The sequence below is a fragment of the Mytilus galloprovincialis genome, chromosome 5 (genome assembly GCF_965363235.1).
Source record: "Mytilus galloprovincialis chromosome 5, xbMytGall1.hap1.1, whole genome shotgun sequence".
NCBI classification, from domain to species: domain Eukaryota; kingdom Metazoa; phylum Mollusca; class Bivalvia; order Mytilida; family Mytilidae; genus Mytilus; species Mytilus galloprovincialis.
Genome location: NC_134842.1, coordinates 6,651,496 through 6,790,807, shown reverse-complemented (window position 1 = coordinate 6,790,807; position 139,312 = coordinate 6,651,496). Strand labels below are relative to the sequence as shown.

At 32.8% G+C, this 139,312-nt stretch overlaps 3 protein-coding genes and 1 long non-coding RNA gene across 4 annotated transcripts; 1 reads left to right on the top strand and 3 right to left on the bottom strand.

The window, feature by feature from the left end:
* Window positions 1-45,607: 45,607 nt before the first annotated feature.
* On the top strand, window positions 45,608-68,528 carry LOC143075038 (uncharacterized). Its single transcript, XM_076250275.1, has 15 exons — window positions 45,608-45,865; window positions 46,595-46,712; window positions 47,956-49,111; window positions 49,681-50,881; window positions 56,540-57,918; window positions 58,525-59,188; window positions 59,697-59,813; window positions 60,387-60,691; window positions 61,366-61,491; window positions 62,251-62,407; window positions 62,760-62,943; window positions 63,288-64,885; window positions 65,045-66,310; window positions 66,922-67,428; window positions 68,147-68,528. The coding sequence occupies exons 1-15, from the start codon at window positions 45,655-45,657 to the stop codon at window positions 68,392-68,394; spliced, it is 9,237 nt and encodes a 3,078-aa protein (XP_076106390.1). The 5' UTR covers window positions 45,608-45,654; the 3' UTR covers window positions 68,395-68,528.
* Window positions 68,529-73,241: 4,713 nt separating this feature from the next.
* LOC143076979 (uncharacterized) lies at window positions 73,242-85,157 on the bottom strand. Its single transcript, XM_076252873.1, has 7 exons — window positions 85,136-85,157; window positions 84,341-84,466; window positions 78,544-78,769; window positions 77,333-77,478; window positions 76,762-76,847; window positions 75,235-76,394; window positions 73,242-73,935 (listed from the first exon to the last, which is right to left on the bottom strand). Exons 1-7 carry the CDS (start codon window positions 85,155-85,157, stop codon window positions 73,440-73,442), a joined length of 2,262 nt encoding a protein of 753 aa, XP_076108988.1. The 3' UTR covers window positions 73,242-73,439.
* Window positions 78,631-136,768, bottom strand: LOC143075034 (uncharacterized). Its single transcript, XM_076250269.1, has 27 exons — window positions 136,671-136,768; window positions 134,244-134,576; window positions 132,437-132,576; window positions 132,158-132,228; window positions 131,091-131,257; window positions 124,199-124,362; window positions 122,195-122,360; window positions 120,994-121,649; window positions 115,380-115,633; window positions 112,667-112,870; window positions 112,061-112,264; window positions 108,352-108,491; window positions 107,667-107,862; window positions 105,399-105,469; window positions 102,697-102,854; window positions 100,924-102,144; window positions 100,136-100,230; window positions 98,640-99,179; window positions 98,288-98,465; window positions 97,055-97,245; window positions 95,208-95,899; window positions 93,111-94,567; window positions 89,433-92,644; window positions 87,399-87,701; window positions 86,113-86,515; window positions 84,341-84,466; window positions 78,631-79,035 (listed from the first exon to the last, which is right to left on the bottom strand). Exons 2-25 carry the CDS (start codon window positions 134,517-134,519, stop codon window positions 86,211-86,213), a joined length of 11,061 nt encoding a protein of 3,686 aa, XP_076106384.1. The 5' UTR covers window positions 134,520-134,576; window positions 136,671-136,768; the 3' UTR covers window positions 78,631-79,035; window positions 84,341-84,466; window positions 86,113-86,210.
* On the bottom strand, window positions 116,364-117,973 carry LOC143075035 (uncharacterized). The gene is made up of 2 exons (XR_012978217.1): window positions 117,855-117,973; window positions 116,364-116,516 (listed from the first exon to the last, which is right to left on the bottom strand). It is a non-coding gene; the product is annotated as an uncharacterized LOC143075035 (long non-coding RNA).
* Window positions 136,769-139,312: the final 2,544 nt, after the last annotated feature.

Below are 139,312 nucleotides of genomic sequence, written 5' to 3'. Positions count from 1 at the left end.
ATTGCGATTCAATTTTTTTTCTAGGAGTTATGCCCCTTTGAACTTATTTACTTTAATGTACTACTGCAACAGTTTGTCATCGCAACTCCTCTCAAACCACACAACAGAATTTCACGAAACCTTTCCAGATAATAAGGACATACTACGTAGATGTGCATATCAACAGAAAATTACGATTCAATTTTTTTTCTAGGAGTTATGCCCCTTTGAACTTATTTGCTTCAATGTACTTCTGCAACAGTTTGTCATCTCAACTCCTCTGAAAACACACAACAGAATTTCATGAAATTTTGTAGATAATTTCTCCAATGACAATGTGGGGACGTGGGGTATGTGAGCGTGCTCACTAAGGTTCTTTATTTTTATATAAATTTTCTCTTGTTTGGGGACCGGTTCATTACCAGTAAAAGTTTTGAATTATTTTATCCTCCGAATACCGGGGCAGTGTTTTCAGTTCATGGCCTAGCGTCAGCGTGGGGTCGTTCTACTCGTTCACTCTAATTCCATTAGAAGAACTTTTGTTGCTTCTGTTGCCAGAAGAATACTAACTTGCCAATATTATAAATGTCAGCGATTTGTATTTCTTGAATTATTTCAATCTTTTATCAATATTTAGGAGATGAGGTTTGATTGCCTATAATACAACTCGACTGTGTAAAGAACGTGGGTCAAAGTGCAAGCAATCATGGGTAACTATACAAGCTTCAACAATGACTTAACACCATACCACATGTAGCCGAGGGTATTTCACACAGTATTTCTTGAACTATTTGAATCTTTAATTAGATAATATATATGTACATTACAACCTGTAAACCACAGAATAACAACTGGCACCTACCATGAATTAACGACACCACAATAAAATTATAAACTGCGTCACATGGATGTACCTTATTTTTAATGACGTTTATTTTAACTGAAACTCACTGTTTGGTTAATTTAAGATAGAATATAAAATAGGGATTTAGTTTGTAATGGTGTTTGTTCTTTTGTGCATTTTCTTATCACAACAAGAATATTTGAATGGAATTGTGTTTGTAATGGTGTAATTATTTGTATTTTTCAAACCATGTCGATTTTTTTTTCTAAATCAAAACTGTATAGAAAATAAGCAATAGGTCAAATTTATTTAGTTTATTGTATGATTGTAAGGTGTACATGTCTGTCTGTCTGTCATGTATACGCTAATCTTGATATCATTTTCATGGTTCATTGGTAATTTTCAATCATTGTTGATTATCCTGAGACAACTATATTAATAAACACAGTAGTCTCAGGCCGGGTTTCGAACTTTTGAGGGAAAGATAATGACTCTTTGTTCCTTTTATACCTTGATTTTTTACACACACATATTGTCAACAACATATATTCAAGTTTTTGTAAGAAATATCTGATCATAAAGTTTTTAAGGGTTGGTCTATTTCTTGTATACTGTAAGTAATAGGTCAACTATGTTCGATGTATGGAATAATTCTAAGGTGTACATGTGTTACTGGCCTCTTAATTGAGAATTTTTCATTTCTAAGTAGCAATATTCCAGCAGCTCTTGAAAATGGGTTATATATCTCCCAGTTGAAAACACATTCCCGAGCTTGCATTTCCTATTATGTTTTTTTACGGAGGGTTGCTGCTTAAAAGGAAGCTATTGAACAAGGAGTTCCAAGTTGTAACGTTAAAATAATTCCTTCGAAAATTTTGCAGACTACATCACAAGTGGTTGAATATTATGGAATATCTGCCTCACATATGACGATGGATATATGTTTCACCACAACCCCGATTCTTTTCCTGGAATTGCGTCATACTTAATTCGAATTGTTAATTAACTTGCATGATGAACACGACTGGTGTCATATGTGGATCAGGATCTTCGTACCCTTCCGGATCACCTGAGATAACCCCAAGTTCTTGGTGGGGTTCGTGTTGCTCATTCTTTAGTTTTGAAAGTGTTTTGTGAACTGTTTTTGTCTTTTCATTGTCTTTTTATTTTTTGCCATGACAGTAATTATTTTTTTTTTTGGACTAATGAGGTTGAATATCCATTAGGTATCAATCGCTCCTCTTTTAAGAATGTTCGCTTGTTATGTTTTTGGAATTTTTGTCAGATTTTAGGAATCCTCTGGTTTTATCCATTTGAATGCCTTAAAAACATTTGCCCATTGACCCTCATTTTTCTTTTTATAAATCTTTTACATGTATAATGATAAGCCATCTGTAAAAATCTTATACAATTTGAATAATTTTTTCATAGTTTTTGAGAACTTGAAATTGTCAATGATAAAGCTAGGAAAAGACCAGAGATAATATGTTCCCGCCAAAATTCCAATGGCTTATATCTTGATAAAAAGCACATTGACCTATATATTTTTTGTACTCTTTTGGTTCATTTATTAATCCCATACCAATTTAAACTAGTGTTTTGAAAAGCTAATTATTTTGAAACTGAGAAGCGAACTCCCATAATACATGAAGTGTAGGCGATTAATAAAAAAATGTATGAAGTAAACATAGTTATATAAAGAAGATGTGGTATGAGTGCCAATGAGACAGGCTGAGCTCTTCATCCAAGTCATATTTTATTAAAGTTAACCATTGTATGTCAACGTACGTGCTTTAATACGGAGCCGTGGCTCACACCGAATAGCAAGCTATAAAATTTACGAAGGAATTATTTCAACTTTATTTGGATCTCTTGGTTTAATTGGTTCCTTGTGAGCAGCAACCCTCTATCAAGAAAATCATGATAGGAAATGCAAGCACGGGAATATTGTAAAAGGTTCGCTTAAGACAAGTAAGAATAATGACAGAAAGGTTTGTTCTTCTATAAGGATATATACTTAATAACTTTAGTGTGTCTGAATCGTTTTCTTGACATTATGTTCATTGTAAACACTCAAATATATGTATGTTTTTGACGCTGTATGTATATATATTTTATATATATTCGTCTTAATGTCAGCCCAACATTGTTAGATCTGTAAATTTGCAGAAGCACATTTTTTGTTCTTCCCTTGCCGGGATTTGAACTAATGCTACTGAGATATCGCGGCACCAAATCGCCTTGCACGATTCCCGGCGCGCTAGACTACTTGACTACCTATTATATAAATAAATCTAAAGATTTGCATAACGGTACAAAAAAATTAAGATAGTAAAATATTCTAAAATTGTGTTGACAAATATTTCGGCTTACCAATGTGTATACAATATTAATTGTGTGTGTAAAATAGCTCAGTAATACATGTTAGTTTTGGTCTATTGATTTAATCTAAAAATTTGAACATCACAATATAAAACACAACTCGATACTCCAACATACGTGACTTTGTAGATGAACATCCAAAGATGAGTGTAAAATAAAACTGCTAGTAGTTCTTATTGATGCCGTTTGGATAATGTACATTTATTTCCTTTATGCAAAAGATTTCCCGAACCTGTTGGTATATATGATCTTAAAGAACCTAAACAGAATAGTCCAATTCGTCTAAGGTTAACGTTGCCTTGCATCGTTGGAATATGTTTAAATTGTAGTTTGAAAAAATGTTGGAATCAGTTCTATTATCATTTGAACTGAAACATTACTGAATTAACTGCAGTTGAGGATCCAGAAAGTTTCCAAAGGAAGCCCCACTATAAACTGCATAAGAGGAGACCCGTTTCAGTCATTCCTCATTGATTTCCTAAATATATCAACCAAATGTTTGCCACAAAATGGGAGACCGGGTCCTCTGCGCCCTTACTCCGCCTCTGTTGAAATTGAAATTATCTATAGTATAGTTAGTGAAAATGCGAGAATATCATTACTTGTTCAAAACCCTATAACAATAGTACAGAGTAAATAAGTTTTAATTTCCATGCTTTTTGTTCTTGATTCCAATGTTTTCTATTCATCGATCGTCAATGTGTATTTAAATTGTAATTCCAAATAACACAACAAACAAACATCACATGACGTCAGTTCAAATTTCGTTAAAACAAATATCAAATCCTTTGCCACATTACTATAAGATAAACTCATCATAGTTACCAGGATCGAAATTTTGTGTAAAACACACTCATCATAGAGATCAGGATTGAATTCTGTATTTACACCAGACGCGCGTTTCGTCTACAAAAGACTCATCAGTGACACTAGAATCCAAAAAGGTTTAAAAAGGCTAAATAAAGTACGAAGTTGAAGAGCATTGAGGACCAAAATTTCTAAAACGTTTTGCAAAATACAGCTGAGGTAATCTTGTCATGAGATAGAAAATAGTTATCAAAGGTACCAGGATTATAATTAAGTACGCCAGACGCGCGTTAAACCTTAGGATTTCAAAACTTCAAAAGTTTTTTAAACAGTAAATTTGTAGATATGACCATATCAATGATAATTAATGTCAGTACAGACAATGCTGACTACTTGGCTGTTGATACCCTCGGGGAATTCAAACTTCAACAGCAGTGGAATCGACACAGAGGTTGTTGATGAAAACTCATCATTGATACCAGGTTTAATTTTGTATTTACGTCAAACGCGCGGTTTCGTCTACAAAAGACTCATCAGTGACGCTCGATTCCAAAAAAAAGAATTTTAAAAAAGGCAAAATAAAGTACGAAGTTGAAGAGCATTGAGGACCAAAATTCTTAAAATCTGTTGCCAAATACAGCTAAGGTAATCTTATCATGAGGTTGAAAAGCCTTAGTATTTTGAAAAAATCAAAACTTTTTGAAACAGTAAATTTATAAATATGACCATATCAATGTCAATTCATGTCAGCTCAGAAGTGCTGACTACGGGGCTGGTGATACCCTCGTGGAATTAAAACCCTACCAGTAGTGGCATCGACCCAGTGGTTGTAAATAAAGTCATCATGGATAACAGGATAAAATTGTGCATTTACGCCAGACGCGTGTTTCGTCTACAAAAGACTCATTAGTGACGCTCGAAACAAAATAAGTTTAAAAATGTCAAATAGAGCCGAAATTGAAAAGCATTGAAGACCAAAATTCCGAAAATAAAACAATGCAAAATACAGCTAATGTTATCTTTTTCTGAGGTAGAAAAGCCTTAGTATTTCAAAAATTCAAAAGGTTTTGAAACAGTAAATTTATAAATATGACCATATCAATGACAATTCATGGTCATGCTGACTACTGGGCTGGTGATACCCTCGTGAAATTAAAACTCCACAGCATTGACATCGACCCAGTGGTTGTAAATAAACTCATCATAGATACCTGGATTAAATTGTGTATTTACACGTGACGCTCGCTTCGTCTACAAAAGACTCCTTAGTGACGCTCGAATCCAAAAAATAAAAAAAGGCCAAATAAAGTACGAAGTTGAAGTTGTGTAAACACTTAATTTACAGTGACCATATCAATGATAATTCCTGTCAACACAGATGTGCTTACGACTGAGCTGGTGATACCCTCGAAGAATAAAACTCCACCAGTTAGAGTGAATATATAAACCTACAAACAATATAGGTACTGAAAATATGAGAATTACTTGTTCCAAACCCTAAAACAATTGTACAAAGTAACTAAGTTTGAATATTCATGCACTTTGTTCTTTCTTCCAATGTTTTCTACTGATCGATTGTCAATGTGTATTTTATTTTTAAATTGTTCCAAATAACACAATTAACAAGCATCACAAGTGCGTTTAAAACAGAAGTTCAAATTTGATTTTCAAAAATCTCTAAATCCTTTGCCACATTGCTCTATGATTAAATCATCTTAGATATCAGGATTGAAATTTGATTGAACCAGACGCGCGTTTCTTCTACAAAAGACTCGTCAGCTACGCTCGAACAAAAGAAAAAGTTCAAAAATGCCAAAATTAAGAACGAAGTTGAAAAGCATTGAAGACAAGTCCTGAAAGTTGTGCCAAATACCACTAAGGTAATATATTCCTGAGGTAGAAAAGCCTTTGTATTTCCAAAATTCAAAGTTTTGTAAACAGTTGATTAATAATTATGATGATATCAATGATACCTCATGTCAACACAGAAGTGCTGACTACTGGGCTGGTAATACCTTCTGGGAATAAAACTCTTCCAGCAGTGAAATCGACCCAGTTTGAACAAACATTACTACTGAACATTTCCTTATTAACACTTAATTAATCTTAATACTAAGATCCACCAGCCTGCAATGTTAATTGAGATATGTAAACACTATAGCATTGTTGCCACTAAGAAATGGGAATTAATTAATTGCAATTATCATATTTGTCGTTGATGCTAGTTTAAAGTCGTCAATATGAAGAAAAATATCTAAATATGAAGCAGAACCTCTCATTTAGATAGTATCTTCATATTTGAATTCAGTGAGATACTACAGATTCAGAATTTGATATAATTGTAAAATGGTTAAGATCGTATTATAGATCTTAAGAAATTTTTAAGGAAAAACGTTTTCACCATAAATATCAAATTTAAAGGTGAATTAAAATGTGACAGTTTATAAATCTGACAAATTCAAACGTTAAAATGTATCAACCAACGGAACGACTGAAATCCACATTTAAACAACGAACTGGAATAAGAATACGGTATCCAATGCGTATCTCAAGATCCAAACCAGGATGTACGTGTACATGGCCCCGAAGCTATGTTGTTCCTTTTTCTATTTACACAGCTATCTACACTGTGGTTACAATCAAAATTACTGGGACAGGTTTGATAACATTTCCCTTATTTATCTAACTATGAGAGCCTTCACTGTTTTCTTTGTTACTTATATTCATTTAAATGTAGTTACTTTTAATCTCGATTTATTATATGTAGGAGATAATCTTTACGGTACATTTTATATAAATTCATGTTTTTGGAACCCAAGACAAATTCGTAAATTTTTCACACAAGGTCAATAATTGTCAAACAAACAAATAAGATACATTTTGACATACATATTGTTATTTCTGTTTTTAAATGATTGGAAAAGATTTTGATTCCTTATTCTTCCATTCATATATTGTTGCTTAATACAAATTTCTTTGATTTTGTCTACCGGAAGATACCTTTTTTTACACAGTTTGTTTTTGTTTCTAAGTTGAATATTTTTTAAATGGATTTTATTTGCATTTTGCAGAATTTTGCCATGATATTGTAGGTTTTTCTTTGGCTTAGGAATGTCCAATTGTTTGTTCCCTTTCTGTTATAGTAGAATGTGCACTTTTTCAGACAAGTTTTCCTAGTAGCACATTTAGCATGCTTATATATTTGTAGTTTGCATTTTTATCAAGGAAAATAATGACCTCATACAGGACATCACTTTATGCCTTATAGCATATTTCATGGAAACATGGTATCGTCCGTGTTGATTCATTGAACGAATGACCTATCGTTCTGAACGAAAATAACTCCATATAGGTATATAAGTCCCTGTTATACTTTTATGATATTGTCCACTGATAACTGCAGCTGACATTCCAATAGTGATAAATTAAAAGAAGTACACTTATTCATACAAAGCTGCACCTTCTTGTCAAAAAACGTTTTTCTCTTTTAAGAGCCAGCCATTTATTGAAAACAATAGTTTAACCGTTATTTCGAAAAAAAAACAGAGTAGGTGAAAATCAATAAATCTTACTTTTCTCTAAAAAGGACTACAGAATAAAGGCAAATAATCAAACAAATACAAAAGCATTTGAGCAAATTGGGTCGCGTATAAAAGCTGGAGAAAGGATGAGTACCTGTTTTTACTCTTACTTATATCCAATTTAGGTCTTTATTGACTCTGAAATTTCGAACCCTGCTTTTTGTTCCTCATATACCAAATATATCACCTTTCAATAATTATTTTTTCATTAAATAACTGAACAACAATCTTCCTGATTTAAATCTATTTTCAAAAGAAAAGGTAAAAGGAACCACTTCGTTTTATCATTGGTTTATCGGCGACTAGTCAGCATATATAAGATATCAGATAAATGTTGATAACTATCATCGCAAAACATCGATTTTTTCAATACATTTGGAGAACGTAAAATACAATGTGTATTTGAAAGGACGGATATTATTGACAATCTATTGAATACGATTTAAAAAAAAATGAACATGAAATAAAACAGTAAAAAAGATAAAAATGGTATGTAAACTTATATATAATAGTTACTTTAAAATTTGACTGCGTAAAAAGAAATTAATTATATGATCAAGTGTAGCGTTTATTCCAGTTTGAGTCATGTTTTAATGAATCACCTAATTATATTGCTATATGTTATAAATGAATCGCCAGATGGTTTTATTGCTGATAGAAAGTAATCACCGTCTTTGACTTTGATGGTCAGACTAGTAAAGTGAAAAAAGCTACAAATAGTGTCCTTGTAAACTCGTTATTCCCTCTGGAAATAGTAAATTAGGACAACCTGTCTATCTGTCCTGTAAAAATGAATAGCAAATTACAAATGTTCATTACTATAACATTAACAGCAAACAACATTGATTGTCAACTGTTAAAAGACGACAGACCATGCAAATCTCCACAGTAACGTCAAGCTCAGACATGGTACATAAAAGTAATAGAAAATCCCACAGTTTATGTCTGATACTATGTGATTTAAACGATAGAAAACAATCTAAAACTAGGATCACACATGCAATTGATTTAAAAGGTGGATACCCTAGACAGATAATTTTACAGGAGCAAGACATGCTCTTAGAAGATATAAAAATCCGTGCATTGGGAAGAAAAGCTCATCCTTACAAGTCACGAAATAACTTAGAGTTAAGAAAATATTGTAACAGTCCCTTTTAAGCGCCTGTATAAAGACTGAACATCTCCAAATTGATACGATATTCCCGTTCTTGTATTGCCTATCATTTTTTTAGAGAGAGTTGCTGCTTACAAGGATGCTACTAAACCAAGAGTTCCAAATTATGATTTTGAAATAATCCCTTCGTAAATTTTACGGACGCTATCAAGAGCAGGTTGACCGGTTCACAGATGATATCGGATATGTTCCTAGTGTCATAACTACAATCCTGTTCCCTTTCCATGAATGTGATATATCGTATTAGACTATTTATCGAGTTTTTAATACATGGAGCACAAAGATGTGTGCCAAATGTGAAGAATACTCTGCTTACCCTTCCAAAGCATCTGAGAATACCTTAGTTTTTGGTGGGGCTCGTGTTGCTTTTCTTAAGTTTACTGTGTTTTATCTTGTGTAAATTATTTGTCGTTTTGTTTTTTACTTTTTCAGCTATGGCGTTGTCAGTTTAATTTTGATCTATAAATTGAACGTCCCTCTGGTAGACTTATTACCGGGTTTTTAATAGCATGAGTAACACGACAGGTGTCACATGTGTAATGTGATCTTCTTAGCCGTTAGGAGCACCCGAGATTCCCCACATTTTTTTATGGGGTTTCATGTTGCTCACTCTTAAATTTGCTCTGTTGTGTTTTGTGTACATTTGTTTGTCGCTTAGAAATATGATTTTGAATGACCGTGTGATATCTTTTGCCTCTCTCTCATATAACATTTTAAGCTGAATTGATGATGAGATACTATGATAATCTATAAAAGACAAATATTGTTCTCAGGTAAAGATTTAGTGAAAATAGGTATAAAAAATGCCTTATGATCATTTCATTCCCTGATTTCAATTCAACAACACATTATTGAAAATGTACCAAAAATAAAAGAAATGCACTGTTAAACATTAGAGATTGCGCTTACAATTTCTATACAGGTTACAATTCCAATCAACATCTTGACACTGTAAAGACTCGTATCACACGTTTCATTTGGCATGCGATTATAGACTTTGGTTAACTAGATAAATTCTTAAACTGAAATGAGGGATATTTTCAAGAGTCGTAGTTCATTATTCATAGTGCGGTGACTGAAGGTAGATTTTTTTGAATTTAATCTCCCCACCGAACACACACCTATATAATATATCATTGGAAAGAGGAAATCGTGTACTATAATAATATGCCTGTCGTCAGGATTTGGTATGGTCACAATTTTTTTAAATTGAGGTCAAAGGTCATACGTGAAAATCTGTGAAAATTTGGGAGGGTTTCAATTTTGACATTTTTTTCTATTTCTAAACTCTACATAAATACAAACGATACTGTTTTGGCTTTATTAATGTTTGTTATTATACATAAACCTTAATCATTAAGATTTATTTTATCAAAAAAATCCTAAAACGACGTTTTATATACAAAACCTCAAAAATTAAGTTTTTAACCTATACAATGTTTAGAGCACCTTAACCTTTTGAAAAAATTTAATTTCAGGTAAAAATCAAGTGTCATGCAGGACAATACTTTAAAATTATTTTTTAAACTATCATATTGGGTGAGGTATCAAATCAAAGCAATAGAACCCTACAGTCAAATATGACCTCAAATTGAATTGCGGATACTTTACGTTTTATTATAGACTATTTGTTGCTTTTGGTTTTTTTTCACAATTATTACTGCTTCCATATATAGTATTATCTGTTGTTGCGTATTTTACTCTGGTTAATATCTATTACATTATAAGTTTTGTACCTATATCCCCCCTTTTTATCCTTGCAACGTACCACAAACTTCAAAAGTATTCCATATAAAAAAAAGAAGATGTGATATGATTGCAAATGAGGCAACCATCCAAATGAGACATAAATTAACAATATGTCCTGTACGGGCTTCAACAATGAGTAAAATTTATACTGCATAGTCTTCAATTCACGAAATGAATATTGTAAAACAAACGAAAAATCTATCGACCTGATTAATGTACAAAATGAATAAGAAACAAAAAAATATATTATAAAGAAACATACGACAAACACTGCATTACCGTCTCGTGACTTGAAACAGACACAAACAAAATGTGGCGGGGTTGATTTTTTCAAGGGCACGCCAACACTCCCCAAACCCGGGGGTGGGACCGTGTGTATCAGTTCAACAAGCTATATACCTAATCAACCGTTATCTCCATCATCTTCATTTTCACCAACCGTCACAAGACATGTTTTTAATATTTCTATACATTTCACTCATGGCCACAGGTATGCACATGAAAGGTACTGTTCAAAGCAAACACGTTATTTTGAGATTTTCTTATAAGTACAGACAAGGTATTGTAGGAAGTCCGGAGACATTCGTTCCCAAAGAAATACCAGCTTCAAACCATCCCTTTCAATTCATCCAAGATTTAACAGAGATCTTAAATGGGGAGATGACATCCATATGCTTGTCTGCAAAGATGATGGGGGAAACATTATGCATGAGACGTACACACTGTCTTCATTTCGCTCAATTTCATGGTTGGCAACACATTAGATAGCGTCGCACTCTATTTAGAAGCATAAAATCCATTGGCATTCAATATTTCAACAAGGTGTTTCGAACCAAACTCGTTGTACATTTGTAAAGCCAATATGAAATGAAAAGCAGTAAAAACAAATGGCAACACAAACGGTTGACGCAAAAACTGCTTAGCAATTAAGAAATTTCTGTGATGCTATTTCCTGAGAATAGTTTTGGCTATGCAGTTTCATTGAGTTACCATAAAATTAGTTGCAATAAAGACGAAGGCATTGACTGAATTGAAGAAGAACAAGACAATTCTTCCGAAGTTGGGTATACTTCTGTACAGTTTGTAGATATGTCTTTTCTATTGTATACTTGCAGCGGAATGACATATCTGTCCGTTATTTTTGTCTATTACATTTGACATTAAAATTTTGAGTTCAGTTTTCCATTGACTTGCAGCTGATATGGCATCTTAAATAGTTATTTTGCTACAAAATATTGTTATATTTGCCTTGAACTTGTTGAAGTTGTTTGACAACTGGATTTCTATAGAAATCAATGAATTTAGACTGCATTTTACAAGTAGAATATTTTAAATTAGAATCAGCTGGAAGAAAAGATCTACTACTAAGTAATATATTTATCTAGTAACGGTGTCATGAGGAATGACCATAACATCGTTGTCAATAGCCAAAATAAAATTAGTAAAAGCAGTATCGTGATCTGAGATATCTGCTTTTTTTTCGTTTTTAGCAAATAATTTGTAATGCAACCAAAATGACAGAGTGCTTGAAGTTTAAAAGAGGGACGGGAAACTATTTTAACTTTAACTTTATCTGACACGGTTAAAACATTTTTAATACGCTCATCTGATTCAAACTTGAGTAGTTCTTGATCTTTCTAAAATGTTTGGTTGCAACAAAATATACAAGCGCTCCAGTTGAACGACTGCATTCTAGAACGCGTACACATACCGAAACAGAGGGACAACAGTCCGAAAATTGTATGTCGTCATTAAATATCAGATTAGAAGCTTCCTCGCTCTAAAAGGGGGAACAAATATGTTTACTTGTGTAACTTTTGTAGCATGAACAACGATAAACAGCCGGCACGGACTTCTGTAAATTAACAGCTTCCGCATGAAACATCTTGATGTTCACCTCGTCTAATCTTTTATTCAATGCAGATACAAAAATCGACTTTCCAATACTGGTAAATTGACTCAAAATGTCAGTCCATTTTTTCTTTTCTTTGCATATTAAACACTGCATAAAATTTAACAACGTTTGTCTTTTCTTTGGACTTAATGGGGCAAGTTGCAACGGACTTGACGTATCACGGAATATTTACTGAAACTATCCGTAAATTATTTGGATTTTACAATTAGACTTTTCTGACAAAGTATATTTAATGTTTTATAACAAAAAAACATAGAATATAAACACATACACACAAAGATTGTAGCATATATCAGTGCAAATATGTGTATATAATAGCGAAAAGGTAGTAATGTCATATATCAGTTGAGACCAAATTATTGACTAATACACAAAATGTGACGGAAGGCAAGTGATTAAGTTCCGTGTTGAAATTGAAGTTTTTTATTCCATTCTTTTTCCATTGATTTCTTAAGGTTTTTTTCATATTTTGGTTCCGAATTTTTTATCACTGATTAGTTTTATGAAATACTATATGCTAAAAATATTACGGGATAATTTGTTTTACTACGATGAAGAAGAAACTAAAGTTTGTGTCTGAATTTGCGATTAAAATTACCTAAATTTTTAACAGTCTAAACTTCGCAAATTTTATAGATTATAAGAAAATGAAATACTAAATAGAATATTTCGATATCTGAAAATAGCGTCAGGAAAAACTATTTCAGTTAAATGTAAGCAAACATACACAATTTTTCATTTTGAAAAAGGGGGGTTGAAACTCTCCTTTATACTACTAGTCATTAAAACGACTTTTTAGAAAAATGTGACCGTACGAAATTCTGACGACAGGGCAAAAACTAAAGAAGACATATTTGTCTTTAAGTTAAGACCATTTTTAGCCGTGTGTTATTTGGGGAGATTAAACTCGCGATCTAGACGACTTTTTACACTTCTGTCACCGCACTATCATATGTCATCAGAATAATTCGTTGCTGTGTCGACAGGCTTTTTTAACTATGCACATTGAAATATTTTATCAATGTGTAAAAAAGTTAGTGAAATTATGCAATGTTTGTGATAAACAACACAAACATAAATTGATTCCCTTTTATTTACTTTTTGATACTGTATATATAACTAGTCAGTCGTGAGATGTCTAGACTTCCTGATATACAAATTAAGTTAATAAATGAGTAAAGTTTTTGCACCTTGTCACAGCAAGAAAAAGTGTTTAGAATACTTAATCACTATAGTGTCCTTATAAACAGAATCATACAGCTGGGTCGTCTAAGTGGAACTAGAAACATTTAATTGTTCCGATCAGCAAAAAAAGATCTACAAATAAGTCAACATAATTAAATTGTCAATTGACCCCAAGAGAAGTTAGTGACTGTCCCTCTGATATCTTTCGTCTCCCTTTTATTGGCATTGAAAAGCATTGTTTCACTATTTTTCGTAAATTATTGTTATCTTCTCCTCTCAAACTACTGGGCCAAATTAAACTTAACTTCGCATAAACCATCGTTTTGTTATCTAGTATAAAAATGTAATCGATGACCGCGCTCATCACTACCGACCGTGCGAGGGATGTACATCCTGTCAAGGTGTTTAAACACTTCCATCGTCATCGCTCATCAATCAAGATGGCTACCATGACTAAAATTAAAACATGGGGGTAACATGGAGTTTGGCTTTATATTTGAAACTAAATCATTCAGAGCTAATCTGATATTGTGTAAATATGTTCATCAGGTCAAGATCTATCAGCCCTGAAATCTTTAAACGCATCAGACAACCCATTTTTGGGTTGTTGCCCTGAATTTGTGATTTTAAGGACATTTTGCTGTTTTCGGTTTTCTATCTTGAATATCATAATTGAGAGATAAACTATAAACAGCAAAAATGCGCAGCAAAGTAAGATCAGAAACTAAAGCAGGAAGAGCAAATATTACGGGGAAAAATAATTAGATTACTGCCCCGAAATTTTAAAACGTTTCAGTCAATCCGCTGTTGAGTTGCTGCCCCTGAATAGGTAAATTTGAGGAAATTTTGCTGTTTTTGGATATTATCTTTTATAGTATTATAGATAAACTGTAAAACAGCAATAATGTTCAACAAAGTACGATCTGCAAATTAGTCGATTTGACCAAAAGTGTCCTTAAGGAGTTATTGCCTTTATAGGATTTTTTGTAGATATTTGTAATCTTTTAACCTTATTTTACACGATTTCGAAAACAGCAGTAGACACATGTGGGCAACACATGCTCTTTACAGCCTCTAGTGATTTATCTCAAAATATAGTGTGATGCGTAAACTATTTTGATTATCTCCTATTCCCCTTTTTGCAATTTGACTAAACAATTCGAACGACTTGCAACGTACCTGATCTTGTTTCATTTACAGTGCATGTATTTACATCTAGTTTTGTTTTTAATTTGATTTGTATCTTTTTGATATATATTTGAGATTCGAACATCGGAAAACTTTTGTACCTGTAATTTGGCTTTGAATTGGTTTTCCAAGGAAATGGAAAACTTCAAAAATGTTTACCAATTTTGCAGTTAAAAGAGTTATAAAAATAAGATGATTCGGTATGATTTGCATCGAGACTACTCTCGAAAAGAGACCAAATCACACAAAGATTTACAGTTAGAGTTTACCGTTTTGTCTTCAACAATGAGCAATGCCCGTATTGCATAGTCAACTATAAATGGCTTAAGTAGAAATGTGAATCGTTACTTTGAAACCCATGAAAAGATTTATTCATTCTGAAACCAGATAATTATATCTTCGTTAGACATTCCCGTTTATGAAACAAAGCTGGATTAATCCTGCAAACACAAAACTTGTGATCATGTTGTTTTAAACATGATAACTCCATATTTGGTGATAGTTATCGCTCGGTGAAAAAACGTTGAGGATGTAAATTGATTAATACAAATTATTCTTTGATTTTCAAATTTATCTTTGCTAGTTCTTTACTTACTTTTATATACTTTTAAAGTCAATGTCTATAATTTACAGAAATTATCATGGTACTGTGTGTTGCTGATTCTTCTGAACGTATTACCACTCGGTAAGTGAAATGATAGTAGAATCCTATTGAAATGTTTGGTGCTCAGCTCATGCAATAATAATTGAATCTCAGAAAATTTTTAATATACCAATTGTTTTTTTTAATGAACTCAGTCAACATATCATTACACAAATAGCAGTGGAGATTTATTGCTCGTATCTCCTTATCACAATTATATATTTTGTTAAACGAACATATACCTCATTGTTAATAGTTATTAAAGGTACCAGGATTATAGTTTAATATTTAATTTTATATGATACAATCTACTTATTGGTCATGTAAGAATTTTCTCGGTTATAATAATTCTCATTTGATGATGGGATATTTAAGGCAAAAATACGGAATTGTAAACGTTTTTTTTTAAATTCTAAAAGTATGTAAACAGAAGTCATAACATCAAAGTATCAGATTAATATTCTCTCTACAAATAAAGAATGAAGACATGATATGTTTACCTGTTATCTAAACCAACCTTTATTCCAAGAGAAAACTCTTGAAAAGACTTTTTCTCAGTGCAATACTTCATATGTTCTTATTCATCAATATTATAGCCTTAAAGAAATGACTGCATATACTCTGAAAAAGCGAGATTTTAAGTATTGTCAGCTAACCTTATGTGCATGTTTTCTTGCATTAAATGAAAAGAACCTATTTAAAATTATATCAAAACAAAATGAAAGATTTTAAGAATACTATAAATGTAAGATAAAGTAGTTAATCATTCCAACATTCAAGATTATATAAAGTAACTCATCCTACCACCGTCGCTAGTCCACATCTTACAGCAGCCAATTTAATTTGTCAATACAATATAAAAAAGAAGATGTGGTATGATTGCCAATGAGACAACTGTCCACAAGAGACCAACATGACACAGTCATTAACAACTATAGGTCACCGTATGGCCTTCAACAATGACCAAAGCCCATACCGCATAGTCAGCTATAAAAGGCCCCGATAAGACAATGTAAAACAATTCAAACGAGATAATTAACGGCCTTATTTATATAAGAAAATGAACGAAAAACAAATATGTAATATGTGAAGTTCACAATTTCAACCTCAAATGGTCAGTTTGAAAAATTTTTCAATATTATCTTTAACCATGTATTTAACATAATTTAGCTAATACATGAACTAGAAATTGTTAAACAAGGTCAAGTTATTTAAAGTTGAGTGTAATAAGTTACAAGCCTGTTGTATGAATTCACTAACAGTTTTATAGAACCCGACTGCCAATATCTGCTGTTTTGTTTTGCATAATTTAAGTGAATGGATCTCTGAAATTTACCACGAAGGTTCAATACAACCAAAGGAAGGTTCGGATTGATTGCGGGAGTACCAACAGTTTAGGAATTAGGGACCAAAAGGGGCAAAAAAAGGGCAAAAAACAAACATTTTTTGTAGTTTCCGGACAAAAAATAGTGCGTTAGTGTATGGATCTCTCTGACATTGTACCACAAGGTTCCATATCACAAAAAGAAGGATGGGATTTAGTTTGAGTGTAATTGCTTCAAACATGAAGGAATCAGGGGCAAACAAGGGGCCAGAAATAAGCATTTTTCTAGTTTCCGGAGAATAACTAGTGTGTAAGTGTATGTATCACTCTAAAATTGTACAACAAGGTTACATTCTACAAAGGGAAGGATGTCATTGAATTTAGGGGTACTTGATTCAAAAGAGGAGTCAACAAGTTTGGTTTTTTTTTTTGGGGGGGGGGATTATTTTTCAATCATTTTTCAAAATTTTTCAAGCAAGAATTTTTTTTAAATTTTTGTCAGATTTATTTTGTGTAAAAACCTATATCATGTAGAAAATTTGATCATTATCCAAAATCAAACAGTATCAAGCTAATATATTGTGTCCAAATTTGCCCCAACTTTTGCGGTCGTATCAAGCTATGCTCAGCGCAGCATTTTTTTCAATGTATACGCCGTTCTTGACTTGACTCAAACTCAGTTGTATTCCATTCATTTGATGTGTTTGAGCTTTTGGTTTTGCCATTTTATAATCGACTTTCCGTTTTGAATATTCCTTTGAGGCCGGTAAGTTTTTTTATGTCACCATCACCCTAACGAAAGTCGGGTGACTTATTGTTATTGTTCGATTCTTGTAACATGTGTAATGGAACTATATCGTAATGTTATCCACCATATGCAGAAGTACAGTCGGAATTGGCACTTCCAAGTTGGCCGCTTACATATTTTGGATGATTTAGAAATTCCTTGGAACAATGATGTTGCCACGAAAAAGCGAAATTTACAAAATTCTCTAAACGTTATAAAACTTTACAGAAATGTTGACTGAAATATGTACATGTAGATGGCATTTGATTTCAGAATTTCCAAAATGGCTGCCGTTACCGTAAAAACAATACCCAAAATTTCAAAATGCTACAAATTTTATGAACTCTTATAGAAATGTTAACCACCATACGTAGATGTGGTATTTGAGATTTGAATTTTCACGCCGTTGCCATGGAAATAACTCAATTGTTTAAAATTAAAGAACGCTCCAAACGCTTTCAAAACTAACAGATAGATATGTTTTCATGGATATAAGAAGATGTGGTATGAGTGCCAATGAGACTTCTCTCCATCCTAGTCACAACTTATAAAAGTGAACCATTATAGGTCAAAGTACGATTTTCAACACGGAGACTATGGACTCACCGAACAGCAAGCTATGAAGGGCCATAGAAATTACTAGTGTAAAACCATTAAAATAGTAGAACCGATGGTTTAATCTCTATAAAACAACTCCTTAACGTCATGTGCCTGATAAGGACAGGTGCAAACAATTGCAGCGGGATTAAACGTTTAAATGGTACCAAACCTTCAACCTTATCTGAAACAATAGTGTTACATTACAAAATAGAAAGACACAGTTTAAAATATCAATTGAAATGACTTGACTCAATCAAAAGACATATTAACATAGAACATAAACTGAACGAATACATTTTATCTATGATACAATACTGTGAATACAAAATCAATAAAAATAAGGAATGACTAATTTAGTTTAACAGTATTAACTGTAAAATGTTAAAAAATTAAAAAAAACCAACAACAATTACCTTGAACAAAAATCTGCCTTTACAATAATACTATACACAGGAAAATGAAAATAAATTTATTAATAGGTTTACAGTTTAAATGGAGAAAGGAAATATTTAAAATAAATAAATAAATGAAATTAACGACAGAAAGGAAATATTTAAAAAAAATAAATAAATGAAATTAACGACAATCCGCTTGGCTATTTACAAACATGTATTGTTTATTTGATCATTTTACCGCATAGTGCTTTAACATTCTCTTTTCATGCATATTTACCGCATAGTGCTTTTACATTCTCTTTTCTGCATATTTACCACATAGTGCTTTAACATTCTCTTTTCATGCATATTTACCGGATAGTGCCTTCACATTCTCTTTTATGCATTTTTACTGCATAGTGCTTAAACATTCTCTTTTCGTGCATATTTACTGCATAATGCTTTAACATGCTCTTTTCATGCATATTTACCGCATAGTGCTTTAACATTCTCTTTTCATGCATATTTACCGCATAGTGCTTTAATATTCTCTTTTCATGCATATTTACCGCATAGTGCTTTAACATTCTCTTTTCTGCATATTTACCACATAGTGCTTTAACATTCTCTTTTCATGCATATTTACCGGATAGTACCTTCACATTCTCTTTTATGCATTTTTACTGCATAGTGCTTTAACATTCTCTTTTCATGCATATTTACCGCATAGGGATTTAACATTCTCTTTTCTGCATATTTACCACATAGTGCTTTAACATTCTCTTTTCATGCATATTTACCGGATAGTACCTTCACATTCTCTTTTATGCATTTTTACTGCATAGTGCTTAAACATTCTCTTTTCGTGCATATTTACTGCATAATGCTTTAACATGCTCTTTTCATGCATATTTACCGCATAGTGCTTTAACATTCTCTTTTCATGCATATTTACCGCATAGTGCTTTAATATTCTCTTTTCATGCATATTTACCGCATAGTGGTTTAACATTCTCTTTTCTGCATATTTACCACATAGTGCTTTAACATTCTCTTTTCATGCATATTTACCGGATAGTACCTTCACATTCTCTTTTATGCATTTTTACTGCATAGTGCTTTAACATTCTCTTTTCATGCATATTTACCGCATAGGGCTTTAACATTCTCTTTTCTGCATATTTACCACATAGTGCTTTAACATTCTCTTTTCATGCATATTTACCGGATAGTACCTTCACATTCTCTTTTCTGCATATTTACCACATAGTGCTTTAACATTCTCTTTTCATGCATATTTACCGGATAGTGCCTTCACATTCTCTTTTATGCATTTTTACTGCATAGTGCTTAAACATTCTCTTTTCGTGCATATTTACTGCATAATGCTTTAACATGCTCTTTTCATGCATATTTACCGCATAGTGCTTTAACATTCTCTTTTCATGCATATTTACCGCATAGTGCTTTAATATTCTCTTTTCATGCATATTTACCGCATAGTGCTTTAACATTCTCTTTTCTGCATATTTACCACATAGTGCTTTAACATTCTCTTTTCATGCATATTTACCGGATAGTACCTTCACATTCTCTTTTATGCATTTTTACTGCATAGTGCTTTAACATTCTCTTTTCATGCATATTTACCGCATAGGGCTTTAACATTCTCTTTTCTGCATATTTACCACATAGTGCTTTAACATTCTCTTTTCATGCATATTTACCGGATAGTACCTTCACATTCTCTTTTATGCATTTTTACTGCATAGTGCTTTAACATTCTCTTTTCATGCATATTTACCGCATAGTGCTTTAATATTCTCTTTTCGTGCATATTTACCGCATAGTGCTTTAACATTCTCTTTTCATGCATATTTACCACATAGTGCTTTAACATTCTCTTTTCATGCATATTTACCGCATAGTGCTTTAACATTCTCTTTTCATGCATATTTACCGCATAGTGCTTTAACATTCTCTTTTCGTGCATATTTACCGCATAGTGCTTTAACATTCTCTTTTCATGCATATTTACCACATAGTGCTTTAACATTCTCTTTTCATGCATATTTACCGCATAGTGCTTTAATATTCTCTTTTCATGCATATTTACCGCATAGTGCTTTAACATTCTCTTTTCGTGCATATTTACCGCATAGTGCTTTAATATTCTCTTTTCTGCATGTTTACCGCATAGTGCTTTAGTGAACCTAAATTTCAAATATATCTACATATTCTGCAGATGAACGCATATATCAATTATTAACAGTATGTTCAAAATATCAGACATTAACATTTAGTGCATACCTATATAGACTGCTATAAAGCTAATGTATATATTCGCACACCTAGCATAAATAAGCAACAAGTATTTTAGGCATGGAGCAGTGAAGGTGAACACATCCGTGAAAAGGTCGAATTAGCCAGAAAGTACTAGTTGCGAGTACTCGCAGTTACTAAAAGCTAGTTAAAAGCCAACAACAATTACATAAATTTGCATTCACTGTTGAAAACGTTTTAATCGGCTTCCGTTAAGTGGCAAGTGGCGGACCAGGATGACATCCGCTATTGATTGTAATGGCAATTCTAGGTTATTCTACTTCAGGTAGCAATACACAGTTAGGAGTTAAGTTTCGCATTTTGGCCCCTGTGGATTTTTCAAATAGGAAAGTTATTGTGTAATAAAATAAATGTTTAGACAGATGAGTGCTAATTTAGCCTTTAAAGATGGTTTATAAGAGCATCAATATTTGTTTTACATGTTTTATGGGCTGTTTTCTGTTTGACAATCCGTATTTTCATAGCTAGACCGGCCATCGGTCCAGAAATTAATGTACTGTTTACAAACACAATTTTTCTACAATAAGTTTTTGACGCAATTTTACAAAAAAATGAGACGAAAGACATATGATTTTCATTGGATTTGCTGAATGATATATGTACACAGTTTCAGAAAAGGTATTACCATAAGGTAGTGCCGGCATACTTACCAAGCTCAGAATTGTATAATTAAAGACTTTTCATGCCACAAATCTATTGATATTTAGATTCTAAATCAGCTTCTGAGTAAATTAAGTGTTTAAGAATGACAATATATGTCAATTTTATTGTATACAGTCCTTAGCAACCAAAATTAGACATTTTGACACAAGGCTTATATTTGTACTCTATCGGCTTAACCCTTGCTTCTGATGGATTGGGCTGCATGTAGTAGCCTAAGTATTGAACGCGTTGGTTTTTTTCTTGCGAATATATCAAGTTATTGTTTTTATCAAGATTTCATGTTACATTTTGGCATATATTAAATGTATAGTTAAATCAGATGTAAGAAATTGATTCCCTATCACCAAGTGTTTTAATCAAGTCTTTGGTATGCAATAAGTATAAAGATTAACATTTTATGCTTGAAATTGCTAAATTTTATACAATGTTGCATCATCAGAGATCTTATTAAGATATTCAACATTAAAAAAACTGATAAAAGAGGTACAGTTTTTAAGATTTGGCTAAAAATTGAGGTAGAGACAAGATTTTACACTTTGACTTGGCACCTTTCTTTAAAATCAGTTTTTGTCGCGTTTCAGTGTCAACTGCTAACCTTCATAAAATATGCATTACTCAACCAATTTTCAAAAATAAAAGGCCATTTTAATCGTATTAGCTAGCAGAACTTAGAAAATAAGTTAAAAGGGAGAATTTGAAAAAAATATTTACTATTAACATTTTGGCCCCTGTGGATTTTTCAAATAGGAAAGTTATTGTGTAATAAAATAAATTTTTAGACAGATGAGTGCTAATTTAGCCTTTAAACATGGTTTATAAGAGCATCAAGATTTGTTTTACGTGTTTTATGGGCTGTTTTCTGTTTGACAATCCGTATTTTCATAGCTAGACCGGCCCTCGGTCCTGAAATTAATGTACTGTTTACAAACACTCTTTTTCTACACGAAGTTTCTGACGCAATTTTACAAAAAAATGAGACGAAAGACATATGATTTTCATTGGATTTGCTGAATGATATATGTACACAGTTTCAGAAAAGGTATTACTTCAAACGATTGAAATTCTACTTTTAGCCAAATTTTGGGGAAATATGTGACATATTTCCCCCCCCTTTTTGCAATATTTTATAGCAAATAAATGCAGATTGTTGCAATGGATACACCAAAAAGAAATTATATTTTACCATTTTATATACTGGATATAAAATCTATGGAAGATTCTGATTACATACATATGCCCATATATGACATAAACAGTAAGCTTGATATTGCAAGAAAGCAATGAAAAGGGGATGGTAAAATTCATAAGGGCAAATTTTAGTATTTTTTCCTAACTGTTTATTGCTACCTTATGGCATACTTACCAAGCTCAGAATTGTATAATTTATGACTGTTCATGCCACAAATCTATTGATATTTAGATTCTAAATCAACTTCTGAGTAAATTAAGTGTTTAAGAATGACAATATATGTCAATTTTATTGTATACAGTCCTTAGCAACCAAAATTAGACATTTTGACACAAGGCTTATATTTGTACTCCATCGGCTCAACTCTTGCTTCTGATGGATTGGGCTGCATGTAGTAGCCTAAGTATTGAACGCGTTGGTTTTTTTCTTGCGAATATATCAAATTATTGTTTTTATCAAGATTTCATGTTACATTTTGGCATATATTAAATGTATAGTTAAATCAGATGTAAGAAATTGATTCCCTATCACCAAGTTTTTTAATCAAGTCTGTGGTATGCAATAAGCATAAAGATTAACATTTTTATGCTTGAAATTGCTAAATTTTATACAATGTTGCATCATCAGAGATCTTATTAAGATATTCAACATTAAAAAAACAGATAAAAGAGGTACAGTTTTTAAGATTTGGCTAAAAATTGAGGTAGAGACAAGATTTTACACTTTGACTTGGCACCTTTCTTTAAAATCAGTTTTTGTCGCGTTTCAGTGTCAACTGCTAACCTTCATAAAATATTCATTACTCAACCAATTTTCAAAAATAAAAGGCCATTTTAATCGTATTAGCTAGCAGAACTAAGAAAATAAGTTAAAAGGGAGAATTTGAAAAAAATATTTACTATTAACATTTTGGCCCCTGTGGATTTTTCAAATAGGAAAGTTATTGTGTAATAAAATAAATTTTTAGACAGATGAGTGCTAATTTAGCCTTTAAACATGGTTTATAAGAGCATCAATATTTGTTTTACGTGTTTAATGGGCTGTTTTCTGTTTGACAATCCGTATTTTCATAGCTAGACCGGCCATCGGTCCAGAAATTAATATACTGTTTACAAACACTCTTTTTCTACACGAAGTTTTTGACGCAATTTTACAAAAAAATGAGACGAAAGACATATGATTTTCATTGGATTTGCTGAATGATATATGTACACAGTTTCAGAAAAGGTATTACCATAAGGTAGTGCCGACATACTTACCAAGCTCAGAATTGTATAATTAAAGACTTTTCATGCCACAAATCTATTGACATTTAGATTCTAAATCAGCTTCTGAGTAAATTAAGTGTTTAAGAATGACAATATATGTCAATTTTATTGTATACAGTCCTTAGCAACCAAAATTAGACATTTTGACACAAGGCTTATATTTGTACTCTATCGGCTTAACCCTTGCTTCTGATGGATTGGGCTGCATGTAGTAGCCTAAGTATTGAACGCGTTGGTTTTTTTCTTGCGAATATATCAAGTTATTGTTTTTATCAAGATTTCATGTTACATTTTGGCATATATTAAATGTATAGTTAAATCAGATGTAAGAAATTGATTCCCTATCACCAAGTGTTTTAATCAAGTCTTTGGTATGCAATAAGTATAAAGATTAACATTTTTATGCTTGAAATTGCTAAATTTTATACAATGTTGCATCATCAGAGATCTTATTAAGATATTCAACATTAAAAAAACTGATAAAAGAGGTACAGTTTTTAAGATTTGGCTAAAAATTGAGGTAGAGACAAGATTTTACACTTTGACTTGGCACCTTTCTTTAAAATCAGTTTTTGTCGCGTTTCAGTGTCAACTGCTAACCTTCATAAAATATTCATTACTCAACCAATTTCCAAAAATAAAAGGCCATTTTAATCGTATTAGCTAGCAGAACTTAGAAAATAAGTTAAAAGGGAGAATTTGAAAAAAATATTTACTATTAACATTTTGGCCCCTGTGGATTTTTCAAATAGGAAAGTTATTGTGTAATAAAATAAATTTTTAGACAGATGAGTGCTAATTTAGCCTTTAAACATGGTTTATAAGAGCATCAAGATTTGTTTTACGTGTTATATGGGCTGTTTTCTGTTTGACAATCCGTATTTTCATAGCTAGACCGGCCCTCGGTCCAGAAATTAATGTACTGTTTACAAACACTCTTTTTCTACACGAAGTTTCTGACGCAATTTTACAAAAAAATGAGACGAAAGACATATGATTTTCATTGGATTTGCTGAATGATATATGTACACAGTTTCAGAAAAGGTATTACTTCAAACGATTGAAATTCTACTTTTAGCCATATTTTGGGGAAATATGTGCCATATTTCCCCCCGCCCCCTTTTTGCAATATTTTATAGCAAATAAATGCAGATTGTTGCAATGGATACACCAAAAAGAAATTATATTTTACCATTTTATATACTGGATATAAAATCTATGGAAGATTCTGATTACATACATATGCCCATATATGACATAAACAGTAAGCTTGATATTGCAAGAAATCAATGAAAAGGGGATGGTAAAATTCATAAGGGCAAATTTTAGTATTTTTTCCTAACTGTTCATTGCTACCTTATGGCATACTTACCAAGCTCAGAATTGTATAATTTAAGACTGTTCATGCCACAAATCTATTGATATTTAGATTCTAAATCAACTTCTGAGTAAATTAAGTGTTTAAGAATGACAATATATGTCAATTTTATTGTATACAGTCCTTAGCAACCAAAATTAGACATTTTGACACAAGGCTTATATTTGCACTCCATCGGCTCAACTCTTGCTTCTGATGGATTGGGCTGCATGTAGTAGCCTAAGTATTGAACGCGTTGGTTTTTTTCTTGCGAATATATCAAATTATTGTTTTTATCAAGATTTCATGTTACATTTTGGCATATATTAAATGTATAGTTAAATCAGATGTAAGAAATTGATTCCCTATCACCAAGTTTTTTAATCAAGTCTGTGGTATGCAATTAGCATAAAGATTAACATTTTTATGCTTGAAATTGCTAAATTTTATACAATGTTGCATCATCAGAGATCTTATTAAGATATTCAACATTAAAAAAAACTGATAAAAGAGGTACAGTTTTTAAGATTTGGCTAAAAATTGAGGTAGAGACAAGATTTTACACTTTGACTTGGCACCTTTCTTTAAAATCAGTTTTTGTCGCGTTTCAGTGTCAACTGCTAACCTTCATAAAATATTCATAACTCAACCAATTTTCAAAAATAAAAGGCCATTTGAATCGTATTAGCTAGCAGAACTTAGAAAATAAGTTAAAAGGGAGAATTTGAAAAAAATATTTACTATTAACATTTTGACCCCTGTGGATTTTTCAAATAGGAAAGTTATTGTGTAATAAAATAAATTTTTAGACAGATGAGTGCTAATTTAGCCTTTAAACATGGTTTATAAGAGCATCAAGATTTGTTTTACGTGTTTTATGGGCTGTTTTCTGTTTGACAATCCGTATTTTCATAGCTAGACCGGCCATCGGTCCAGAAATTAATGTACTGTTTACAAACACTCTTTTTCTACACGAAGTTTTTGACGCAATTTTACAAAAAAATGAGACGAAAGACATATGATTTTCATTGGATTTGCTGAATGATATATGTACACAGTTTCAGAAAAGGTATTACTTCAAACGATTGAAATTCTACTTTTAGCTAAATTTTGGGGAAGTATGTGACATATTCCCCCCCCCCCTTTTTGCAATATTTTATAGCAAATAAATGCAGATTGTTGCAATGGATACACCAAAAAGAAATTATATTTTACCATTTTATATACTGGATATAAAATCTATGGAAGATTCTGATTACATACATATGCCCATATATGACATAAACAGTAAGCTTGATATTGCAAGAAAGCAATGAAAAGGGGATGGTAAAATTCATAAGGGCAAATTTTAGTATTTTTTCCTAACTGTTCATTGCTACCTTATGGCATACTTACCAAGCTCAGAATTGTATAATTTAAGACTGTTCATGCCACAAATCTATTGATATTTAGATTCTAAATCAACTTCTGAGTAAATTAAGTGTTTAAGAATGACAATATATGTCAATTTTATTGTATACAGTCCTTAGCAACCAAAATTAGACATTTTGACACAAGGCTTATATTTGTACTCCATCGGCTCAACTCTTGCTTCTGATAGATTGGGCTGCATGTAGTAGCCTAAGTATTGAACGCGTTGGTTTTTTTCTTGCGAATATATCAAATTATTGTTTTTATCAAGATTTCATGTTACATTTTGGCATATATTAAATGTATAGTTAAATCAGATGTAAGAAATTGATTCCCTATCACCAAGTTTTTTAATCAAGTCTGTGGTATGCAATTAGCATAAAGATTAACATTTTTATGCTTGAAATTGCTAAATTTTATACAATGTTGCATCATCAGAGATCTTATTAAGATATTCAACATTAAAAAAACTGATAAAAGAGGTACAGTTTTTAAGATTTGGCTAAAAATTGAGGTAGAGACAAGATTTTACACTTTGACTTGGCACCTTTCTTTAAAATCAGTTTTTGTCGTGTTTCAGTGTCAACTGCTAACCTTTATAAAATGTTCATTACTCAACCAATTTTCAAAAATAAAAGGCCATTTTAATCGTATTAGCTAGCAGAACTTAGAAAATAAGTTAAAAGGGAGAATTTGAAAAAATATTTACTATTAACATTTTGGCCCCTGTGGATATTTCAAATAGGAAAGTTATTGTGTAATAAAATAAATTTTTAGACAGATGAGTGCTAATTTAGCCTTTAAAGATGGTTTATAAGAGCATCAAGATTTGTTTTACATGTTTTATGGGCTGTATTCTGTTTGACAATCCGTATTTTCATAGCTAGACCGGCCATCGGTCCAGAAATTAATGTACTGTTTACAAACACTCTTTTTCTACACGATGTTTTTGACGCAATTTTACAAAAAAATGAGACGAAAGACATATGATTTTCATTGGATTTGCTGAATGATATATGTACACAGTTTCAGAAAAGGTATTACCATAAGGTAGTGCCGGCATACTTACCAAGCTCAGAATTGTATAATTAAAGACTTTTCATGCCACAAATCTATTGATATTTAGATTCTAAAACAACTTCTGAGTTAATTAAGTGTTTAAGAATGACAATATATGTCAATTTTATTGTTTACAGTCCTTAGCAACCAAAATTAGACATTTTGACACAAGGCTTATATTTGTACTCTATCGGCTTAACTCTTGCTTCTGATGGATTGGGCTGCATGTAGTAGCCTAAGTATTGAACGCGTTGGTTTTTTTCTTGCGAATATATCAAATTATTGTTTTTATCAAGATTTCATGTTACATTTTGGCATATATTAAATGTATAGTTAAATCAGATGTAAGAAATTGATTCCCTATCACCAAGTGTTTTAATCAAGTCTTTGGTATGCAATAAGTATAAAGATTAACATTTTTATGCTTGAAATTGCTAAATTTTATACAATGTTGCATCATCAGAGATCTTATTAAGATATTCAACATTAAAAAAACTGATAAAAGAGGTACAGTTTTTAAGATTTGGCTAAAAATTGAGGTAGAGACAAGATTTTACACTTTGACTTGGCACCTTTCTTTAAAATCAGTTTTTGTCGCGTTTCAGTGTCAACTGCTAACCTTCATAAAATATTCATTACTCAACCAATTTTCAAAAATAAAAGGCCATTTCAATCGTATTAGCTAGCAGAACTTAGAAAATAAGTTAAAAGGGAGAATTTGAAAAAAATATTTACTATTAACATTTTGGCCCCTGTGGATTTTTCAAATAGGAAAGTTATTGTGTAATAAAATAAATTTTTAGACAGATGAGTGCTTATTTAGCCTTTAAACATGGTTTATAAGAGCATCAAGATTTGTTTTACGTGTTTTATGGGCTGTTTTCTGTTTGACAATCCGTATTTTCATAGCTAGACCGGCCCTCGGTCCAGAAATTAATGTTCTGTTTACAAACACTCTTTTTCTACACGAAGTTTTTGACGCAATTTTACAAAAAAATGAGACGAAAGACATATGATTTTCATTGGATTTGCTGAATGATATATGTACACAGTTTCAGAAAAGGTATTACTTCAAACGATTGAAATTCTACTTTTAGCCAAATTTTGGGGAAATGTGTGACATATCCCCCCCCCCTTTTTGCAATATTTTATAGCAAATAAATGCAGATTGTTGCAATGGATACACCAAAAAGAAATTATATTTTACCATTTTATATACTGGATATAAAATCTATGGAAGATTCTGATTACATACATATGCCCATATATGACATAAACAGTAAGCTTGATATTGCAAGAAAGCAATGAAAAGGGGATGGTAAAATTCATAAGAGCAAATTTTAGTATTTTTTCCTAACTGTTTATTGCTACCTTATGGCATACTTACCAAGCTCAGAATTGTATAATTTAAGACTGTTCATGCCACAAATCTATTGATATTTAGATTCTAAATCAACTTCTGAGTAAATTAAGTGTTTAAGAATGACAATATATGTCAATTTTATTGTATACAGTCCTTAGCAACCAAAATTAGACATTTTGACACAAGGCTTATATTTGTACTCCATCGGCTCAACTCTTGCTTCTGATGGATTGGGCTGCATGTAGTAGCCTAAGTATTGAACGCGTTGGTTTTTTTCTTGCGAATATATCAAATTATTGTTTTTATCAAGATTTCATGTTACATTTTGGCATATATTAAATGTATAGTTAAATCAGATGTAAGAAATTGATTCCCTATCACCAAGTTTTTTAATCAAGTCTGTGGTATGCAATTAGCATAAAGATTAACATTTTTATGCTTGAAATTGCTAAATTTTATACAATGTTGCATCATCAGAGATTTTATTAAGATATTGAACATTAAAAAAACTGACAAAAGAGGTACAGTTTTTAAGATTTGGCTAAAAATTGAGGTAGAGACAAGATTTTACACTTTGACTTGGCACCTTTCTTTAAAATCAGTTTTTGTCGCGTTTCAGTGTCAACTGCTAACCTTTATAAATAAAGGCAACAGTAGTATACCGCTGTTCAAAACTCATAAATCCATGGACAAAAAACAAAATCGGGGTAACAAACCAAAACCGAGCGAAACGCATTAAATATAAGAGGAGAACAACGACACAACATCGAAACGCAACACACACAGAAACAGACCAATCATCAGACAAAACACCACGAGAATAACAAATGTAACATGAAAACCAAATACATGAATTTGGGATAGACAAGTACCGTGCCACGTCTTATCTCAATATCTCAAAAATAAGAGAAAACACAAACGACTCAACGTTAAAATGCAACACAAAGAGAAACGAATAATATATAACAATGACCATCTTCCTGACTTGGTACAGGACACTTTTAAAGGGGAATAAAAGTGGTGGGTTGAACCTGGTTTTAAGGCATGCCAAACCTCGCACTTTAATGGCAAAGTTAAATATAACATTGAAATGACAACATAATATTACAGGACTACAATACAAATAAATAGGAGAACATATTAGACACAGAAAAACATGATTAATAGATAACAAAAAGCATCAGGTTTAAAATTCAATACGCCAAAAACGCGCCTTGCCCACACAAGACTCACCAGTGACGCCCAGATATAAAAGATCGAAAGTGAAAAAAGTACAAAGTTGTACAGCACTGAAGATCAAAAGTTGAAAAGGTTTCGCAAAATACGGCATTGTTTTTATGCCCGGGATAAGAACATTCTTATTATATAGAACAATTCATGCTATTGCAAACAGTAAATTTTATCAAATGAATATGAAAGAGATATACACAAAGAAACTAAAGTATTAACTAATTACAGAAAACTAAACCTGAATACATAACGCCTAGATATAAAAGATCGAACGTGAAAAAGGTACAAAGTTGTACAGCACTGAAGATTAAAAGTTGAAAAGGTTTTGACAAATACGGCATTGTTTTTATGCACGGGATAAGAACATCCTTATTATATAGAATACTTAATGCTATTGCAAACAGTAAATGTTAACAAATGAATATGAAAGAGATATATATAATGAAACTGAAATATTAACTAATTACAGAAAACTAAACCCAAGTTTATCACAAAATAGACACACATCCGAATCAGTCCAAGCGTCAACGTAATTAAAAAAATTGTGACGTCACATACGATGGCGAAAAGGCAGAAACGTTATGCCACATTTGAATTTATGAAATTTAGAAACAGCATGACGTCACATATGAAAAACTATCATTCAAAAATGAGATAGAATTAGGATTGATTTAGAACTAAATACTGATAATTCATTTAAACAAAATGCATATTGCAATACTTATTAATAGCAATTAACTGTAATATATATATATGTCCAGTTTGTTATGAATCCAACTTCAAACGTAAATAATCGTACAAAATTTAATATAATCAATAAAGAGGAGGTGGTTAATTTTTCTATACGTCATACCTAAATATATAATAAGAAGACGTCAACACATTTGACAAAATCTGATGAGAATTACAAATATAACATTAAACATGTAAACTAAATACATGAATTTGGGATAAACAAGTACAGAAACACGTCTTATAGTAATGCGAATTCACATTCAGCAAAACGGTCACAATCGGGAATAAGTCACGTTTGGTAATTAAAAGATTAGACGACATAATGACAAACCACAATCTACCATGTGGTAAAAATGTCCTTAGCTAGTTTGGTTAAAGAGACATTATATGGATCAACCAATTCGTGATGGTGTCCATAAAATTTACGGAGTGTCAATTTTAATCTGTCCTCCTCATAACTTTGTTGGAGCAGTTTCTGCGTAAGGAGCACACTCCTGTATATGAAGTCCGTATAGTGTGAACAAGCACGTGAATAACGTATCAATTGTGATATGTAAACACCATACGAAGGGGCAGAGGGTATGTTACTGCTGAGAAATGGGAAATTGATAATTGGGAAGTTGAAATCGTCCCGTTTATCATAGATTTTTGTGTGAAGTCGTCCATCTACGTCAATATTGAGGAAAAGATCAAGGTATGAAGCAGTCCTTCTAGTATCAGTAGTATCCTTAATTTCAAGTTCACTGGGATATATGAGATGTAAGTATTGGCTGAAGTATGGGTTGTTCAACGATAAAACATCATCAATATATCGAAAAGTAAAATTAAAGAATTTCGCAAGGTGCTTTTTCTTTTTGTCTTTTAGAAGGTTCTGAATAAATTCTGCTTCATACGAATACAAAAACAAATCAGCCAGCAGGGGTGCACAATTAGTACCCATTGGAATACCGACTGTCTGTTGAAATATAAATCCTCCAAACTCAACAAACATATTGTCGATCAAAAAGTCCAGCATTTTAATAATATCATCTTCAGTATATTTTCTGGAAGATTCAGTGTGATTCTTCACAAAATATGAAGTATTGTATCCCAAAACAAGAAATTTGTATCTACGATTCCCATTTTTATAGAAAAAGCTCTGTTTTATGAGTTGGTGAAGTCGATCTTTCAACTGAGCATGGGGAATAGTAGTATATAGCGTAGAAAAATCAAAAGTTTTTATGTTGCTGCAAAATTGCAAAGATTGTGATCGAAGGTTAAGCAGTAGATCTTTCGAATTTTTGAGAATCCACATCTGGTTAACACCACTGGTAGAATATATCTCCTCACAATATTTTTGAAGCCCATCTTTAACTGTAGAAAGAATAGTAGTCAATACTTTAGAAAGATGTTTAGTCGAACATTTTGAAGACCCAGCTATGTATCGTTCTTTATATGGAGTTTTGTGTAATTTAGGTATCCAGTATAATGAGGGCAAGTTTTCTTCGTTTTCTTTGATGTTGATACCAAAAGAAAGAAGGACAGATTTATGATTTTGTAAAATTTCATCCTTGGTAAATGATGTTAAAGAATATGTAGGATTACCAGTAGTTTGATCAATTCCAAGCTCTGTAGTGAGACATTGCAAATAATGTTTTTTACATATGAAGACAATATTATTGGAGGCTTTATCTGCCGGAACAACGACATATTTGTCATGCAAAGAGGATAAAGCATCCACAACCTCCGGATTCTTGAAAGGGTTAGAAACTCTTGTACTCATATTACATCTTAGTTTTTGTATGCGCCTCTGAATGCATGATCGAATAGCTTTGATCCATTCAGACAAAGTGTCCAGTTCGGGTTCGTCTGGTTCGCGCTTTATCCATTTTCTTGCATATCTTGTTATATCTTTATAAAATATTCATTACTCAACCAATTTTCAAAAATAAAAGGCCATTTTAATCGTATTAGCTAGCAGAACTTAGAAAATAAGTTAAAAGGGAGAATTTGAAAAAATATTTACTATTAACATTTTGGCCCCTGTGGATTTTTCAAATAGGAAAGTTATTGTGTAATAAAATAAATTTTTAGACAGATGAGTGCTAATTTAGCCTTTAAAGATGGTTTATAAGAGCATCAAGATTTGTTTTACATGTTTTATGGGCTGTATTCTGTTTGACAATCCGTATTTTCATAGCTAGACCGGCCATCGGTCCAGAAATTAATGTACTGTTTACAAACACTCTTTTTCTACACGATGTTTTTGACGCAATTTTACAAAAAAATGAGACGAAAGACATATGATTTTCATTGGATTTGCTGAATGATATATGTACACAGTTTCAGAAAAGGTATTACCATAAGGTAGTGCCGGCATACTTACCAAGCTCAGAATTGTATAATTAAAGACTTTTCATGCCACAAATCTATTGATATTTAGATTCTAAAACAACTTCTGAGTTAATTAAGTGTTTAAGAATGACAATATATGTCAATTTTATTGTTTACAGTCCTTAGCAACCAAAATTAGACATTTTGACACAAGGCTTATATTTGTACTCTATCGGCTTAACTCTTGATTCTGATGGATTAGGCTGCATGTAGTAGCCTAAGTATTGAACGCGTTGGTTTTTCTTGCGAATATATCAAGTTATTGTTTTTATCAAGATTTCATGTTACATTTTGGCATATATTAAATGTATAGTTAAATCAGATGTAAGAAATTGATTCCCTATCACCAAGTGTTTTAATCAAGTCTTTGGTATGCAATAAGTATAAAGATTAACATTTTTATGCTTGAAATTGCTAAATTTTATACAATGTTGCATCATCAGAGATCTTATTAAGATATTCAACATTAAAAAAACTGATAAAAGAGGTACAGTTTTTAAGATTTGGCTAAAAATTAAGGTAGAGACAAGATTTTACACTTTGACTTGGCACCTTTCTTTAAAATCAGTTTTTGTCGCGTTTCAGTGTCAACTGCTAACCTTCATAAAATATTCATTACTCAACCAATTTTCAAAAATAAAAGGCCATTTTAATCGTATTAGCTAGCAGAACTTAGAAAATAAGTTAAAAGGGAGAATTTGAAAAAAATATTTACTATTAACATTTTGGCCCCTGTGGATTTTTTAAATAGGAAAGTTATTGTGTAATAAAATAAATTTTTAGACAGATGAGTGCTAATTTAGCCTTTAAACATGGTTTATAAGAGCATCAATATTTGTTTTACGTGTTTAATGGGCTGTTTTCTGTTTGACAATCCGTATTTTCATAGCTAGACCGGCCATCGGTCCAGAAATTAATGTACTGTTTTCAAACACTCTTTTTCTACACGAAGTTTTTGACGCAATTTTACAAAAAAATGAGACGAAAGACATATGATTTTCATTGGATTTGCTGAATGATATATGTACACAGTTTCAGAAAAGGTATTACCATAAGGTAGTGCCGACATACTTACCAAGCTCAGAATTGTATAATTAAAGACTTTTCATGCAACAAATCTATTGATATTTAGATTCTAAATCAGCTTCTGAGTAAATTAAGTGTTTAAGAATGACAATATATGTCAATTGTATTGTATACAGTCCTTAGCAACCAAAATTAGACATTTTGACACAAGGCTTATATTTGTACTCTATCGGCTTAACCCTTGCTTCTGATGGATTGGGCTGCATGTAGTAGCCTAAGTATTGAACGCGTTGGTTTTTTTGTTGCGAATATATCAAGTTATTGTTTTTATCAAGATTTCATGTTACATTTTGGCATATATTAAATGTATAGTTAAATCAGATGTAAGAAATTGATTCCCTATCACCAAGTGTTTTAATCAAGTCTTTGGTATGCAATAAGTATAAAGATTAACATTTTTATGCTTGAAATTGCTAAATTTTATACAATGTTGCATCATCAGAGATCTTATTAAGATATTCAACATTAAAAAAACTGATAAAAGAGGTACAGTTTTTAAGATTTGGCTAAAAATTGAGGTAGAGACAAGATTTTACACTTTGACTTGGCACCTTTCTTTAAAATCAGTTTTTGTCGCGTTTCAGTGTCAACTGCTAACCTTCATAAAATATTCATTACTCAACCAATTTTCAAAAATAAAAGGCCATTTTAATCGTATTAGCTAGCAGAACTTAGAAAATAAGTTAAAAGGGAGAATTTGAAAAAAATATTTACTATTTATATTTTGGCCCCTGTGGATTTTTTAAATAGGAAAGTTATTGTGTAATAAAATAAATTTTTAGACAGATGAGTGCTAATTTAGCCTTTAAACATGGTTTATAAGAGCATCAATATTTGTTTTACGTGTTTAATGGGCTGTTTTCTGTTTGACAATCCGTATTTTCATAGCTAGACCGGCCATCGGTCCAGAAATTAATGTACTGTTTACAAACACTCTTTTTCTACACGAAGTTTTTGACGCAATTTTACAAAAAAATGAGACGAAAGACATATGATTTTCATTGGATTTGCTGAATGATATATGTACACAGTTTCAGAAAAGGTATTACCATAAGGTAGTGCCGGCATACTTACCAAGCTCAGAATTGTATAATTAAAGACTTTTCATGCAACAAATCTATTGATATTTAGATTCTAAATCAGCTTCTGAGTAAATTAAGTGTTTAAGAATGACAATATATGTCAATTGTATTGTATACAGTCCTTAGCAACCAAAATTAGACATTTTGACACAAGGCTTATATTTGTACTCTATCGGCTTAACCCTTGCTTCTGATGGATTGGGCTGCATGTAGTAGCCTAAGTATTGAACGCGTTGGTTTTTTTCTTGCGAATATATCAAGTTATTGTTTTTATCAAGATTTCATGTTACATTTTGGCATATATTAAATGTATAGTTAAATCAGATGTAAGAAATTGATTCCCTATCACCAAGTGTTTTAATCAAGTCTTTGGTATGCAATAAGTATAAAGATTAACATTTTTATGCTTGAAATTGCTAAATTTTATACAATGTTGCATCATCAGAGATCTTATTAAGATATTCAACATTAAAAAAACTGATAAAAGAGGTACAGTTTTTAAGATTTGGCTAAAAATTGAGGTAGAGACAAGATTTTACACTTTGACTTGGCACCTTTCTTTAAAATCAGTTTTTGTCGCGTTTCAGTGTCAACTGCTAACCTTCATAAAATATTCATTACTCAACCAATTTTCAAAAATAAAAGGCCATTTTAATCGTATTAGCTAGCAGAACTTAGAAAATAAGTTAAAAGGGAGAATTTGAAAAAAATATTTACTATTAACATTTTGGCCCCTGTGGATTTTTTAAATAGGAAAGTTATTGTGTAATAAAATAAATTTTTAGACAGATGAGTGCTAATTTAGCCTTTAAACATGGTTTATAAGAGCATCAATATTTGTTTAACGTGTTTAATGGGCTGTTTTCTGTTTGACAATCCGTATTTTCATAGCTAGACCGGCCATCGGTCCAGAAATTAATGTACTGTTTACAAACACTCTTTTTCTACACGAAGTTTTTGACGCAATTTTACAAAAAAATGAGACGAAAGACATATGATTTTCATTGGATTTGCTGAATGATATATGTACACAGTTTCAGAAAAGGTATTACCATAAGGTAGTGCCGACATACTTACCAAGCTCAGAATTGTATAATTAAAGACTTTTCATGCAACAAATCTATTGATATTTAGATTCTAAATCAGCTTCTGAGTAAATTAAGTGTTTAAGAATGACAATATATGTCAATTGTATTGTATACAGTCCTTAGCAACCAAAATTAGACATTTTGACACAAGGCTTATATTTGTACTCTATCGGCTTAACCCTTGCTTCTGATGGATTGGGCTGCATGTAGTAGCCTAAGTATTGAACGCGTTGGTTTTTTTCTTGCGAATATATCAAGTTATTGTTTTTATCAAGATTTCATGTTACATTTTGGCATATATTAAATGTATAGTTAAATCAGATGTAAGAAATTGATTCCCTATCACCAAGTGTTTTAATCAAGTCTTTGGTATGCAATAAGTATAAAGATTAACATTTTTATGCTTGAAATTGCTAAATTTTATACAATGTTGCATCATCAGAGATCTTATTAAGATATTCAACATTAAAAAAACTGATAAAAGAGGTACAGTTTTTAAGATTTGGCTAAAAATTGAGGTAGAGACAAGATTTTACACTTTGACTTGGCACCTTTCTTTAAAATCAGTTTTTGTCGCGTTTCAGTGTCAACTGCTAACCTTCATAAAATATTCATTACTCAACCAATTTTCAAAAATAAAAGGCCATTTTAATCGTATTAGCTAGCAGAACTTAGAAAATAAGTTAAAAGGGAGAATTTGAAAAAAATATTTACTATTAACATTTTGGCCCCTGTGGATTTTTCAAATAGAAAAGTTATTGTGTAATAAAATAAATTTTTAGACAGATGAGTGCTTATTTAGCCTTTAAACATGGTTTATAAGAGCATCAAGATTTGTTTTACATGTTTTATGGGCTGTTTTCTGTTTGACAATCCGTATTTTCATAGCTAGACCGGCCCTCGGTCCAGAAATTAATGTTCTGTTTACAAACACTCTTTTTCTACACGAAGTTTTTGACGCAATTTTACAAAAAAATGAGACGAAAGACATATGATTTTCATTGAATTTGCTGAATGATATATGTACACAGTTTCAGAAAAGGTATTACTTCAAACGATTGAAATTCTACTTTTAGCCAAATTTTGGGGAAATATGTGACATATTCCCCCCCCCCCCCCTTTTGCAATATTTTATAGCAAATAAATGCAGATTGTTGCAATGGATACACCAAAAAGAAATTATATTTTACCATTTTATATACTGGATATAAAATTTATGGAAGATTCTGATTACATACATATGCCCATATATGACATAAACAGTAAGCTTGATATTGCAAGAAAGCAATGAAAAGGGGATGGTAAAATTCATAAGAGCAAATTTTAGTATTTTTTCCTAACTGTTTATTGCTACCTTATGGCATACTTACCAAGCTCAGAATTGTATAATTTAAGACTGTTCATGCCACAAATCTATTGATATTTAGATTCTAAATCAACTTCTGAGTAAATTAAGTGTTTAAGAATGACAATATATGTCAATTTTATTGTATACAGTCCTTAGCAACCAAAATTAGACATTTTGACACAAGGCTTATATTTGTACTCCATCGGCTCAACTCTTGCTTCTGATGGATTGGGCTGCATGTAGTAGCCTAAGTATTGAACGCGTTGGTTTTTTTCTTGCGAATATATCAAATTATTGTTTTTATCAAGATTTCATGTTACATTTTGGCATATATTAAATGTATAGTTAAATCAGATGTAAGAAATTGATTCCCTATCACCAAGTTTTTTAATCAAGTCTGTGGTATGCAATTAGCATAAAGATTAACATTTTTATGCTTGAAATTGCTAAATTTTATACAATGTTGCATCATCAGAGATTTTATTAAGATATTGAACATTAAAAAACTGACAAAAGAGGTACAGTTTTTAAGATTTGGCTAAAAATTGAGGTAGAGACAAGATTTTACACTTTGACTTGGCACCTTTCTGTAAAATCAGTTTTTGTCGCGTTTCAGTGTCAACTGCTAACCTTTATAAAATATTCATTACTCAACCAATTTTCAAAAAATAAAAGGCCATTTTAATCGTATTAGCTAGCAGAACTTAGAAAATAAGTTAAAAGGGAGAATTTGAAAAAATATTTACTATTAACATTTTGGCCCCTGTGGATTTTTCAAATAGGAAAGTTATTGTGTAATAAAATAAATTTTTTGACAGATGAGTGCTAATTTAGCCTTTAAAGATGGTTTATAAGAGCATCAAGATTTGTTTTACATGTTTTATGGGCTGTATTCTGTTTGACAATCCGTATTTTCATAGCTAGACCGGCCATCGGTCCAGAAATTAATGTACTGTTTACAAACACTCCTTTTCTACACGATGTTTTTGACGCAATTTTACAAAAAAATGAGACGAAAGACATATGATTTTCATTGGATTTGCTGAATGATATATGTACACAGTTTCAGAAAAGGTATTACCATAAGGTAGTGCCGGCATACTTACCAAGCTCAGAATTGTATAATTAAAGACTTTTCATGCCACAAATCTATTGATATTTAGATTCTAAAACAACTTCTGAGTTAATTAAGTGTTTAAGAATGACAATATATGTCAATTTTATTGTTTACAGTCCTTAGCAACCAAAATTAGACATTTTGACACAAGGCTTATATTTGTACTCTATCGGCTTAACCCTTGCTTCTGATGGATTGGGCTGCATGTAGTAGCCTAAGTATTGAACGCGTTGGTTTTTTTCTTGCGAATATATCAAATTATTGTTTTTATCAAGATTTCATGTTACATTTTGGCATATATTAAATGTATAGTTAAATCAGATGTAAGAAATTGATTCCCTATCACCAAGTTTTTTAATCAAGTCTTTGGTATGCAATAAGCATAAAGATTAACATTTTTATGCTAAATTTTATACAATGTTGCATCATCAGAGTTCTTATTAAGATATTGAACATTAAAAAACTGACAAAAGAGGTACAGTTTTTAAGATTTGGCTAAAAATTGAGGTAGAGACAAGATTTTACACATTGACTTGGCACCTTTCTTTAAAATCAGTTTTTGTCGCGTTTCAGTGTCAACTGCTAACCTTCATAAAATATTCATTACTCAACCAATTTTCAAAATAAAAGGCCATTTTACTCTACTCGTATTAGCTAGCAGAACTTAGAAAATAAGTTAAAAGGAGAATTTGAAAAAAAAATTTACTATTAAGGTAGCAATACACAGTTAGGAGTTTAGTTTTGCATTTTGGCCCCTGTGGATTTTTCAAATAGGAATGTTATTGTGCAATAAAATAAATTTTTAGACAGATGAGTGCTTATTTAGCCTTTAATGATGGTTTGTTTTACATGTTTTATGGCCTGTTTTCTGTTTGACAATCCGTATTTTCATAGCTAGACCGGGCATCGGTCCAGAAATTACTGTACTGTTTACAAACACTCTTTGTCTACACGAAGTTTTTGACGCAATTTTACAAAAAATGAGACGAAAGACATATGATTTTCATTGGATTTGGTGAATGATATATGTACACAGTTTCATAAAAGGTATTACTTCAAGCGATTGAAATTCTACTTTTAGCCAAATTTTGGGGAAATATGTGACATCTTCCCCCCCCCCCCCTTTGTGCAATATTTTATAGCAAATAAATGCAGATTGTTGCAATGGATACACCAAAAAGAAATTATATTTTACCATTTTATATACTGGATATAAAATCTATGGAAGATTCTGATTACATACATATGCCCATATATGACACAAACAGTAAGTTTGATATTGCAAGAAAGCAACGGAAAGGGGATGGTAAAATTCATAAGGGCAAATTTTAGTATTTTTTCCTAACTGTTTATTGCTACCTCAAGCATAAAAGACAGTTGACTGAAAATTCGTCAAACTATATACATGGATATAGAACTAATGTGATTGTAAACTTAACCACACGTTTGGTATTTAAAAGAGCACGAACTCACAATAAACATCTTAACATAATTAGAAACTCCTATTTCTTTCTTTTTTTTTAAACAGAATACAGAGATTCAAATATTGTTAATAATTATAAGCAAACTAAAATGGTATTGAAGTGTTCATTTTATCATAAAAAATTGTCCTTTTGTGAAGCATTTGATGATGACGAGTTTTCTTGTACTTTTCACACCATTTTTATTTCCATTATGAATATCACGGACAAACTTAAATTAAAGAAGGAAAACAAAATTACCGAACTTCAAAGAAAATTCAAAATTGAATGAAATTATCTTTTACTTGCTTAGAATGATAGATATATCTGTCTAAATAGATCAACATGGTACACATACACACACATGAGTAACAATAGACAGTCTCTGGCAATCATACCACATCTTATTTTTATAAATCGCATTTAGTGCATTTTCTTTACTTATGTAACTATTGTAAATTATTATATATTTAATGTATTACTAATTTTAGATTCGATAATATGGAAAACACTAAATAAAATTTCCAGAGGAAGTTATTTGGGTTTCAATTGTCCAAAGCAGTCAGTCATAAACGTTCGAAACTTTACGATGTATATGCAAGGTTCTGACGATGAAGACGTTAAACAAAAGTGTGCTAACCAAATATATCGGAATCTAATAAACCGTTGTGATAACAAGGAAACATGTAGAGTGCTTGTTCAAGATAGCTTATGTCATTCAGCACCTGTGCCGGAAATCATATCGATAGAAAATGTTCGATACACATGTAAAGGTAAATATGACTATTCATATCTACAACATAAATCACTAAACATTTTGCGATATCTACATATTATGTATTCGATATCTTAAATCAAAATATTGTTCGTGTTATAAAACAAACTTTTAAACCTTATAGAACGTTATATTTTCATCATTTTGTTGTAGTTGCTTTTAATGCATTTTCAAGTTTGTCAATTAGATAGCAACTATGGTTTCATACATAAGAATTGATATGGTCATAATTATAGATTAACTGTTTAAAATAACAACCATAAGATTTTCCGAACTATCAAGGATTTTCCCCAAGGAATACATTTCCTTCGCTGAAAATGACAAAACGTTAAGGAATTTTTGGTTCACAATGCTCTTGAATTTTCTATATTTGGTCTTTTTAATTGTTATAATTCGAACGAACAAAATGTAACACTGACGAAGATGAAACGTGAATGAAATGAACACAACTTTAATCCTTGTATCTATAATGAGCTAATTTATACCAATAGTTACATGAAAACGTTTGGATATGAAACACATTTACAAATATTAGCACTTATTTATATATATAATTAGTTTTTATGATTGGGGAAACAAGTTAGTGCAACTTATATTAATCCCTTTCCACTTTTCAGTAACTTTCACAATTACTTAAATCATTGTTATTAATCCAACCCGGCTTTAGCAGGTTGGGAACAAACCCTCTATATGGTGATTATACCTGTATAGAGGGATAATCCTTCTATAGAGGGGTAAATTTATCCTTCTATAGAGGGGTATTTTTGTTTAGACTGGATTTAAATCAAAATAGGGCAGAATGGCATTCTCTACTTATTATGGCAGTAACCTGGAACAGTTGATGCACCAATTGATGTACTTAATTTAATATGCACATGCCCAGTTTGATGCTTATCTGACTAAATATAAAATCTATTGTTCACCATGATTGAAAGCTGTGATGATCAGGTAAATTCTACTCACTTATGCCTCACTGAACAGAATTTCTATTGTTAGATTTAACATGAAATTTAAAGGTCAACTATTCCTTTTGTTGTTGATCAGGTGTTCAGATAGGTATGCAATAGATTGCAAGCTTTGTCACTTTAGCAGAAAACTGGTTATCCCAATTTTTATTAAAGTGCATATGTTGATGCATATAATGCTAGAGATTATAGCCAATATAACTAGAAAATGCCATTCTGCCATAATTTGCTTTAAATCCAGTGCAAACGAAAATACCCCTCTATAGAGGGATAATTTTATCCCTCTAAAGAAGGATTATCCCTCTATACAGGTATAATCACCATCCAGGGGGTTTGTTCCCAACCTGTTTAGATATGTAGATAAATGTATTGGTTATTAATGTAATATTAAAACACGTATAAATATTCAAATAGACAAATGTTCCTGGTTGAATCGATGGTGTTGGCCTGGAAGCTGTAGTAGTGGGTTAGCTACAAATTGCTCATGTATGTCTGGGTTTCACGAAACTGAAACTGCTAGGTGCCAGCGTGAGTAAAACTTGTATTGAGAGGAACCTCGTTATAACAATTTTGTAACATTTGCTCAAATCAATTACCTAATTGGTTATTATCGGTCCTTATAATTCTTCTTCTTCTTGATTGTTTACATTTTACATTATTTATCTCATGAATTAACACGCAATAAATATACAAATACAACAACATGCACCTCAAGCAAGACAGCAAACACCGTCAATATACTGGTATACACATTTCGTGCATAAAATTCATGACAGGAAGTACCAACAAAACCTCTACAAAAACGCCTGATGACAGCGCTTTTATTTCTTTTCTATATCTTATTGTTCGATTTGGAATTTAAGGCAAAATTTCCCCGCTCCGTTACTTAAAATTTCCAGGGCTAAATAAACAAATTGTAAGTAATATCTAGCAAACAATAATCAGTCTTGAATTACCCAACAAGCTAATGTTTAAGTACAGAAACAATGCAAAATTTAGACAACCACTGTGCAAATTATGGATAACTTTTTTCAGTAAATTTCATACAACTTAGGAAGAAGACATAACGATTCAGTGAACAACATGACCTAGACTGATAAAAATGAAAATTCGCACATGAAAAAAAAAATTATTTCAAGATACTTCATTACATTTAATAGATAGAACCAAACTACTTGATTCTAGCACTAGGAATCATTTCACAGCCTTATATCGTGCTTGTAAAGATTAGGTTAATTAATAGTCATTAATTGTAAAACGACTTGTCTATTCATATGAAGTTGTTTATACGCAACCTGTTCAAATATAAAGAGAAAAAGCACCGTGCACTTTCATATATTTTGATGATCTTCTGTCATTTTAAACTCCGCATTTTGATGAGTTCTTTTATTCAAATACATCTTAGTGAACTTGACATTAAAGACACTCCAAACGAAATAAGTATGTTAAGCATGACACGGGTTATGTTCTTCTCATATATGTTATGATGGTATGATACTAAACCCCTAACGGGAAGGATTGTGCCTGATGTTCATATGATGAAATCATAATCTTTTAGTCAGTTTAATTGAAGTCTGGAGCTGGCATGTCAGTAAACTGCTAGTAGTCTGTTGTTATTTATGTATTATTGTCATTTTGTTTATTTTCTTTGGTTACATCTTCTGACATCAGTCTCGGACTTCTCTTGAACTGAATTTTAATGTGCGTATTGTTATGCGTTTACTTTTCTACATTGGTTAGAGGTATAGGGGGAGGGTTGAGATCTCACAAGCATGTTTAACCCCGCCGCATTTTTGGAGCCTCTGGCCTTTGTTAGTCTTGTATTATTTTAATTTTAGTTTCTTGTGTACAATTTGGAAATTAGTATGGCGTTCATTATCACTGGACTAGTATATATTTGTTTAGGGGCCAGCTGAAGGACGCCTCCGGGTGTGGGAATTTCTCGCTACATTGAAGACCTGTTGGTGACCCTCTGCTGTTGTTTTTTATTTGGTCGGGTTGTTGTCTCTTTGACACATTCCTCATTTCCATTCTCAATTTTACATATCTTTCAAATATTATTGCAACTTTTCTTTGTTAACTCCTCAATATCAGCAGTTACATAGCGTATAAACCATTGTTTTTCCTTGACACATCTTAATTAAAACGTTACGGATGTGCGTGTGAATGATATACGGACTTCATTGAAAGAGACATAATGCACTCTTACATGAAACTTGTTACATTGATTCATGAGGGAGAGCTAGTAAATTCGACACCTCACAACTTGGTAAACCGACCTAACGTGAGGAATTGCACATATTTTGACGGTTTTGTTTCACTTACATTTATTTATGATCAAGTGCAAAGTTTCCATTCTGTGTTTATTTTGTAAATGCATCATTCTTTACTTTATGGTTCCACAAATTTGATTTGAAATCCATATTGGATCATAGAAAAATGGGGTTGACAGGCCTCAAAACGATCCATTATTCTATATTAAGGAGTACCCAATTTGCATCTATGCTAAAAATCATATCCTGAAAATTCAATTAACAGATCTTTTGTTTTATTTCTTCAAATATTAGGAACAATTTGACATTGTTTCATGCTTTATATTCAGCATTTAAAAAATGAATGTTTGTAACATTTTTATTATCTTCTGTTGATATAACTGTCAACGTTTTGTGTATATTTGAATAGTGTCAAATCGTAAAAGTCCAAGTTATCTAGCGGTTATTTTTGACAAATAGATGCAATTCGGGTACATGGACGTTATATCTAATCACTAGCGACGTTTTGGCGGTCTTAGATCTTTAAAATCTCTTGCAAAGCCGTCTGGTATGTAAGTTCTGTAGTTTTTCCCGAATCTAATATTTTTAATGAGTGTGAACTTGCAAACTTGCAAGGCGCATGATATCGATGCATGCATAGCATACATAGAAGACGCCCACCTTGTCACCGTTTTGGTTTGTAGATATGTGAACAACTCTTTACTACTGTCGCTTTAATTCACAGTGGCGATCTAAATGTCTATTTCGGTTGAGTTATTCCTAACCGTTCATGGTATTCAATACATTACAAGCAAAATATTTTTTAACGAAAAACAACTGCAATGCTATCTAATTCCTCGATTTAAAATTGATGCTATGTATTTTTAGTCAATCTTTCAAACATACCTGAAATAGACAGTTGCCTAACAAGAGCGATTTCATTACACGGAAAACAAGCCATGTCATTGTCAGGAACATCAATCACATCTAAATGTTCACTCCAGAATGACTTTTATGGTAAATTCCAAGTCGACCGTATGCAAATTGATTTGACATCTCATTTCAAAGTGGCGATACCTGACTATAAATATAGACGACCAAAGTTTGTCCCTGAAGAGCTGTTTGGTGTAGTCGGCGTATATCTAGAAATACATAAAGTTAACGTAACAGGTGAGAAAAAATACAAAATTTGAATAGAAACCTTGTATTGATTTTGAAAGTCATAGTATTTACAGAAGGAATACATTCTTATCCTTGAAAAATTTCTCTAAATTCAAATCCGTTTCCAGATATATCTACCAACTATTTTGGGGAAACAACCGTTGTTCTCTATCTATCCACGATATATTGTTAGCCGTATACATAATTAAATTCATCAAATCAGACCCGTCATTTACAACAATATGACATTCAAATCAGTTTTCTAATTTACGTTAGAACCTATTGTGTATATAAAAATAAGAAGATGTGGTATGATTGCCAGTCAGACAACTCTCTACTCGAAACAAAATGACACAGAAGTTTACAACTATCGGTCACCGTAAGCATACGGTATTCAACAATAAGCCTAACCATATAGTCAAATGAGGAAACGTATGGCGTTCTTTAACATGTTTAATGTTGAAAGCTAAAATATATTTGTATTTGATAGATTGATGGTGGCAACTAGAAATTTGAAAGCCACACATATGTATGTTATAATGAGTAAACTGCAGTTGACAATAACAATTAATTGATGAATAATATAAACATCAAGCGACGTCAACGCTTCATATATGATACTGTTTGAAATATCTGTTTTCTTGAGCACTACAGACTTACACTCTAGACTGAAAAAAACCATCATAAAATTCATTGCAGTTGACGCCTATCAGTACTGTCTAACTATATTTCTTTTAGGACACCGAATAGATATTGGTAAACAAGTTTTGAAGGCCGAATCATCGGAACCAATTACGGATTATGCGGCTAATAATGTGACCACACGATTGAGACAAGAACTATATAATGGTGAAAGGTAATTCCTTAAAGAAAAACGTTAATATATATTTTTTTATAATCTGGTTTAAAAACAAATATGCCTTGTATTGTGATCCTTATGTCTTTTTCTACATTCGTCAGTATTCCCATTATTATTCGTCAGAAGGACAAACGTGATTCAAATGATAGTTGCTTTTATGGAAGTTTGGGTTCTAAGTTAATAACAATATATTTTAGTGTTTTATAAATATGTTACACATGGGCAATTAAAAATCAAAATTGGAGTCATATGCCTTCTAAGCTCACAATTTGAAACTAAGAAAAATATCGGAAAACAATTTTGAGATGGTCATTTATAAGGATTACTCTGGAACATACGCCATATATCTACTATCTAAATAGGTGGTCTTTTTATGGTAGATTTATCTGATTTTTGTGCCGTTAGAACTCCTTCAAAGAAGCAAACAATAAAGATATTGAGGGTATTTTTAGAAAGCTAGAGACAGATTTATAAAACATATGGTATATTTCCAAAAGAAATCGGTATCTATGAGAATTGTAAGGTTTACACATATTATATTATTCATAACAGATATTCATTAAATTGTACCTCGCTGCTTTTTATTTGAGAAACTGACATTAGTGCAAAACTTGAAAAAAACTTGTTTGTGATACAAAATTTGGTGATTTTGAGATTTCTAAATTTCTGTAACTTTACTTTTGTTTTGCTCTCACAACAATCGTTTTGCTCAACCTATTTAATCACATCAAATTTTCTATTCATAATATCTTTAACAAATTTGTCATCACCACTTCCTCTTTGATAATCCAACAAAGGGGGGTTGCAACTCCCGAACCACCCCCCCCCCCTGGATCCGCCAAGGAAATATCTGTCAAGTCTTTTTATTATAATTATGTATTTTATAAAAAATACATAGCATCAATTTCAAAACTCCTTAGATCTCTGACTAAAGTTGAGTGTTCTGTATTGTCATAGTTTGTGACATTCCCCGTTTTAGCTTCCCTATTATAAAAACGAGATACATTCTATAAGTAACATATCATATTGTCTTTTCAAAATGTTAGGATTAGATAAATATTACTTTGTCTGTCTAGAGCGTATTAAATGTAAACCACGTACTAAAATCACTCAAGGTTGCTTGTTTTTACAAAATGAATGATAAAAAGATTTTTTTTAACCAGAATAGTTTTCGTAAATAACTGTACGTGCCTTTGGGTATTAAAAAGTCATATTATAAGATATGCTAATTATTTTACAGTTTATGTCTTTCAATTCATGTATCAGCTGGAGGTTATCTCGTATCTGAAAATATTGAAAATCAACAAAGACAAAGAATTTCCTATGAGAAAACACATAATTCCAAGAAATTGTGTTTTATTCACGATGCAAAACCGCCCTCGTTCTGTCGTGTGAAAGGAAGCTGTGCAGAAGAACCTTTGCATCTGGCAAGTCGACTCACTAAATCGCGGTATTTAGAAATATCATTTCCCGACTGGTATGACCCATATCCAGAACACGGTACAAAGTTCCTTGCATCTGGAATTGATTCATACGAGTTAAGCATTTATGAAGTTACGGATAATACACCAGACATTTTGATGAGAGATAATAGTCTGAAAGCTGGACCGTATAAAGCCACAAAAGATCAAAGGAGTATAAATATAGTATTACCAGAAAAAAATCCGATGTTATATGCAATTTTACTAGAGGTGAAAGACAAAGCTGATAATGTTCGACATGCTAGGAGATTCGTTTTATATGACAATTCATCAGTTATTACAATAAATGACCGCATTCCATTTAGAGTTGATTCTGCATCAAACAATACCAAATGGCAAATAAATCACGGCAGTATTTGCTATTCTTGGAAAAATAGATTTTTGAAAACTGAATATGTTAATAACAATCCACTCCGTCCAATCAAGACAGACTCATATAAATTAATTCAAGGAATTTATGACCAGACATATGGAATATTACCTGTAAATGGGACGACAAATATCAACGGTTTGACCGAGTTTTTCTATTCGTTATTACGCAACAAACATAATGTTTTATCCGGAAAAGTTGAAAATTTTACCTCTCAGTCGCTCTGTTTAATAACACCTATGCAAGATGGGGACACATTTGAATTTCATCTCCAGTCCCGAGATATAATGAAGAACATCCTAAACGATAGCGTCCAAGTTCACATTGATCGCTCAGTACCAGAAATATCAGATATATGGTTAGTGCGGAAAGCCCACAAACAGCTTTATGTACACAACAGTGCAGATCTATCAAGCATGTATTTAGAATTTAAGGCTATTGACGTTCACAGTGGAATTCGGGAAATCAAATGGTCCTTTGGTACGAACGAAAATAAAACAGTACTAATACAGAAGGCGTTGGGAGTGAAGGAAACCAACAAATCGGTAGGTATTAATTGACCTTTGGAACAAAAATAGGTGTTATCAATCAATTCAACTTCATTTTATTCTTAGAATATACACCAGAAAACATGCATGAAGCTAATGCATGGATATTGATATTTCAGCATCAAAATTCGTATATGACGGTGATTCGTCTAGTGTTTTGACAATCCACGGAAAGAGCTGCTCGACATTGTTACATTAGTATTGTACTGCAATGCAATTTAGCGCAAAATAAGGTAAATGTGATCGCATCAATTAGAATTTAGATTTAAAATTTCTCGCTAAATAGGGAACACATATATCCATGTTTTTGTTTGTCTTTTGTAATCGATTATGAACTTCTTTTACATGTTTTATGAATGCGTTAACAAAATTGATAGAAGAAGTTAGCAAGAATTTTTCCATAGACATGTTCCTTGACAAGAAAAGCCTACGGCTTGTTATAACAATTATTAACTTATTCATGTGAAAGCTTTTTTTGAATATTATAAAAGCTGAGATATATGAACTGTTTATTCAGAAGCGGTTGTGAATTTTTATAATATATATTTTATTCATATCTTTTTTAGGATTCATGCGTTAATACAACGTCTTGTTATTGTCCAATAGTTGGTGCATGTGCTTCTACCACATTCGTGGCAGAACTAAAAAAACTAAAATCGTTAAATCGACACAATGGCAATCACAATCGAAGATACTTCTTCACCGTGACAGCAACTAACAACGCTTTTCTTGTCGCATACGACCATATTGACATATTAGTTGACGAATCTCCGCCAGAGGTAGGCGTGGTTTTGGAAGGTCCAGTAGGCAGTTCAGATATAGACTATACAAGTATAAATGAATTCACTGTACACTGGCATGGATTTATTGACCATGAGAGTGGCATAAAGTTTTATAGAGTAGCCATCGGTAGAGGTTGTATCAAGAATTTGAAAGACATGACGACCGGTAATATAAACGGTTCTTTTGTACAAGAAACCCCTCACGTATCTACCAAAATGGTATTTCCAGATGGTTATGGCAAATATCACGTGACTGTTATAGCCTTTAATAACGCAATGAGTCCCTCAAAGATTGCTTGTTCTGACGGGATAACATACGATGAAAGTGTTCCGGAAATTGTAAACGTAAGCATTAAACATGCACAGACAGTAGAATCTATAGGTTGTTATGACGGCATTCCATGGCTCATGAAGCAAAATCTGTTGAGAGTTAACTTATCTGGGGATGAATGTAGTAAAGTATGTAGAAATAAGAGCAATGACGACATTTTTACTTTACTGCCAATTACATTAGAAACTATAAACGAAGATAATGCCGTATCAAAGTTCATGTGTCGCAGCCTAAGTCATTATAAACAAAACTTCATCTACACTCCAACGGATCTCTTTCATATCACATTGAACATCAGTGAAGATCATAGTCAGATTGCCCATGCTTATGTAGGATTTGGGAGAGACAAGTCCTTAATTGATAGTCCAGATTTAATGGATTATACCAAAACGCATCATCTAACAAGCTACATCCAACATCACCCAGGTTTAATAGGGGAAGAACAAATCTTTGTATTCATTAAAGTACAAAACAGAGCTGGTCTAGATACGAAGATTTGGTTTGGACCAATATTAGCCGATGAAACACCACCAGTCTGTCAGGATATTCCAAAGCCCGTTATTGATAATGGTTATGTGATTGCTAGATGGGACATTAGAGACTTTTATGACACCGAACAAACAGAAGAAATCGGATCAGTAATGTTTCGTATGGGTAAGTCGGTAATGTATGAAATCCTTGATAACATACAAGCAGTCGAAATGATTCCCGTTATGCTTCATAATCGTAGGTTGGAAAAGAACAATGTATGTTTTGAATCAAACAAACGAATATAGATACGTCAAAGAAGAAGAACGTGTTTAATTTAAAAAAAAACAGACGAAATTATATAAGTATGTAATTATATGTTTTATCATCAAAGAGTCTAAAAAAACAGATTACCGAAATTATCCAGCAGTGCAGTACAATTAACCTTAAAAGGAGAGCTTTAGAGAGTGAAATATCAATATTATTTTGAAGATATTTGATTTAATACAAACACGTGTCATCAAATATTGTCAAAAGCATTTTGTACAGAAGACTCCATGGCTAGTTCACAGTGTGGGAACGGAACTGTACGGTTTTCTCATAATTTGGTCATTCGGGAGACGGTCAAGCGGTGCTCCGACATTTGCAAAGTAACAAGTTGCTTGCTGGAAACTTTGACGAACTCTTATGTTCCTATATAACGTTTCTGCTTCAAGTTTTGATAGCTAAAACATTCTTTATGTAAATATGAACCAATAAAATAATAAGAAAGATATATGCATCCAAACGTTTTCCTTAGAATGTTGGAGCTCCGTGTAAAACGATCAAAACTGTCACACAACAGCGATAAAAAATGTCAAATAAACATCGCAAAATCAATGTTTGCTACCTGAATTTTCACATGTACCTTTTCTGATATATAGTCTTACCTGTCTGAAAGTTTCAAAGCCATTGTCCCAGTAGAAATCTAAATATATTCATTTTCTCCATGTCGGATATTTTTATTGACTGTACAATCGCTTGCAAGTTTACTGTAATATCACTCGGAGCCTTCCTGTACAATCGCTTGGAGCTTTCCTGTAGAATTGCTTGGCCAAATTTATTAAATACATTGTATATGTATTGCATTGATTGTGTCTTGCTCTCCTATTAAATTCATCTATGGTATTTGAAGTGAAAATAAGCATAAAACCAGTCATTTTAACAATTAAGATTCTATCAAGAAACCCTTTTAAGGTGACTATAGGTGTCATACCACCAATTAAAAGTCCCTATCTGTTCAACCAAATTTTGCAATTTTCACAGCTTTCTAAATATTTTACCTTAAGTTTAACTTCATAGAAACTAGGTATATCCTGAATTGTACAGGTGTCACCTTTCTGCATGCCAATTTTCAACATACATTCAAAATCATATAAGAAAGCAGAGAGCTTCCGAAAGGAGGTACCACTAAAAATAACCCCTGGTTTTCTGAAAATCTTAAATTAGTATACTATGGAGCGCATTAATCCTCAATTTTTTATGCAAACTCATAGACAGGTAAATTTTGGCTCAAAATGGTCTTAATATATTTCTCTTTCAACAAAACTTTCATTTCTGCAAATTTGTTAGTTAGTTTAGGTGAACAATGACATCAAATGCACTTTTTTTTGTCCGAGTAGGCCTACTTTCACATACGTTCTAAATTTGAGGGAGTAATTGGTGGTATGACACCTAAAGAGACAAAAAAGTTGATTAGAAATCCTTTATTTTGCTTTATTCTTAATCCTTAGTCAATTTGTAGTTTAAAACAGCATTTCTGAGCATTATGCGACTTATAATAAAAATTTCACAGCTCAATTTAAACTGACTGTAATGTATGACTTTGATAGAAAATACTTGAAAATTTCATTTTGGGCTACAGGAACATAAACTTTCAATATCAAGATCATTGTTTGCTGATTTTTTCTTGTTTGTTCTACTTCTTTAAAGACTTCCAACAATTTTTGCAATGAATTTAGTAAAAAAATCCAAGGTATTGAAGTGTCAAGGAATATTGACCCCCCTTTTTTTCATCTGGTGTCAGTAAAGTACTACAAATTGATCAAAAGTGCAGTCATGGTCATTTAACTGTGTTTATTTACATCAGTTAATAAAATTTAAGATATAAAAATTTCATTTGGAATAATAAATGGTGTTTTTGTGAGTTTCTGCAGTGCTTACATTAGGCTATGCTATCTGCCAAGTACATAGTATGACGCAATGCTATAAGGGGTAAAAATCAAATAATTTCATTAAATCTGCATGACAAAATTTGTTTGGGGGTAGTAAACAACTTATGTTTCAATGTTTAACACTACAGAATAACTTTCTGTGCATTTATAACATTATTTAGGACATTTTTTATATAAAAGCATATTGTCAGGATGGGAAAAGCTAAAAATAGGACAAACTCAAGATTTAGGCTCTAAATTTGCAATATGTGACATTTTACCCCCAAAAAGATTGAAATGTGGCTACTATTATCTCAAATGATCAGTTAAGACAAAAAAAAAACATTTGTTTTCTGATTTTGATGTTTCACCGCATTTTGCTTAAAGGTGTCATACCACCAATTAAAAGTCCCTATCTGTTCAACCAAATTTTGCAATTTTCACAGCTTTCTAAATATTTTACCTTAAGTTTAACTTCATAGAAACTAGGTATATCCTGAATTGTACAGGTGTCACCTTTCTGCATGCCAATTTTCAACATACATTCAAAATCATATAAGAAAGCAGAGAGCTTCCGAAAGGAGGTACCACTAAAAATAACCCCTGGTTTTCTGAAAATCTTAAATTAGTATACTATGGAGCGCATTAATCCTCAATTTTTTATGCAAACTCATAGACAGGTAAATTTTGGCTCAAAATGGTCTTAATATATTTCTCTTTCAACAAAACTTTCATTTCTGCAAATTTGTTAGTTAGTTTAGGTGAACAATGACATCAAATGCACTTTTTTTTGTCCGAGTAGGCCTACTTTCACATACGTTCTAAATTTGAGGGAGTAATTGGTGGTATGACACCTATATCAGAGACAAAAACAAAATGTGTACAAATAGATATAAAAATGAAGGTATGGTATGATTGCCAAAGAGACCACTCTCCACAAGAGACCAAAATGACACAGAAATTACCAACTATAGGTCACCGTACGGTCGTCAACAATGAACAAAGCGCATACCGCATAGTCAGCTATAAAATGCCCCGAAATAACAATGTAAAACGAGAAAACTAACGGCTTATTTATGTACAAAGAAATGAACGAAAAACAGATATGCAACACTTAAACACAAAACCACTGGATAAATATACAAAACAAAAAGAAAAGGACAGTACAAAATATGTTAAGAATCTAATCTAGAATAAAACTGAAAATAATCCTGTTGCAAAATAAATATTTATATATACCGAAAAGGTTACCAGATTCTCTGGAAGGGTAATTAGCATATTTTGAATTTTACTTAATATATAATATTTACCAGCAATTTAAAAAATAATAATAAATACATATTTGAACAATACAACAAAATATAAAACGAACGAAACAGTTGGGTTTTTTTTAGTAAGAACAACATTTTTATCAAACCACATTTATATCTTGTATATAAAAATAAGGAGATGTGATATGATTGTCAAAGTTCAAAAAATAAATGGATTTAAGCAATTATTATAGTCGGCTATAAAAGGTCCCGACATGAAAAATAAGAATCAATACCTTTCGAATTTAACTGACGGCCTAATTCATAATAAAACAATTTACGAAAAATATATATGACAGACATGAACCAACGACAACCACTAAACTACGAGCTCTTGACTTGAAACAGGTACATACAGAATTTGGCAGGGTTAAAAATGTCTGTGTGCGCTCATTTCTCCCCAAAACTAGCACAGCACAAGACCAAACTATAAAAAATCAGATGAATGATCGGATCATCATACTATTATTGACGATATCAGACCAAGTGCGGATCCCGCCTTTCTGCAAAAGGGGGATCCAAACCACGGAACACACTGAAACGTCCACAAAATAAAAAAAATAATCGGAAAAAATGGGGTTTCAACCACCAAAATCTCCCCGAATACCGGATCCTCTAATGCAGGCTGCATCCATTCAAATAAAAGCTTCAAACATCATTAACACTTTTTAAGTGTGTAATTTAGGTTTTAAAAAAATGATAACACTACTAAATAAGTAACTGTTAAAGGAGAGAAAAATCATGACAGACATATATTGTATTGGATTGCAGTAGTTTAATATATGACAAAAGTATCATGGAAAAAATAAACTGATCATGAATGTGGCAGAAGAGATAATAGTAAGCATTATCTACTAATGAGTTATAATTAGTCATATGCCACTAGAAACTATTACAGCAAAATGCAATGAGTGTGTAGGAAAAAGTAATACCTTTGACTAGCTTGCTTGCTAGCTGGACCGTGAAGTCATAACAAGGTAAAGTAGGTTACCCTCCTTTTGGAGTAGTCTAGTTGGCCAAACGATGAAAAGAAAAGCTCCAAGCGATTGTACAGGAAGGCTCCGAGTGATATTGCAGGAAACTTGCAAGCGATTGTACAGTCAATAAAAATATCCGACATGGAGAAAGTACCTTTTCGGTATATATAAATATTTATTTTGTAACAGGAATATTTTCAGTTTTATTCTAGATTAGATTCTTAACATATTTTGTACTGTCCTTTTCTTTTTGTTTTGTATATTTATCCAGTGGTTTTGTGTTTATGTGTTACATATCTGTTTTTCGTTCATTTTTTTGTATATAATTAAGCCGTTGGTTTTCTCGTTTTACATTGTTATTTCGGGGCATTTTATAGCTGACTATGCGGTATGCGCTTTGTTCATTGTTGACGACCGTACGGTGACCTATAGTTGGTAATTTCTGTGTCATTTTGGTCTCTTGTGGAGAGTGGTCTCTTTGGCAATCATACCACACCTTCATTTTTATATCTATTGTACACATTTTGTTTTTGTCTCTGATATAGTCACCTTGAAAGGGTTCCTTGATAGAATCTTAATTGTCAAAATGACTGGTTTTATGCTTATTTTCACTTCAAATGCCATAGATGAATTTAATAGGACAGCAAGAAACAATCAATGCAATGTATATACAATGTATTTAATAAATTTGGCCAAGCAATTCTACAGGAAAGCTCCAAGCGATTGTACAGGAAGGCTCCGAATGATATTACAGTAAACTTGCAAGCAATTGTACAGTCAATAAAAATATCTGACATGGAGAAAATGAATATATTAAGATTTCTACTGGGACAATGGCTTTGAAACTTTCAGACAGGTAAGACTATATATCAGAAAAGGTACATGTGAAAATTCAGGTAGCAAACATTGATTTTTCGATGTTTATTTGACATTTTTGATCGCTGTTGTGTGACAGTTTTGATCGTTTTACACGGAGCTCTACCATTCTAAAGAAAACGTTTGGATGCATATATCTTTCTTATTATTTTATTGGTTCATATTTACATAAAGAATGTTTTAGCTATCAAAACTTGAAGCAGAAACGTTATATAGGAACATAAGAGTTCGTCAAAGTTTCCAGCAAGCAACTTGTTATTTTGCAAATGTCGGAGCACCGCTTGACAGTCTCCCGAATGACCAAATTATGAGAAAACCGTACAGTTCCGTTCCCACACTGTGTAGTTGTTTATCAAATTAGGTGTAACATTTCGTTCATTTAAAAAATGAAAAAAGGTTCTTAAAGTATTTTTTATCATTATTTCAAAGTGTTAAGGTCAGACTGTTTATATTCTGAGAAAATGCATAACATTTTTACTATAATTGCAGGCATTGACAATATGTTCATCACACCTTTTCTAGAGTGGAATATCAAATCACAAGGTGGAAAGTGTGGTCTACATCACCAGTGCATCAAATACCCAATTAAAAAGTTAAAAGTGTATGATTCCGTGAAGGGTTTAGACTTCCATATTCAAATGCACGTGTATAACTATGCTGGACATTATTGCAGTATAGATACACCTTCGTTCAAATTACCAAATATAGTTCCTCCTAGACATGGGATAATTTTAGATGTTGACCCTGGAACTACACGACCTTATCAAGATGTAGACGCTATATACGACGCGAAGGTTTACTGTTTTGTAATGAAAGGTTTTACAAATGAGGAGATGCAATTCGAAGTAGGCGTTGGTACCATTAACAAGTCCGATGATGCAATAGCTTTCCACGTGTTTAACCCAACCGATGAAGAAATGGTTTGCGAATATATAGGCAAACTTAAAACAGAGAAACAATATTATGTGAATATCAGGGCATCTTACAAAAGTCAGGAAATCTACAGAGTATCCTCCGATGGGTTTATAATTCTAAACAGTACCACTGTGACCTCCTCTATGAAGATTTATCATGGTATTCGTTGTGGCAAAGAAAACGAATTGAAAAGCTGGAATACTTCGTCCAAAAAGTCAGTACTTACACTTTTTCAATCTCTTCAACATGGTGTCACTTATTCTCTACTAGCAGATTCTGCTGCATTTGCAATTACAAATCAAAATTTGCTTATTAAATATCAACGGCAAAATTCCGATCATATGATTGTAACATTCATGCCAATAGTTTCCGTCTCCAGCGTTTTGATCGATGTACAAAGTAACAATTCGAATCTCTCGTCCTACATCACATTACATCTCCATCAGTGTGATCCGGATATGGGAATACAATCTTCTAAATCATTATTACCTATGTACTGGTCAATTAATGACAAATACGAACAATATTTATCAAACTATGAGATAGCAATATGCAAAATGACAAACAATACTACTTGTGAAAACAAAGTATTGTATGAATCGGTTGGGAAGGACAGATTTAAATATTTTCTTGGTCATTTTAAGGAGGGGGCTTATACGGTGTTTGTAAAGGCTTGTTTTGGGTTGAAATGTCTATTGCCGTCCACCTCTAATCACATTATAGTTGAACAAGTAAAATCAATGGATATGAAAGTTCAGGCTTCAATTCAGTTTGCTGAAAATTGCACAAAGACAACGTTAAGATGGCAGAAATCACACTGCACTACAGACTTTATCGAAACTTTCCCATTAGGGTATAGGTGGTCAGTGTTTAAAGATGAAGGCAATACAAGGATTATAAATTGGAGAATGGTCACAGTAAATGAAGGCAACGAAACTACACAGCATCATACGGTAAAACTGAGTTTTCAGTTAGACTTATAACAATAAAAATATGTAACGAACTTTAGTGTGTTTTTTGTAAAATTAGATTTGAAAAAATGCACGTAAAACTTCCCTATTACTATTAGACATTCTGAAGGAATAATAGCGTCTTGAATGTTTCAAGATTAATACAAATATAATTGGAGAAACACTTGATGTGAATCGTATTATTTAAATTATCCCATTATTCCTATTCTTGTAAACGATCCTATTTATAAGTTATACTGCAATTTCCGTTGCACAATAATTGCGATCATGGCTTAGCAGAAATAACACCAAATAAAATAGTGTAGACGTGAACACAAATGTCATCACACCCGATATTTGATATAATGATACTTTAAAAGGGTAATCAGTGTTGAAATAAAATGCTTGAATATCCTAACCACATTGTTTACTATCTTATGCATATAATTTACCTATGAATCAATTAAAACGAACTATGAAACATTATTTTTCTATCTCAATGTCGTTCTTGCTTTATATTTTTTGACTGTCTAATCAGAAGATTGCTGTATTTGGAGAATGTCTGTCTTTCCTGACGATATTTTGTAACTAAGATGTTTGATTTTACAGGATTTTAGCTGTTTAAAGATTCCAGTATACCTACACCATACAACATACATTTGTATAGAAGCAATTTGTCCTTCAGGGAACACGAAACGAACTTGCACCAAATCAGATGTGATAGATGACCCAAATATCTTTGATAAAATGGTAATTTATGATTTAAATCTTCAAAACCCTGTTATGAGGCAGATAAAAGAATTGAAATACAGTGCTCACATTGGAAAGTATATGTCTCTTCTTCATAACAATGAAATAGACTTTGCAGAACGAAATATAAAGATTGGTGGTTTTCTCCTCGGACATTCCGACGTTTCGGTAAAATGGTTTCTTACAAAACATAACAATATTCCAACAACAGAATGTTCACTTGATTTCTCTTGCTTAATTACAAAGCATACAACAACCGGGTTTGTTAATTTTAATAATCCGTATCTAACCGAGAATGTAATGTTATATATTTGCGCTGTGAGTGGTGTGTTTCAAAGTTGTAGTGATGGATTCCTTGTTCATGATGACGTTCTGAAGGGTGGCAACGTTTCTATACAATCGAGAAATGGCTATGTCATCGAAGGCTCCGCTATGAATATTCATTGGTCAGGGTTTACTGGAAATGTGCACGCAGTCGACATGGGATATCCAGATGCAGTTTCATTTTACCAATACGCAATAGGTAAGTACGTTTTGATATGATTATTTAATGTAAAAATGGACTTAATCTGCAAATAGATAACAATCAAATAATTGTATGATAATATTGATAGGTATAAATCATCATCATAGTTGTACTTATTCGCGGACCACTTCCTATATACAAGGTGTATAGGACGTGTCGCTTTACTTTAGAAATATGTTAAATAGTGGGGAAACTATCAGAAATATATGATAAATGTCAATTAAGTTCCCATGACCTATCATATGAAAAGCTCTGTCGAAAGTCTCGCTCTACTTAATTACATTAAAAATCTTATCTACGGGTAAAAGTGAAATCCAAGTAATATGGAAAAAGGTTAACCTTTACCTACGCAATCTATGAACAGGTATACATCTTCAAAATAAAAGAAATATATGAAAAATTGGGGTTACATGACCCTAGCGACACCTGGATCATCTAAATATTGAATGCCAATCATCATTTTGTAAATACTCATAAATACATGTGTGGTTATGTTATCACACAGGTACCAGTATAGGAGGAACTGAAGTTTTACCCTTTACAACAGCTGATTCGACAGACTGTGTTCTCGTTACAGACTTACACTTACAACCAGGAAAAGTATATCATTCTACTATACGAGGTAACAACTAAAATTATTTTGAATAGTGTGGAATATGCATCAATTAAACATTTACTTTAATAAAATAAATGGTACCAAATGTATTTCACCAGATGCGCATTTCGATAATCAATACATCTTCATTGATGCTCTAGCCAGGCCAACATTTTTTGAAATACCAAATCTCACACGACCGTTTCAGGTGCTCGTGAAAGTAAGGAACTCGTATACACTATTAAACATTTGTAAGGTGTTTATTGAGTGGTAGATGTTTATTACACATTATAACGTGATGAAATTGAACACCAATGGATTGACAAATAAAGAGTATAAACATAGTTTTTTTTCATGGTGTATTTAAGTTATCGTTTGTTCACATATGGTTTAATTTGACAATTCATGTAGCTAACACCGTTCTTGGTATTGCGTTTTATAGGTTATGTAGTTTCGAAGAACCTTTCATACTTATGTATCAAGAAGCATCAATACATCCGCAAATTTCATGTGAGCAAAACAAAAAGTTATTCTAATGATGTTCTGTTTTCAAAGTGTAAATTTATTTGAGCACTTTTTGCATTTTTTAAATAATTTCAGCCTTTGATCATTTGAATCGGTCTATTGAAAGACATTCAGAAGGCGTTATTTACGACAACACTTCACCTTTAACTGGTACAACACAAGTTGAAAGAGGAATTAGTCACTTTGTCAAAAGTCATCACATTTCGGTCCAGTGGTTTGGGATTGATGACAGGGAGAGCGGCATAGAACAGTTTGAAATTGGAATTGGTTCTACAAACCACTCTGCAGATATTGTGCCATTCCAAAATACTGATATGTTTGCTGAAATAAATGGAGACAGTCGATTAGTTGATGGATATCAGTATTATGCTATCATTAAGGTACTTACTTGATTAAAGACTACAAACTATACGTAAAATTGTAAATATGTATAAATCATTTTACATTAAATTCAGAATATATGGTAAAATTGCCAATGAAACAACTCTTCAAATAAAGACCATAGTATACCGCTGCTCGAAATTCATAAATCGATGGAGGCAAAAAAACAAAACCGGGTTACAAAAAAGACTAAAAATTTAGTCTGTTTAAAAACAAGAAATGTATTTCAGCTGTATGATCATTATCTTTGTCCTTGAATGAAACCGGACAAGATGCATTACTTCATATGTAATTACATAAGTAAACCACGATATGTGCCACATGCCAATCCCTTCATTTGCACCTAACTACAGTTTTTGTGAGGTTAAATATTTTTAATCATTAGTTATTTCCTTTGTTTTTTGTTTGTTGGTCATGTTTATCTTTGACTATTTGCCTTGGAATTGTCAATTAGTTTTTGACTGATGAGCTATGAATATCAATTTTTCATAAATTTTGTATAAATAAACAATCTATCTGCATACACATTCATTCCATACAGTAGTTTTGTCTTTTTTTAATACGTTAATTTCTACAGAGTAAGAGCATTTTGTTCTTGATATTCAATAATATTAGTAATACATGATGAAAAACAACAATTTTGCACCGTTAGAATAATTCATATTTATCTTAGGCAACCAACGGAGCTGGTCTTTCCTCATTTTCTGTATCGACGCCGTTTATAGCTGATAGTACCGCCCCAGTAATTGGCCACGTTATGGATATTTCTCATTCGAACATGCAAGTTGAAACAGATATAGTGAGTATACAAAATTTATAGATATCATTGCAACTAACAAGTATTCTGTAATAACAATCACCAATCAATCTAAACATATATCAATTGTAATAAAAGTCAAATACCACAACAAAAAGAAGTATTCCTTTCATGGGGACCTCCCACAAACTTGGAAAATAGTTAAGTTACATTCTATTCCAGAGAAAGTGCTGCCTTATTTTCAACGTATTATCTTTTATTCAAGATTTTAGTTTACAAAATAATGATTGATTTGTGTTGTTTACATTTGATATACAGTTATTAAGGTGGTACCCAACACCTTCACTAAAATTAATTTGGCTCGTTTAATTTTCTTAAAATTTTGACAAAGTATTCACTTTGACCCTTTGACAAAAAAAATAAAAATTTGAACCAACCATTTTATCAGAAAAAATACACTGGGTATATAACAGTTTGACAAACACTAATTTTGATCATTGAGAAGCTTAATATTCCCTTAACAACGCAATGTAATTAAAACGTTCAGCTGATTTTACAGAGTTATCTCCCTGTAGTGTTAGGTACCACATTAAATACTGAATTGCTCAAAACACTAATTGAATACGACAGATATATATTCTTCTAAATATTACCTTGCAGATTTATTTTTTCAATTTGACTTTTTTGTTTAAACTATTACGTGCAGTTACCCAGCCTTTACTACTATTCTTTTTCTAAGAATGCAGAGGTACTATTTCATGTACTTGATCTATCAATAGAGTAATTTAAAATACATTGTAGACGGACATAGACTACCAGAGAAATACGACAAGTATATCTTGTAAGTGGAGAGGATTTCATGATCCACATTCACAGATTGAGAGTTATTATGTTGGACTTGGTTTAACAGCTGGAAATGACGATATAGAAAGTCTGACATCCGTTGGTTTGAAAAACGGTAATAACTGATTAACTCATTTTATCTTTCAACAACAAATCAAATTACAGCGGATGTTTATGTTGTATTTATTTGAAGTTTAATCCTGGCATTATTCAATTGTAATAAATAAAAATTGTGAAGATGTTCGACATGTTAGTTATAAAGTATCGTGAAATAAAGCTATGAGACTGTAAACATGTATATTTAACCTTGTATTTAACTGACTACGCGGTATGGAATTTGCTCCTTGATGATGTTGATATTTATATTCTATATCTGTAAACTTCTGTGTAAATTGGTATCTGGTGGAGAGATGTGTCACTTGCAATCATACCACGTCTTCTAATTTTAATATCACTTCGTTTTTCAGTGAAGACATGGTCGTCAAAGTTTGTACAAGGAGTTAGACACTACTGTATATTGAAAGCATGTAATGGAGTAGGTATTTGTAGTCATGGTTCATCTAATGGTGTATTAATTGACAACTCTGCTCCCATACCTGGCTCAGTAGTTGTTGGAGCAGCAGGAATTCACGCAAGGTACCAGTCTGATAAGTAAGTATTGGTGCAACACACTGTCGTAAAACAAATGTAGTTAGCATTTTATTAACAAGCGTTGATACCATATGAATTAAGAATTAGAAAAAAAATATCATTCAGCAAAAGTTCGGCAAAACAAAGACAAAAGAAAGGTTAACGACAAACAAACATATCGCTGAAAATGCGGTATGGGGTTTTGTAAATTTTGAAGGCCGTACGGTGGCCTATAATTGTTAAAAAAAACTGTATACACATATATCGTTGAAATATTTCTGGTGAAACTTTTTTTTGTCGATTGTCTAAAAGCACATTATTCATATTTTACGATTACAGAAAGAAAATGTTTGCTTTCATTTTAGCTCATCACTACATGCCACATGGATTGGATTTGAAGACCCACAATCCGGTATCGACCATTTTACAGTATGCATTGGTACTACGCCATTGTTATGTGACATTACGGATCGTTGGAATGTATCTTTATCATCATCATTTGTTAAAACGCAGCTTGAACTTAAAGATGATGTGCCTATGTTTGTGACTGTAAAAGCTTGTAATAAAGTGGAACTATGTGTGAAAAGATCTTCGCAGAGTTTTATAATAGATGACACTGCGCCGGTTTTAATAAACCGACCGTTTATAGAAAGTGTAAATGGTAATCAGTCTAGTATCCTTCAAATAATGTCAGACCCATCTTTTTTCAAACTAAGGTGGAAATTTGTCGATGATCGAAGTCCTATTGTAAGAACCACTATCTCGATTCATAGCAAGTTGGACTCTCATATTCCAATGGCAGACACAGTCATATCGAACGAAAATACTTTTACCGTCCAATTGCTAAAAGACAACAAGCTTCGTCTAGGAGACGTTTATGAAGTAAAGGTGACAGCTTGCAACGCTGCCTTACTTTGTAGCACTTCATATAGTTCTGACGTATTGCTCGATTATTCCCCTCCTAGAGTCGGGGGATTTATGCCGCCATTAAATTGGGAAGTGATGTCAGGGATCACAAACTCTATACGATTTAATTTGACATGGTATGGATTCAGTGATGTTGAATCTGAAATAAGATCATATTATATATCAATTGGTTATGATTACAGTAGTACTGATATTATTGGCGCCTATAAGGTCAAACCTAATCAACAAGATCCGGGAGCCATGCAACGCACAACCATAGACATCGATAGTACCATCAAATTACGCGAGAAGCTAGTTTTCACTATCTGGGCAGAAAATTATGCTGGTCTTTTAAGTTCTCAGAGCAAAATAACAACTGATGTAACAAGTTTTAACCGGAATTATACCAAGGGAAACCTCGTTATACAGAAACATTCTTGTGTGGCAGAATACTGCAATAACGACTGCACGTGTGCTGTAGTTGGACATAAATGTAAAACCGATTCACAATCGATGTGTAATAGCAAACCCGATAACAATGATGAAAGTTCCGATAGAGTAAGAATAATTGTACCGAACACCGATATAGGTATAAGTGGATCGTCGTCATGCCTAAAGTCTGAATGGACAGACAACTTAAACGAAACAATATGGCGTTTTGAATATACATTTGGTATACAGAACGAGAAGCCAGGTACTGGTATTTTTGATATAGCAAATGAAAACCCGTGGCGTGATGTCGGAAAAGAGACAGAAGCCATCTTCTGTTTGTCTCCACAGAAAAAACTGTCACATCAGACGAGCTATGTTGCATACGTTAAAGCTTGGTACTCGTTTACATCGAATAAAATATTCCAATCAGAACCAGTCCAAGTCGATCACACGCCACCTGATATACATAAGAGATATTTTATTATCGATTCCATTTCAAACTGTGAGGAGGATGCGGATTATATTCTATCAACACATTCTGTATTATCCTGTTGGGATGGTGTTTTTTACGATGACGAAAGTGGAATAATGAACTTGATGGTATCGCTCGGAACTTCGCCGTATGGTATGTTCAATTCATTTACAAATTAACAGAAAATTATTTCTATCACTATGTATTTAGAAATTATACTGTGTGCTTGTGATAACTGTGTGCTTATTTCCCTTTTACCAAGCAGTACTGAAGAAAAACAGAAATTTAATAATAAAAATATTTATTTTTCAGCTGATGACATAGTACGTATGCATGATGTTGGTCACAAGACAAGAGCAGACTGGACAGGCCTTTCTTTAGAACCAGGGACTAGATATTTCACGACTGTTAGAGCCATCAATAAAATTGGTCTACAAACTGAACTAAGCTCCGATGGCTTTGCGATCGACGACATCGCGCCAATGGCTGGAATAGTTTACAATACTGGACATCACAGCGATGCCATCTACCAGTCTAATAATCAACTAGTTCAATTTTCCTGGCATGGATTTGAGGACGAACATTCGTTTGTTGATTCATATTACATAGGATTTATTGTTAATGGCAAAGGTCCATTGGCAAATGAATCATCTAGTTTTCAAAAGTTAGATATTCACGACCACAAAGTTTACGATGGGAATCTGAACCATGGAGACACGATTTCAGCCATGGTCAAGGCTATTGACAAGGCTGGCCATGAAAGTCCCATTGTGACGTCACTGCAATTGTCAATAGACAATACACCGCCTCAATCGTTTGATTGTAAACATTTTGATAAGATATATGAAAAACAGATCACTGGAAAAAATAGGTGGTTAGACCAAATAACATGTCATAAAAACAAAGTTTATAAGATAACAGTCTCTGTTACAGAAGTCACGTATGAATTTAAAGCTGTTTTGGCAGTTGACGATGTCTCAATGGTTCTACCTTTTGCTCGTAATTCAGATGGTTCGTTGATAACAGAATACAACTTCTTTGCATTTGAAACGGCCCCGAAATATTTTTCATTGGATGTATATGGGGGTTTGAAATCAATAGAAATGGCAATACGTGTCTTAAAATGCTCCTCAATAATTACCGAAACTAAGGACATTGAAACCATTACTACACAACAAATCTCATCTGACAGCATTTCCATTTGTGTACGAGCGATTGATCTAGACAGTGGCATAAAGCAAGTCAACATTGGAATTGGAAGCGCCTACGGAGGGTTCGAACTACAAACGATAAAGTCAGCAATATCATCATCTCATCGTATGCATGATATGGTAGAGACCAACCTGACACATGGTGAGCGTGTTTATGTTCAAGCTGTCGTTATAAATCATGCAGGGTTACAAACTGAATTCGAGTCGCATCCATTTATTATTGATCACACTCCTCCCATAATTCAGCATATTAAATCATCACTTGAGTACCGACATGATGTCCAGAATGACACAACCACCAGTGTACATACCAGATGGCATGTTATTGACGACGAAAGTGATGTTAAGTTTTGTGAATATTGTATTGGTACGTAATTAACTGATACTTTTGAAATTTCCAGACGATTCAGATTTCACTGTACAATTTTCTATCACAAAATAAACTGTTAACAAAATGGTAATTATATAACTTTTGAATAAGCTACTAGTTTTAAAATATTCTACATACCAAAAAGGATTTATATAATCTTGTTTCGAAAGATATATATTTTTCATCACTTTTTGGTAAATAATACAAAGTATGATTCATAATTCAGTGAGCAGTGCATCTTTTAGATAAAATATCAACAACAAATTATTTTTGACGACGATTTTAGTTTTGTGAATATTGTATTGGTACGTAACTATATAACACTTTTAAAACAATACCAATATAAAAATAATTAGATGTGGCATGATTGACAACCCAAAAGAATATTTTGAATAGGTATATTTTTTCATTGCAGTAGTACATAACAAACCGTAAACGAAGGGATACATTTACATATTTATATGTAATCTGATATTCTATCTACATGTCAGGAACAATTCATAGAATGTTTATCAAATTATATTTTCATCACTTTTGTATTAGGTCAAACGTTTTTGCAAATGTCAGAGTTAATTTTGACATTTTGTATCGAGTTATTTTTATTTCAGGATTTTCAGAATCATCGTGTGATATCATCGGTTGGACAGCTACCTCGTCGTTATCTATATCTCGGTCAACAAATTTCAAGGTCCAACATGGAAGCAGAATATTCCTTAAACTGCGCTGTATAAATGGGGTCCAATTATCTGGATATGCGTATAGTGGGCCTTCAGTTGTATCGTACATTCCACCAGAAAACATTGGTTCAAAAATAGAATTTATAACAGACACTGGAATAAGTAATGTCACCGGGGACCTGATGGCACTAACATTCCGCTGGGATAATTTCAATGATCCTTCCGGGATCCAATCTTATTTCCCTCGGGTGTCTAAAAACAAAACTCTGCTCTCGAACATTGAAATTCCTAATAAAAATTACATTCGAATTAAAAATATTCACATGGAAAACAAGGAGGCATACATTGTTGATGTCAAAGGAACAAATATTGGAAATATCTCTAGTACCGCCAATCACGCACTTATTGAATGTGAACATACTAAACCATTGTTAACAGGTGAGCCATACAAATAAGTTCAGAAAAGTATATTAAAATATTTCAATCATTCAAATCTTCATGCAGCATCACGGATCGTTTGATATCATGATGAATGGTTCATTATTAGTTACATGTAACTAAGAGGTTACTAACCACCAAGAAGTCCATGCTTTTGTATTACTTTAATTAAAATTATATACTTGTCTCTAATTTTAATTTGATAATTTAGGGGCAAGTTCAGGCGCGGATTCAGAGGTGGGTGTACCGGGGGTTAAAACCCTCTCTTTGACGATCAATGCATTTGAATGGGACATGAAGTTGGACCCCCCCCCTTTTTGTCCTGAGTAAGGACCCCCCCCCCTTTTTAAAATGGCTGGATCCGCCCCTGGGCAACTCTTTTATATGACAAACACAATCTATGATAGTTTTGAGGATTGTGTACGTCTATATACTCACATTTCCAATATATTGTTGGTCCCAACTTTACCTGTTTGATTTCATACACACGTGTTATGCGTAAAAGTTGTGTTTTACTTTTGTATGTGTTTTTGTCAATATACAGTAAACTTTACCTGTTTGATTTCATACACACGTGTTATGCGTAACAGTTGTGTTTTACTTTTGTATGTGTTTTTGTCAATATACAGTAAATTTCTCATCAAAAATATCTTTGTTATATCACCCTGTTCAGTGTGGATCTACTGTGTTATTTATATAATGCAATGTTTAATTTTAGGGAAAGGGTTTGACCATGGCACAAACTATATAGACTGGAAGGACGTGTTTAAACCTACATATATTGGTTCGTACCAGGTGGCAATAGGCTCTACAAAAGGAATGACAGATATTATGATGCCCATAATAACGACAGGAACAAGAGTCGCTATTGATATACCGCAAGAATATCATGAAATAAGAGCTGTTGTGATTGCCACATCGATCACCGGACTATCAACCACGTATCGACAAACTATAATACTTTAAAGAGCCATAGAAGTAAATTTGTTACGAGACACAATCATTAATTGTCACTTTAACAATTGATGTTACAGTAGAATATAGTTCCGTCCATTTTTTTTAATGTTATTTCATACAATAAATAGCTATTGCAGCATAAACGTTTTAGTCTAAAGAAGGGTGATAAAAGAATTGAAAACACCACGTTTAAAAATTTCTTGCGTCCGAAGCGCTTTTCTGGACTTAACCTCATCAGGAACGCTCAAAGCTAAACATTTGAAATCCGAAGATGGATAAGTACCGAAACCATTGGAGAGCTATATGTAAAAAAATTAAATAGCCAAATTCATCTAAAGCCAACTTTGCCTGAGGAAGTTGAAACCTTAGTTTCTTAATAATTTCAAAATTTTTAAACGGACAATAATAAAATTAGCACACGATCAAATTAGTACATCAAATAAAAATTTGTAAGGGTTCCGCGGAACCCAGTGTCTCGCCTACTTTTGCTGTAAATCGCAGGCTTAACAAAAATGAGGAAAAAAATCAATAAAAATATTCCTCTTGATACTATCTTATGATTGTAAGAAGCTTCTGTCCAAGTTTGGTAAAAATTTAGGATAGTAAATGAATCTAATAAATGTTTTGAAAACTTTAACTGCAGACTTTATGTAATGTTAACTGGAAGAAAATCTACTAGTAAGTCCATTTGAGGTAAAATACAGAAAAAAATGGAGTTATCTTTTTACAAAATTTACTTCTGGATACTATCTTATGATCATAAATAAGCTTCTGTCCAAGTTTGGTACAAACCCAGGATAGTTTAAGAAAGTTATTAAAATTTTAAAAACTTTAACCACAGAGTGAATGTAATGTTTCCCCGCAGAAAAACTAAGTCCATTTAAAAGTAAAATACGGAAAAAATGGATTTATTTTTTCACAAAATTTACTTCTGGATACTATCTTATGATCATAAACAAGCTTCTGTCCAAGTTTGGTAGAAATCCAGTATAGTTTAAGAAAGTTATTAAAATTTCAAAAACTTTAACCACAGAGTGAATATTTGTGGACGCCGCCGACGACACCGACGGAATGTAGGATTGCTTAGTCTCGCTTTTTCGACTAAAGTGGAAGGCTCGACAATAAAGCTATGTGTTGAGCAATAAATGTGAGGAGTCATAAGATTCCACAAAACTCCATTACATATACTTCTAACAGAGAGACGAAGGATACCAAATAGACATTCAAATGCACAAGTCGAAAATAAACAGTATACAATCAACACAACGGTTTTTATCACCAGTCATTCTTATACTACATATCAAGTCTCAAAATATGACTTTCGAGACAAAATCAATATTCAAGAGCTTGCAGTTCCTACTCAGATATTGAAAAACGTCATCAGTGTCCGAGTAGAAAGTTGATGAACAAGGGGTATGTCAAAGAACGTCTTGTCCTTTTTCTAAAAAAGTTCATCGGAAGGTACCAAGACTTTGTTGATAAATATTCCGTATCAACTTCACAAATAATACATGATGGTCTTGATGTATAGATTCTGCGTACTGATGTTGTTTATCATCTTAATTTTATGGTTCTTTCATTTGTCTTTGTTCTATTATTATGTCACCCGATCGACAATGTCGGGTGACATATTGCTTTTCCTCTGTTTCTTTTTCTGTATTATTATTATTATTATTATTATACTTCCACCTAATTTTGTCCGCCCACTTTCTCAGAGCCAAAAGTACCAATCCGAATGATGGTGCACTATAACAAGGAACCCTGACTCCCCAGAGTCTGTGCAACTTTGGAACTAAAAAATGGCTGCCATCACCATGGAAACGGAAAAATGATGAGAATATATAATTTTGGAGTTCCTTGAATTATTTGAGAATGCTTAAGCTTAAAATCTTTAGATTTTAATACAATGTAGGTGCCCACTATATACTGGTTTTGGATGATTATGGCACATTTTGGAACTGCTATGTTGCCATGGAAACTACACCAAAAATTTCAAAAATATGGAAATGCTCCAATTTTTTTGAAACTTTAGCATAACGATGAGCAACTTTGGTAGATGTGGAATTTGGCGTTGGAATTTCCAAAATGTCTGCCGTTTCCATGGAAACAATGCAAAAAGGTCAAAATGCTCCAAAAACTTCCGGGTGTGGTGAATAACTTTGGTATGCTTGAACTTAAAATCATCAAATTTTTATGCAATATAGTTGTCCACTATATACAGGTTTTGAATGATTTTGATAATCATTGGAACTACTACAAATGTATGTTACCATGGATACAGGAGCAAAAATTTCAGAATGCTTCAAAATTGATGAAACTTGATATGATTGTTAACTGTCAAGTCTAGATATGACTTTTGAAGTTGGAATTTCCAAAAGGGCCACGGTTGCCATGGAAACTGCAAAAATGTCAAAAATTCTCAAAATGGTTTTAACCTTAATGAAATTTGATATTATTGGTAACTGACAAGTTAAAGTCATAAGAAACCTCAAATCAAAAAAAATTAATGCATATGTTTTTTATAACTCAATGGATAGTTTTCATTGTAAAACTTATGTACATATTCTTTTTTCTGAAGAAAATTCTTTAATTTATTCATATTTAGAAGAAGTTTACTTTATTTGAATTGCTTCCTTCCAGCAAGCAATTCCCCCGATATATTTTCCGTATGCAAGGTGACCTCAAGGTGACCCATCTCGTAAAAATCCGGTGACCACAATACGCATGGATGTCCTTAAAATAAACTATTATCTGAATTTACATGTTAAACACGTGCTCAATTTCCATGCTTTTTTGTTTATTTTTCGTCAATTGTTGACAAACAGGTGACAATCGTTAAACTTCGGCTTCAAAACACGAACTTTAATTACCTGCCATATTTTCACAACAACACTGACCGATTGAAAAAAAAATTGACGATTATACGAAATTTACACGAAAAAAATGATAAATTCGAGCACAGAAGACTAAGTTTATGATGTTTGTATGCATTGGTTTAAGAATTGGAAGAACATTATTTTTCACCGGTCACTCGTTTCTTATGACTTTAAGATGAGACTTTTGACTTTGAAATTTTCAAAATGGCTGCCGTTGCCATGGAAATGGTATAAATTTGAAATACTTTAAAATGCTCTGAATATACTGAAAATTTACAAAAAGATGAATAACCATGCATATTTGTGCATTTACTGTTAAACAAGTTTGAAATGGCTGCCGCTTAGTGGCAATAGGGGGAAGGGTGACATCCGCTATTGCTTGCAATGGCAATTCTAGTTAATATTACTTTTACTGTTGGATTGTTTTATGTGATATCCATTTAACGTGGCTCGGTACTTAAACATCCCGTCAATGTGTTTGTATTATCTTTCATTTTTCGCTGGTGTGTTTTGTATATGCGACTTTTTGTATTTCTTTGGTTCTTATAACGTGACTGTGTACTTTAAAAGATCTCGTCAATATGATATTGTTCCAGTATATGTCATTGTGATATATTTCTATTATGAATTAGAAAATACGTTGAACCACAAACGTCAAAATTATTCAATCGCGTAGTGGAATGAACTATTTGTGGATTCTTATAAATTCTATATAACTTTTAGACTATTCTAAATCTCGGTCTATTTCTGAAATTAATTCTTAAATACTTTGATTTTTTAACCCTGTATGCTTACATTGCCCATATGAAATTTTTAAATTGTTTGTATATATACATTGAACGACAAATTTATGTGATGTATAAAATTTTCTGACGTCAGACACGCGAATCAATGAATGTGTTTGTAGATAGATGTGTTTTGTGTTCTGTTAAAATTGTTACACGATGATGACTGCTGTACCCATATTTTGACTATTTTATTTATTATGTCTGTTTAGTTCACGCATCATTGTAAATATAACGGAATTTGATGAGACTGTCATCAAAGTGAGAGGTTTAGCGTTTAAAACCAGGTTTAATCCACCATTTTCTACATTTGAAAATGCCTGTACCAAGTCAGGAATATGACAGTTCTTGTCCATTCGTTTTTGATGTGTTTTGTCATTTGATTTTGCCATGTGATTATGGACTTTCCGATTGGATTTTCCTCGAAGTTCAGTATTTTTGTGATTTTACTTTTTTTCATGTTTATTTTGTGAGAAATTACATTAAAAAAAAAAATCAGTTTTCAAAATGGTGGCCTTCTTAGTTGGTGATGGAATTTTACTTATACATAAAAATGATAACTGCAATAACCAAAACTATTGGACAGTATCATAGATCTCAAGAACACCCGTCTCATCCGATGAAAATTGATTTAGGAGATAACTGTATTGTATTTTAAGCTCCGACGGCATCAATTGGGGATTTGATGGTCACAAATTAAGTTTACTGGCGACGCATTTGCAGACAGCATTTTCAACTTTATCAAAGCAAGTCAAAAACCCTTTAAAATATTTAACAAACAAAATTTGACAAATGTGTAAAGTTTTAAGCAATAATCAAGAATGGTTTTTGAGTTATGGTGCGACATGTGAAAAAAAAACACCCCTGTTTTAGTTACAAAGTGCCGTAACTCAAAAAGTTTTAATCAAATTTTCACCAAAAAGTACACAGATCATTTGACCATCATAAGAAACACCTATATTAAGTTTCATAAAATTTGAATAAGTCGTTCTCAAGTTACTGTGCGACATGTTTACGCCGGACAGACAGACGGACAGAAGGACAGACAGACAGACAGACAGACAGACAGACAGACACTGGACATTTGTATACCATAATACGTCCCGTCAAAATTTTGACGGGCGTATAAAAAATTCAATCAATTCATGGTGCCAATGAAATAAGGCAAATTCATCAATACATTATATCTATTCAATACATCTAAATCTACTTTATTCTATATGAAAATAACAGTAAGAGGGATACAAAAAATACTTTTGAATCTTCAGTGTCTTTGTCATGTTTATTTACATTTATCTTTCTTTGTTCAAAAATCTTTTACACACATAACACTAGCTTTCAGTAATTAGGTTACATCTTATAGTTTGTTAGCTCCCTTCCTGGAATCAATTTCTTAAGTTTGGTCATTTTTGGTTTGGTTTTTTGAAGAAATTTTGGGAGGAACAACAATTTTCAATTGTCCAGATTTATCAAGACTGCTGTCAACAAGATATCTGGAAAACCTATAGTTTGGTTTTGTGTCGGTATGGTTCTCACCAGTCTTCATTCTTAATGGCTTATGGTGTGGCGCCTTAAGACCAATCGTTGCAGTCAAGGTAGAGATAGGCTCCAGTGTTTTGGTAAGACTATCGATGGTTTTCTCTGATAACAACACATTTCTATCTCCAGTCTCAGAGGTGTTCTCTGTGTGGGTATCTACTTTCTCCTCAAATGATTGACGATTGCCAACATTAGTTTCTCTATCTGTACATAAGGGGATAAGATGTTTTCCAATGTCAACATTGATGTCTCTAACTGTACAGGAGGGAACAAGATCTTCAGTTGAACTTGCTGATGTTGGTCTGATAAATCTTCCTTTCTTCTGACCTAAGTCCTCACTCCCAAAACTCCTGAGAATAAATTAGAATCATGAAACAAAGGTATTGCAAAGTGAGGTATTACACAGATATTCCTGAAATTTGCTTTTCCTAAATAGCAAAGCAATTATATTGAACAAGAAATTAACAGAGACATAATTTACATGTATATTGATCATGCTTATCATTTACTCAAAGTCTGGTAGCATTTTAACCGATTTCATTTATTTTTAAACAGCAGTGATCACAAGTGTCAAAGGATTACTTATAAAACATTTAAACTTCTTTTTGATAGAACTACACAATAAAAGGCTTAATAGATATCGTTTTTTATTAAGTTTTCTGTACTTTTTTATTATGAAAGTTGTGATTGTGTTGAGTTTCTATCATTTTTATTGTCAGGATTACAAGTAACTTTGTTTAGATATTGATATAAAAAAACAGCTAATCGAAACTTGGTTGGATGTGATCTCATCTCAAAATGATTCATTGAATGTCATTTCTTAATTTTGTATGAAATTTTTGGTTTTTGGAAATAGTAGCAATCTTTGTTAATGAATTGTATACAATATTTAAAAAGGAACATTTTAAGACTAATACTATAAATATTCATACAGGTTTGACTGATGATCATGATTATAATGATAACAAGAATGTGTCCCAAGTACAAGGATGCCCCATCTGCACTATCATTTTCTATGCTCAGTATACCATGAAAAGGGGATAAAATCTCTAATTTGGCATTAAAATTAGAAAGATCATATCATAGGGAACATGTTTACTAAGTTTCAAATTGATTGGACTTCAACTTCATCAAAAACTACATCGACCAAAAACTTTAACCTGACCTCGACCAAAAACTTTAACCTGAAGCGTGACGAACGGACGTACTAATGAACGGATGAACGTACAGACGGAAGGACGCACAGACCAGAAAACATAATGCCCATAAATAAATGGGGCATAAAAAAGGGGGGAGTATAACGCTGTCTTTCAAAAAAGGTATAGGTCATAAAGCTAACAACTATCAATCACAAAGTATATGTTAGGTTACAAACAGAAGCAATACCGCAGGATAAACCAAAACCCATATGGAGGAGAACAGTAAATTGTTCCACTCATAATGAAAAAAATGGTTTCTTTAATAGCTATTTAAAGGATATTTTCAGGATGGTGAGGTATTTTCTCAACCATCATTTTTTTTTATAATGAAAACACAGAAAATGACAATAACAATTCTACTACCGGTAAATGTGATGGCACATCATCCACCTATCCTTTGAGACCATGTAGGCAAAGCATAATACCTGATACATAAAGACTCGAACATACCATGTATTAGATCCAGGGTCAATTTTGTTTGGTCGTTTCTTCTTGTAGAATCGTCTGATTAACATGAAACACATAACCAGAGTCAGTAAAACTGCCAGAGTCAGCAAGATCGTCTTGACCACATTCAAGTTACATTTCTGGTACCCAATCAAATCCTCACAATCATAGAACACAGAACAGGGATTAGGATCACATTCATTTATATCTGTCTGACACCACTCATCAGTATAACCACGGTCACATTTACAGGAATATTTCTCAAAACTGGAAGCTCGTTCAACTTCATTACATTCAGTCGAGGTTCTGTTCAGGCAGTTACCATGGACACAGGGGGCAATCAAGATGTAAACATTGACCTCTATATTTTTGGTTGTGAATCTGGCTTGATCGTATCCTCTGGCTGTAAAAACTGTTCTCCCATAGAATGTTTTGTCAACTGAGAGACTCAGTTTTAACTTCTTTTTAAGTATGCCATGAAACTGAACAGGTTCAAAGGTAAAGTTACTGAGTAAAGTATTGCTTATTTTCATTGTGTAGTTTATTTCATTAATTGAAGGGTCAACAAAGTCAACATCTAAGAAAGTCACATGTCCTAATTCATACTTCTTTGTAACATTTCCATCCAATAAAATTTGAACTGAATTCAAACCTTTACCAGGAACTTCTACTTCTTCAAATTTTGAATCTGATTCAAACGGCAAAAGCAGTGGAGCATCATTTATAGGGGCAATGTTAATTGTTATATTTCTGGTAGCAGACAGTGGATGGAATGGGGGCATTAGTCCTGTTTCTACTACTTTAACAATAATAAAGTCAGCTCCATTATAATTACTATCTGGAAGATAATAAACTGTTCCATCTGATGTTATGTTGGCTTGTCCATGGAATGGTGGCTGGAGAATTGTGAATTCCACATCATCTGATTCACTGTCCTCATACTGTATTACTCTTTGTCCATTCTTGTCCTGGAGGTCATCCATGTCTTCACTCACAAATAGTTCTGATGTAGTGATACGAGGTGGTGTGTTGGGTGCTCTCCTAGACATCACCATTAATGACCACATTCTGGGTAAAGGTACACTGGTGGGTAATGGTACACTGGTGGGTACTGATCTTTTCTTTCTTGTTGAAGTTGTCTTTGAGAATACTTCTTTGCATGCCTAAATTGATAAGAACATTTGTTTATCAAACACTGTTTAGAAGAGGCAAGTCAAGTTCCTATAATTTTATTCCACTAAGATTTTTACAGAATTGATGGATTTTGTTCACAAATAATTCAAATAGATACAAAGATGTGCAAATGACACAACTCTCTATCCAAGTCACAATTTGTAAAAGTAATTCATTACAGGTCAAAGTACGATCTTCAACACAGGGACCTGGGTCACACCTAACAGCAAGCTATATTTTCCAAATAATTTTTACATTATTATTTTTAACATAAATTAATTAATTAGAAGGTTCATCCTGAATGATTTAAGTCAAAGGAATGATAAATACCAAAAGATCTATGAAACATCTACTAACCTGTGTAGTGAAAACTTTGTTGATGAAGTCTGTTTTATCTGTTACATCATTACAAGTGTCAGATGGGTGCTTCCATGATTCCTGAACTGTCGAAATACAAAATATCAGGCATTACAAAAGGGAAGTCATATAAAACATGTTTTAAAAGATAATTTGAGAAAATAACACGAGTATGAAACATTTGTAATTTATCAATAAACTTTGAAAAGACATCAAATTAGTGCGACTCATTCTAAAGATTTTATAAAATACATTTGAACTTATATTGATAGTCATTGAAAAATTGATGCATAATGTTATGCATCATCACCAATGCTTTTGAGGCCAATAACAAGTAACTACTGCTAGTAGTTTTTACCTTTTTGGTACATCTTGAGTTTTATAACAATTATGTTTGGTCTATATTATTAGCATCTTAAACAAAGTGTAAAATTCAGTGTAGTATTGACACCAAAAAGAACCTATATATTTACAATAAAGGCAAAAACCTAAATTTTAATCACTAAACCATGAAAAGAGGTCATTTTCTTATTGCAAAAATACTCCTACTTAATATATATATATGACTTACAATTATCCCAATAAACCAGGACAGGAATTTCTGTGTTTGTATCAAATAAACTGCTGTCGAACTTTACATTGATACTGATTTCTGTCAAGCTTTCTACTGAAGTTGATGGTGATAAGTAAAACATCAATCCAGCATACTGCTTCAGTCTGAAATAAATAAAAGCTTGGATTGTCAATCTGTTTAAATATGAAAATTTATTAAAAAAAACATTCCCCCCCCCCTTATCTTAACATAAATGATCATAAAGATGTACATGAAACTTGTAAATTAAATTATCCTTCCAACTCATATGTACAATGATCTAATTATAAAATATTAAAAAAAAAAGATTAAAGCCATATCAAGAAGAGTTCCCTTTATTCATTTGTCAGAGTGATTGATGGATTTCAAGATTAATGAAATAAAAAATTGGTATAAAACTTAACTTTACATTGAAAATTAGATACTAATTTAACCTAAACTATCAATTAATGGATATCTTATTTCCAAGTTACAGAAAATACACTATGTATAACTGTTAGCTAATTGCTCACTAATGACACCTTAGCCTGAATCATTTTGTAATAGGTTTAAAAGCAGTACATTTGAAAAAGCATAATATGGTACAGCATGTTTACATACAGATTGATAACAAATTTTAGGACGCTCTTATTTGTAGTTCTGTAGAAAATGCCGACAATTTGTCAAAGTGTCAAACATGGCCATCTTATCAATTCTCTTTTTCTCCACAGAAAATCAAGTTGATCATATATTTATAGCAACAGTATTCATTATTAAACGCTTAATATTTTTATTGTTAGTAAGTGATTAGAAGTGTTACACCTCGATTACACCACATTAGTACATATAAACATTCTATATGGTGTAAACATTCATGGACAATTTCTGAAAGACTTGTTTGCAATTAAAAGACAATTACATTTTTACTGAAATAAATTCTCTTTTTATTTTATTGTGTTCCTGATTTGGTTAGATTTATTTAAACCCTGTTTAATTTCGATCATTATTACAGAATCAGTTAAGGTAACATTTGTGAATATCCATGGAATATTTCAATCCATTTTCTTTTAAAACCATACTAGCCTTCAACACATCATGAATAAGCATCTATACATGACCATATAACTAACCTATTTCTAAAAAAACTATATGTATCCTCCCACCTAGTAAGAGGGTCTATAAGATATCTTACACTTGACCATATAACTAACCTATGTCTAAGAAATCTAGATGTATCCTCCCACCTAGTACAAGGGTCTATAAGATATCTTACACTTGACCATATAACTAACCTATGTCTAAGAAATCTAGATGTATCCTCCCACCTAGTACAAGGGTCTATAAGATATCTAGTATATTTAGCTGAGGCTGCAGTTCCATAATCAGCTGTTACATCTGTCTGGTTCAATATTCCTGCCAATATGGTCACATTTATACCTAAAACAATATACAATATGTATAGTATGGGGGTCTATAAGATATCTAGTATATTTAGCGGAGGCTGCAGTTCCATAATCAGCTGTTACATCTGTCTGGTTCAATATTCCTGCCAATATGGTCACATTTATACCTAAAACAATATACAATATGTATAGTATGGGGGTCTATAAGATATCTAGTATATTTAGCGGAGGCTGCAGTTCCATAATCAGCTGTTACATCTGTCTGGTTCAATATTCCTGCCAATATGGTCACATTTATACCTAAAACAATATACAATATGTATAGTATGAGGGTCTATAAGATATCTAGTATATTTAGCTGAGGCTGCAGTTCCATAATCAGCTGTTACATCTGTCTGGTTTAATATTCCTGCCAATATGGTCACATTTATACCTAAAACAATAAACAATATATATAGTATGGGGGTCTATAAGGTATCTAGTATATTTAGCTGAGGCAGCAGTGTCATAATCAGCTGTTACATCTGTCTGGTTCAATATTCCTGCCAATATCGTCACATTTATACCTACAACAATATACAAATCTTTATAATTCAAAAAATCATTAAGTGGCTATATATAGCTACACGACATTAAAATATCATTTCAATGGCACCACATTATCCACAGAGGTAGTAATGATACCTTTGACAAAAAGACTGATTTTTTATTTTAATTTCAGAATTAATTGAATTGTCAATGCGTTTAGCAAGTAATACGGAGAAGATAAGTTTTGTCCCCTTGAACTTGAAGTGTAATTAATTTCTTAATTAAAGTCTTCAAATGGGCATTAGCTAAGAATATTTAAAATATATAAGTGTATTGTAAATTAAATTTGAGAATTTGATTCAAATTGGTAAAAGATTAACTTTACAGCTTATGCCCCATAAACATATTATGTTCAAGACCTTATTTAATAAGATTTACAAACCTGCTCATGCATTTTTCATTGATTATTCAACGCAAATTTATTTTCTAAGATACCTGGGACGATCTTATTTCACAAAAGATTTCTATTGTCTACTTATTGTACCTCGAACTTATTTACCCGATGTAGGTCTTTAAGTTGAGGTTCAATTCAATAAAAGTTAATCAGGCATGACTAATTAGATACGCCCTCTTAAAATCAGGGGGTCCGAAATAGGATTGGGAAAAACACCCAGCAAAATACCTTAATTTACCATTTCAAGAATTTGTTTGATTCAAAGTGCTTTTGGTTGCTTAAATATCTTCGATAAATAATCAGGCGGTATTTTGTGGAAATAAATAACCTGTACCAAACCGGGAGATGTTGGCTGCAATAGGAATTAATTTATAAAAAAAGTCCATATCTCATTTACTTATAGTGGCCGTTATTGTTTGTAAATTCATGACGTTTTGTATATGACATTCGTCTATCGTGAAGAAAAAAAGGAAGGAGGGCTTTATAACTTACGAGTTCGATCTTTATGGTTCAAATCTATTCTATTACAGCATATGTGTTACCTCTAGCGAACGCTCTGCCTTATTGTAAAAAGTTCCACTCTAAATTTGTAAATATTTCCTTCCAAATTGATCCACTTTGAATCTAGTCGTGAATATGCATGACATATTTGCCACTGGACACAAAAGAGCAATAAATTAGTCAGCTTCATTTAGTGATTTATAATAATTTGTCCTCAGTTGATTATAGTCTCAAACAGTTTTCCAATTTTTATATATTTCATTTTTATTTACATTTGAATTTTTATGCGTTAATCTTAGCATTTCTTCCATCATTTTTCTCTTTACATTTAATCTTTTATTTTTTAATATTAAAAAAAACGTTGTCGTAGTACACATCAGTGGTTACATTGTATAATTTCCAGCAAAACTAACAGGGGAGGGACTACATCAGAAAAACAATTTTCATTGAGTGGCAATAACTCATATATTGAAGCATACAATGACGGCTCCCTCGTCTAGGTGACAACATTTGCTGTTTGAAGTTTATTTATATCTCAGACTGGTATAATAGTTGTCAAAAAAGGGGGAAAAAATTATAAAAAAAGGTTGACAACAATTTATAAAAAAGATTCAACTTATTTTGAGCGTTTCATTTTTTTTTATATTGTCTTGCTGATCGGTTTTGTTATGTTTTTTTTCATCTACTATTGTTCTAGCAAAAGTCACAAAAATGTTGTTAAAATCAGCCATGCGACTTATAATTATTTAAAAAGATTAAGCTGACTTTTCTTGTTGTTTACACATTTCAATCATTCAACTCCTGTGTATATCGTCTTTCCCTCTAATGTTTTTTTTAAGGTCAAGATAGAGTGGAATTCTCACTGCACCAGGCATCTGATATACATTCCTATTATATTTTGATCGGACACAGCTGCGTATTTATATAACCAATAGGCCAAACGAACGCACCCATTTAGCAAAGGTATACTGTGGAATGGGAGAGGTCTAGAGATGTAAATATTTCTATACCCAAGCAAATCTTGGTTTTGAATAAAAGGAGATAAAGGTATACATTAATGCGACAGCAACCCAAAGACACAGATAAATAAAAATATTTAGAGTCAAAATTCGGTCTTTTTTTATAGAACATTCCGTATACAGGAAAATAAGCTAAAAGCCGACCCATGACTTAATAATAGTTATACAGAGTTAATTCAATATTTTCCGTCAAATATTATATATCCGAAAAGGCACATTTGATTTACTATTATTTACCGTGAAAGATAATAATCCCAACAATCACAAGTATTTGAAAAAATTCACCTGCCTTTTTTTAATTTTGATTGGTGAACATTTAAGAAGTTTTAATATAAAATATACTAGCAAACGAAAAACACTTCACCATATAATAAAATGGTAAAATAAATAATGATAATGGATGACGACGAGCGGCGAATAAAATTAATATTCAGGACGATTGCGTGAAATATAATAAGAGCATTAACCCCGTTTTTACTAGACTGACAAGCTGAGTCTTTTTTTTTATCGTCTAAGTTCACAACATATTAGTTCGCAGGAAGAAAAGTCACCCGACCAGGACACATTTCCGACGCGGACACATTTCCGACGCTGAGCCGGCCAGTCTGTGCTCTTACTTTATGATGCCACGTGTTAAGCGTTGAAATAGAATACCAATTTAATTAACGTCTTTGTTTGACCCGTTCGGGATTCGAACAAATTTAATTACCTCCCGCTCTCGAGGCGAACGTCCCCACACGATACCAACCAGGAGAGCAGTAGTGATCGGTAGTACAGAATATCATACCAAAAACTAAAGTACAATACACAATACAGTTTCACAGAATTCTCACAGTTACTAAAGCGAGCTAAAAGTATCTAACCTAAATTGGATGCGTGAAATGATATTGTAAACTACACGTAAACATGGATGATCGACTTCAGGGTAGATTTTATGAATCAAATTAAAAACTCTTGCACCTATTGTACAACCTGCCTATTGTATCTAAAATTTATGTGTTATAGTCATTAACAGGCATGAAATATTTGCTACTGGACTTAAAGCAAACAACAATCAATCAATTTGATTAATATCTCTGTTACAGTACTAGTACTTGGCACACAAAGACAAGATCTTGTAAAATGCTATAATTTACAATTTTCATTTAAATTTTTATGTTGTTTTCTTTTCTTTTTTTTTGGGGGGGGGGGGGGGGGGTCTCTTCAGTTTATCACATAAATGACTGCTTATTCAAAAGTTTTATATATTTATTTTACAAGTTTTCTTATCTAATGTTTAAATACAATTTTTTTTGTCAGGCACGGATAAAAATATATAATAAAGATAAAAGTTTTTCCAGGTGTTTTTGCTTCATTTAGACACGAAAAGGGAATAATGGACGACTAAAGTGTTTGTTTTCATATGATATATTGAACTTGCGAATATATCTCACCCAACACGTTTTGATCGGGACAGGTGAAACCTAGTTCAATACGGTTTTATTCATTGAAGTTTGCATGCATAGTTCTTATTTAAAAAGAAACACAAATAAAGCAAGATCTATTAATTGATTAGACTGAATAGACAAAACTAATTATTTTGCATTCGCATGTATCTTAATGTAGGAAAATTACCAAATCAGAAACAAAAGGAACATTGCCGGATGAATATTGTGAAGGACCTTATGCATCTGGGACTGTCCGATTTAAAGTTCTTAAACAAGCTGTTTAAAAAGCTAATTGTTGGAAGAGTTTACTTACTGTTTTCTAAGGTCTGATCTTTACGATTCTATTTCATGATTACTGACAGATCAAAAACATCAAGTATATATAGCATGAAGTTGTTGGGCATAATATTAATTGGTCAGTTATAAATGAGGTCTGTACGGGGGTTTTGATTGCTGATTTATTAAATAAGAAATCGTTATTTTGAAAAGTTGGCTAAAAAATATGAATTTACCCCCTAATTTTGTAAAACTATCATTTGGTGTTATTTAGATGCTATTTTTTTTATCATAAATAATTAATTATATGATGTAATGCCATTAAATTGGTCCGTTTTCATTTCAATTTGGTAACTGTTATTTGTATATATCAGTCTGAGTACTGTTTAACTATCATTTAAGTTTAACATATTTAGACTCGTCCAGTTCAGGGGAATTAGGTTTCTGCAAGTGCTTTTTATGTACTTTTCATATATTTTTGACGGTTTGTAAATCAGTAAAAGTTCAATGATTAAGTTAATATTGACATTAAAAGACCTCCTCACAAAAAGGGCTGTTCAAATCCCCTCGCCCTTTGGGCTCGGGGATCTGAACACCCCTTTTTGTTCGGAGGCCTTTTAATATCAATATTAACTTATCATTGAACTTTTACTATTACATAATATTAGTTATTTTGGTGTAATCAGGGGTAAAAAGAATTTTACACTGTGTTGAAAATTTATACACCTTTAGAGGAGGCAAGAGGGTGTATGAATTTTAAATACTGCTGTAAAATTCTTTACACCCAGGATTGCACCAAGACAACAAATTATTTTTTATGAAGCTATCTTCTACTTATTTCTACACCTGGGAATCAATTAAAAAAAAATCTTATGAAAATTCACAACACATTTTTTTTCAACACTGACTTTGCTGTGCATTGTCAAATACTATTTTTTGGACCTTTTTAATTTTTGAGAGTTTTGGAAAATTTGATTCTTTGTTTATCTTGTTGTCATTTTTTCACAATAAACATTGATTATATACTTTTTTTAAAATTCAGTTTTTATCTTGTATTCCCCAGTGATATAAGGTGGGGTGTTATAATATCTGGGTGATTAACCCATCAAATTGCAAGATTCTTGCGTCATAAGAAATAAGTATTCATATTCTTTAATTTTGTCTGCCAAGTTTGCTTCAGACCTTCAAAACTCTTGCATTTATTGAAAACATTATAAAGTTCTAGTGTAATAGCTATATAAGTCTTATCATACGTTGTCTTTTCCCATTAAAAAACACAGATTCAATATTTTGATTGCATATTTATGATCATTCACATATCTGTACATGTGATATAGCCCAAGTGTGCTGATGAGGCATAAACCATCAGATACAATAAAATCAAAATATTTCCACCATACCTTTGATAATAATATCAGCAGATACTTTGGTTGTAGTATCTTGTAACAGTATTTCTCCATGAAGCTTGCTACTTTTACGTTTTCTTTGGTCTGGTGTTCCCAATTCCAGATCAGAATCTTTAGTGCCTGAAACAAACAATAAAAATCAGCTCAAATTATGGAATAAAAATTTTCATGAAAATGTTTATTTATCAATGACCCAATTGTGACCTATAGAATAAGATAAATACTGGTTTGAACTAACATGAGGAACACGGAGGGTGCCACATTTGGAGCCGGATCTACCTATCGTCCTGAACACCTGAGATTACTCCCAGTTTTTTGGCGGGGTTCGTGTTGCTTAGTCTTTAGTTTTCTACGTTGTGTACTATAGTTTGTCTGTTTGTCTATTTCTTTATTAGCCAAGGCCTTGTCAGTTTATAATATTATGTAAGTACAGGTCTATGTAAGAATCAGGCAAACAGTGATTTGTTTATGTAATATATACGTGTTTCTCGTTTCTCATTTTGTTTATATAGATTAGACCGTTGGTTTTCCCGTTTGAATGGTTTTACACTAGTAAATTTGGGGCCCTTTATAGCTTGTTGTTCGGTGTGAGCTAAGGCTCCGTGTTGAAGGCCGTACTTTAACCTATAATGGTTTACTTTTTAAATTGTTATTTGTATGGAGAGTTGTCTCATTGGCACTCACACCACATCTTCCTATATCTATATATAAGCCCATGTTGGCAAATTGACCAAATATGGCATACATCGATGTAATACTATGGTTTTGTCACTTTTATTAATGGATTACAAAGTTCCCAAAATTTTACCATATTCCCTGTATATGGACTTGTCAGTTTTTATTTGATTTGCCTGATTCTTACCTGGACCTGTACTTAAAAGTGTGAATACCCCTTTGGTATCTTTCACCTCTCTTTTAATGCAAAACAGTAAATTTTAAAACTAGGGTTACCATTTCCCCCGCCATCTTATCAAGTCAGTGTATTACAGATTATGAATCCTTCCAATAGTTATTAAATACAAGTACTTGTATTCTTTTGTTTTCAGTTTTGAATATATTCATGATTTATATTATTTCTTTTAAGTGCAGATTTGTTAATTGCATTGAATAAATTACCATCATTTGTTACTAGGAAGAGTAATGTTAAATAAATAGTTTGAGGTACTGAAAATTAAACATGAAATAGCCTTAATATATATTATCAAGGGCCACCCACATCTTTTAAACTGCAAACATTGAAAATGTTCAGATAAATTTGCATTCTACTTTTTTGTTTAAAAACGCATCTTTAATTCAAAAACATACTGCAAATGAAAGGTTGAATAGTGCTACAGTTATTGCATTGGAGCAGTTTCAAGTATTATTTTTCTAAACAATGAAAAAAATAACTCAAGACTTGCAAAACTGAAATCTTCAAAATGAAATTTGACCTCCATTGAACACATATCAAAACTCGAAAAGGAGTTTTCAACATCATCCATGGTCACAACATAAAGTGCAATTTTTCAATGAAAATCAAGGCCAGTAATTCCTGTTACTTCTAAACTCCTTTTTAAAACAACATATCAAAATTTTAAAAGCATTCGAAATAGGAGCTGAACATAATTACATATGAGTTATTCTATGTTTTAATTTTTTACTCATGATTTTGAATACTTACGTTTAATACATAATGGGTTAGAGTAAACAGTCGATGACAGATGAAATCTCCCTAGAGAATACAATGTCACATAGACACATGATATTCAATACATTTTTTTACTTACGTTTAATACATAATGGGTTAGAGTAAACAGTCGATGACAGATGAGATCTCCCTAGAGAATACAATGTCACATAGACACATGATATTCAATACATTTTTTTACTTATGTTTAATACATAATGGGTTAGAGTAAACAGTCGATGACAGATGAGATCTCCCTACAGCATACAATGTCACATAGACACATTTACCAGGCTCCAGGTTGAAGAAGGTGTTCATTTTAGCCGCCTTCATTGTCTCATTACTCCAGGTTGTGTTTGCAAATTCTCCAACTGAAGCATTGAGTGGCGTCTCATCAATCCACAGTTTTCCATCTCTGATATAGGCTTTCTTTGATGCTGTGATACCAACCATAATTCTGGGGAAGACATCATCTGTACCTGGGGAAGATCCTATCTCCCATTCTGTAAAATAAAGCTTGTAGTTAATAGGAATCTAAATAATTCTGGGGAAGAAATCATCTGTACCTGGGGAAGATCCTATCTCCCATTCTGTAAAATAAAGCTTGTAGTTAATAGGAATCTAAATAATTCTGGGGAAGACATCATCTGTACCTGGGGAAGATCCTATCTCCCATTCTGTAAAATAAAGCTTGTAGTTAATAGGAATCTAAATAATTCTGGGGAAGACATCATCTGTACCTGGGGAAGATCCTATCTCCCATTCTGTAAAATAAAGTTTGTAGTTAATAGGAATCTAAATAATTCTGGGGAAGAAATCATCTGTACCTGGGGAAGATCCTATCTCCCATTCTGTAAAATAAAGCTTGCAGTTAATAGGAATCTAAATAATTCTGGGGAAGACATCATCTGTACCTGGGGAAGATCCTATCTCCCATTCTGCAAAATGATGCATAAATAAGTTTGAATTGTTCCTCATTTTGCCATGGTTTATTTTAATATCCATTTAGTATACCATATTTGTATAATACAGTCTTCATTTTATAATTATGCATAATATACATCTTCTATTACCATTTATTTATCTTAAGTATAAAAGTGTGCAGTATATACAGCCAGTATGGTAATGTGAAACTCATTATCAAACAAATTCAGTTATATGTATTAATGAAATTGTATTATGATTTTAGCTGTCTTAAGATAGCATGCTAACCTTAAGGATAAATCATCGTTCCATAAAAAAACAGAAGTCAAGCAAACTTTGATGATAATTTTCCTGGTACAATGTGTAGTAAAATGTACACAATTATACTTTTATCTACACAGTATTCATAAATTCATAAATAAGTTTTAATTCAGCACTCATAATAAAATATTTAATACTTACCATAAAAAGCAACATCCTCTTTGCCTCCCTCCCATTCCAAACCAATATCATGTTCTTCTGCTGTAAATATGGTATCATCTACAACATCATCACTGTACATGTATGACAAGGTGACATTACTGACATCTGGTGGCATGATCTCCACGGTAACATTACAGGACTCCTGGGACATCAGGCTGGCTGAGTTCACAGCTGTCACAGTGAGGAAATAGATATGGTCATGCAGGAGTTTACCCCTAAGTCCTTCTACCTTAATCTTCTTACTGAATCCAACAGAAACAGGTGGCTTTATGTCAGATTTACCTGCAAAAATAAGTTTTGATATCACCTTCAGTGGATGACATGTTTATGTTATTGATATATATATGAGTATTTTGTTGTTAAAATACTTTGTAAGGAAGTAAAAAGTTAAAATTTTGTCAAGGACACTTTTGTCAAGGACACTTGACAGATACCTAAATTGAAGAAAAAGCTTTGATTTCAGTTGTAGCTGACAGTCAAAGAATTCATGAAAATATATTACCTATAGTGATGCTTGCATATTATTTTCCATAATTTTACAACACTTCATGTGATTCAGAAAAATGATCCACACAATAGGACATAACAAACAGTCACATTCATACCATATTCTCTTAAACCTTTTTCAGGGGGAGATACACCCTTCCTGCTCCTGTTCCAATTTGTATGATATAATCCACAATGTTACAAGGGGAGATAACTTAAACATCCTACCTGCTTCTGTTCCTATTTGTATGATATAATCAACGATGTTTCAGGGGGGGGAGGGGGGGGGGGTAACTTAAACATCCTACCTGCTTCTGTTCCTATTTGTATGATAAAATCAACAATGTTTCAGGGGGATAACTTAAACATCCTACCTGCTTCTGTTCCAATTTGTATGATATTTCTGTTCCAATTTGTATATCATCAACAATGTTTCAGGGGGAGAAAACTCAAACATCCTACCTGCTTCTGTTCCAATTTGTATAATATAATCCACAATGTTTCAGGGGGAGATAACTTAGCATCCTACCTGCTTCTGTTCCTATTTTTATGATGTATTCCACAATGTTTCAAGGGGAAATAACTTAAACATCCTACCTGCTTCTGTTCCAATTTGTATATAATCCACAATGTTTCAGGGGAGATAACTTAAACATCCTACCTGCTTCTGTTCCACATCTTCGCTAGCCAAGGGTTACGATGCACTCCCGCTCTCTTCACCCATGACGGAGTGAGCCAACATTTGTGATAACAATGTTGTGCCATCTATCGGATGAAACATACACAGGAACTTCTATAGGTTTATTAAAAACATTCAAGTTGTCACTAAATAGTTGTATGGTTAGGAATGTAAAGACTTGTTGCACAATAAACATGTGGTAATTGTTTACAAACACTTTCTACATTTACATGTTATCATGTTATAGGCACTTTTTAATTGGATGCAGCGAGTTTTGACTGCAACCAATAAAAATCCTTACCTTGTGTCTCTGAAATTTTATCTCAATCCGCCAAGGGTGAAGAGAGCAGGAGTGGATTGTAACTCTTGGCTAGCGAGATGCTGTTCCAATATGTATGATATAATCCACAATGTTTCAAGGGGAGATAACTTAAACATCCTGCCTTCTTCTGTTCAAATTTGTATGATATAATCCACAATGTTTCAGGGGGAGATAACTAAAAATCTTACCTGCTTCTGTTTCAATTTGTTTGATATAATCCACAATGTTTCAAGGGGAGATAACTCAAACACCCTATCTTCTGTTCCAATTTGTATGATATGATCCACAATGTTTTTAAGGGAAGATAACTTAAACATCCTACCTGCTTCTGTTCTAATTTGTATGATATAATCCAAAATGTTTCAGGGGGAGATATCTTAAACATCTTACCTGCTTCTGTTTCAATTTGTTTGATATAATCCAAAATGTTTCAGGGGGAGATATCTTAAACATCTTACCTGCTTTTGTTCCAATTTGTATGATATAATCCACAATGTTTCAGGGTGAGATAACTTAAATATCCTACCTGCTTCTGTTCCTATTTGTATGATATAATCCACAATGTCTCCCACATCTTCACTACATTCCCAGTAAGCTCCCATACTACTGTTAGTACCCTGGTATGTTGTCGGTTCCTCCATGGAGTTAGAGGGATCCACACATCTCACGTACTGTAAGTCTGGAGGAGTTGTATCTACCATAATTCCCTTTGATTGAACCACAGTTTCCTGTCCAGCAATGTTAACAGTTTTAACATTGTAATAGTATGTGGTGGCATTGAATTGATTGCCGTCTGTAGAACTGTAGTTTGACTTCTCCACTGTAGCCGCTGTGAGTGACAGGTTTCTAACAACAATATCAATTATCTGGAAATCTTCTGTGTGTTTTTCTGTATATAACTTTTCACATCCAATATTACAACCTGAGGAACACTGAATACAAAATGTACTATACAGAGTCATTGGAGAGATGGAATCAGTGCTGTTTGTAGAATCTGATATTCCTACCCATAATTCCTTTATTTGACTTTCTCTGTCATAAAAAGCTGTGCCATACACACATTTCATACTTTCAACTTTAGGCAATGGTATTTTCAGACTTGTTATAATAGCTTCTCCAACGAAAGGATCCATAATATTTTCAATTGGTGGAAAATAATTATCTTTATTCCAGGTGTACACTCCAGACAAACCAAAGTCCTTGAATTGTATCCCGTTAAACTGGACAATGGTTTCTCCATTTAGAAACACTTGAATTCCCCAAGTTGTAGTAATAGGAGTCATGACCTTTTCCAGATTGACAATAAAGTTGTTATAAGTCACAGTGGGGTCAAACTTCAATCCAACTTGTCGAGTGATTGTTTTATACTTGTCTCTTATCCATATGAAGCCATACCATTTCCCATTAAACTGATACCCAGGGATATGGAAGCCAACACCATAATGATCAAGAAGTTCAGTACCATAGTCATTAGAGCCATTTAGTTGTATACTACCAGGACCATTTGTTGTTTTTATTTGGTTAGTGATGACTGAATTCAATGTTGTAGTATAGAAACCAGTGACATTTCTAGAGTCTGCAGTTTGGTCACTTAATCCAAAATCAGTTGTATTCTCTCCCATCTCACCGTCAGTTACAAAATCTGTAAGGTCAGTGGTCATTTCTGTAAATATTTTGCTACTAGTTGTACTGGTCATTATTGGGACAGCTATGGAGTTTCCAATACCTTCCATTAACACATTGCTGTCATTATCTGGAGGACTGAAAACAAAATCTGAGAACACACTATCAAAATTAGAAGCCAGGAACCAGCTAGTTACAATCTGGTTCCCAGATGCAGCTTTCAGTGTGGTACTGTAGTTACCCTCTAAGATATTCTGAGAGGATAATTTTACACCTCCTTTTATTATATGCTGTAACTGATCATCATGGCGAATAAACAAGGATAATGTGTCGTCGTTATGCACTACACATTCTGAATCAAAGTCTAATCCGATTGGTTCTATCTGTACTGGTGAATGGAATTCTGGGAAGACTTGAACTTGTCTTGGACATTCTGATGCCTTCTCAGTATGAGCTATCCCAATTATTCCCTCCATCTTGTCTGTAGAAGACTGAAATGTTATATCAGATTTCCAGTCAGTTCCCATTTTGACAGCCCCAGGAATAGGTGGTGTTATATCTAACCGTACTGGAGGTGACCTGACTGTCGTCTTCAGTCCAGCTCCATTGATAGCTGTAATAGTTACTACATAGGTAAACGCTCTGTTAAGTCTTAAATCATAGAATTCAGTTTGAAGGTCGCTGGTTACATCAGTTGATCTCATAACAGAATAACTACGACCAACGCCATCTTCTGGGAGTTTTCCTTCATCATAGCATGTAGTTCCAGTATATAGTTTGACTTCATACTTGTGTACAGAACTTTCTGGGTCCTTAAATTCAGTCCAGGATATTTCCAGTCTTTCTGGATCAAAAACATATGCAACATTTGGACCAACTCCACCAGGCAGATATAATTCTCCAGCTGAAGGGGGTGTGGCATCTATCATTAGGGAGGGACCATAAGATCCAATACATCTTTGTGTTGAATCAGTGGCTATTACTGTAACATAATACTGATGACCATGGACTAAGGTCAAATTCTTCATTTCAGTAAAGGTGTCAACCCCAACGTCATGTAGAGGAACCACATCAAAGTCAGGAATGTATTCTTCATACTGTTTACAGTTAAGTGTTGTATTGGGCAGTTGTATTGGTTTAAAGGTAGAAACACCGAGACGGAATTGATCGATGCCCATATCAGCTTGAAAGCCACTCCAGGAAACATAGAGTTTATCAGTGTAAGATTGTACTGTACTATACTCTACTAATCCAGGGAATATCTCATCATGGTAGCCTACTTTGATTCCGTTAGAACTTTCTTCCTGGTAACTGCCAGCATTACTGTAGCCTTTTACTGTCATATAATATGTTACAGTTTTAGAGGTTAAGTTCATGTTTTTGAATGAATAGGAGGTGTTCAGTCCAACATCAACAAAGTAGTGTACATTGCTCCTGGTTTTAGCATATCTTCTGTCAGTACCTATAGCAACTTCATACTTTCTGATCTTCTGTGTTGGATCACGAGACTTGGCATCTCCAAATGGATCCCAGTTAACAGATAATTCATGTATAGATTCTTGATAAGTTAAATCATCTCTCTCCCCATCCCTAACTGTCCCTGGAACAGGTGGTTCTATCTTTACAGCTATCCCATCAGACCTAGCAATTCTTGTCCTATTTAGAGCATCAACTGTTCGGATGATGTTAATATAAGTAAAGCCATTGGTCAGATTCATGACATCGGAGTAGAAATGAGAATTAGCTGCAGACAAGGGGAGGTAATCCTGTAATACATTTCCTTCAATGTCCTCGACCGACCATTCTGCAGATTTAATCTTACATCTGTCTGAATACTTCCAGTAACCTTGAATGACATTCAATGATGTCTGGTAGTCCTCATCCTCAAGACTGGTTCCATCAATTACAGTAAGCTGAGGTACCAGACTTACAATAACAGGGTCAGAGGTCACCTGGTTATATAATCCAGCTTTGTTAAATGCTCTCACTGTTACTGTTACATCACTGCCATCATCCATATTTAAGTAAGGGATCAAAACCTTGTCTTTAACATCTATTGACGAGAAATCTTGGATATTTGTTGTCCTTCCATATGCTCCAATTGCGGCTTCATACCTGAAATGAAACAAAAAGCTTGCTTAATCATACTGATGATGGTTCAAAATGCATTGTAAGTATAACTGTGCCTCCAATTATTAACATGAAGTGTCTCAATTGAAGTTCAGAAATTGTGCTTTCAGCTGATCGTAACAAAAAATTAAAGCATATTTTTTTCTTCATTAAATGTTCATATGTAATTTGATTTAAGCCACCAAAAGACAGGAACATCAACTAGATTAATCAATGGTAAAAGTTAAAGGTCGAGTATCATGTTTATACAGCTTAGGTGATATATACATAGATTCTACCACTGTATCAAGTGTGATACAATATTTATCCTCTGGAGATATGTTAAATTAAGAAATACATCTAACTGACAAAAATTACAAAATCCATCCATGTTGTAATGTACATTGAGAAGTGTCATTTAATATTCTTAAGTTATACTTAGAGCTATTCTACCGTAGATAATATAAATTACCTCTCAATGCCTGATTCCTCATCTTGCCATCCATTCACTGTGAACTCAATAAAGCTAAGAGGGATCTGACAATACTGCTTCATGATTGGTTCATCTAAGTCAATACTGGTCACAATGTCAACTTTTCCATCAATGGGTATACTTCTATCCACTATGACCTTATATGGTAATGTTTTAGCCATTCCAAGTACATTCTCTAACTTGAAGATGATGTATATTTCCGTTAGATTATTGTTTTTAATTCTTGTCAATAAATCTCTGGTCCAGGAACGTTTATTTGTATCCTGATTGTGGAAGAGGGATATGTCTGTCTTTGTTTCTTCAGATCCCACTCCAACGGTGAAATTATTTATGGTACTTTCAAATTCTCTGATCATTTCCCATGTACAGTCTACGAGAGACCTGAGAACTGATATATGTTGTGTACATCTCAAATCTAAGATCTCTGGTATGGTGGTATCTACAGTAATAGAGGGAGAGGAGACAACTCTCTGGTTCCCTGCTTTATCTACAGCACCAGTATTCAGGAAGAATGTCTGTCCATGTTTAAATGAGACGGATCCTGCTGGTATATAATTGTCCTTAGTTACGGTTACTGGGTGAATGTCATGCTTCCCTGGTAGAGAACCAATAGACCACCAGTTTTCATTAATGCCGAAAGCATCCTTAGACTCCCATCTGAAATCAAGTGAATCTGTTCTATTTTGATACAAACTTGTTGTGATGGTTTCCGGATTGATCTTCTCTTTTCCAAAACTGATCATTTTTATCTCAGGAGGAGTAGTATCTAATGAGAAACCATTGGAGCATGACAGGATATATTCCTCTTTACAACGATGTCCGGTCTGTGCCCTAACTGTTATATAATACGTTGATCCCTCATAAAGTTCTGTATGGATCTGACCTCGTCCATGGGTATCATTAACAAGAACTATTCCATATCTAGTGAACGGAAGGATATCATAATAGAATGGCTGGCTGCCAATGGCCCATTCATATCCAATAATGCTACATTGCTCACTTTCAAAACCAACAAAGGACATGCCCACTGAAGTTCTGTCAATGGTAAAGTCAGCATCCTCAAGGTCACTCCTGCCATCAAAAACTTTACCGGGAATGTTATCCTTCAGAACTATGATTGGTAATGATAAATTCTTTATTTCAGAGAACATTCGAGCACCATTTTCAACTTTGACCTGGACATAGTAATATACAGAATCATTTCCAGAAGCTGGTTTAAGATTTAGGTCTTTCAAGGTAACCTTTGGTTCGGCTCCAAATTCCAGGAAACTGTTGGTTACGGATGTGTCACCGTAAAAAGTACCAATGGCTACATAACTTTTAATAATGCTACTTTGGAAATCATGTGACTTCCAGGTCAAGGTGATGCTATGTTGATCATCATGTTCAATAAAGCCTTTGTCGTCACTTATTTCCTGATGAAGTCCAAGATGAATCTGAAAAGCAAAAAAGATAGAACTCAGATATATATATGTCCGCCTCATGTATTTATAAATGACAAATTATTAATTTTGATAAGTATGCATGACCGGAAACTTTTTTTAATTATTTTTCTACTGGTTTCTTAATATGAGGCAGGCATTACCTGTGAAAGGGGACGAAGTCTGTATGAATCTTTCTTTTAATTCAAACATGTTAAAAAAAGAAACGGAAATACCGTAACGTTTCCAATTTTGGTTCTGTTGTTAGAGATTTTAGTTGTGACGTTGTTTAAGTTATGACGTCATATTTAATTTAAACAAAGAAACGCTTTCAGGTAACGTTTTTTTCATATCAAACATTTATTAAAAATTAATTGGTATTGAGTTCCTTCCTTATATTTTACTAGACTGATAAATATATATTTTATTGAAAGTCTCATGCAAGCAAGACCTGAAAAAGGAAGTAGATTTCTGCACAATTGCGGGGCTTTAAAAAAGTCTGAAAAAAAAAGTTAATGATTTTTGAGTTCATTAGTAGAATGAAAATTTTAACATCTTGAAAGCGCTTTCAAAATTTCTTTCTAATAGCTGTTCAATTTTTATGCCCCTCATCATAAATAGATATAACTGTTTTTAAAGTCTAAACCTATACTACCGTATTTAGAACAGGAGGTGTAGTATCTATCATAACACCAGTTGATTCCTGAGAGGTCGGCATATCTGCATGGTTAATGGCCACTACCTTCACTGAATACTTTTGTCCACTTTGAAGATTTAAGTTAGAGAGATGAATATTTGCCGTAATATTTTTCTTAATTATTGGAAGTGTAATGTAATCTTGACCTTTTGGATAAAACTTATGTCCTTGACCTTGGTGAAAGTCTTCAATATAGAAGCGATACTCCTTCATCCTAGATTCTGGATCGTCAAACTCCCATTTCAGATTGAGGCTTGTGTTATCACTTTGATAATGTTTTCCATCTTCTGTGTCATACAGGTATTTGACAATGGGTGGAGTTTGGTCAATAATGAAACCATCTGATCTGATGATGGTGGAAATGTCAGCTCCATTTTTAGCTGTCAATTTAACATAAATATGGTCGCCATGTTTCATACTCAGTGAGTAATCCACAAACTCTGTCTTTAGTCCATTGTGGAATGTTTGTGAGAGTTTATTGTTTATATAAACGTCTAGGTTGTAGGAGACGATTCCACTTTCTGGGTCACTAAATCCACCCCACCTTGAGGAGACCTCAGCTGTCTCGGAAGAGAAATTCATGTCATGCTTCTTTCCAATATTACCATCCACAATCCATCCTTTTACAGGTGCTGTTGTGTCAATAAGTACTAAAATAAATAGATGACTGTGGTAGCTCAAGTTCATTTTTAAAACAAAGACTTTAGGAAAACTGACTTTTTCCACTGGGACCCTTTACAATAGAATGAAAAGGCAATTACTATTTCATATATTTCTTTAATGATTTTTACAACATTTTAATGGAGTTAACAACAAGAATGTGTCCACAGTACACGGATGCCCCACTCACACTATCATTTTCTATGTTTAAAGGACTGTGAAATTGGAATAAATTCTCTAATTTGGCATTAAAATTAGAATGATCTTATCAAAGGGAACATGTATACTAAGTTTCAAGTTGATTGGACTTCTACTTTATCAAAAACTACCTTGACCAAAAACTTTAACCTGAAATTTGCACTATCATTTTCTATGTTCAGTGAACCGTAAAATTGGGGTCAAAACTCTAATTTGGCATTTAAATTAGAAAGATCATATCATAGGGCACATGTATACTAAGTTTCAAGTTGATTGGACTTCAACTTCATCAAAAACTACCTTGACCAAAAACTTTAACCTGAAGCCAAAAACTTTAACCTGAAATTTGCACTATCATTTTCTATGTTCAGTGAACCGTAAAATTGGGGTCAAAACTCTAATTTGGCATTTAAATTAGAAAGATCATATCATAGGGCACATGTATACTAAGTTTCAAGTTGATTGGACTTCAACTTCATCAAAAACTACCTTGACCAAAAACTTTAACCTGAAGCCAAAAACTTTAACCTGAAATTTGCACTATCATTTTCTATGTTCAGTGAACCGTAAAATTGGGGTCAAAACTCTAATTTGGCATTTCAATTAGAAAGATCATATCATAGGGCACATGTATACTAAGTTTCAAGTTGATTGGACTTCAACTTCATCAAAAACTACCTCGACCAAAAACTTTAACCTGAAGCGGGACAGACGGACGAACGGACGAACGAACAGACGGACGAACGGACGCACAGACCAGAAAACATAATGCCCATAAATGGGGCATAAAAAATAAAATGAATATCTAAGAGTTGGTTGTATAATGTTTTTTAATAATTGCCACTAGTACTGGACATTAAGCAAGAAATAATCAATCAATCATACTGTCTCATCTATTAATGTATCGATGTAATATTCCCAGACATTTATTATGCTGTGCAAATTACCTCCATTAGAATATCCCTCCACAGTTTTAGGATTCAGTGCACTATTTTTAGCTATAACAGTGGAGTAGTATGTCTTGTTGTGTTGTAGTTGTACGTCTGCACAGGAATCCTTCACATCACGGGAAAATGTTTTACTTTTAAATGGCACTATATCATCTCGTCCCGCCTCTGTTCCTACTCCCCATCTGTATCTGAAATAAAAAGTTATTTAGAAGACTACATTTCTACCAAGATATGGCAATTGCTAATTTTATTATAATATAAAAGTTGTATTAAATTCTTTCACCGCATCTTAAGGGGAAGCTATGGACTGAACAAGATGTATAGATTTTAATACAAAAACTGATTATTTGTCACTGAGGAGCATACTTACAAGGACTACCCATAAAGTGGTTACACCTCTGTCTCCTTATGTTAAAGAAAAGTAGACTATAGTAATGGCAGCTGTCATATGTGGCCCTGCTTGAGTATTCATGTAAAATGTAAAGTTAATTAGAACTCTAGAAGTTATCAGTGCTGTTCCCTTTTAAACATGCTTTAATCCACAGCAGGCAGATATTTCTTATGCACAATGTATTTCTCAAACCCCATTTCAAGGAAGTTGTAAGCTTAGATAGTTTAATCACATACCCCAAACCCTACATTGCCACTGGGCTAACTCCAACAATAGACCATTTATATAGGTTTCTTGTAGATACTTGCACTGTACATCTATATATTATGTCTTGATTAACTACACAGTTATATGCAATTCTGTAGTGGGGTTTCAAAGGTGTGGTTGCACTCAGACTAACTGTTCCAGTTCTATTTTAAGCTTAAGGCTATTGAAATTCAAAGGGCTTAAGTTCTAGAAATAATATTTTATCATAAGTTCCTGTTGTCATTCATGTACAAGGTAAATCATTATTATCTCCAAATTCTGTTGTGTGTGGTCTTAAAGAACATGGAGAAGTTGCGATGACAAGAGCAGGACTGACAGACTGACAAACAGTCTGGCTGACCGGACTGCCCATAAACATTATACCCTATACAACTTTGTGTTGGGTAATATTATTGTTTTTGCACAGGGAGGGTATTACCAAATGGACAGACAAGATGGCTAATATAGACATTCTGCATTAATCTGTGGAGCCCAAATAACAAAACATTGATTGACTGACAAAAAAACCCAATGACTTGACTTAGGACAAACCATGTTTAAATAGATTTTAACTTATATTGCTAATTCCTTACTCGCTTAACCCTGATTCAGGATCATAGAATCCGTTCCACTGAGAACACACTTTACTGCTACCAGACTGATACTGTAGGTCTTGATCCATAACTTCTCCATCTAAAACATGACCAGCTACTGGTTCTGTTCTGTCTATCAAGATAGGGTTATCACTGTGTGCTGTTTTAAACAGGTCAACTAAAAAGAGAATACATAATACATGATTAGCTATAAATGGATATAGGGTTATAACACTTCAAATATTTGCAAACAGATTTATTAGACACTGTGAAACATCAAATAATCATCTGAGATTATCAAAAAATTACCTTTTATCATAATAAATATGTTTATAAACAAATAATTAATTACCATTATTAACTGATCTTAGTCTAATCCAGACAGGTTCTCCTGAGGCAAGGTTTAAATCATCAATTACAATAAAAGTTTGGTTCTCTTTGTAATCAAACGTAGAGTACCCTCTCACATCTACATCATGTTTTGTTAGTCCTAAACCAAAATCTATGTTCTTTATCTTAGATCCAGGATCAAAGGTATCAAAATACATAGCCATCAAATTAAAATCCTCATCAAAAACAATATCATCATCAGTCACCCCTCTGGAAAAGAAGGGCGGAGTTGTATCAACCGTGATGGGTGTGGAGTGACATACTGTTGTTACCATGGCACCACCGTGGACCACATTGTTAATAGCTTGGACTGTGACATAGTATGGACCATCAGGTAAATGTAGGTTCCTGGCATATCCTGTGTTGGTCCAGAATTTAGGACTAGATAAGTGAGCATGTGGATCAGAGAAGGAGGCTATATCTGTTCCACAAACTGTTGTACCAACGGACCAAGTATATCCAAAGATACCTGTTTCATTGTCATTGAAGCCATCCCAGTTAGCTGTAATATAAAATGATAATAAAGGTACTGATCCATTCTATAAGAGAGTTGTTAATTTCTGTGTCATTTGGTCTCTTGTGGAGAGTTGTCTCATTGGCAATCATACCACATCTCCTTTTTTATATTAAACTACAGCATAAATTGAGCATTTAAGGGGATACAAATAGAAGTTATAAACGACCTTGACTGGCTATACAGCCCTGGCACAGTCGGTTAAGGTGATACATAACACTACAGCTGATTTTTACATAGTTATCTCCCTCTAGTGTTAAGGTGGTACCTAACAAGAGTACTACAGGGAGATAACTCTGTAAAAATCAGCTGAATATTTAAAATCACATTCTATTGTATAATGATCAAAATTAGTGTTAGTGTTATATATCACATCAAAATTTTCTAATGAAGTAATGAAAAAAAAAGTGATCAATTTTTTATTGAAATTTTCATATTTTTGTCGAAAGGGTCAAAGCACATATTTTGTCAAAATTTAGTGAAAATTAAACTTTGAAAAAATGAAGCAAAAGATGATAGGATGAAATACTGTACTTACATTTAGTCAAAACTGGCAAAGGGGGTTTATCAGAAAGGATTCGTTTAAAGCCTTTTTTTCTGTTTTAATCTTATTTTACTATCACACATTTTTTTTAGTTACATGTATTATAATCTATATCTGTGAGTGAACTCACAAAAGAATAACCTTGCCTTAAGAGAGAAGATTACAGCATATGGTTTTTTACAGAAATATTTTAAAAAGTTAAGCTAGATTATCTCCCCTTTAAATATCAAAATGAGAAAATATTCCTTTACACTCATCCTTGGTTAATGTGCTACTACTGCATAAAGTTTCATTTTTGTGTAAAAAATAAGTTGATCACTAATTTTTCATTGAGATAAATTTCATGTTGACATTTATGTCTCTTTTATGTCAACTTTATCATGTTTATAACAATAATTACCCGACATAAAATGATTGGCCAGTGTGTATAGAGTTTCTACTCCACCTTCATGTCCATTGAATACTGTGGAACCTTCACAGCCATCTATTATCTTTCTATAAAATAAAATCAAGTTAAACTTTCATAAGTTCCACAAATACATTGTGTATGCATTGATAAATTTATTTTGTAACTGTTGTCCTTTGAAAATCTTACAAGTTTACATGGATCTGCCTACCCTTCTGTATTACCTAAGATTACTCCTAGTTTTTGTTTGGGTTTTTTTTGCAAGTTTTGTAGCTGCAATGTTGAGTTTTGTATACTGTTGTTTGCTTTTGATCGTTTTATTCTTATTTATTTTTGTCAGTTTATTTTTGACTTATGATTTCGAATATCCCTTTGGTATCTTTAGTCTCATTTGCCACTTTCATAGAAACTTAAGAAAATAAATTCTGACATAAGTCATTTAATGCTGCTGAAATATATTCAGATTATTCTCATAGTAATACAATCCCCATGGTAATGAGATGTGCTTATGCTAAATCAAGTTTTTACTAAATATCATCGACTTATCCCTAGCAGTTCCCCTTAAACTGACCTAACTAATCATTAAACATTATAAAAATAAGGAGATGTTATATGATTGCCAATGTGGGAAAGCGAAAACTTGACACAATAGTCCAAATGATGTGGATTTAAGTAATTTTGTAAACCTATAAGACAATCTCAAAATCATACATACATGTAGTCTACATTTACCTTGAGAGTTCAGATTTACACAACATTGGCTATTACTATGTTTTAGTTACCTATGATTTGGTAGAGATGTTTGGTCAATACATCTTTGTGTGATTGCAGCCTTACATCCATCAAACTTTGTCTGATCAAAAGTAGCCATGCCAACTGGTCCTGGCTCTGGAGGGGTGTGGTCTACCATCGTTCCACCTGATGACACATAACCTTTGTATCCAAGTGTGTTTGTTATCTCAGCATTCAAGATGTAGACCATACCATGTTGTAAATCAAGATTGTGATCTATAAAAGAGCTATATCCCACTCCGAGTCGTTCATAGTTTTTGTATGTGCCACTGATATGTAGCTCTGCATTAGGCCCTTCCACGGTGGCACGGAGGTCACAGGTTTCTGAATGATGTTCGTAGTCAAAAGCAACACATTTTCTCCCAAAATTAACACATTTCTGGGCACACTCCTCAACATGATCAGTTTTACTACTCGAAATCTTTTCTGCAGTTAATTTCCCCTCTTTACCAATAGTGAAGAACTTGAGAGGGGAATTCGCCTTTGATACATTACGTTCTGTAGTAGATTTCAAAATAAGTGGTTGCCATGGAATGACCTCTGACCCTGATCCACCTTGACATTTGGTAAATCCAACGGCCTCTGAATGAGTGTCCACTAACTCAGAATCATCAAAAACCACCACATTACCACTGATCTTCTTGGTATGACTTGTGTAGGGATAGGATTCATCTATTCTACCATCAGGTAAGGTGTTATCAAATGTTTGTAGATTACACTCAGTTATACTGGAATCACCTTGGCTATTTTTAGCTTTGACCGTCCAGTAAAGGGGTATTCCATAATGTTCTTTATCTAGATGGACTGGAGCAGTCAGAGAGTTTCCAGTCATCCCTGTCCAGTCCTGGACATTTGTACCAGATCTGTGTGTCCCTATAGCATAAGATAATGTAATGTCACTGACATCAGACTTAGCTGACACTTCTAAAAGAAAGGCTGTATCTGTTATGTCACGACCTTCAAGTTGTTTGACCTCACAACCTCCAGGGCTTGATCTTCTCTGACGAGGATTGGTTGCTGCAGATGATATCCTTGGTGGATGAGGATCTCTTTTCTCATAAGGTTTGTTAAAAATGTTTATTTTATAAGTCGGTAGCTTATACTTCCAAATACAAGCATCAAATACAGTCACAGAAAAAAATATTAGTCGTAATTTAGCAAATGCTTTAAGTTTCAGCTCCAGTGGTATGATTTCTAGATCAAGACGAAACCTGTAATAGAGAAATGGCTTTAAATTAAAGTTCATGGTACAACTCCTAAATTAAAACAAAACTTTAAATAGAAAAAAATTTAGTCATTCACCTCAAAAGCTATCCGAACCTTGAAACATACTTATTCAGAAGAGTTATAGTTACGATACTGTTGTCATGTCATTAAAGACAGCATTGATGAAAAGTAATTGTGATTCACTCATAGAGTCTGTGCATCGGAAATAACCACATTTATTCTAAAACCAGTTGTTCCATTCTATAAAAAGAAACTGGCCATTAAGGTTTTAGTCAAGTTTGCTTAAATATATACTAATAATATAATTACAGAAGAATCATTTATTTTTGTTGGTACCAATTTTTTGTGAATTGAAAAAATATTGTATTTTGGCACATACTAGATGTTGTTGTTTTTCTTACGTGTTTTTAAATACAACCCTATAGAAAATTTGTACTTCGTTGAACATTTAAATTCCTGGCTTACCGTAACCCAGAAAATCAACCAAAATTGGTATCCAATGAATAATGATGAATCCACAGCTGTTATTAACATACCCTAATTTTATTGGAAATTTTCCAAATCCAAATTCTGCAGTGATTGGGAAACTGGTTTCAAGCAGGTGCCCCTCCAATCTAATTCCACCATATGCAAAACCAATATCCACCTTTATTGATCCCCACACACTGGTACCAATATGTGGTGTTACAACAGCCTATAATAATAGAATTATTCTTAGTTCTTTTACTGTTGGAACTTGTCTGTAACTTTTATTTCAAATTACTGGAAAAAACTATAATCATTTTTTATTAAACAAAAAAACTTTAAATAAAAAGTCTATTGTAAAATTGCATGTGTCATTTATACTGACCATAAGGTAATGTTAAGATTTCATTATGTACACTAAGAAGAAATGAATGCTGCCATGTATAATAAAAAGTATAGCTTAAAGAGTTGCAATTATTTCTTCAACACTTGCAAGGTATATATGGAAGGGAATATCCGCCAAAATTATACAATTCTTAATTTGTAAATGGCAATTTCTTAATTTGTTACATACAATTTTTTAATTTGTAAAATGTAATTTCTTAAGTTGTAACATGTATTTTTTCCATCCGTTACATGAATTTCTACATTTCTTGATTTGTGAAATGTAATTTCTTAATGTGTAAATACAATTTCTTAATTAGTTAAATGTATTTTCTTCATTTGAGTCACGTTTTGCGAGATGTTTCTTTGTAATTGTTACCGTAGCCAGCCAATGAGATGTTCTAATTCTAAAGAAAAAATACAAGTTACAAATCAACATGTTACAAATGAAGAAGTTTGACAAGTCTAGAAATACAAATTCTAGAATAAAATAGTACACAAGGTCGCTGTGGAGCCATGTCAACTAGTACCTTCGCAAACTCGTACCCAATATTTACCAACTCGTATTTCTACCAACTTACACCCAATATTTTAGGATTTATATCCATTATAAAAGTTGTTATCTTCTTTTCTATAATATTAAAACATACACATGAAATTAAGTGCAACTGCATTGATTGGTATTCTGATGCAATAAGTTTTCAAATCAGAAATGTCTAATGAGTTAACCATTTCAAGTGTCATAAACAATCAGCTCTATATTCCGGACAGTGTATAAGACGAATCGAGAGTAAACAGAGCGTACTAGCTCTTCGTCAACAAATTTACAAACGACCCTAAAAGTCTACCCCAAAAATCACAAGACAGTGACAGGGTGTTTACCGAACGCAAATGCTCCACCAACTTAATTCTTGCAGATAGCGAATGGTGCGGCAAGTGGACTTTCTAAAAAGAAATCGAGTATTTATAGAACTGTAAATAATGAATAATAAACTGTTATCACAGAGATGATGTCTGGCTTTTTGTAATGTCTATAATGCAAATGTTGAAATTAAAGAAGTCAATGAACCATGACTGAAAAGTTTCAATGAAAATGAGATGTGCCAATGCTTATACAACTGCAAACACATATCATTGACCTACCACTAGTGGTTCCCCATAAACTGATCTAATCACAAACTAGTACATGAAAACTAAGCAAAAATTTCAAAGTCAATAGACCATGACAAAAGGGGCAGGGCCAAATAATCTCCATGGAAATGAGATGTGCCAATAATTATCCAACTCCATACCAATTATCATTAACTTACCACTAGTGGTTCCTCATAAACTGACCAATCACAAACAAATACATGAAAAATAAGAAAAATGTCAAAGTCAATAGACCATAACGAAGGGGGCGAGCCAAATAATCTCATGGCAATGGGATATGCCAATACTAATACAACTGCATACCAAATAACTTTGACCTACCACTAGTGGTTCACTAAAAACTAAACCTAATCACAAACTAATACATTGTTGACACCGCCATTGCTGCCGACACAAGAAACAGCATACCTATGACTTGCTTTTTGACTGCGTCAAGCGAGACAAAAATTGAAAATTGATATCTTAAAGTTTAGTTTCTTATATGTTTGTGGGCTGACCAACAAAAATACTGTCTCCAGATTTCATTGACATCTTGCTTGGAGATCATATCTGAATATTTGATGAAATGATGTTAACTAACCTAGATACTTTTAACCTACTAGACAATTATATCTATTTTAGTTTATTTAATTTTTGTTCTGACTTTGTCGCTTCAAAAATTTACGAGTTGACAGTTTCCCTATTGAAGGTCTGTGGTTTTCTCCGGGCCCTCTAGCTTCCTCTACCAGTAAAATCTGGCCGCCACGAAATAGCCCTAAAGTGGCGTTAAAACACCAACAATCAATCAATCGATTTTAAAGTAATGAAAAAATTTCATATATTATACTTGTCAAACTTCTTGAATTGTAACATGTTGATTTGTAACTTGTATTTTTTGTTTAGAAACGGAACTTCTCATTGGCTGGCACATCTCACAAAACATGACTCAAACAAAGTAACTACATTTCATAAATTAAGAAATGTAGAAAGTCATGTAACGAATGAAGAAAATATGTTAAACAAATTAAGAAATTGTATTTACACATGAAGAAATTACATTTCACAAATAAAGAAATGTAGAAATTCATGTAAAAGATGGAAGAAATACATGTTACAACTTGAGAAATTACATTTTACAAATTAAGAAATTGCAGGTTACGAATTAAGAAAATTGCATTTCACAAATTAAGAATTGTATAATTATGGCGGATATTCCCTTCCATAGGTATAGAAACTGTATTCCAGTTTTTAGACTTACTTTAGCTTTCATACTCATGATACACATCTCTAATTTTAAATCAATTCCCATTCTAGCTGTTGCTCCAAAAGCTGAAAAATAAAACAACAAATAGAAAAATATCTGCAAGTTAAGTCACTTTTATAATATTTTGTTTATGTATTTCATTTGTCTTGTGGTTTTTTGTGTAACTGTGTTGTGGTCTCCTTACAGACTGGTCCCCATCTTATGTTATAACATAAAAAGGGTTATTTTTGCAGAAATTAAATTTGACAGAAATCAAATTTTGGGATCCTAAAAACCCTGTTTGCAAGATTTTATATCAAAATGTTTTTCTTCCAGAAAGAATATAATTAGGATGGAATATTTTCGGTATACAGTTTTACTGCATATTAATTTTTTTCATTTCCTTGGCTGTAAAAACATATATTATTTTTGATATTCTTCTTCAATGCTGTTTTCATGTACGATTTAAACATGAAGTCAAACTTTCATGCAAATATGATCTGTAATAAAAAGAGTAAGTAAAGTCTATGTTTTTCATTGCTATGAATAGATTATATGTCTATTGTAACACAAGAGTGCACTCTCTGAAATATGTCATGTTCTTTTTCTAACTATTGATATTTTGTTGATGGTCCTAAATATAAAGCTTTACTACAACTATCACATAAACTTAACATGATCCAACAACATGATCTAGGAAACAGACTTAACATAACAAGAGTGCACACATTGAAATGTCTCGCCTTCTATACTAATCATTGATATTATGTTGATAGTCCTAAGTATAAAGCTTTATTACAACTGTCTCATAAACTTAACATTAACCAAGATAACTAAACAAAGACCAATGAACCATGAAAATGAGGTCAAGGTCAGATGAACCATGCCAGGCAGACATGTACAGCTAACAATGCTTCTATACAACATATATAGTTGACCTATTACTTATAGTTTAAGAAAAATAGACCAAAACACAAAAACTTAACACTGTGCAATGAACCGTGAAAATGAGGTCACGGTCAAAAGAAACCTGCGCTACTGACATAAAGATCATAAAATATTTCCATACACCAAATATAGTTGACCTATGGCATATAGTATTAGATAAAAAGATCATAACTCAAAAACTTAACTTTGACCACTGAACCATGAAAATGAGGTCAAGGTCACATGACATCTGCCCGCTAGACATGTACACCTTACAATCAATCCATACAACAAATATAGTAGACCTATTGCATATAGTATGAAAAAAAACAGACCAAAACACAAAAATTTAACTATAACCACTGAACCATGAAAATGAGGTCAAGATCACATGACATCTGCCCACTAGACATGTACACCTTACAATCATTCCATACAACAAATATAGTAGACCTATTGCATATAGTATGAAAAAAACAGACCAAAACACAAAAATTTAACTATAACCACTGAACCATGAAAATGAGGTCAAGGTCAGATGACACCTGCCAGTTGGACATTTACACCTTACAGTCCTTCTATACACTGAATATACTAGCCCTATTGCTTATAGTATCTGAGATATGGACTTGACCACCAAAACTTAACCTTGTTATCCATGAAATGAGGTCGTGGTCAATTGAAAACTGTCTGACAGACATGAGGACCTTGCAAGGTAAACACATATCAAATATAGTTATCCTATTACTTATAATAAGAGAGAATTCAACATTACAAAAAATCTGAACTTTTTTTTCAAGTGGTCACTGAACCATGAAAATGAGGTCAAGGACATTGGACATGTGACTGACGGAAACTTTTTAACATGAGGCATCCATATACAAAGTATGAAGCATCCAGGTCTTCCACCTTCTAAAATATAAAGCTTTTAAGAAGTAAGCCACCGCCGCCGGATCACTATCCCTATGTCGAGCTTTCTGCAACAAAAGTTGCAGACTCAACAAAAACTAAACATTGACCAATGAACCATGAAAATGAAGTCAAGGTCAGATGAACCATGCCAGACAGACATTTACAGCTTACAACCTTTCCATATAACAAGAGAAACAGACCAAAACACAAAAACTTAACACTGAGCAATGAACCGTGAATATGAGGTCAGGCCAAATAAAACCTATGAGACTGACATGTACATCATACAATATAGTCATACACCAAATATAGTTGACCTATTGCATACAGTATTAGAAAAATAGACCAAAACTCAAAAACTTAACTTAATTTGACCACTGAACCATGAAAATGAGGTCAAGGTGAGCTACCAGTAGCTATGTCTGTATCCTATTTTATAATTACCTAAATCTAATGCTACTGGTCCAACAAAGAATTGGAACTCAATACCAGGAGGAGTAAAGCCAAACATCTTATTAGGTCCCGGATTAATAATCTGCATATCTAATTCTGCCAATGGAAGACTTCCTTCAAAACAAAAATCTTCTTTCTCAGGAAATTCTCCATCCACCTGTTCACCTTTCTCTCTCAATTCCATCAACTAAAATACAATACAGATTTGTTTTATATGCATATATCACAAAAAAGCCTTTGTTGCTCACCATGTATTTTCCTTTCTGTTCATCCAACTATATTTGAAAGGAACTTTTAACTTGCATTTAAAATGCAATTTGTAAAAATTGATCATGTTATCACCATAAATACTGAAAGTGTTTTTTTTTATAAAATATCTATTTACAAAAAAACATTGTGACTGTCATACGAGTGAGAAGTTTAGCTAGCTATTCAACCTGGTTTAAGCCACCATTTAAATTTTCTACATGTTAAGTAATGCCTGTACCAAGTCAGGAATATGACAGTTTTATCCATTCATTTGATTGTTTGAACTAATGATTTTGCCATTTGATTACTGACTTCTGTTTTAAATTTTCCTCAGAGCTCTGGATTTTTGTTAATTTACTTTTTTTTCCTATGTATATTTGTTATAAATGATGAGCATTACAAATTCAAATATCCAAAAAGTACTCACTGCATACAAAGTGGCATTTCTAATCTCATTAATAAGAACTAGACACTTTGTCATATCCAAACCAAACTCAGATACTTCTTCTAGAAGGTCAGGTAAGGTCAAGGAATAAACTCGGTCTTCAAATGGATCTCGTGCTTGTTCTGACGGAAAAAGCAAAAGTATATAATTTAAATAACATGATTCATTTGGAAGATCAGTTAAACTGAACACATCTAGTTTCTGCGCATATATCTTCTTAATTTCATAACAAGAGGCTGTCGCAACGACAGCAAACCGGATTTATTAACATTTATTTGTGTCCTGGCAATATCACAAGAACCATTATTGATGAATGGTGAAAGTGAAAATCGTCAATATCAAATTTGACCTCCATTTTCAGTGCTCTAGCTAGAAATCAAAAGGGGCAGGGTGCCAGTGGAGGGCAGGGCACTTTTTATGATAAGAAAAGGCACTGCTCATTTTTTTGTCTACGTTTCTGTGTGTATCACGAGTTAACGAATCTCTTTTTTTTTTACTGTATATGTTGCTTTTTTTAAATAAAGATGCTTTTCAACTACAGTCTTTATTTCATTGTTTGTGTAGTTATGAAGGATATAGTACATCTTCATCAACATATTATGTTTTTACAGTTTTACTTTACTCTACCCATTATCAAAAAATATGTGTTTTTTTTTTTTATCTATATAGGAATTATAGCTTTTAATACATCATTCGATGATCATGATGATTCGAACAGAAACTGAGAGCATTACTAATTTAACAATGTTTAGAACATGGATTGCTAAAAGTATAATTATCAAGTAGAAATTGCAATATATATTTTTTAATATGTTCAAAGACAGTTAATATCTTTAAGGTAACATTATTATGTTATTATATATTCAATTGGTAATTTATTCCTTTTTTTGATACTAGATAATATTTTTAGAGCACAAATTTGTAATAAGCTAAAACAGGGGAAGTAACTCCAAAATCAATTTCCACCAGGTTTGGGTTAATTAAAAACTGTGCTTGTCGATGGAAGGCATTTCTGTAAAGGCATAGTTTTATTTTGATGACTTAAATTCAATTCTAAAGTCATGAAAGTCTTCATTTATATACGCTCTTCCATTGTGACTTGGAGATCGATAATGCAGACCCAAGCTAAACACACTCGCTGACATATTCATCAAAAGTATGACAAAAAGATACATTGTCCTAATTAAATTACCTAGTTATTAACACCTTTGAAGTCTTTATCATTGTAATTGATTGTAATGACATGATTAACCTGGGGGCAATCACACAGGTGTCATATATGTAATTAACTTGGAGATCAGAAATCGATGAAACAAAATTTTACCAAAACGGCACAAGATAATTTTGGAAAAAGACGTCAGGGCAGAAGGGCGCGGATGAAGGCATCCAGGGCGCGGCTGAGGGCACCCAGGGCGCTGCGCCCTTCTATTTTGGGCTAGCGAGACCACTGATTTTGTCATCAGTATCAACATATTAAAATTTGAAAAGCTTAGATTGAATGGTTCATGAGTAAATGCAATAAAGTGAATGGAAACGCCATTTTACGATCTTTCAAGAACCATAACTCCTAAACGGTAAAAGTCAAAATCGTCATTATTGAACTTGACCTCTATTTTGTCATCAGTAACAACATATAAAAATTTCAAAAGCTTTGGTAGAATGGTTCATGAGAAAATGCACGGACACGACTGGAAACACCATTTTTCAATCTTTCAAGAACCATAACTCCTGAACGGTAAAAGTCAAAATTGTCATTATTGAACTTGACCTCCATTTTGTCATCAGTAACAACATATTAAAATTTGGGAAGCTTTGGTAGAACAGTTCATGTGTAAATACACGGACACGACTGGAAACTCCATTTTTCAATCTTTCAAGAACCATAACTCCTGAACGGTAAAAGTCAAAATTGTCATTATTGAACTTGACCTCCATTTTGTCATCAGTAACAACATATTAAAATTTGGGAAGCTTTGGTAGAACAGTTCATGTGTAAATACACGGACACGACTGGAAACTCCATTTTTCAATCTTTCAAGAACCATAACTCCTGAACGGTAAAAGTCAAAATCGTCATTATTGAACTTGACCTCCATTTTGTCATCAGTAACAACATATTAAAATTTGGGAAGCTTTGGTAGAACAGTTCATGTGTAAATACACGGACACGACTGGAAACTCCATTTTTCAATCTTTCAAGAACCATAACTCCTGAACGGTCAGAGTCAAAATCGTCATTATTGAACTTGACCTCCATTTTGTCATCAGTAACAACATATTAAAATTTGGGAAGCTTTGGTAGAACAGTTCATGCATAAATGCACGGACACGACTGGAAAAACCATTTTTCAATCTTTCAAGAACCATAACTCCTGAACGGTAAAAGTCAAAATCGCCATTATTGAACTTGACCTTCATTTGGTTGTCAGTAACAACATATTAAAATTTTAAAAGCTTTGGTTGAACGGTTCATGAGTTAATGCACGGACAACATTTGATTGCCGCCCGTCCGCCCGTCCGCCCGGCCGCCCGCCGTACATCCCCAAATCAATAACCGACATTTTTGTCACAAAAATCCGGTTAAAAATCACAGAAAAAAACCAGAATTTTATTGATGAATTTCATCACTCTATTATGTTTATGGTTAATGATTTAAGCATAAGGAAGAAAACAAATTATATTCCTTGATTACCTTTGTCGTATATACCTGTGTCAGACCAGCAAAAAACAAACATACAAAGAATCAGCTACAGTCATAGTCCTAATTATTTTGAACAGTTCTGGTTTATAATATTGACCTATTGTGATAATGGAATATTTTTTTGGATGGAATTCTATAATCTGTTTCTGTTCAGCCCATCTTAAACCTTGAATGGATGTTATTTAATCATGTTATTGAAGCTTCATTTGTATGTTTCTTTCAATTTTTTTTAAGATTATTTGTTTCTTGCATTTGTACTGATTAGAAAATTTTGATTTAATTGCATTCTTGCATTATCTAACAGAAAATTAAGTCTAACATTAAAAGAAAATTAAGGAAGATATCAACTGTTCAATGGACTAATCAGTAGAGGTGTCCTCAACTGAAATTTCTTACACAGCTGTGTGGAATCATTCCTAAGCTACACTTAGATCGCTTCTTTTCAACATAATTTGTATTCAACCCAATTTCTTTTTTTTTATGCTTAAGGATGTTTGCTCCTCAACATTTTGATATTTTGCCAGATTTTCGGAATCCTCTGGTTTTATCCATGTATTAACATTAAAAGAAATTGTCCACTAACACCTAATTTACTTTTCATATTTTTATTACATATTATTTAAAAAGCCATATTTCAAAATCTTATGAAATCCTTGTCATTTTTTCATAGTTTTTTTCAGTAAAAAAGGTGCCAATGTTAAGTGAAAGAAAAATCTAGAGAGAATTATTTCCCGTAAAATTTTGTCAACGGCTTTTATCTCGAAAACAAGCACACAGACCCTCCATTTTTTTTCTGCTTTTTTTGTTTCTTTATCTATATACTTTCAATTTATAACAGTCTTTTAAAAAGCTTATTATTTTTAAACTGAGAAGCGAGCATCCTTAACAGGCATATTGAATGTTCTTTGTCTCCTCCTCAATAATTTACTGTTTTAACAAACTTTGTTGTGAGTACCGATCAGTAAATCTCATGAATTCTTTATTACTTACTATTGTAACACACACTGTTGTGAGTACCGATCGGTAAATCTTTCAGGAGTTCTACATCTTCAAAGCAGGAGTAATGAGTTGTTGAACATACTGCTCCAGATAATGTAACATTTACTCTGTCTTGTGATGAGTCAATACTGATATCAAATACTAACTCTGTGTTCTCTGTCTTAGATAGATCAACAACCATAATTTGTTTCTGAGCTGTAAATAAAATATTTTCATGTTGAAGATAAGCTTTATACTAGAGAAATATTTAAAATGCAAATGGTGAGATTTCAAATTTTCAAAAAAGAGGGAGTACACAAAAGGAGGGGTAAAACAATTTCATTTTCATAAAGCCTGCAATAAAAATTTCTGAGAAATTCTAATGTCAAGGGTCAAAAAGGACAATGTAGATTTGAATTGAGAGTAGTTTATGAAAAATACATTGCATGGGTATATTTGGAGGAATGGAATCAACTTTGAGATAATTGATCAATTTCTTTAATTTGTTTCGAGAGATAATCAACAATTACAAGATAAAGTAAAATTTCATGAAGGTTTGTCAAAAAGGACTTCAAATATTAGTTTCAAAAGGATATTTTACAATTGTTTTCCACTTACAAGTGAGTGTAAAGTTTATCATTAGATCCTTTATTGTGATGTGAAGCTGATTAGAACAGCTGTCAAGTCTAACGTCCACCTTGACCAAAGCCCTCTTAAATCCATCCCTGAACACCATTCCACATGTAATACCATGGCAATCTTCATGGGCTTCACAGTAGTGGCCATATCCTGCTATTATGGCATGTTCAAAAGGTTTACATTCTGGAATAAAAGAACAGAGTTACACTGTCCCCCACATTTTACATATTTTATCTATACAGAGGCAATAACTAAAAACAGTTTTTTGTTTTGTTTTTAAAACAATTTATGAATAAAAAGTGTGCATGGGGAACAAAAAAACTTTTTTTTATTGTCATCTAAATATTTCAAACAGACCCTCAGGGGCATTACTTATAGTATACTATAAGTTTTATAAAAAAAATTGTACCCAAGATATCGACTAGCTAGGGTGCTAAAGAGGCCATTTTCTATAAATTTAATATTTCCAAAGGGCCATAACTCTTTAAAAAAAAGACCATCTGCTACCATTATAAAACTTGTCCGAAATATTGCTGATATTACCTTTAGTATCAGTTTAATAAAAAATTTGGCAAGAACTGTAGCTGAGAAAGCTCACAAGAATAGACAGGCAGACTGAGAGACAGACAGATGGACCCCTGGTATCTCTTTGTGTTACACAGGGGACAAAAATAGTATCATAACAATAATATATGTAGGACTCAAATCTATGGCGGGTTCCAAATCTGTGGCAGATTCCTAATCTATGGCAAATGTGACGTTACAAACGCCAAACAACTCAAATCTATGGCAGATTTTTGTTTACTCCAAATCTATGGCAGATCTTGTGGGAAGGGTACCGTATAACGTCACAATTGAATATACCGCCATATTACATCTTCGCTGCAGATTACGATGGCGGAACTCATAGATTTGAACACCATTCAAGATGAAGATATTTCCCTGGCAACAAATTGCGGATGATTTAAAGGAAGATGTGACCTATTATCCCGAAAATGGACCAAATGTGCTGTACTGGCCGAGTCCCGCGATGAATTATGGCGCCGCTATTTTCAGTAACGCATATTTTAGAAAAAGGATTTTTGGGGCCCTTTATAGCTTGCTGTTCAGTGTGAGCAAAGGCTCCGTGTTGAAGGCCGTACCTTGACCTATACTGGTTTACTTATAAATTGTTACTTGGATGGAGAGTTGTCAAAATGGCACTCATACCACATCTTCCTATATTTAGTTTGTAGTAGTTTACTGTTTACGGCTGGCAAAGTTTATAAAATGATATATAAAATTACCGGATACAAATTTGTACTTTTCTACATTACTTTTCTACATTGGTTAGAGGTATAGGGGGAGGGTTGAGATCTCACAAACATGTTTAACCCCGCCACATTTTTGCGCCTGTCCCAAGTCAGGAGCCTCTGGCCTTTGTTAGTCTTGTATTATTTTAATTTTAGTTTCTTGTGTACAATTTGGAAATTAGTATGGCGTTCATTATCACTGAACTAGTATATATTTGTTTAGGGGCCAGCTGAAGGACGCCTCCGGGTGCGGGAATTTCTCGCTACATTGAAGACCTGTTGGTGACCTTCTGCTGTTGTTTTTTTATTTGGTCGGGTTGTTGTCTCTTTGACACATTCCCCATTTCCATTCTCAATTTTATTGATTTAAATCGTCAGCAAATAAAAAAAAGATGTATTAACGATATCGCTGAAATAAATATTATTTGAAAATTCAAACTGTTTATTTTTCTTTGCCGTTACTTTTTTTTATTTTATTTTTTATAAAAAGCGGCCTCCTTGTTTGTTATTATTTTGACTTTGTCTTATTAGTTTGTTTAATGAATTGGTTCAACAGGTACCATGCATGCACAGATTAAAGAATGTTTATTTTTTACAGAGCACATCATTTTAATCTTGATGTCTGTATTAAGGCATATGCATTTATCATTTGGTTGACCATTATGAAATGTTTATTTCACAAATATTTATAGACATGCTCCCGTTGTCGTATTTTCCCACTTGCTAATGACAAGTCATTGGTAAAAAATGTACTGCATTGTTTTCCATTTGCACAAAACTTGCCATAGGTTTGGAAACAACATAAATCCGACATAGATTAGGAAATTACAAAACTTGCCATAGATTTGGGATGGCATGACGTCACATTTACCATAGATTAGGAATCTGCCATAGATTTGGAACCCACCATAGATTTGAGTCCTACATATATATTAAGTAAATTTCCTAAATTGTTAAAATAGTGAAATTGAGTTGGCACTTGGAAACAGTCAAACTTGCAAATTTTCTATTTTCTCACATCTAACATATAGTCACAAAATATGGTAAATTTTATCCATGTCATCCCTAAATCCAGTGGTAATCTTTGCTATTTTTTGTTGGAATAGTATCCCTGTAGAAAAATTTTCTTTTTTTAATTTATGTTTAAAGAAATTGAAATAGTTAATACTGAGACAGACAACATACATATCCTATTTAGTATTCCTTAAAATTTTAAAAGACCAATATAGAATAAGGAGATATTCTATTTATGATCATGATGATTTCCAATGAGCCAACTATTCACCAGAGACCAACTATAAGTCACTGGCTATATCAATATTGCACTTCAAGGCCCAAACACAACAAGCCTTGTGCTATTTTCAATCAACCTGAACTATTTTCAATTTAAAATTACAAACCCTCCACAGCCATTCCCAGTAACTTGTCAATCATAGAAAGTCTATCTCCTGTCACTGTAGTATGAGCTTTCTTCAGTTTACGTCTGATCTGTTGTAATGGCATCCCATCAGGGTACATTAATGGTTCTGTTCGTAATTTGTCTGCTACTTCTTTAACTATGACATCTAACTGATGTATCAATGGAGAGCCAGCTAACAGGTGCTTAAGTTCTGTCAGGGGCTTTTCATCTATATGAAATTTAGGCAGAAATGACCTGAAAAATTAGTCATAGGTAATTTGAGATCAGTAAAGCTGAAACATAGGTCATCTTGATCTTGATAAAAAAAAATTAACATGTTAACCTTAATGTTTTCACTTGAAGCAATTTATAACTATTTCATCCAAACATCTGTACAAAAAATCCGACTTTCTTATCAATAATAGGTGTGTGAACTAACATCTCCAAGACAGCTGCTCCTAGACAAATGAGGATTCAAAAAGATTTTTTAACATGTTTCCTTAAAGTATTGAGAAGAATTTGGAGTTAAGAGTGATTTTCAAATCAAGAAATATTTTAATTATCAAAATCAAGGAGACATTTAACCCATGGGAAGATTTCTATCTTATGTCAGCCCAACATAAAAGAATTATCCTCTCACCAAACCAGACATAAAGCCTTGAAAATTACTTCATAAATAAAATTACTTTAATTAACTATAATACTTATCATGATATTTAATTATCAATTGATACACAATATCACTAATTTATCAAACAATAATCGGTTTCTTAGTCAATAATCGGTTTCTCAAATAATAATTGTTTTTTTTAGACAAAAATTGGTTTCTTAGACAATAATTGGTTTCTTAGTCAATAATTAGTTTCTTAGACAAAAATTGGTTTTAAGTTTTTTTTATTCTAAAAATAAAAATACATGTATTTTATATTCTAATTCGCCAGCTCAAACGAATATAAATTATTTAATAAATATAACAACACATATATAGGATAAGTGTGCCTACAGCTGTAGCAGCCTTTAATATTAACTTTACATTCAATATAATTCTCAAACTAAAGTCCTTCACTATAATTCAGGCACACTACCAATCCAATCATACAATAGCACAGTAATATACAGTTACACAATCAAAAACTATCTACAAAAGAGGAAAAATTCATATTAATATAATGTAATATATGATGCATATACTCCCATTTTCGATAACCATCTCATAAAAGGGTGGGTGGGTGGGTAAACATAATAACGAATGCTGCTACTTTGAACTATAGGCAAACTTCGAATAACTTTATTTTCTCAAACTAACCCCTTAAGTAATACTTAATCATGCTTTTCACGAAAATCATGAGGGCATATACCCGTAAAACCGGCACTACAAGTATATGCCATCCAATCAAATTGAACGTAAACACACACCATGTGCTAGATATAAACACACACACGTGTTTATAGTAAACAATCACTTGACCGTTACAACGTCATGTGACCAATAACTTTAATAAATATATTTATATTCTAATTCGCCAGCTCAAACGAATATAAATTATTTAATAAATATAACAACACATATATAGGATAAGTGTGCCTACAGCTGTAGCAGCCTTTCGAAAGACAAAGAAAGCCAAGTAGATCTGAACAGAGAATAATACATATATATAGTATATTTATAAATGTAGTATAGTATATCTACCATGCTTCTTAAATAATCTATCATGAATGCCAGCTGATGCAGCTGAAGTAGTTCCACCTAATCTCAAGCTATATAATCCAAATTCGAACTCATCTAAACCGATTGATTCAAGAGCTGATAATAACTCTAGTATATGATAAAGGTTTAAGACCTCTCACTGAGTCAGTCTCAGGTTATAAGACTTAGATTTTTTACATCAATACATGGATCTAAATATATAATTTGAAGATGATGTGTCAATATTGGATAATAATTAACATTTCTCCCAACATACTAACAGGACATGTTTGTGTATTTGTTCTAGCAATTAAAACCTGTGTGCCTTCTCTATAATGATCGGTTTGCTTTTCTGCATGAGCAAAGATACATGTGTATCAGAAATTTTTAAAACAGATTTTTTTTTTGATTTTTTTTTTTCAGAAAATTTTAGAAACCCTGCATAGCTAATAAGACACATGCAACAAATTCTAATTTCTATACGATTGTTACATTCTTGACCATATTTAATAACAATGTTCTTTAAAGTATCTGGCGTAATTGGTTCTTTTATATTTACAATAACATGTACAATGTCTGTATGAGCTCCTTCTTTAACCGATATACACAACTGTGAATAACACGGATTGGGATAGCCAGCTAGTTTATGAGCCCAGCTTATGGAATAGTATGCTTCTTCAACCTTAGCATATGAATTAAATGTCTTTGATAGTTGTATTAAGTACAATGAAACATAAAAATCTGAAGCTTGTAAAGGTTTAACATAATAATAATTATTACATCACTTACAGAAATTGTTAAATTCATATGATTATTTTCTTTCGGTGTTCTCGGCCTTCGAACACAGACAGAACTCAGGTAGGCAATAAGATAAAGATGACAAATCTTGGTCGACTGGCTTAGGCAAGAATTTCCATACTCCACATGAAAAAATATCTGAAAATGCATATGAAATAGAAATAAAATATACTACACTTTACTACTAGCTTACAATATATTTAAATGACCTTGCCATATTTATTTTCTACACTGGCCATGTCGGAGAGACCTTGCCTATTAAATTTGGCCTTGTCATCAACATAAGACCTTGCCACTATATTGGCCTTGTCTTTACTATGCGACCTTGCTCAACAGCCTTGTCGTAAATTCTTACGTGAACTCAACGTTCAATCTTATAGCTAAAACACTAGAAACGAATTCAGAAGATCCCAACAAGGACTTATTATTCATACCATGAATAAAAATGTTCTGATTTGGTTGAAACTCTAAAACATCAATTACATATGGTTGCAAATGCAAACCTCTTTTAAAAATCATTGTCCAAAATGATGAGGAAGGCCACTTTGGAACTATCAAAGTGCCTCTAGCTTTGCATAAAATCAGATGTCTAAATGCTCTACAAACAACAGAAATTGGAGGAACAATCCAATTAACTTCATTATTCCAATTTTGCGTCAACGCATCAACTGCTTCAACACCTGGATTCCAGAATTTAGAATTAAACCTTGGTAATTTTTTATTTAAATTACTCGCAAACCTGTCCACAGTATGCGGACCCCACATATCATCTACAAATCTAAAAAATGCTATGCTTGTTCCCCAGTCTTCTATATCAATCATTTTTGAAATATAATCAGCTTTAGTATTTTCAGATCTCGGGATCCAAACAACATCTAACGTTATATTCAATTCAGAACACAACTTAAAAATATTAATAGCTATCTCTTGTAAATGTACTTTTGTACTTCCTTTCTGAACAATGAAAACACAGTTATAATTATCTGTATGCCATTTAACACATTTATTTCTTAAACGATTTTTAAACAACATCAAAGCCAACAAAATAGCTTGAAGTTCTCTCCATGTAGAACTCTGTAAGGACTCTTGTAAAGTCCACATCTGATGAAAAATATTAGAGTCGATATCTATCGAGTAAGCACCAGCAGCTACATTACTAGCATCAGAATATACAACCACGTGAGGAAAAGAATAACCTGCTAAATGTTTTCTGTTCAATCTTTGAATGTTATTCAGCCAAAATGTGAGCTCATTGAATACACAATCAGGACATTCCAATATTAACTTTAAATCCCACTTTACTCTGTTTTCAATAGCCCAGTGTAAGTAACGGGTCATTAAACTAGTTATGTTACCCATGACTGGACACATAGAAATTACCTTTCCCGTTACCTGAGCCAATTTACGTGCTGTGAAATTAGGAAAGTTATTTAAAACATCAACCAATGATGTTAGGGTATTTTTAATCCGTCTATCTGATATACTAATTGAAAATTCAGGCGAATTCCAAACTAAACCCAACCACTCTAAACATGGGACTGGTTCAAAAATAGATTTGTCCATGTTAATTAAAAACCCTGCTTCTAACAAAGACTCTTTCACAAAAGATGAACATTCGGAAGCTTCTTGTTTATTTTTACCCATTCCAAGTCCATCATCTAAGTAAAGTACAATATCTACGCCATTTTCTCGCCAGTATTTTACGATTGGACGTAAACATTTAGTGAATAGATATGGAGCAGAAGATAGACCAAAGGCTAACACTGTAAAACAGTAAAATTTATTGTTCCAGCAAAATCCTAAATATGTTTGTTGTTTAGTACATACGTCATAATGAAAATAACCAGACTTAGATCAAACTTAAGTTGATAGCAATCTTTTGTGAAATAGTTTAAAGCCACTTTCCAGTCTTCAAATTTTATTCTTCCTTTTTAATAAAAACATTCAGTTCACTTAGATCCAAAATCAGACGTTTTTTGCCCGAACTTTGAACCGCAACACTAAGCGGGTTTACAACAAATGGTTGAAATGGAGTTTCAATAACACATCCGATATCAAGTAAATCTGAAATTGCTTCATTTACAAATTTAGAATGGACATAAGCAGATTTGTTATTCTTAAATGACATAGATGTAGGAGTCTGCAAAAAAGGAATAACGTAACCATGTTTGATAGTATTTATAACAAATTCATTTGCACCTATATGTTTCCAAAATTGTATATGCTTGCGGAAGCTATATTTTGCCCCTTTTGCAACAGATGAAATATCAATATTGTCAAAATATTTTGCATGTGACAGAAACAGTTCAAACTGTCCGTAAAGATTGCTTTCATCTAAAAAAGTAGTATAACTATACTTATCATTAACTATGTTGCCTTGATGTCCCTGGGACAGCTGATTTTGAACTGAAAAGGGGGCACTGAGTTCGCCAGTGACCAAGCTGGTTGCAGTTGAAACTGATGTCGTGAGATGATGATTCCCTTCGTCTGCTGGTCCGAAAGGGCGGCTGTTGGTTGTTTTTCTAACGTAATGTTGGTTTGGCATTGTAGCAGGAGAAGCAGAAACAGTAGCTGCAGCGGTTCTATAAGGATGAGGTCTTTTCTTTTCCTGGATACTCATAATGGCACGGCATTCTGCAGAACGAATGCGCTTAACTGAAACTTCCGGCTTGAGTTTGGTTGCAAATTTAAATTTCTCATTGCCAACGGCCAAGTCTTTATAAAGAGTATCGAACTTCCCGTCAAGATAGGTTTTAAACAGCGAGAATGTATCCACCAGGTCTTTATTACCAGTAAGATGTGCAGAACTACCATCAGGCGATGAATGAAGTTTCTCGATGTCAGACAAACCATAATAACGAATGCTGCTACTTTGAACTATAGGCAAACTTCGAATAACTTTATTTTCTCAAACTAACCCCTTAAGTAATACTTAATCATGCTTTTCACGAAAATCATGAGGGCATATACCCGTAAAACCGGCACTACAAGTATATGCCATCCAATCAAATTGAACGTAAACACACACCATGTGCTAGATATAAACACACACACGTGTTTATAGTAAACAATCACTTGACCGTTACAACGTCATGTGACCAATAACTTTAATAAATATATTTATACTTACTTTACTTTTATTTTGGACAATATATTCTTGAATTTATCAAACTTTCCAGTCATATTGTGAAACTTCTCCTTAAAAGTTTGCATCCAAGTTGGATGTTCTTGTTGGTTCTCAACAGATCTTCCCTGACGATTTTTGCCACGTTGACCACCAGATGGCTTAGATTTACTTCCTTGACCACGTTGACCAAAGGGTGTCTTTGATTTACTTCCCTTAGTTGGACGTTTGATCTTTTCCTTCTTTTCTTTAGGATCTCCAGTCATTGTCCCATCCTCAGCATTCATACCAATGTAAAAATAGGAGAAACCATTACACGTTGACTTGTGACGAGGCCTTGGGAATCTCTTCTTTAGATAAGGAGCTGGATCAATATAAGAATAGCCATCAGCTGGTACACCCGATATAGATTCAGTGTTGTTTGGTCGTTTCCTCATTGCTACAAACAAAAAGTTAGTGTCACATTCAGTCAATTTTGTAGATAGTCCAATCCTTTTGCCAGCCTTTATGAATGTCCCTCTTTTACCTTCATCAATTACCATGTCCAGTTCAAAGCCACTGACCACTACTTCATACATAGCTAGATCTGCTCTTGATGGACGAACTAACACTTCTGAGTCACTTATTCTATGGACAATACCATGGAATGGATTCACTACGTCCTGTAAAATAAAAATGTGAATTGATATAATATTTGTATTCATGAATTAAACTACCATGAAAGTCTAGAGTCAAACCCCATAATTGTGTTGGTCAATTAAGTCTGTGCATTTCCCAATACATACGGAAATGAGTGTACAAAATCAGGAATAGGAGCTTTTTCTGCCATTTGACAAGGAACTTTCTATTTAAAATTTAACTTGGAGCTTAGCATTTTTGTTATTTTACTTTTTTCCATTGCCTTATTCTATCTGGAAGGACTTACACTACAATTATCTGGATTCAAACTAAATATGATTTAATAGAGGACAGGAACTCCATTCATATATACCTGTAAATATATTTCTAAATACAATGGCAACTGAAATGATAATCCAATGTAATTGTGAAACGTTAACCAGTCACTGAAATCTCACTAGATGATACTTATAGCTTATATATGTTAAATATTAGTTAGACCAAAAAGTATTCATAATACACGGATGCCCCAATCCCACTATCATCTTCTGTGTTCCAAAGTATAAATATATATATATCTATGGCATACCTGATAACCTGGCTTAAATGCCAGATCTACACCTTTTCTTCCTTTGTTATCTCTGGGATATTTTCCACATCCACACTTTGCCCCACAGGATGCAGGAGTTTTGGGAAATTTACGATGAAACTTTGACCCAAATAGCTTTTGCATGTAATACTTTCCTTTTTGATATCTGCATTTAAAAATGTAAGTTGTTTGCAAAAACTTCATAAATGTAAGTATTAGCTGTATATATATATAGCTAAGTTCACAATTACTAAACAATAGGAATGCTGTTTAAGATGAAGGTGATGCAAACTTGTACAAAACAAAAATCTTAAAATCACTATCATTTCCCAACAGTACGTTTTTAAGCAATATGTCTTATAGTTTCGGTAAGGAGGATTTTGGAAAACCATTAATCAAATTTAAAATCCAGTATCTGGTCTAAAGAGTTGTTTAATAAACATTCTCCACCATTGAATATTATACAATTACTGTCTTTTGATGAGGTAAATATGCGGTTTTATTGACTTTTGAAAAACTGATATTCACTGAGGCCGAGGGCCGAAGTGAATATCATTTTTTCAAAAGTCAATTAAACCACATATTTACCTCTGTTGTATGAGACACTCTTTCTCAAAAACAAGTCTATTCGAAAATGTTTCAGGCAATGCTAAAACATTTTTCAATAATTGCTCGATGCCAAGAGTTTTCGAAGCCGATCTTGAAGTTAATGGAAACGGATTTGAAAATAACATTGTTATTGAACCTAAAACGAAGAATAAAGGTAATATTCTTAGTCTACCGAGGATAAGATTGAAACACAATGATGTGCAGCAAAACATTTTACCATAACGTTTCATGTAAAAGCGTGTGACGTTCAGCGCGGTGAATAACACTTTCTCCAGGTGAATATGCTTTTTTATTTAAAATCCAATTCATATAGAACAAGAATGTGTCCACAGTACACGGATGCCCCACTCGCACTATCATCTTCTATGTTTAAAGGACTGTGAAATTGGAATAAATTCTCTAATTTGGCATTAAAATTAGAAAGATCATATCATAGGGCACATGTATACTAAGTTTCAAGTTGATTGGACTTCAACTTCATCAAAAACTACCTTGACCAAAAACTTTAACCTGAAGCCAAAAACTTTAACCTGAAATTTGCACTATCATTTTCTATGTTCAGTGAACCGTAAAATTGGGGTCAAAACTCTAATTTGGCATTTAAATTAGAAAGATCATATCATAGGGCACATGTATACTAAGTTTCAAGTTGATTGGACTTCAACTTCATCAAAAACTACCTTGACCAAAAACTTTAACCTGAAGCCAAAAACTTTAACCTGAAATTTGCACTATCATTTTCTATGTTCAGTGAACCGTAAAATTGGGGTCAAAACTCTAATTTGGCATTTAAATTAGAAAGATCATATCATAGGGCACATGTATACTAAGTTTCAAGTTGATTGGACTTCAACTTCATCAAAAACTACCTTGACCAAAAACTTTAACCTGAAACATGCACTTTCATTTTCTATGTTCAGTGGACCGTGAAATTGGGGTCAAAAGTTTAATTTGGCTTTAAAATTAGAAAGATCATATCATAAGGAACATGTGTACTAAGTTTGAAGTTGATTGGACTTCAACTTCATCAAAAACTACCTTGACCAAAAACTTTAACCTGAAGCGGGACAGACGGACGAACGAACAGACGAACGGACGCACAGACCAGAAAACATAATGCCCCTCTACTATCGTAGGTGGGGCATAAAAACCTACTATAATAATACTAATATGGAATAATCTGATTCATTCCTGTGTATTCTAACCAAATATCAACGTGCCTGGAACACTTTTTCTTTTTTTACATTTTATATCTAGTCTATTTCTTCACAAAATAAGAAGAATTAAAAAACACAACCAAAATTAAAATAATATTCTTAAAACTTGTCATTATATATAAAAAAACATTTCTGAAGGACGCATATATATAAGAAAATAAACTACAGTTTTACTTACGCATCCCGAAGAAATGTATATGCATGTTTTATTTTTTTGAACATGTCCATGAGATGAGAGATCTTTTCCCAGAATGGTTTAGCCAAAGTGATCACACCAGACAAAGTGGAATTAATATCGTCTACAACTCCTTTGATAGTCTCTTGAATGAACCTCTTTGATCCCTGAAAAAAATACAATACAATATTATTACTATTGAGTTGCTTCCCCTTGAATAGATGAGATGAAAATATCAAGCATTGACGTTTAACAATTTAATAGAATACATAACAATTAAATATTGAGTGAATAAATGTTAAATAAATGGAGAACATGTTATTGAGAAACAGATAATGGCCCAACTTACATCTATAACTTTATATAGGAACATAAATCGTTAAATAAATGGAGAACTTGTTATTGAGAAACAGATAATGGCCCAACTTACATATAACTTTATATAGGAACATAAATCGTTAAATAAATGGAAAACTTGTTATTAAGAAACAGATAATGCCCCAACTTACATATAACTTTATATAGGAGCATATATCAAGAATGGTAAAAGTGACACCACTCAAATTTGAACTTGATCTATGTGTTGTGGTAATAGCATTATGTGTATATATTTAATAACATTTGGTTGAGGCAAACTAAAGTTATGAAGAAGGACAATTTATTTCAGAATGCAACAGCAAAAGAAACAACATACCATACAATATAACTATGGTCTAGTCAAATACTGTATAATGTAAAAATCATTTGACCTTGAGGCATACCTGTCAACCTGTGACGATGAAAATGCAGGTCATGACCTGCATTGAAGAATCAAATCTCAGGTCATAACGCGTACGAACTTTTTCGAGCTGAATTTCAGTATTTATGGTACATTTTCTTATAATGTATATCAAAGATACCAAAACATCAATGCATGTTCACTTGGTTATGTTATTTTAAACCTTATTTATTATTATTTCATTACACTTTTAAAGATTTTTATAAACTTGTGTATCACAGTCTTATGTCCTTTACTTTTTGTCATCATCTAAAATTTATTTTTCAAATGTAATTTTAAAATGAGACTACTAGCCTTTAAACATACCATGTAGAGGTACATGTATTACATGTATGAACATTCATCAATCAATTGACAAGGAAATTAGACTATTAGTCCAGTCGAATTGTGAAACAATTGCTCAGATTGTGGTAAAAGCATCAAAGTTTGCAGAGTGTTAGTTGAGGTCATAACTAACAATTTTAGCTATGGACCCAATTCAGAAAATCAAAATGGCGGGTCTGGCGGCCATTTTGAAATCATGTTGAAAAAAATAATAAAAATAATTAGAAAAAATATGAAAAATATATTTCTTTACCAATTTTGATAAACTTTCGTATTTCTTATGACAAAGAATATCAACTGAGGACTATTGAAGTATTTAGTGGCCATCTTGAATGGTGGCCATTTTGGAAACGTAAATTTCCAATATATCATTATTCGCTATCCTAAATTGTTTTTTTAATTACTACTAAGTTTTATTTGCATTTACAACTAGTTTTGCTAATCATTTATTTATGACTGTTAATATAGGATATATTCTCAAATAAGCCATGCGCATGTAAAACATGGTTAACACATAAATGTATGTAAAGAAATACGTAAATTCTTTTAATTGCAGTTAAGCATATAGGGCTTAGTTACTTTTTTACCACCAAAAATTGTGTATATACAATATGAGTTATGACCACTATATGTTGAAAAGGAAAAATGCGTAGCTATTAAAATCACTGGAGCTGAAAAAAATATTTAAAAAATAGACTTGAAAGAATTCCGTAATGCGAAGAGAGGACACGTGTGGATTTACAATGCCAGGCTAATACAAAAAGAGCAGACATAGACATTTGAGCTGGAAATCAGTCATTTGTTGTAAGCATACAACTGTTCCAAGTTGATGAAGGTCATGTAATGGGAGAATCACAAGGCAAAAGGTATTAATCCTTTCAAGGCAAATCTTAAGATCAAAATATATTTTGTCAGGAAAAACGAAAAAAGTCTAAGATGAGTCACGGATTGAAAAAAACAGTAAAATAACCAGACACAGATATGATGAATCAACAAGAACAATGATTGCAGGGAGTTTTTTTTCTTTCTTTTTGATGAGGTATCTGACTATCATTCAACATGAAGCATCGACAATTATGATTGACAATAGTGTACGTTACTGTCACTTGAACTACTAAGCATTGTTCTTTTAGCCAGACTCAGTGCTGGAGATTAATATTTCAGGAGCAGATAACATGCTAAATGTTTGTTTAAACTGCACGACAAGACAATTAGACAGAATTCGAGACACAGAAAGAAAGTCAAGAACCTGTTATCCATGGAATGGACCTCGCCAAAATGATAGAAAACAGTGACGGCTCACAGTCTGGAATTGTTTTAATATTTGAAATTGATGATATCTGTAAATTGTACAGTAAATGTTCTTAGTAATATGAGTTGTTATGAAAGAAATGATTAATACAACACTTCTAAAAATTGAAAACTAGCTGCATTAGATGATATGCAAGCACACATGAATGGTTGTATCTTCTCCGGATTCTCAACGAATATGTTGGGGAAGTTCTGAAACAGGTCATGTCTTTTAGTTGTGATGGTGAAGGCCTCTTCATAGTCAAAGTGACTAGAATAGTTTGAAGAGTTAGGCTTGCTACTATAAAAAAGTTTACAGGGACATTCAATGTAGGCTTTCAAAATGAATCAGTTCCACAATCTTTGAGACATCTTACTCTCTATCTGAGGACTGATAAGTTGCAGTTGTATCCTTTCGAATACGAGTTGCACAATTGAACTATTATAGCTGAGAAATGGTATGTTTGTCTGCCACTCAACGATATAACTGGACTGTTTCGCGATGTTTAGCCATCATGTATCATTCTTACTAAGAAAACTTATGTCTGTTGAACTGATTCGTGTCAACAGCGTTTACTGAGTGTTCCTGTAAAGTTATTTTTAGTATCAAGCACATATGTTTTGCCTACTATGGCTATGGTGATGCCTTTATGTTTACCTTTTTTGTTAAGAGGTCTGTTTTAGAGCGTCACGAATACCTTTTTTGAAAATCAAGAGAACTAATTTATATTGCTTGTATGCTTGCTATGGCAGCTACATTCCAATTTTGTTAACAGCGTTGTGTCAGTTCTTCCTTCCATGATAACTCCAAGTTGTTCCAGGCGTTAACTGTACAATTTAGCGGGATCTGCAAGCTTGGAGATTAGTAATATACCTCTTCCAGACCATGTGCCATCAATGTATTTTTATTATTTTGGAAAGTACAGCTCCAAGGATAAAAGATTCCTGGCTTTCTTTCTGTGTCTTGTACTCTCTGATTTGCTAGAATGTCAAGTTTTATCAATCATCAAGCCGGATATTAGTGAGTTGACATCTTCAGCTCTTACTTTGGCTAGGGGAATATGTCTTGTAGTACAGGTGCACAGTCGTGCCCTATTTTTGTCGATTTGAAAATGTCGATGTATCACGGAGATCTTCAGATACATCACCACAGAAAAAATACACTTCAGTCATTGATTTTGTTGATCCAGTATCACCTTACAGTGTCTGGTTACTTATTGTTTTCTTTCAATTGGCAACTTATCTAGCATGTTTTCCCTTTTACTGATGAAATATTTTGAGATCTGAACATTTGTTTGACATGATTTGTTCCATTATGCCTTGTGATTCTGGGGTGCTTCTGCAGTTCCATAGCCCTCATTCAACTGTTTCGAATTAAGCGAAAGGAAAATCATTTAAACCCAACATCTTCATATGTTTGCATCAAAAGAGTGATTGCCAGCTCAAATGTCTATGTCTGTTCCATTTGTATCTGCTTGGCATTGCAAACCCTCACATGTCCTCTCTTGCCGTTTCACACATTCCTTCCAGTCTAATCGCCCATAATGTTTTTCTGATATCTAGCCCCAGGGTTTTCGACCAATACAATTTTGATCTTTTCAAAAAAAAACTTTCGGTCATAAATTATATCATATATACGTAATTTCTGTTTTAAAAAGTTACTTAGGCAAACATGTAAGTAACAAAAATTCTGATACTGATATCTTTATTTTGTAACCATGTGCATGCCTTATCTAACTTCTTTGTGAATATCAAATAAAGTTTGGTAAAAAATGTATGAATGCAAACAGTGAATTAATAAGATTAGCGAATAATGATATACTGGAAAATCATGTTTTCAAAATGGCCATCATTCAGGATGGCTACCCCCAAAAAATCAATATATGAACTTCCTGCAGTAAGCGCTCAACTTATACATGCTATAAGTCAAAGTGAACACGGTTACTAAGGAAATGCAAATGTTTAAAGGCAGTATTAAGTAGTACTACGATATGTAAATGTCAATGACAATGTGATCGATTTGATAGACAGAGTGTGGTTTGGCAAAACATGTGCATATCATTTATTGTTAGATATTTTTAACGTCAATTGAAAACATTTGAGTAATTGATGTTCTTTTAACATTACTTGCGTGATATGAAATTCATTATGTCTGCAAATAAGGTTTTTGAAAGTTGTTTAAAATGAACAATATCAACAAAACGAATTATCCTGTAATCAGACAAATATTATAAACGACAGGTATACACATATTTTCTTGCTTTATTTTTACTTGCTTTTTATGTTGAAAAAGCGGTGGAACGAATATTGCTTTTAGAGTAATAGTTAATTTTATGATCCTCTTGGTGGTCCGCGTTTTATAGTCCGAGATTACTCTGACGTCCAACAGCTGTTTTGCCAGACAAGCTGGGGCCGTGGGACGTCAGAGCTCGTCCCATATCAAAAAGTGGATATTTGCCCACCCAGAATAGATGCGCTGCTTCGTCGCTTCTGGTGCCGACTGACGGCCTTGGAATTATATAAATCAGGCATCAATCTGTTCATTTTTCATTTATCTTTTCATTTATGTAAGTTTCACCTACCTCCCAACTTTTATTTTTCCATATTTTAACAGTTTTCTCAGAGACCCATCGATTTCTGCATTTTGACTTTCACTTTCAGATGGACGTCAAGTTACGAGAGAGTTCGTGGCCTCGAGACTCAAATATTCAAATTTGAAGGAGATCGATGTTTAACATTTAGTAGCCAACCACGATTTTTCACCTCCTTTACAGGAGATCGGTATTAAGCATTTAGTTCAGACCACGAGAACAATCGGAAGCTCTCGGACATTTAGATAACTTGCATCGTAAATGAACGAGGTGTTACATTATGGTCATTTGCATAAATCATCATTGTTTTCTCGCGGTCACGTGATAATCTTTGAAAATGAAAGGCAAAATGCAGAAACCGATGGGTCTCTGTGAAAACTGTTAAAATATGGACAAATAAAGGTTGGCAGGTAGGTGAAACTTACATAAATGAAAAGATAAATGAAAAATTAACAGATTGATGCCCGATTTATATAATTCCAAGGCCGTCAGTCGGCACCAGAAGCGACGAAGCAGCGCATCTACTTTGGGTGGGCAAATATCCACTTTTTGATATGGGACGAGCTCTGACGTCCTACGGCCCCAGCTTGTCTGGCAAAACAGCCGTTGGACGTCAGAGTAATCTCGGACTAGCGTTTTAATGCTGTTATACCCTATACGAAACAGAAAAATAACTCGGGGAGGGGGGTATGCTCACTTTTTTCCCTGTTTATATAGCTCAAACAAATACATTTGTATATCTTCGACAATGCATTTTATTTTTTTTATCGAAAAATGACTATATATTTTGGCTTAAAAAATCAACATTTTTTCAAGATGGCTGCCATTCAATATGGATTATATTTCCAAAACTTTTGTTCAACAAAACAATTGCAATCAGCACTGTTGTTCTATTTACTAGGTTTCATGTCAATATCTTTTCTAATATCATTTTCATGATTTTTTTAATTAATCTACAGAGATCAAACTGCCGCCATTTTAAAATGGCCGCCTCATCCACAAATTTTGACTTTCAGAGTGGGTCCATAGCTTAAAATGTTGTCCATGACATATACTACTATTATGCCAAATTTCATGCTTTTACCACAATCTGAGCAATTTTGTCAAAAATCTGCACAAATCGACTGGACTATATGATAAAATATAGTAACACAGTTAAAGGAAGTATAAATGTAAAAAATAATTTTCAACTTTTTAAAAAAAATTGTATAAAGGTATAAAAATAATGAAAAGTTATTTTTCAATATGTATTTGAATTTTATATTATTATGATTTAATCTTCTTCACCCATAAAACGTAAATATAAGGAATAATTTTGAATGCTGACAAATAAGGGGAAGTAACTCTTAGTTGAAATATCTTTGTAAAACAACAGGGCAATTTATTTACGACTTAAAGCTAAGGTAATTGGTGTTAATCAACAGTGTGTTTGACACCAAAACTGTCAAGTGAAGCCATGCACTTAATGGGTCACTTAATTTGACAGTTTACATAGCTAGATGAACTGCATGTTCATGGAAGAATTATGAATTTGCCGGTATTTCAAAGGAATATTACTTTATATGAAAATCAATCTCAAGGCTAAGAAATACGGGTGAAATTGGGTCATTTTCGGAATTTCCGGGTTATTTCAATGACCCGGCGGGTGATCCGGGTGAACCCTCAGAATTGTGAAAATCTCGGGTCACACCCGCAGAATCCGGGTCAGTTGACAGGTATGCCTTGAGGTGGAATATCAGAGTAAAATCCAAATATTAAAGAATGGGAAATGTTTCACAAAAACAACAACCTGACCAAAGTGTACAAAACACCTGAAGGCCACCATGTGTCATAACAGAGCCAAAAAAACCTTCACCTAGAGGCCTGCTGTAAATTAAATAAATCATATAAAACAATATACATGCACACTTACATTAACATTAAACCCATCAGTAATCATATCTGGTGACAGACTTGAACTGGCTGTTGGGTTATGGTATATATCATGGATTTCCTCTTTAGTCATGTTATAAATATCCTTCAAGTCTGTTAGTATACCTTTAATTTCTACTACAGGATGAAACCAGTATGGAGTTTGTCCTGTAAAAATCGTCATGTACAATTTTATCATATACAATACAATATAATGTATCATTACATGTCACAAGGTCAGCAGAACAAGAACGGTTTAGCCATCCATGGAACTTATTCTGACCATATTCTAAGGAGGACCATAGTAAGAACTGAATGATGTCATACCTTCAGCAGGAACTATATAATATGTATAAGCTACTTGACCTAAGTTGTATTACTCAATCTTTTATTCTGTGTATATTATTTTGCTTTCATTGATTTTCCTTCTTTTGGCAGTGATGCCTGTTCTACAACTTATATTTATTTATGTCAACTAGAAATATCTGTTTAATAAGAATGTCCTAGCTACAGAAGTTAGTCCAAATAATTATGACGTCTTGAAAGGCTATTATATTTTTTTTTTGACGCCTTACTTCGACTAAGGCGTCAAAGAAAAAAAATATAAGAGCCTTTCAAGACGTCATAATTATTTGGACTACAGAGAAGTATGCATAACTCATATGTTGTATACGTCATTGCTGCTAAACAAATATGAAGTCATTATGAACTTAGTAAATCTATAGTCTTCTCATATCAATATATCAAGAAGAATGTGTCCCCAGTACACGGATGCCCAATCTGCACTATCATTTTCTATGTTCAGTGGACCGTGAAAATGGGGGAAAATCTCTACTTTGGCATTAAATTAGAAAGATCATATCATAGGGAACATGTGTACTAAGTTTCAACTTGATTGGACTTCAACTTCATCAAAAACTACCTTGACCAAAAACTTTAACTTGAAGCCGGACAGACTGACAGACGAACGAACAGACGACCAGAAAACATAATGCCCATAAATGAAAATGTTGATGAACTTTGTGTGCAGTATATTACATTAATTGTGAAGTTATAATTTAATTTTACCTTTAGCAAAAAAACAGGAATCCATTATTCTGTTCTTGGCTTCAATGAAGGTTGCAACAGCTAATTTAAATCTGAAAATCAATACATTGAGATTTGGAATTTGAAGCAACAGAAATTATTTCTTGGGTTCCTGAAAAACAAATCCAGAGGGACATTTTTTAATGTTAATTTGTTCATTGAATTTAATATGAGCAGCATTCTGGGTGGATTGAGGAAGAAAATATAGTTCATTTGACATTTGATTTTGTGAAATGTGTGCAATACATTGTTCGTACTTACTTGAGAAGTGCCATTTCAATGCCATTAAATGATTGCACAGGATTTTCCCAGAATTTCCAGCTGTCTTTGATTAAGATAAATCCTTCCCCCATCTCATGGGCCACAAATGGTAGAGTAACTGTCATTGCATCTGCTATACTCTAAAACATACAGTTTTCAATTTACAATACAATACACTGAAACAAACAAGATGCCCTTACATTACAACTAATACACAATAAAACATATAATTTTTGTTTAAAAGTAGACTTGTTTCACATTTTGACATTTGAGGGGTCTTTCACAGCTTAATATTAAAACAAGAATGTGTCCCAAGTACATGGATGCCCTACTCACACTATCATTTTCTATGTTCAGTGGACCTTGAAATTGGGGTAAAAACTCTAATTTGGTATTAAAATTAGAAATATCATATCATACATGTCATATAGGGAACATGTTTACTACGTTTCAAGTTGATTGGACTTCAACTTCATCAAAAACTACCTTGACCAAAAACTTTAACCTGAAGCAGGATGAACGAACGGACGGACGGACCCACAGACCAGAAACATAATGCCCTCTACTATCGTAGGTGGGGCATAACAAGAATGTGTCCCAAGTACACAGATGCCCCACTTGCACCAGTGATATTGTTGGCTTTTTTCAAAACTACCACTTCCCTTTTTCATTGGGAAAATATGCATCATTTTCATTAAATTGGGAAATTTAAAATTAACCATGAATTTGACTGAAACCTCAATTTACAGACCCATTTTCAAGAGTAAAAACCCTGCTTTAAAATAAGACCACATTTTGTCAGTGATGATACATAAATATACACTCAAATGTGCACATATAGTCATTTTAGGCATAAAAATGTTTAAATGAGTGTTTTTCAGTTTGTATGCATGCACAATTACTACTGAGATTGCACTGTTTGGGAAAAAAGTTGTCTTTTTGGGAATAATTTTAAGCCATTTTTTTTCAAATTCTTCTCCAGGGGAAAAAGCCTTTATTCTCCACTAATTTAAGGCAAACAATATCACTGTGCACTATCATTTTCTATGTTCAGTGGACCTTGAAATTGGGGTAAAAACTCTTATTTGGCATTAAAATTAGAAAGATCATATCATAGAGAACATGTGTACTAAGTTTCAAGTTGATTGGACTTCAACTTCATCAAAAACTACCTTGACCAAAAACTTTAACATGAAGTGGGATGAAGGAACAAACGGACAAAAGGAAGGACGAACGGACCTACAGACCAGAAAACATAATGCCCCTCTACTATTGTAGGTGGGACATAAAAACTGGGGAATTTCATTTCTAGAAAAAAGTAAAATCACAAAAATACTAAACTCTGAGGAAAATTCAAAAATGGAAAGTTCCCTATATCAATATTGAAATTGTGTTTGTTGGATTGATTTTTTTAAGAATATTTCATGCATATGTTCAAGATAATTTTTCTTCTTTCAAATACTAATGTAAGGGGAGTTAACTCCAATAGTTTTGATCTAATAATATAGACATTTTTGTTGTCTTTCTATTTAAACAAAAGTGGCTTTTTCTATGTATAATCCTTCTAAAATCTGACAATTTTGCACAAAATGTAGCTTAAAAAAGCTGTCAGACACATAATAATTTTGATAAAAAGCATGATATTAATTTAATTTAACACAGTGGCTTGATTTTTATTTCCACTTATTCTTTTAAAGATTTTTAACATGTGCAGTTCTTAAATAATTCTGATCCTTACTTATTCTTTAATAAATTGATGAAAAAGATTAAGTCTGAACTAATCATTACGTTGGAACAGTTCACTTACATGGTAAAATCCTAACACATCAGACTTTACATCGGTGATGAAGTTCGTTACTCTGTTAATCACTTTCTTGAATCTGTCAATTAACGGATAGCCATCATAATCAATTAATTTATAATACGCTGCAACTACTGACTCAACTATTTTGTGAATTATATCTGGGAGATTTTTGAATATTTTTATGATTTCCTTGACAAGTTGGACAAATGTCATTTCTGTCACCATCTCAATGAGTTCCTTTATGGTTTTTGCAGCTTCTAAGACTGGATCTATAATCATGTTGTATAGTCTGTCAAATAGTGTGGCTACATTCTGAATATCATCAAAACCAAAGTCCTGAAAAAATACCATCTTTTTTAGTATGTATTTCAAATAAAAAAATTAAAAAGTCAATTTGTTGTTTTTTGTTTTTTTTAGATAGAAAGGCAATACTGTATGCATTGATATTGGTGGTATATTAATTTAAATGGGTAAGGGAAAAGACAACTTTAAATACTTAAAAAAAAAATTGCTGTCAGACTTTAAGGCCACGGTTTTTTAATTTGTTGGTTAACGGATTTTCCCCATGAAAAAGTCGGGTCAGTCGGTCGGGGAAAAAAAGAAAAAAAATATCTTTCAAGACAGAAAAAAAATGCAAAATAAATATACATTTCACCTTTCTAACAAAATGTCAAAATGAATGTTTTTATGCTATTTTGTCATCATTTCAAATTTACGTTCGATGAAATATTCTTGCTCAGCTGTCATAAATATCGCATGACATTGTCTAATGATTTGCCGTAAAAAAAGGGGGGATGTTCACAGACGAAGACAAAATTAAATCGTCTTTTCACAAACAAGAAAAACAAATTCGTGTAGCTCTTAATCAATTCCAGAAAACTTGGTGAGTAATGATCTTCAAAAACGAAAACTGATAAAGAAAAAAATGTAAAAAACGTCGTACGAAAATAAGTTTCAACACATGTGTCAAAAACGTAATAGACTCGTCCACGGAAAAAACGAGAATATCTGGTTAATCTAGTGTCATGCATTCCCGTTTTTAATCCAAATGGACGATATTTTTCTTTTATTATCCATGAAACAAGAAAATTCTAAATGACTTGTTGATATTCAGAACTTTTACTTCCAGTAAACAGTCAACAGTCTTACTCCAACAGTGTTTAAATATACAAATGGGCTTATAAAGCACCTTGGAAATAAACTCATCATAGATACCAGGACTAAATTAAGTATATACGCCAGACATGCCAGACGTTTGACTGGAGTAAGACTGTTGGCAGTAAGAAGTTAGGAGCATCCTTTGGATTCAGACAAGAAAATTTTGTAGACTTATATCTTGGTATGACTCTAATTACAACATTTACAAATGGAAGATCAGAGTATACTGCCAACAGTCTTACTCCAGTCAAACGTCTGGCGCGTCTGGCGTATATACTTAATTTAGTCCTGGTATCTATGATGAGTTTATTTCCAAGGTGCTTTCCACTCGGACCCTCCCTGTCCACATTTGGACAAGTCTATTTCTATGAGATTATGCATCTTACAGACTGATGACAAATAAGGAAAACGAACTTATTGTGTAATGGGTTTTAAACACAGATTTCGTTCCGCAAAATTATTTGCGTAAACGACATTTCAAGGTCAGTTATAATTGATTTGTCTATTTTTAGAAACGTAAACTGGAAGTTTTATTTTTTCACAACAGAGAGTGTTATCATTTTTGTTATTGATTCATGCATTTCATTTCATAAAAAAAGAAGAATTTAAATTATTTTTCAGGGATAATGTATTTGTTTGGGTCGGCGGGAATAAAAAAGCATGAAAATTCAATTTTATTTTTATTCTAGGAATCGGCAAAATCGGGTAGGCGGATCCGTAAACCAACAAATTAAAAAATCCTGACCTAAGATGGTCAAATAATGATATGTCAAAATAAGGTAAATTACTAAGTTTTTCTCAAAGTAACAAAAATTGGAACAATTCTAAAAACATAAATACATTTGTATTCTAATCTACAGGTTTTTCCTAACAATATGGGATATCAATCTACTTCAGCAATAGTCCTATAACTGTAGTGTTTAAATATACAAATGGGCTTATAAAGGATTTCAAATAATAACAAAGAAAGATTGTAAGACTATAATTATCATAAAAAAAAACTTAAAATCTTAAGTAGGTCTTCTTTTTTTTTTAAAGAAAAGTTAAATTAAAATATTACAAAATGGAAAACAAACCGTAAATGGACATTTAAAAGACATATACCAGTGTTTACAAGCTGAAGTTTTATACCTCTAATAAAAAGTTATTAAAGGTACCAGAATTATAATTTAGTACGCCAGATGCGCATTTTGTCTACATAAGACTCATCAGTGACGCTCATATCAAAATATTTCTAAAGCCAAACATGTACAAAGTTGAAGAGCATATTACCTTCAGCACATTTAGATCATATTCCACTTTTTTCTTGTAACAAAGAGACACTTTGAAGATGTCAAATTTCTTTCCAATGAGACCAACATTTACTTCAGCAAAAGCCATGTTATCTACTTTCAGTTCAAACTTCCCTTGGAATGGCTCTGAAAAACAGGACAGAATATTATCTAATTGATTATGATTTTTGAAATAAGTTTTGTTCAACATATTTCATATGCCAAACTTGTATGGGAAGAGATTTGGGTGTCAATCTCTTATTTCAGAATATAAGGTACATGTTTTAAAGGTATAAGATCACAGGATAGCAGTCTATAAGGTATGGGATTTTTTTCATTGTTTGAAAGCTGTATTGTTGAATTGCCTATAATAGCTTACATCCACTTTGTTTAACTTTGGTTGATTTAAGTCTCATTGACAATCATAAAAATCGCTTCAAATTCCATATATGTTGACAACGATATGTGACCCAACAAACAGACACTCCCCCTTATTTTTGTATTAAATACTTGACATACAAATCCAGATTAAGGGCAAACGCTAGGAAGTAATTAAATGTTGAATTTGACAACAGTAACTATTACTATCAAATTATTTCACTATCATATTTAGTCTATTACTAATATTAATATTTATGTCATATAGAATTAGTTAGCAACTGAAAGCAGAATGGCAACTTCAAGTAAAACCATGCTATTGAGAGTCTTTCCTTATATTGTATTGTATGATCTTCCATTTGTAATTAGATTCATACCTAGATGCAAGTCTACAAAATTTTCTTGTCTGAATCCAAAGGATGCTCCTAACTTCTTACTGCCAACTGTCTTACTCCAGTCAAACTTTGGCATGCCAAGATGGAAACTTAATGCCTTTAGAATGTCTGCTAGAGTTCCTCGTCTGACTCTTGTTACAACTGGGTAAGTATAGTATTGTCTGTAATGTAAAGATATATAAAATCACTGTAAACAAACTTAAATCATAATTTCAAAAATGTGAAAGATTTAATTTTATTGCTTGAACACCAAAGTGAAAAAATAAAGATTTTGTTGGATATCTATTGTTCATACCTGTCAACTCACCCGTTTTTTGCGGGTGACACCCGTTATTTTCACCTCTCACCCGGGAGTTTTTCTTTACCCGGCGGGTCCCGGGAATTTCTAACATTACCCGTTTCACCCGGATTTCTGACCGGAATTGTTTCCGGTATTTTGAAGTAATACGACCTTCGGTTTTATCGGTCTTTTTCAATGTAACCAAAAGTCAAAATGTAGGACTGTTTACCTGAGCTACGTAACGAAATGAAGAGACAACAAAGCTACAAGATGAGTTCAGTGACTATCAGTTGACCCCATTAGATGAACTTCCACTTTGCACTTCCCCTGAAACTGACATTGGTACATTTTGGGGAGAAATGTCCAAGTTGCATGACATTTTTATTAACAAGCCAAGATTTTTTGTTTTGTCAAAACTTGCTAAAACATTACTGGTTTTGCCAAACAGCAATGCAGGCAGTGAGAGGGCATTTTCTTTAGTAAAGAAAATAGCTACAGAGTTTAGGGCTGATCTTAATAAGGATACACTGTGTGCTCTTCTTTCTTGTAAAATGAATACACATTTGCATTGCTATGAACTGAAACCAAGTGCAGTTCTTTTAAAGAATGCCAAGTCTGCTACTATGGAATATAACAATAGTCTGAAATAAACTTGTATACATGTTCTAACTGTTTCATATACATATTGACTATATAAATTATATGTAAACATATTTTTGTTCTTCAATTGAGCCCGCAAAATGTCGTACGCGTTATGACCTGAGATTTTTTTTCTCAATGCAGGTCATGACCTGACTTTTCATTTTCAGAGGTTGACAGGTATGATTGTTTTAAAAGGTGTTCCTAACCAATCATAATATAATGCAGTACATTTAATCATTTTCCAACAATTAGTCGAAAGACAAATATTCATTACTTTTTGTACATGTGTATGCCTAAACAAAAATTTACTAGTCTGAATAATATTTTACTAGTCTAGGGCATCCAACTAGTGGCTAACATTGCAGGCTGCACTTTTGAAAATTTTACCATAAAGCATTAACTTTGCAATAATATCTATAATACAAAAATATGTGGCTCAATTCATAAGTTGGGAGGACATAAAAACTATGAATCTAAGAATTCAATTTTATATAAAACTAATATAGGACAAGCTGTTGATTAAAATTACACCATTTCAGACCCTTTTGCTATTTAATATTACCCAAAATTAACATGAAAAGTAAACTTACGCCAGCACAGCATCTTCTTGCTCTTTTGTCAGTTGTTTACTCTCAGGGTGTTCTACATAAATCTCATAGGCACTATGTCTCACTATATCTTCAGAGTCAAACAAGGTTGATCTTAAAAGATGTGCAGCACTCTAAAATATAAAAATGAAAATACAATTCTTCTATCTCCACCTAGAAGATTAATGTAGACATGCATAAAAGAGTAGAATTATATAGAGTATATCTTAAGGTATATTTTTTGCTCATTGTTGAAGGTCCTAAGATGACCTACAGTTTTTAACATCACGTTATTTGGTCTCTTGTGCAAACATAAGAATATTCAATCAGACTTTGCTTTTAATTGATCTCATCAGATTTG

What these genes read in the sequence shown, in the direction of transcription:
- LOC143075038 (XM_076250275.1), top strand. Translation starts at nt 45,655, where the DNA reads ATGTCATTGTCAGGAACATCAATCACATCTAAATGTTCACTCCAGAAT. An exon ending in AAACTACACAGCATCATACG is followed by an intron (nt 57,919 to 58,524) that starts GTAAAACTGAGT and finishes TTGATTTTACAG; the next exon opens with GATTTTAGCTGTTTAAAGAT. An exon ending in GTTTTGTGAATATTGTATTG is followed by an intron (nt 66,311 to 66,921) that starts GTACGTAATTAA and finishes TTTTTATTTCAG; the next exon opens with GATTTTCAGAATCATCGTGT.
- LOC143075034 (XM_076250269.1), bottom strand. Translation starts at nt 134,519, where the DNA reads ATGATTATAGATCCAGTCTTAGAAGCTGCAAAAACCATAAAGGAACTC. An exon ending in TATACATTTCTTCGGGATGC is followed by an intron (nt 122,361 to 124,198) that starts GTAAGTAAAACT and finishes TTTTAAATGCAG; the next exon opens with ATATCAAAAAGGAAAGTATT. An exon ending in GAAATGCCACTTTGTATGCA is followed by an intron (nt 107,863 to 108,351) that starts GTGAGTACTTTT and finishes ATTGTATTTTAG; the next exon opens with TTGATGGAATTGAGAGAGAA.
- LOC143076979 (XM_076252873.1), bottom strand. Translation starts at nt 85,157, where the DNA reads ATGGTAAAATTTTGGGAACTTT. An exon ending in TCTAGATTTCTTAGACATAG is followed by an intron (nt 77,479 to 78,543) that starts GTTAGTTATATG and finishes TATTTATTTCAG; the next exon opens with ACTGAAGCAGTATGCTGGAT. An exon ending in GACCCTGGATCTAATACATG is followed by an intron (nt 73,936 to 75,234) that starts GTATGTTCGAGT and finishes ATTTATTCTCAG; the next exon opens with GAGTTTTGGGAGTGAGGACT.